Source organism: Epinephelus lanceolatus, chromosome 5 (genome assembly GCF_041903045.1).
Source record: "Epinephelus lanceolatus isolate andai-2023 chromosome 5, ASM4190304v1, whole genome shotgun sequence".
Classification (NCBI taxonomy): Eukaryota; Metazoa; Chordata; class Actinopteri; order Perciformes; family Serranidae; genus Epinephelus; species Epinephelus lanceolatus.
In genome coordinates, this window is record NC_135738.1 from 4,951,191 (window position 1) to 5,095,369 (window position 144,179).

The 144,179-nt window shown below is 41.2% G+C and overlaps 1 protein-coding gene across 1 annotated transcript; it reads left to right on the plus strand.

Moving 5' to 3' along the window:
• The first annotated feature begins 36,718 nt into the window (after positions 1-36,718).
• Positions 36,719-120,400, plus strand: LOC117261815 (solute carrier family 23 member 2). Its single transcript, XM_033634332.2, has 12 exons — positions 36,719-36,998; positions 51,674-51,823; positions 68,728-68,885; positions 74,321-74,504; positions 78,033-78,214; positions 85,967-86,084; positions 93,283-93,439; positions 99,125-99,378; positions 103,128-103,292; positions 110,571-110,679; positions 118,988-119,083; positions 119,166-120,400. Exons 1-12 carry the CDS (start codon positions 36,927-36,929, stop codon positions 119,348-119,350), a joined length of 1,830 nt encoding a protein of 609 aa, XP_033490223.1. The 5' UTR covers positions 36,719-36,926; the 3' UTR covers positions 119,351-120,400.
• The last annotated feature ends 23,779 nt before the right edge of the window (positions 120,401-144,179 follow it).

Below are 144,179 nucleotides of genomic sequence, written 5' to 3' on the forward strand. Positions count from 1 at the left end.
AGTCACTTCGAAAAGCTCAAGAAAAAATATTTGTCGCTACAGGGGGGATCAAAATAAATAAATAAAATAAAAATCAACCAGCCAACCTCCTCCTCTGATAAGTAAAGAACAGTCCTCTTAGTGTGCTGAGGTTTGTGGACCGTTACCTGCCACAAAGAGAGAAATGTGAACGGCTCGTTTCTCCTCTGACATGTCACATACCTGTGTGCCGCCACGGCTTGGCTGTTCAGGTACTACTGGGCAGTCATGACACCAACAAAGAGGAAATTATTGGACCTGGAGCCAGGCTTCTCAGTCGCTGGTAAACCGTTACCTTGCGGTGGCCATAGTGCTCCACCGTATTCCTGTCTGTGACCCCCGGCAGGATTCGCCTTTTGTTTCTGCTGCTGGTTGAAATCTGTACTCGCACAGCGTGCTCCTGAATGATTTCTTTTGCTCGCACAGAACTATTTGTCGCAAATGTTTTGGCTAGTTTTCTCTCAGACCACTTTAATTACAGTTTGCTTAGAGTTTATTATAGGACTTTAGCCCAACGATGCCAAAATAAAACTGCCTACCCCAGCTTTAAGTGACAAATTACTAAAATATAACATTCAGTGAAGTCAGAAGTGAACATCAACTTTTACAGCATATGTCTCGTGTCTTAGCTTCATGATTTGCAGAACTTGATTGCAGAGATATCACATATTTCATACTTTGCTTTGACATAAGAAAAAGGCTTTTCAACTTTGTAGACTTTCTAGTTGGCGGAAATTGTTTCACATTGAAGGCCATGATGTAAGAAGCAAATCAATACGTTTCAGTTATTTAATTTTAAATTCTTATAAATTGTACAACAGCCTGAGCCATCTGCAGAAATACTTCAACTATTTTATTATGATTTAAAGAATGAAATCCTCATCCTGAAGTGGATTCCAGGGGAGACAGAAATAAAGGAGGAAGAGAGATGGGTGGGGGAGGTGTCTGATTCATCCTCTCCCAGAGGCTATTTATTTTGGTTAGAGGGAACAGCAAAAATCCATGAGGGAAGTTTGGATGGCACTGCAGGATGACGTCAGAGGGAAGTCTGTTTGGGAGGGTGATGGAGGGGAGTCACAAACACAATGAGGCCATCGCCTTGAAATAATGGAAAACAAAAGATACAATACGGCACAGAAGAAACCTCCAGGAATTACCCAGCATGACATAACCTCAGATCTGCTTCTTCCACTGGAAGCACTGTACATGTACAGCACATTTATGGTATCTACTGGGGGTGGGACGCACCAGAGGACCGACAATAGAATATTATTGTGATATTTAATGTATTGGGATATGCTGAGTATTGTGATAAAATATATTGTCCTCAGACTGGCACAGAGAATACTGTCTGACTCTTGCCCCATTCACCATGCTGAGTACAAGCTTTTATTCTCAGGCAGATGGTACAGGATGCCCAAATTTAAACTGAACTGTTTTAAAAATAATAATTTGTGCCAACCTCAATTAAGATTTTAAATAATGTTGCTTGATGCTTAGATGTTGTGTTGTGCTTTGCTGATGGTGCTCTGTTGTGTGCTGGTGTTATGTGCAATAACTAAATGGCTGATGTGCAGTACTGTTATGTGTGGTATGTGTTTTTATGTGTTTTTATGGTGTGTGCTCTTCATTTCCTCTGGACTATTATTGTAAGGCAGCAGTACTTGTGCAGCTCCTGAGTCCAAGGTGAATTTCCCTACGGTGACAATGAAGTACATCGTATTGTATCGTATCGTATGACTTTTTTTTTTTTCAAGTTTCAAGTTTTCAGTCTGTTCACCGACTTAAATCATTTTTCTTCTTCTTCTTCTAACATGACACAGAGCAGACAAACTGACCAACACCACCATAACACCTGTCAGAAATGCTGCATACACCTGACAGACTGAATTGTGGGCAGATTTAACGCCCACTGTGAGGCCAGATTAGGCATGTGAGCCAAACACTTCACATACAGGTATCCTGCTAACTGAATGAAATCACCCATGTTAGAGGTGTTGTCGGTTACATTCTTGTGCTGCATCTTAGAGGAGGTCTGCAGTGTTTGCTCCGGTGTGACTTCGGTGTCCTGCTCTAATTTGGATAACGTGAGACAGCAGTCTCGTGTCCTCTGTCAGATAATGTCCTGTTATAGTCACATATGAATCCTCTGACCGTGAAGTCCAGGCGTCACAGGTTAACGCCACCCTTCCTGCTGTACTCAAAGATTCCTCAGCTTTATGCGTCACTTCTCTGTAGAGCTTGGGTACGGCTGTGTTGGTGAAAAAACGTGGGGGTGGAGTCACATACCTGGGTTCACGTGTTTTTAGCATGTTACAAAGGCCTTGGTTTTCAACAGAGTATATGCCCACATATACACATTACAGTTATTTACTGGCCTCGTTCCCAATGGATAACACACTCCCGCAGTCATGGGTTCCCGTGTGATGGCCCATTTCTAAATCGGTCTTTACAGTGTTCGTCCTGCTCATGTGGGACAGGGACTGAACTCGTTGACCCTACACACAGTTTATTGCTCACAAACACTTCCTCTGTAGTGTCTTCTGTCCATTGATTTAGTTCTTGGATGAAGGAAATTTAAAAAAATAATTATAATTACAGGGCATGGAAGAAATTTAATCCAAGTTGCATGCAAAATATTCATTTTTAAAGGAGTAGTTTCACATTTGACAGATTCTTTCTTCCTCCTTGTAAAGACCTGGCACCTACAGACACCACACGGCCCTAAACCTGTCAAACACTGCTGGAGAAATGGCACTTTGGAAGTGTGCACAAATGATTTGCTTAAATTAAATTTTATACAACCTGTCACCTTGATTCTAATTTTTGATACATGAATTAGCCTCGCGGGATTAGTTTAAAGAGAAAAAAACATATAGAAAACATAAATGAAAATGTATTGAATTTTCGTCAACTAAAACAATGAAGAATAAAAATGGGCTTTTAAAACTAAACACCAATTTAACAGTGTAGGAGACTCACTTTGTTATTTTTAAAATGATGTAACAAGTGTCACTCATTAGACAGTTTGTGTGGCCCTGTGGTCCTTAATGTCCTTGTGAACATAGGCTCTGACCCAGCCTCAACCTTGGCTGCCGTAGGGCCCAACACAAGTTGCAGACCTGTGTCACCTACATCCTGCTGAATCCAACACCCTGAGCCAGTTCAGCTTCAGACCTGCCAATGTTTACCTATGAGTTAACAAATGGTGTCAGAGTGTCTGCGGCGCTGGTTTTGAGGAGGGCACAGTGGGAGGCTTACAAAATGTCGTTTTTGTGGGCGCTCGCTGACAAGCAATAGGAACGATTCTCAGACTGTGTTATGCAAGATGTTAGTCATCATGGCATGATTCATCTCTTGGTTCACTCTCCTCTTCTCTTGTCCCCCTTTCTTTTTATTCTTTCATCCCTCTCACCACTCATAAACTCCCATTCTCTTCATATCTGTTTTCACCGGGGGGGCAGGAGGTGACACAGAATGAGACATTGGTCCATTTTTACTTTTTACTGGAGGTGGAAAAATAAATCTTTCTGGGTTAAGAGAGATCAAGCAGAAAGCAAGAGGAATTAATTAGTTGTGTACTTTGACGTTGTAGCTAAGTTTCAAAAATGCCGTTAGCCTGTTACATCAGTCGGAAGCTAAAGTTACAGGTATTTGTAAAAAAAAAAACATTGCTAAGGTTTTTTTTTCCTTTAACACAATATTTTATTCTCGGTTGCGATGGTCTTGCAGTTGCCAGTCGTGGTGCCTAATTGATACTTTAAAAAAAATGAAGCACAAAATGATGTTTGATAACATGGAAGAACAGCTTTTTATTGAAAAGGCAAATTTAAACATGAAATCAAATAATATACTGACTCTTAACAGTTTAAAGCAGTGGCTCCCAACTGGTCCACATTTCTCCTTTGTCATTAGCTCAAGGTCCACACAGCTGAATAAATTCAGTGTCATATTTGCGTTTGGTCATGTCATTGAGCTAGTTTGCTGTCTCTGGTTAGTATCGGTCTGTTTTTCACTCACTCTACAACAGGAAACAGCACTTCAGAATAAAAGCTCTGCATTGGAAATTTATTGTACTTCAAAATAATGTGTGTTTTTTACAAACTTGGCAAATTCACGAGTCACTTGTGGTCCATTCAGAATGGACCTGCGACCCACTTTTGGACCACGACCTACCAGTTTGGAGCCACTGGTTTAAAGTGTACTTACTTAAATATATAAATATGAATAAATACAAAAACTAGGGCTGTCAATCAATTCAAACTTTTCATCGCAATTAAGTGCATGATTATCCATAGTCAACTCATGATAAATCGCAAAGTGATTGCACATATTTTATCTGTGCTAAATGTTATTTAAAGGGATATTTTTAAAGTTCTTAATACTCTTATCAACATGGGAGTGGACAAATATGCTTATATTTGCTTTATGCAAATATATGTTTATTGCAACAATCAAAAACAATGACAAATATTGTCCAGAATATTCTCCAGAAAAACCTCAAAGGTTCTGCATGCTCAAAAAACATATGCTTAAAGCAGACGATGGCAAACTCAAGCCCAACAAGCAGCAACAGACGGACACATTGATCTGAATGTAAAATTTAGGGCTGTAGTCAACCAAAGAACATCTTGGTCGACTAAAGTCGCACATCATCTTCAACTAATCAATAAGTCATGGGAAAAAAAAAATCTGCACGTTATTTTTACTTCTGCGGTGGTGTGTCCGTGTCACTCTGCAGTTACACCTCCAAAACACTAGTCGGCGGTGGAGGACTGTGTTAAGTGCTGTAAAGTTTAGTTCAAATCGAACTTTATTTATATAGTTGATACAAAATACACATTAAACATGGCTTAATAGAGACAATTTCAAACACAAGTACACAAATTGGCTTCAGTATAAATCGCAGAACTGACAGACAAACACTTGCACAACATGCTAACGTTATTAGCGCCAGCCTATGGCATTTTACATGGTATACATTAGTCTAGCAACGAGCGGAGATTTCCTCTGCTCATATGAAGCCATGATAAATTCCAAAGTATAAATCCCTGAAGGATAAATCACACACGACTTAAAATGCTATTTTAGTGGAGGCTTTACTGTCTTCACAATTTATTGTTTCTTATCTGTGAAATACAAGTAAATACAAGCTTCGTTTCCACTGAGTGAAATGAAAATACCCCCATTTTCACAGGTAACTAAGCCTGTCCCCCCGCCGCAGGAAATAATGGATTAATCCTGGAAAGCTGCTGATGAAGCATTTTTCTCCTTATGAAAGTAACACGGTGTTTATTCGACCAATGAGAATTTGGTCGAATGAGAGCATATTGACCAAATAATCGACTAGTCATCCAGGAGACTACAGCCCTAATACTAACTAATTAATACTAACACAATATAGTGTCCCATGTTACCCTTGAAAAGGTCATCTAAACATTCCCTGTTTTTATAAGCAGCTCGACGTTCTCCAGTGGTAACTCAGTTCACATCAACAGTAGAAGCATTTATTCACTGACAAACAACCTAAACTGTTTATGCATTGTCCTGCTATGTTTAGCCTCATACTCTCTGCTCTGGTCACTGTAGCCTCACCACCACCATCACCATCACACATACACATGCTCTTACTCCCACACTTGTTTTAGTAGTTTGTGTAAATAAACTGTGTTAATCTTCCCTCTTTCTTACCAGTGGCCAAATTTGAGATTGTTTGTTAGTAGCTGACCGCCATATTGCTTTCTGTGTCCCAACAGACACACTCACATTAAGTCACTCGCCAGCAGGAGCATTTATTGGTCCAGTGCAGCGCAGTGTATTCTGGTAGTTGTAAGTTTTCTGCCTCTTTGGCAAAAGCTAATTCCACAGCCCACCAGTTTAAAAGTATTTGCGTCTTTCTGCTGCATAGACAGCCTAGTTTAATGAGAGAGAGAATGAGAGATAATCTCTCCAGCAGCAAAAATAATTCTTTAAGACAGGAGAGTTAATCATGAAGTGCTGGCAGATAGTCTACAGTCAGTCAGCCTGGCCGTGCTCACGTGCTAACATATTCTAATAAAACTGTTTTTGCATTTCTTCTCCTGCCACAGCACACCCAGTTTTTCCTCAACCCACTGCAACAAATCTTTAGTTCAGTGGCAACTTGGGATGCAGGTAGGACAGCAGCATCTGTGCTAAGATACAACAATTGCTTAGTACATTCAGTATTTTTCAAGTGGTGAACATCATGTCGACAAAGTGGTGGTTTCCGTGCTGCCATCATTACGTTTTCTTTGTCCTTGGTTAATAATTTCTAAAAGCAAGAGGCTGCAGGACGATGTACATTATGTCCTCGCTCAGTCGTCTGTAGCAGTTTGGGAGGTGTGAAGAAGGTTGATGAATGTGTGGGAACTCTGCACCTCTCGCTGTTCCTTTCACCTGAAACAAGCTGTGGTGTCGTGCCTTCATGCAGTTTACAGTAGACACTGAGTCCTTGTCAAGATAATTTTCTTTGTGCTTTTTGTTCCGGTGAAATACATTAAGTCATATTGAAAATAATGATAATAATATATACAGTACTGTAGGTGTGGACATGACACATCCTGTGGCGCTTTGTTTCAGTCAAAATGGATGCAGTTGGGTCTTTTTTTTATGAAGCGCAGTGCACCACCATTACTACAACAGGATCTGTGCTGTCTGCACCACTCCCCCCCTGCAGCATTGTAACCATTGTGACATCACAATTCACCATCATCATCATCAAACTACATTAATCCCATCCTGATAGTGATGCTGAGGTGATTGTTCCAGCAGAGTGAGTGCAGCCGGCTGCACTGCTTGCTCGCCTCTTGTACTTTCTCTATTTTTGCTCCATCTCCACCCCACTTCACCTGACCTTACCTCCCCATGCCCCTCCCACCCTCACGCTTACGTAAAAGGCTGATCGCGGCTGTCCACGGGGCCGACGGGCGGTCTGAATGAAGAGGAAATCATGAATGAATAAGCAGCCATTCTTAATGTTGTCTCTCTGTAGCTGCCTTCACATCCTCTGCCTTAGCGTGTCTCTCCGTCTCGCTCTGATCTGGGTGTCTCCCTGTCTCATTTTTAGATTTTCTGTCTTGCGCTTTCTCTGCTGGCATTTCCTCTCTCCTGCTTTTCCTTTGTTTCTTTCTCCTCTTTTCTCTCAGCCATCAGCTCAGCGTTACAGCAGCATGGGGGCTGTTGCCGTGCAGATTAAGTGCTGTAATCCTGAGGCGCAGGGATGCAGCGCGTGCATGTGAGTGTGCGTATGTGTGTGCACATGCACGATTGTCTGCAGAGGACCGGATGTTTCTGGTTGCCTTATAACATGGCAACAGCAGTGGTTTACGACCGCTGCTCCATCCAACAACCCCCACCTTTCCATCATCATCAGCGCCACCATCATTTTCATCATTGCTCCATCTTTCGAGTTTGGGAGGGAGGGAGCACAGCTGAGCCAGTGGTGAGGTCATGGGATGGTTTCAGTGCTCATTCAGGAAAACAGCAGCTGGATGAAAGAGGGGGGAGGGAAGGAGAGGACGAGAGAGCAGGAGCGGGAGGGAAAAGCATGCCGTCATCGGAGGAAATCTACCCATTCAGAAAAAACTGGCGTTGACAGAGAGAGAGTGAATATGAGAGAGGGAGGGATATAAAGACGGGTTCATAGCAACAGCTAGCTTTACCTCAATGTAACAGCACAGTGGATTCTCAGCTTCATGAATGGGAACAGAGGGAGCATTAAAGATAGAGACAGAGAGTGACATACAGTATGGGGAAGGATGTTCAGCCAAAACTGATACAAGCAGGAAGAGAACGGAGATAAAAGGAGACGTTATGTAGAAAGAGGAGCCAATGCTGTGCAGAATTAAATAAATGCGACAGTAATGTTCTTAATTTATCAGCATCATGCTCAGTGTAGAAGCCAATGAAATCGTTAGAGGGCGGGCACAGACAACACACTGCCCACAAAACAAAGACTTTCTTAGCTTTAGAGATATGCCTTGCTTTGATGCAGTGAACTGCAGAGGGAGACAAAAACAGAGAGTGAGACGGGCTCTGCATGTGCTGTGATGAGAGAGACAGGGTGTGATGATGTTTTTTTGTTCTCAGAAGCTGCTTTGTTGTGAAAACATTGACAGAGGATGAGAAATGACAGGAAACACTATTGAAGATTTGGAGGGCAACAAAGCCCTGTTCCAACTACAGTGGAGGCTGGGCAGTCCCAAAGACAAAGCAACAGGCTGAGGGGACTTGACCCCAAAGTCCAGTCTGTTTGATTAGTGTGAACATGCTGATCTGTGCCCGAGTCCACTTGAAAAGGTGGAGTAAGGTTCATATGTACCCCAGGTAGGGTTGCAACAGTATGAGATTTTCACGGTATGTTAATGGTCTCAGAAAATATCACAGTTTCATGGCATCATGGTGTTACAGAATTTGTATTATTATCAGTCAGAATGACCCTAAAAGAAATGAAATGGAAGGGTTTGTTTTGGTTGAACAAATGTTTCATTATTATAATTAAATCTTTAAACCTTTTTGTTATTGGAAGTTTGTGTAAAAAGTCTCAGCTTTGAAAATAATGTCTCCGTCCAGATGCATTTTATTTCACTATCATTGATAAGGAAATATACACAGTATGATAACCATCAACTTTTAAATCATGGTGTACCTTTAAACCGGTGTATCACCACAACCCTTGCCCCACTGTATGCATCAGGTATGAAAACCAGCTGTACCAAAAGACGGAAATAGACTGCTTTCAATGTGAAAACATGAAAAGTTTTTAATTAATTACCAAGCAGTCTCATTTTAATACTGATGGCTCTGTATCAGGCGACTGCACAGTCCCAGATTTGGCTTTGCTGCCACTTCCAACCTGCAGTCGGAGCTCCAGCAGGAGGCGGAGACCTCTGTGCCCGATAGCAGCGGCTCTTCCTCTGGCTAGGAGCAGAGCTTCACCCTGCCACCTTGCTGATGACTGTCCCTGAGACAGCAGTGTCCATCTGCTGTGCCCTTTATATGCCCCCAAGCCGGCGAGAGCCACGTCCGTATGTACATCTGTCCATCCCATCCTAGAGCCCACGATATCTGAAGAATGCCTGTCTATTACTCAGCGTCATATCTCAGGAACAGAAGGGGAGACATTTGCTCAGATACTGAATCGGTGACGCTAATCTTGAAACTGTGCTGATTGTATAGATCTTCTGAGTATGAAGCATCCGTGTTTTCGCTGACATGGATGGAGACTGTCAGAGACACTGGAGTGGTGCGTGGAGGTGTACAACCATGGACGGTAATTCTAGTTTACAGTATTGGGTACTGTGTTCTAGGATTCCAAGACTCAGTTTATTCCAGTCAAAGTTAAATAATTGATCTACATGGTTTAAATGGTTTTGACCTGTCAACAATTTTGCTGGCATCTCTTTTATCGAGAGCCAAAGTAAAACTGAAACTTCCTGTTCTGCTACAGAAGTTTTGTTCCTCTAAGGAGGCCCATGACTGTATGACAGTATATTTTTTTAGCATTAGAGATTCTAGCTAAAAGGTTGTGAAGATGACACTGGTAGAGAGTTCTGGTTGGTGTCATGGTTAATGGCCCTGTTTCCTCGGTGTGATGTTAGATACAAAAACAAAGTCCTGCTTTCCAACATGGCCTATTTTCTGGTTCCACCCTCAGGCTAAACATCCCATACTTTGTTGACCCAGGGCATGGGTACATACATTGTTGGATGTAGGTTAATGGACAAAGATCATAAGTTATGTTTATGAAAAATAACTGAATTAATTACAGTGAAAAATATTCAGTAAACACTTTATAGCTGACAGTTGTTCACAGATCAGAAAGTTCACACTACTTTTTTTGTCACAAGTACAGTAGTTTTCCCTGTTGATAATTTCTTTTGTCATAATTGTCTAACTAAATTTGTTTCTAATGTGGATGGTTTAGGAATTGAACTATACTCTATATACTCTACACTGCTCCGTTCATTAAGACCAGAGTGACCTCATGTTTACTAAATGCCTGAAACATCAACGGAAACTGGGTCAATCAAACTCACTGAGGCCTGAGGCCACACACACACACACACACACACACACACACACACAGTGTACAACCATAGGTCAGCTCAGGAGTCAGGAAGTGCATGTGTGTGTGTCTGTGTTGGGGTTAAATGGATTGTTCTCATGGCCTGTGTGTTTGATGTGTTTGGTTTGCGTCAGTATTGAGTTTGTGTGTTGGAAACAGATGCAGGAGGGAGCTTTAGAATATGTGTTTGTAGGGTTTAGTGGCATCTGTGCATCTAGTGGCCAGGATACAGATTACTACCACCCCTGAAATTTCTCCCCCGTGTCCCCTCCTCTCCAAAATAAACAGACCAGCTGATTTATACCAGTAAAAACACTGTAAAGCAGTTTCACCTTACAAATCGGTGTTTCTTGATGCTGTTCGGCTCGTTGCAGACAGGTCCTGGCCTGGGACCTGCTAATGTGTGCTCACCTATCTGATAACTTAAGATGCAGGACTTTAAACATAAACAGAAAAACATCTGAAATTTGCAACCTGATGTACTAAAGATGGAGGTGACATGTCGAGAAAGCGTTTGTGTGTTTAACTTTAGATCTGGATGTTTAGTAGGGTTTTTACCAGGAGCTAAATTATCCAGAGTTTTCCTCCTCTCCAAAATAAACACACCAGCTGATTTAAACCAGTAAAAACACTGAGTAAAGCAGTTTTGTGTTAAAAAAAATCAGTGTTTTCCAACAGTGCTCATTGTAGCAGGGCTCTAAACTACAGTTGCCCACACAGAAAGGTGAATGTCCCTATGTAGAGACAATCAGTGTGTCTCAAATCGCACACCTCTGTACTAAACTCTTAATATTTTGAGTGCATAAATGTGTTCACGCACACAAAATGTTCACAAAGTTGAGTATGGGGTGACGGACACATATCACCCTGACACCCATGACTGCGGACATTCTTCGCGGAGTCCGCTCCGCTAATAGTACGCCCGAGTATGTTTGGGCCTTAAGGTTACAAAAAACACAGTAACTCTTATTTTCAAGTGTTTATGTACTAAAGAAAACATAGTTATGATTTTATATTACATTTCTGCCAATGTATCTCCCTAAATCCCACACACTGGACCTTTAATCAGAAACAAAAAACACACGAAACATGATGGAAAAAGGAGCGACCTGATTTACTCTCTCTGGAGGTAACATGTCAAGAACACTTGAGTGAATGTTTGTGTGTTTCTGTGCGAGTCCACCTTTCTGTACTGGCTTTCCATTAGCACTGACAAACCCACATCAGAGAGTGTGATGGAGTGTTTGTGGTGCATGTGTGTGTCAATCAGGATAATCAGTGGACTAATGGAAAGCCAGTGACACAACACACATGCACACCCTCAGTACCAGTAGTCACACACAAACATATACGTGCAAATATGTATGCTCCGACACACTCACGTTCTCTTTTTCACATACACACACAGTTGACACGTATCAACACAGACATGCTTAGATATACAGTAGGTGTGCTTTGTCTCTCACAGACGCACAACAGCACACAAATTCACTGAAACACAAACATGATTCCACTCACGTGGCTAGCCAACCTCTGTTAGCCGCGAGGCGCTAATTAGCTGCTCAGTCCTGCCTCTGGGCTTCTGCCCATTCACTGTGAACTAACGTAAATGCTGAGCCATTAGAGGACTGGCCTTCCTGAAATGTTAATTAGCAGCATCTCATTTTGTGTCCCTCCGTTTACTTGACTTAGAAGTTGCTACACTGTCTGTCCACATGTCCCGCTTAAACAGATGCAGCGGTTTCTGTCCTCTGGTCATTTAAGTGTCTGTAGGGGAGGATCCGTTAGAGTGAGAGTCGAGCAGCTGACCCCAAGTGAGATGAATTAAGATTTTAGAAATAAGTAGTTGTTAGCTGCAGTTGACATGTTGACATTTAGTATTAGTATTTTGATTCTCATCCCTTGTCCAGTGACTGGAGGCGTTATGTTTTCAGGTTTCGCCTCCTTCCTATGCTTAGGAATGTGATATCTCAAGAACTCCTGAAGGGAATTTCTTCAATTTTGGCACAATGTCCACTTAGACTCAACAATGAACTGATTAGTCTTTGATCGTCAAGGGGCAAAGGTCAAGGTCACTATGACCTCGTCTGTCTCATTCTTGTGAATGTGATATTTCAAAAATATCTCGAGGGTATTTCTTCAAATTTGGCACAAACATTCACTTGGACTTAATGATGAACTGATTAGATTTTGGAGGTAAAGGGTCAAAGGTCAAGGTTTCTGTGACCTTGTGTCCATCTCATTCAAATGAACGCAGTATCTTAAGAACAGCTTGAGGGAATTTCTTCAGATTTGGCACAAATGTCCACCTGGACTCAATGATGAACTGATTGGATTTCAATAGTCAAAGGTAAAGGTCACTGTGACCTTGATTCTGTCTCAGTCTTGTGAATGGGATACTCAAGAACGCCTTCATGGAATTTCTTTAAATTTGACACAAAAAAACACAGAAAGCACTGAAGTTTAGCTTAAACCATGTGCTGTTTTATGTTATAATTATTTACATTGTTTATGTGTATCTTTTATGACCAAAAGCATAAAAGAAAGGGGGTTGGCAGCTTCTTGTTCCCAATGAAAATCAGCTGGCCGAGGGCCAAGGCCTGAGCACCACAGACAGCAGAGGAGCTAGCTCTGCGGGTCCCAGCCCTCCTGGCCTTTTGTTATTTTTTATAATCTTTGTCTGCCAGTCATGTGAGACGATGGCAAGATGGCCACGGTAGTGTGAGCGCCCGCAGCTGAGCTAGACCTATTTTTCCATTCTGGGCTTTTATAATCACTCTGATCTACCAGTTTTGTGGCTTATTCAAGTTTGTAAGCTGACAAACAACTTCACCTGTTGTTTACAGCTGTTGGACTTGGTTGTTTGAATATCGTCCTACACAAAGAAAACTGCAGCTCCGTATCATGGCGGACCCACAGCTCGCAAACATCTTGATGTCTGTTGAGCAATTTAAAAATGAACTGACAGCTCACTTTGATTCAAGACTCGAGATTCTACAAAAAGGAGTGAATAACATCCAGGGATCGATGGCAACTATGTGTGAACAAATAACTGAGATCCAACAGCGGGTGAGTGCTAATGAGGACAACCTGGAAGACCTCTCAAAACATGTAAAATCCTTGGAAAAGGAAAACGCTTACCTGAGGGACAAAGCAGAGGATGTAGAGAATAGAAGCCGTGCATACAACCTCCGCCCTCATTAATATTCCGGAGAAAAAGGAAGGAAAAGATATGATCACCTTCATGACTCAACTGATCCAACAACTCCTAGGCAAAGATCACTTTTCCACGTTAGTCATTGAGAGAGCTCACCGATCTCCCACTTATATGAGTAAAAACAACTCTGCTCGTCCACGAACTGTCCTGGTGAAGTTCCTGTACTTTCAGGATAAAGTGAAGATCCTCCGCCTGGCCAGGGAAAAAGGGGAGCTCAACTACATGGGTGCCAAAATCCATATATACCCGGACTTCAGTGCCGGGTTGGTGGCAAAGCGTCGGGAGTTTGATGCACTGAAGAAGAGTCTCCAAAGTGCGGATTTAAAATACTCTTTGATCTATCCAGCCAAGTTGAGAGTGATGGTGGGGGATAAACCAAAAATATTCAACTGTCCAAAAGAAGCCGAAACTTTCTTCAGCCATCTCCATCCCAGCCCGGCAGTCTCCTCCTCATTTTCACCAGCATCCTCTTTTTCTTCTTCTCCAGCCTAGAGATGTGAGTAGAATAACTCAAAAATTCTTTTTGTCAACTCAGGAATGACTCCTTTTTTTGTTAGGAAGTTACTGAACAATTTTTTTTTCGTAAATGAGGTCTTCTAGAGAACTTTTTCCCCATTTTCTTTTCTTTGGTATTATAAGAAACAAACTCATAACAGTGCTTGCCGTAAATCACGAGCTGTATGATGCGGTGATGATGACGTCAGCAGACTGTCGTAACACCAAGACTTTACTGCTTGAACGGCGTACGGCATTAGTGGCCCAGAGTAGTAGACATTGTGGTAAAGTGAAATGAAGAACAAAGTCGTACTGGGGTGAGGGGAACTCCAGTAGAATGCATTGGGAGGGAGGAAGGAGAAGAAAGAAGAAGAAGAAGAAGAAAAAAAAAGCTGGATAATACTAAACTAAATACAATGCCCTAAGAGATCTTGTTGTATAACCCACTCTACTAAGATAGTTTTTTTTTTCCCCCTTGCTTGTTTTTATTTTTTCTTATTTTATTTCTTAAGAATAGTAACTAAGAGTTAGTTGCTGGAAGGGCCTCCTCCTTTATTTATCTGCCTCTACTCTATTTCCTTATTTCCTCTCTCCCTATAATGTGCTCTTATTTGTGGACAAACACTTAATAAAAAATAAATAAATAAATAAATAAAAATAAGGCACTGGTGTAGTTTTCACTTTTCCCTAGATTATGCAGCACTCATGGTCAGCTCACTTTTCCCAGCATTGCATAATCATGTGGTGCTGGTTGTGTGTATGTGGGTGGGTAGGGTGTGTGTATGTGGGTGTGAGTGTGTTTTTATGTATTTGTATGTCTGTTCTGTATATCTGTTTTTCTGTTTGTTTTGTGTGTTGCTCTTGCTCCCGGCCCAAGGTACCCTTCGATCTCTCTTCCTTGTGTCAAATGCCTTGTAAAAGTTTGTGGCATGTCTACTGCTGATGGTAGCCTTACTCCCAAAGATGGGAACGATACCATAAATGAAACAACTTGGCAGAACGATTGCAACAATACTGAACTTGAAACCTTTTTGTACACAGACTATAAAACTCATAATGTGGTGGAGGAAATTGATCCAGATAATAATTTCTTTGCAAATGTAAGTAATAATTGTAGATATTATACAGAAATGAATTTCAATAGTTGCATTAAGTTGGAAAACAAAATGTCACTTATACACTTCAACTGCAGAAGCCTCTACGCTAATTATGACTCAATTAAGTATTGTCTGGACCAATTTAACTCGCCATTTAATATAATAGCTATGTCTGAGACCTGGTTAAAATCAAGTAAAGGTACTGATTTCATAATGAATGGGTATGAAATGTTTCACACATATAGACAAAATAAAAAAGGTGGTGGTGTTGCAATTTACATTGATAAAAACCTTGATTATAAAGTGGTAGAGAATATGTCATTGGCTGTGGAAGAAATATTTGAATCTATAACAGTGGAAATATGTATGGAAAAAAGGAAAAACATCATTGTGAGCTGTATTTATAGGGAACCAGGAGTAAATGTTGAGACATTTAAGGAATGGATGGATAAGTTGTTTTCCTTAAACACCTCAAAAGATCTTTTAATATGTGGGGATTACAACATAGATCTTTTGAATGCCAAAAAACACAAACCAACAGAAGAGTTCTTAGATACAATGTTCAGTTTGAGTCTGTTCCCACTAATTACAAGACCCAGCAGGATAACATCCCAAAGCGCTACTTTAATTGATAATATATTTTCCAACATTGTGCATAATAATACTACCAGTGGGCTTCTGTTCAATGACTCTAGCGACCATCTACCTGTTTTTGCTGTATATGATATTAATTGTAGAAAGACTAACGATACAAGTAATGTCAAATATACGCGAATAAGAACAGAAGAGTCTATTAATGCATTTAAAACTGACCTATTAGCGCAAAACTGGGATCCAATCTTGAATGAAAACGATATTGATATAGCCTATGATACATTTCTTGAAACCTTTAAAAGATTGTATGACAGTAACTGTCCAATCAGAATGCAAATTAAGAGGCATAGCTACACAAGCTGTCCTTGGCTAACAAAAGGATTGATAAATGCTTGCAAAAAGAAAAACTTCTTATATAGACAATCTATTAAACATAGAACCAATGACGCAGAACTAAAATATAAAAAATACAAAAACAAATTAACAACCATAATGAGGACATGTAAAAAGGACTACTACACTAAATTAATAGAAAGTAAGAAAAACAGTACTAAAGGTATATGGAAGGTACTTAATAACATAATCAGTAGGACAAATGGGGAGAGCTATCCAGACTACTTCAGTGAAAATAATACTCCAATCAGGAGGAAGGAGGATGTGGTGGATAGCTTCAATAAATTTTTTGTAGGTGTTGGACCACAACTGGCCAAAAAGATTGTTGAAAGGGGTGCAGAAGACAATGGGTCATTATTGATGGTCAGAAATCTAAATTCAATGTTTATTAGCCCAACGGATGAGACTGAATTGATAGATATTGTAGGTAATTGCAACAGTAAAACTTCCACAGACCCCAATGAAGTCGATATGACATTAGTCAAAAGGGTAATAGAAGGTATTGTAAAACCATTTACACATATTTGTAATTTGTCTTTTTAAACAGGAAGATTTCCAAACAGTATGAAAATAGCAAAAGTAATTCCATTATTCAAAGCAGGAGATAAACATCTTTTTACAAATTATAGGCCCATCTCTCTCCTCTCACAATTTTCGAAGATTTTAGAGAAGCTTTTTGCTGCCAGACTAAATAGATTTATTGTGAAACATAATCTCCTCTCCGACTGTCAATTTGGTTTCAGAAAAAATAGATCAACTTCACTCGCATTAATGGAGCTCATTGAGGAAATAACAAATTGTATTGATAAAAGAAAATTTGTAATAGGCATTTTTATTGATTTACAGAAAGCGTTTGACACCATAGACCACAAAATACTCATAAGAAAGTTAGAGAATTATGGAATAAGGGGCATTCCATTAGTATGGCTGAGAAGTTATTTGGGAGAGAGACAGCAATTTGTCCAGATAGGCAATCATGTTTCACCCCTTAGGGAAATACTATGTGGGGTACTCCAAGGATCGGTGTTAGGACCCATTCTATTTAATTTATACATTAACGATATCTGCAAGGTATCCAATCTCATGAAATTTGTGCTTTTTGCTGATGATACCAATATTTTATGTTCTGGGGAAAATTTACAGCAGCTTTTGAAGGATATCACACATGAAATGAATAAATTGAAAACTTGGTTTACCGCAAATAAATTATCTCTAAACTTGAACAAAACAAAACTCATGTTGTTTGGGAAACATAAAACTGCTATTCCAGTGCAAATTATAATTGACGATGTTGTTATTGAAAAAGTAGAACAAAATGTGTTTCTGGGTGTGATAATTGACGAAAAAATCTGCTGGAAACCTCATATTATGCATGTCTGCTCAAAGGTGGCAAAGAGTGTGGGTATCATGAGAAGGGCCAGGCAGATCCTTAATAGCCACTCTTTACTTTTGTTGTATCATGCTTTTGTTTTTCCATATTTGTCCTACTGCGTGGAGGTCTGGGGTAATACATATAAAACAAATTTGTCACCTTTAGTTATTTTGCAGAAAAGAGCCATTAGGTCAGTATACAACACAAAGTACAATGAGCACACAAACCATCTGTTTTTGAGGGCTTCCTGTCTCAAATTACCAGATCTGGTCAATCTCTCAACTACACAAATAATTTACAGGGCAAAGAACCACTCCCTTCCATACAATTTACAATCCCTTTTTAGTGAAAGGGAAGGGTGTAAGAGATATGACCTGCGGGGAAAAAACAAATTACAACAAAAAGGAGCAAGAACAACGCTTAAAACTATGTGCATCACAATCAAGGGAACATCTCTGTGGAATGGTTTGTCTGAAGAGGTCAAAACAAGCAAAAATTTAAAGCAATTTAAAAGAAGGTTCAAAAAGGAAATTCTAGAATTGTATAGCAAGGAGGAGTTTGTAGCGTAGTGAAGGGAAATGGAAAGGGGGCCCTAAGAGCGTTAAGTGTGTTGATTGTACTTTGTTAGTTTGTACTTGTGTGTTGTGTAAACTGGGGTTGGAATCTATAAGCTCTGCTTCCTCCATCCCCATTTCAAACCAGTGTATTATTATGTCAGTTGTTGTCTTGTTGAGTTTTATTTGAATTCTTATTGTGTCGTGTTGCATGTTGTGTCTGTATGTGTAATGTATGGTATGGTTTGAAATAAACTGTGAAATTATTAAATGGGTGTATGATATCGTCTCATATCGATCACAGTGGCAGATTTTGTAATATCGGCAAATATCACATCGTTGTCCAGAGAATCAATATGATACTTCATCATCATGGAACTAGCGATTAACACCCCTACCATCATACTAGCTGTGTGTACATTTGACAATTGGACAAGAGCCTGATGATGGCTGACCAAAACATCTGACGGCCGTTTGGGAGCAGTTCAGGCCTTGATCAGTCTTTACTCCCCCTGAACACGACAAATGGTGCACGATGAAGCTGAAATTCAGTCTGACTCTAAAACAAGTCGTACGGCTTGAAAATTGGGTCAGAAATGAAGTCAAATCGTACGGTTTATGCCCAACTAAACAATGCTAGTTGGTTAGCCCATCGATGTGCAACTCATTTGTATCACAGCCGTTTGCAGTGGTGTCTGCCATTTTCCATCTGTAATGTTCTCTTTTACTGGGCTTGAGCTTTGCTATGATGTTCACTTGTGAACCTGTGCACTGTGTGAGGAAGGATTTAAAACTGAAAAACTAACAAAACATTTACTTAGTTGTACATTAGTGTAGTCTTCTTCACAATAAAAAGAAAAGATGAATGCCACTGAACAGGTAATGGTGCTTTTAAAAGCCGTTGATGGTGAAAAGGTTAAAAAATGAGTTGAAAACTACTTCCTGTAAAATAAACAAATTATTTTCTGGCCTTTCATGCTCTGACACTCTCTGGTCATTTGGGTCGTTGCTGCAGTATCACACATAGACAAACAAGAGGCCACTTTTATGAATGTCTTATTCAGGATCTACATGGTTTAAGTCCAGGGGTCTCAGTGTGGGATTACTTCTGATAATCTTGCACTGCAGTGAGATGTAATGACCTCAACGGGTTATGGCTACAGATTAAGATTTACCACGCTGGTCCTGTGAATGTGCCTTTGTAAACCTTAACTTAAGCATGAATGGAGTGTGTGTACTCGGAGAAAGGGATTACACAAGGACCTACACAAACAGGGAATTTGTGAACACTGCGATACTCAATCTTTGTAAGTCCTGCTGTAGAAGTAGGTAAATGATTTTTGCTGAGTGGAGTGTGGATTTCATTCAGGGAGTGTGTTTGTTGTTGGGGATAAAGACCCCCACACAGCCACAGTTATCACGGCTAATTAGACATCTGCTCATGTTGAAGCTGGGAGAAGCTACATAGGGAATTATTTCACGAACATAAGCTGCTGTTACATGGACAATATTTCTTCAATCTGATTGAAAACATTCTGATTAGAGATTCAATTGAACTATTTACATGGATGCTAAATAAAGTGATCAGATAAGATGTGTGTTTACATGCTCCAACTTTCCAACTTTATTTAGAAATATTCAATTTACTCAAGACAAAATGTAGGAGAAGAAGTGGTTTTGTCTGTTGATACAGTTTAGTAGTAAGTAACGTAGGTGTAACCCAGGTAATTTTCTGTAGCTACAAATTGCAGATGTCCCCTAAACACCTTGCATGCAGATGGTAGGCGGTAGATGCTACAATTTACCAATCCTCCTCAAACATCTCATGAGTGCCACTGGTTGGTAGGGATAGATGATCACTATGTCCTGCGACTTCACATTTCAGCCTTTAGCAGCAGGCTGCTGTTTCAAAATCAGGGAGTACCTTTCTCAATCAGAGCACTCACATGAGAACATAGTAAATATTTTTGGAATTTATGAATGATTTTCTGTAAAAATGAGCAGAGGGAGGCGCAGAGAAACAGCTGTTGCTAGATGTCCTGTGTGGCGCATGCAACCTCTACGTCACCTGATGATGACCTCACGTGGACAAACTCTAAAAAATGAATAAGATTCCAATTACACAGAAACATTCAGATTATGTGTATACAGAGTTATTAGGCACTAAAATCTTCCTATTGAACAAATTATCAAAGGTTTACACCGACCCTCTCAACCCAAATGAAAATTTCTCCCCATTTGAGCGAGTCTCCTTGTTTTAAGCGGTTACATGAAACATTTTTATTCTGATTGGACTTTTTTTTGATCATCAGTAGGACATTAGGGGCGATGTAAATGCACCCACAGTATAGACACTGTAACTGTAAGCCACTGTATATACAGTATGAACTGTAGTTGGGTCGATCTCTGGTTTTGCCACCAGGTCCGGTGTACGAGCTTAAACCAGTTTGATTTTATGCTATCTGGCTGAACCTGAACATTATTATTATGACACGTTGTGGCAAATTAATAAGTAGCCTACATCATCAACCTGTTATGGCATCATCATGGCACTAAATCCAGCTCATATTGCATTAGTAACAGGCAATGTGACAACATGATTAACATAATATTACGTTTATAAATGGACTGATGGAGCCACTAGTATCTGACATTTTACTGCCTACCTGAGGCTGGTGTGGTGAGGAGCGGTGCACGGTGTGTTTGTTTACTAGAGAGTTTGTGGTTTTTTTGGGTGACAAGACAAGACGTGGCAGAGTAAGTCTCATTAATATGACAAAATTTTGGGCTAGAAGCTGACGAAGGTGATAACATGGCTGTGGATGTTGTTTTGGTCAGAGAGCTCTGATGCTAAATGATGGTATGCATAGATGCTAGTTTGCTGTTGGGACACAGTGTCTTTATGTTCCACTTAAGAGCGGCTGCTTTAAGGGAGACATGATTATCAGGGTCAGAGTGTAGTTCTCTGTTTCCACTTTTCTAACAGCCTTATGAGCTGTATGCAGATATTAAACACTCAGGTCATACATGAAATATAAGCATGTTGACTCATTCTGCATTTTAAAACCCCTGTGCTTACACAGATCACACAGGTGATACCAAAGAATATCAGGGTCTATTACCACCTGAGAGGAGGTCTAATCAGGCAAGATGAGTGTATATATGTTTGTGTGTTGTTAAAGGACTGCTGTAGTGCTTTGATTCCCTTAAACTGGTCCCAAAATGTTCAGCTGTGATGCTGAAATGTTTTTTTCTACTGTGAGTAGTGTCTGTGTTTGCTCAGCAGTTCAGTCAGTGCAGCAGAGGACCGTCACATCCTGGCTTAGGATATACCGCCATCTTGTGGACAAAAGAGTTTACAGCCTTTTAAACATTCTTAGCTTTGAAGTTTTGAAAGCTATTAAGAGGGAAATCAGCTAAATTCGATACTCCTGGTCTTTAACAGATTATTTCAGTCCAACACAATATTATAATAATGACATAAGACAACACATGGCAAATTTGTGAAGGACTAAATGTACTTATAGTTTTTGTTTTTAATACAAGTTATTTAGAATTTCTCAAACAAACAGCAGCTAATGTGGTTCATCAAAAATCCCACTGGTATTTCTTTAAATAGACAACTGTACACTGTTAAATTAGGAAACTTACAAATCAACATAACGCTGTGACCTGTTGTTTATCGCCGCAATTGTTTGTCCCTTTAGTTGTGGCCTGTGAAAGGAGTTTTTGTTTTTGGATCTGTAATGTTCTTATGAAGGAATAGACCTTTTCAGACGCAGGATACTTTTGGCATTATTGTGAGTTTTTCTTCTCAGTTCAACCTCAAACACGATATTTCTTCTGTAGGATGCTCCTGTAGCTGTGATATCCAAATATCCCTTATTGACCCTTTCTTTTAAAGATCAACAAGAGAGAGTGAGAATAAAGATGACTGCTCAGACTAAGAAGCTTTGCAGTTATTAGTAAGGATGCACCGATTTTAAAATTCTTGACTGACAGCCGATAATGATGTTTTTATATTTCAGTTTATTTTGTTTTTGATATTTATTCCCCCCATTGTGCCAGAGAAACAAAAGAAATCTTCATTACACAACCTTTGATTATGCACAAATTCAATCTTACACATTTATGAAACAAGATTTAAAATAACCTTATTTCACATGAAAAACATTTTAAAAAAAATGCTTATAGTGCTGTGGAAACATCAATAAACTTCTCCAAACAGCTGAATTTATTCAAGTTTCTCACTAAAAACTTGATTTTTACAAGATTACTTTGAATACATAATGAGAACTGTATAATCTACTAATCTTTTTTGGGGAGTTTTTCCTTATCCGCTGTGAGGGTCCAAAGGACAGAGGGATGTCGTATGCTGTAAAGCCCTGTGAGGCAAATTGTGATTTGTGATATTGGGCTTTATAAATAAAATTGATTGATTGATTGATTGATTGACCTTGCCCCAATACTCCCCTTTATCAAATAGAGCTTGAAGGCATCATCATCAATGTAATCAGTGTAACCTTTGTTAGCTGTTAGTTTAGGCCACTGGCTGCTAACAGTTAGCAGCTAACGTTAACTAGCTCTCCTCCTGCTGATTTTGATAAAGATTTGTTGTTCAATCAATAGGCTGCAGCCCCTGATGTGACGATAGTGAATTGACTGTGCCCTGTAGTTCTAAAGTCATCCTAGGGAAGATCTCTGTACATCCCACACACGTTTTCTATTGTCCCTGAGCCGCTGGCTGCTTCTGGCTATCTCATCACACAACAGTGAGATCATAGAGACCATCTGCCAAACAGTCATTGTATTCTTCTTATATCTGCTCATTAATTTGAGTTTGTGGTCATTAGTCTGGAGCTCTGCGTTTTAGCCTGCCTAAAACTGATGTGACACAACAGACAAACATTGAACACTGCCACCAGTGTGTGTCATCTTATTTGCTTATAGGCCAGTGACAGTCAACACGGACAACATCAGCCAATACCGACGTTCAGCGGATACATGGGTGCATGCCTAGTGTCATTAAGAGCTAATAATTGGTGTTCCTAGTCTAAGGTGTTCATAAATGACAAAAAAAAGTGGAGAAAGAAAAAGAAAGAAAGTATTTTTTCAGAGAAACTGCTGTAGCAGCTGAGGTCAGTCAGCTGAACATGTGCCACAAACTGCAGTGAAAACTCCGGTAGTCAAAGCTGGATGAAGTACAAGACGTATATAACGAGGACAAAGTGTCTCTGTCTCCCTCCTTCCCTTGGCCTCTGTGTTGATGCTCTGTGCAGAAATAAGATTAACAGCCTGATTAAATAAAAATATTGAAATCATTTTGCACTAGATTCATTCGAAAGGCCTGATCCTTTAATACTCATGTTATAGTTTAGTGTCCTCAGCTGCAAACCTTTAAACCTCTGTAGCTCCAGTGCTGTGTGCACAAAGTTAATGTACAGCCCTGCTGTTTATTTGATATTATTTTTCAGTTACATGTTGTGCAGCTGTATATTTTCAAACAATGAAAAAAAATCCCACATTACACAAAATAAAAAAGTATAACAAGTGTTTAGTCTCATAAAGAGGTTAATATTTGTATTCAGTTTGTAATTTGAGAAGAAAATCGTGTACATAATGAGAGATTTTAGAGTTTCCGAGAATTTCGTTTTTCCCCTCGTGAGCAGCTAAGATTTGATCAGTCTCGTCTAAATTCATGGCTCTCACAGTGTGATGATAAAGGTTCAAGACTTCATGTGATTGTGTAGTCATGTTACTGTCCATGAATAAGTTCACTTCCTGCTAAAACCAACGTTTGAAAATCCTTTTTTCTCAGTAGTGTGAAACTTGAACAATGAACCATGGACAGCTACAACACATCTCACTGGTGTCATGTTAGTTCTGTTGCTCATCCTGAATTGACTCTTGTCATCATTGAATGATCTTGTTGCACACAAGAGTCTGACCCAGATCTTGAGGTGATTTATTTATGCTGGTTGTTTGACAGAAGGGACGATCAATGGCGGTCAATGACAGGACGTCAATGGATCAGAATACTCTGCATCCTGTTTCCCGGTGTCAACTCTTTAGAAAAGAAAAAGTAATTTAATTCAACGTATCTCAGATAAACCTTAGTTCTCCTGTGTGTATGATTCATATTACCCAGGCCTCACTGCCTGCATGAGCAGCGTGTGACGGCTACCTCGCTGACCTGCTGCGACTCGCAAGCATGTGGTGTTCACACTCTGTGCGTTCCAGTCCCCATACTACCACACTATACAGTATGTTAGAAAAAGACTTAGTATGTCCCAATACATAGCATGTTAAATGCAGTATGCCAAAAATACCAGGATGTCCCTCTAAAACTGGGCAGATTTTGTAGGATGCAAGTTTCCAGCAGCGTAGACAACTGTCAGAAAAAACATGGTGGCATTGATTAAAGGAATTGATAAGCTCTGAGGCCTATGACTTTCATGGATTGGACTATCTAGATTCCTTGACAACTAGCAACCAGCAGTACTCTGTCAAGATCGGGCAACTACTTAGTGTTGGGGAGAAACCATGATCATAATAAAGGGTATACTTTAAGCAATAAACCTGCTGCGTTAAGGCTGGGGAAGGATTGTCCTTATACAAACTGTGCTGGGCACCTTTACTGTGAGGCCGTTTACACGTACACGCTGATTTTGATAAACGGAGACATCTTCCTTCGTTTGTGCCCTTTGTTTACACGCAAACGGAGATTTCTCCTCTGAAAACGAGTCTTTCTAAAAACTCCGGCCAGAGTGGAGATTTTGGAAAACTCCGGTTGCACGTTTGCTTGTAAACTGAGATAAACGGAGATAAACAGAGTTATAGGCAGCCGACGTCACAGTATGCGCCGGAACTTGCGCCTGTGTCAAAAGTGCGACCTATGTTGCTATGGTGACAATGGATACATGGAAGGCTTGAGCTTCTCGTTACACTGCCACCTACAGGTTTGGCATACTCTTGTGTATATATACACGGGTAAGTGTAAACGAAGATCTTTTTGAAAACGGAGACGGTGAAATGTCCGTTTATGAAAATAGCCGGCCACGTGTAAACGGCCTCTGTGTCTCTGGTGTCAAAGTCAGATGCTTTGAACACATCATTGACTGTGACCTTCCTGTGACAGAACATCACATTACCTCTCACTCTGTCAGTGTAGGTTGAGTTGTCTTACTGCAGAGGACAGAAGCACTCGTGGTGATCACTTGCTTGCACACACAGGGGTCAGCAGCTATTCCTTCTGCTCGGAGCGTCACACCGTCACAAGGGTCCATGGTTCATCAAAGCCTGGAAATGAAGCTCTGATCGATTTTTCTCGTTGGACATTCACTCACATGTTTTATTAGTCACTGTCTACCACATCTGTCTGATTGTTAGAAGTGGTTGGTAACGTTTTTATGTTGTTATATTTCACAATACAAACATATCTGTAGTTAGTTTTGCCGCCAGCTCCTCTAAATTTAAGTTTGGGGTCGTAAAAAATCTGTAAAGCTCTTTTGTCTTAAATATCCTTTATGTACAGTATTTGGCACTTCTCAGTTCCCGCTGTGCTTTCAGTTAATGAAGCTACAAAATGACACCAAGGTTACTTTTCTCAGGATGGAAGTACTCCCACCTCTTGGAGTTTATCACGTGAAAGACTCACCGTGTCAAAGTACAAAGAATCTTTTCGGGTTAAGTAGCACCATGTCGAATCCCTCTGGACACCTGCTGGACACAATCTCAGCAGCAACACTGTGTAAAAAAAGAAATCTTTAAGTTGCACATAAAAGGCAAACGGGAACTTGTGATCAGGGGAGAAAATAACCTGAGTGTGGAGAGGTGTAAAACTCATCAAGGATTTACAGTAGTTCTTACAGAATCTGTGACTGCTGATGTTTCCACCGTGTCTTTTGAAATCTGACATGAATGATAATTTTGCACGTTAGCAGAAACAACGTAGTGTGAAACACTGTTTACAGTTTCAAAGGGGCCTCTTTGTGGTGCCGATGTAGGTACGAGAAGAAAGTGATAAATCAGAAAATCAAAGGGAACTGAACGTCTTTGATGTTCACCAAGTTGGCTCAGAGGTTCAGTCTCAAACCAGGCGGCAAGCCATAAGTGAACAATGAAGAGCTGATGTATCTCCTCTGACTCATGGTTTCAGTAACACACAACGTGCACAGGTCACAGCGGTGCACCGAACCAAACAGAACTGTTTAATTTCTTCATTCAGTTTGGCTTCAGTTCAAACGGTGGCAGTGTGTCTTCTTCTCGTGCAAGTACAGATTTCTCTTCTCTCTGCGGAAGATGAACATAAATTTGAACATAAAAAGAAGAAAAGAAAAGAACTCCTCACGACGTCCCGACAGAAAGTCTAGCATGTTTGATTTTCTTTTTGTCGTACACGACTGCTCTCGTCACAGCCGTCACTTTGACCAATAGGAACACAGAACGATCTGCTGCCGTAGACAACTGTATGTCAACAGCAGCCCGGCCTTTTAGATACTTCCTCTAGGGACTATCTGAATCATGTGATCACAGTATTAAAATAAACAAAAAAAAAAACCTTAGCATAAAAAGCTTGCGTTGTGTTTTGAATATCTTGCAGCACGTTTTTGTATTTGTGGCTTTTTTTCTAAATGGTGTGCATGTGTCATGAAGTTTACGTGTTGTCAAATCCACGTGTTGTCAAATTGATTCAATATTTCCTTATTTGCTTGAGTTGTGTTGGTTTGCAAGTTTTCTTAATTTGCAGTGCTTTGATCTCTCAGGGCCACCGTATCAAAGTGATGGAGGGACAAACGTGGTTTAAAATTTTACATATATTAGTATTTTCGGATATTTATTCTGCATGCAATGAAGTGATCTATTACCTTCCTAAGTTTATAAGAAAAATACATATACTTATTTTGGCATACAATATCAACATTATATAACAAAAGGGCAAATAAAAATAAAACAGGAAATACCAACAAAAACTGAGAGACGGGGAAAGCATGACCTTGACGGGGAACTCAGGGTCTAACAACTGAAACCCTAGTGCCCAAGCTCTTCGGTTTTTAATAATGAAGTGATGACATTTTATATCCAAAAGGTCAAGGGTCAACTTCACTGTGACATCATAATGATCTGTAAAAACATCAATGCCATATCTCAGGAACAGAAGGGGAGACATTTGGTCAGATACTGAATCGGTGACTCTAATCTTAAAACTGTGCTGATTGTATAGATCTTCTGTGCTGTCAGGGGAAGATATTGTATGTATGAAGCAACTGTAAGTGCAACTTGACCAATGTGTAGAGGCATACGACCACAAGGCATTAATTCTAATTCAATTATTTATTTTTTCAACAGTCAAATCTTTTTATCCAGCACAAACATTCCATAACTAGTATATTCAACATTATTTACTTACTCACGGTCGAAGCTTCTGTGCAGTTCAGTCTGCGTAAAGTCAGTTTAAATTCCTCACATCTGTGACATGCGAGCTTGTGATTCCCGAGATCTAATGCACATTTTCCAACCATCAAGCTTAGAAGAGCATCAGGCTTCAGCTGCTCTGAGCTCAGCACAACCTTTTCTCAATGACTACCACTCTCATGACAAGTCTCCCACATGTGCCGTGACATGGAGGGAATTGATTTCTCATTCCTTTAGCACGAAGACGGGTTCCCCATTTGGCATGCGGGACGGTGATGTTAAACATAGTATTCACATACATAATGTTTGTTTTCACATACCCAGAGCGTGTCCGATTCCTGAGCATGTGTGCAAATAAGAAGAGTGAGGATCAGTGCTCTCGGGTCAGACGAGGTTTCAGCTGTGGAAGAATTTCAAAGATGACATTTTAAGTTTAAGAATTGGTTAACATCAATGTTGAGTGATGTTACTTGTTACATTACAAGATCATTGCCATTAACTTGTTACATTACAGCATTACCTACCAAGAAAAGTAACCAGTTAGAGTACTACTGCGTTACCAGAAAGGTAACACCTTTGTGATCCCTGGCCTTGTGCATGTTGGTCAGGGTCTGAATTGCAGTTCCTGTTATAGATGCACCGATGTGGATTTTTTTTCAACCGAAACAAAATAATTTCATGGCCGATAACTGATAATTTCACATTTTTGTATTTTAAAAAGAAGTGTATAACCTGTAGTTTTTGTACACCTGAGGGTAAGAAAGGCTGAGACGTGATGAGACTGTGGCTGATTCAATATTCCATAGCTCTGACCGAACCAAATCAAACTGACATCACTATATACACAACAAAAACAAAGAATAGGTCTGACTCTCTCATACCTGCCGACATTAGGCTGTGAAAAGAGGGAGATTTTCGGGGGTATTGTCAAATGACTGACTGTTAAAGTCCCACAGTAAAATCTGTCCATTTCCAGCACTGACAGTTTTTCATGAGTTTTAATAGGATACCCTGCCTTCTTGTTTTTGGGGACTAAGCCCATCCTAAGGTTAAACCCTAAAACCGCCCATGAACAGAATGAATCAGAACCCAGGTGATGTCCAGGATGTGTGGGGTCTCTCCTGATGTCAGAGGCCTGTTTGTAGAGACAGCTCAAGTGGACATCTCTCAGGTTTAGAGGTGGGGAGCTGACAGTCCGCTGAGCCATTTTAATCATCTGCTGCAGGTCCTTCCTGTCTGCAGTGGTCCAGCGAGAGTGCCAGACTGTAAGGCAGTACGTCAGGACTCTCAGGGGTAGAAGTTGATCAGCAGTTTTTCATAGTCTGTTGAGCCTCAGCATCCTCAGGAAAAAACAGGCACTGCTGAGCCTTCTTGATCAGACAGGAGGTGTTCAGTTTCTGTGTCATGTCCAGGGATATGTGGACTCCCAGGAACTTGAAACTGGTCACGTGCTCCACCTCCTCCCCACTGATGCACAGTCCAGTGTGATGTGTTAGCCATATTTGGCTCAGCCCACCCAAAAATATTTTGTAACCCAGTTGCGCAGGGCTGTACCAGCATGCTACAAAAAAACATCTCTGTGTGATTGATGACAGATTACTGTAGTAGCACCTGTATGATGCAGCTTTGTGATGTGTGTGTGTCAGACAGAGTAGCTTGTGTGTGTGACGTGAGGGTTTGTGTGTGAGGTGAATCTGTGGCGCGTCGCTATTCTGCTCGGTAGTTGTTATCTATCGTACGTTGGCGGAACAGCGCCTAGATGTGGATGATAAATGTGACCCATGACCAGATTATCATAGTTTATAAAGTGTAGCCAGCGACGATTCAGACATTTTAATACACCTCAGGTAGGAATGTATAACACAAACCTGCTGATGCACATTCAACCCACACTGGACCCCAGAATCCTGTCTGTAGTGGAGTTCATAACCTTTACTGATGAACCAGAGAATAACATTGGGCTTCAGGATCAGAAAATCCACCTGTGTCCCAGTGGACCTGTTAACCTCAGAATTAACCTTGTGTGCAGATGTAAGAATTTAGTGTTTCAGATTTGAACATTCTGTGAATGATTGCAGATGACTTCTTCTGTTGATTTACAGAACTAATTTTATCAGTAAATGAGGTCCAGGCAGTTGACTAAATTTGTTTTAGCTATAAGTGATGCAATTCAAGGACAGACGCAGATAACATCTATCCTGACTGGTTGGTTTTTTGCCAGTGGGAATATGGCCCAGATCCACCTCTAGTGTGGATCTTAATGTGGTCTGTAAAGAAACATATTTTGAATTTAGATTGCTTGAAACGTCTGTATTTTGCAGCAGGGTACAAAATGAGCAGCATCCACCTGCCAAATGTTGGTGAAATATTGGGGTGTAACAATCCATCGATCTGGATCGATACATCGATTCAATGATCAACGGTCGAGTATCATAGATGCAAAGAGAAAACATCAATCCATATCTTCATCTTCAGGATACGCTTTTATTTCAAAATTCTGTTTCACTGTCAACAACAGCAGGCAGATGGCGAGCAGCCAAGAGAAAGATGATGAGAATATCGTTATTTACTCTGGAATAAATCAGTAGAGTGGAAATATTTTTGATAATTTAGAGAAAATATGAGCAAACAGAACACATGGTGTACGTAAACAATGACCATATGAGATAAAACACGATATATCTACCTGGACGACGTCTCACTCCGCTAACTTCTCACTGCAGTAACATCAGCTGTTGTTTCAACAGTGATCGGCTGAAAAAACGTGCACGCAGGCTGAAATCCAATCGAGCTGTTCTGTCGGGAGACAGGGAGAATAAAAACAACAGTGAGGAAGAAAAATATTGATGTCACATTTTATTTGTTAAGCTAGAAGTAGAGAAAAAAAAGTCTGCTAGCCGCTAGGCTAATTTATGCAATGTAAACATGTTCAGCAAGTTTCTTTTGGAGTGCGTGACACAAGTGTGTTTTGAAAACGACCGCGGACTGTCACCTGCTCAACGCATCAGTACCTTCGGATGCCATGACAGTAATAGATTATAATGTCAAAATATCATTTACAGACCGATTTAACAGACGATCACTGCTGCCCGACCCGCAGGTCCATTTGCGGGTCCTGCGGGAGCAAAGATCCGGTCGCCGCTCTGCAAAATTCTGCAATACAATTAGGTCCAAAAAAAAACCCCTCTCCTGTGAAGACCCTGCATGATCATCCATGCTGACCTCTGGTCCACTGTCTCCTCCCTGACCCTGCTCTTTCTATTGTGGCAATAAAGATTAAACAAATGTATGCAAAGCAATAGTGAGCACATTAGTTTTCAAATTAACTAGCTTAACTTGATATATTGGCATCTATGTCATCAATTAGCTAACATGCAACACCATTACACAACTTACATGGGTTGTTTGGAACAAACTGTGCAAGGTTTTTTGCTTCTTGCTGGCTGGTTTGCTGAACATAGGTAACCCCCCCGCGAATGAATATTCTCACTATATTACTCAGCTGGGTTTGATACTGTCATTTAACAATCATGTTGTTTTATGGCTGCTGGGAGAAGTTTATCTTCAGGGTTTTAAGACACATAGTCTTGATGTTTTAGGAAACAGATGATTGTTTGGGTTAAAATGATGAGAGAAAGATTTCTTCCAGAAAGGTCTCTCTGACAGAAAGTCCTGAAGGTGAACTTATCTCATGTGCTCTTAGCTGTGTGTTAGTGGAGTCAGTTTACAGTCAACTTTACTGCACTATTTATTCATGTGTTGTTTTTATCTTTTATGACCAAAAGTAGGAAATAAAGAGGTGGTGGCTTCCTCTGTGACAGACTGTGTTAAATGATCATACAATGTCATATTGATCACAGGCCCCTGAATTCCATCGAATCAAAATTGTATCATGGCAGACTTTATAATAACTGGCAAATATGGTATTGTTGTCCAAAGAATCATTGTGATATCGTTTCGTGATTAAACCAGTGCTTTACACTCCTATAAAGTGTGCAGTTGGTTGGAAGATCTTCAGTCACCAGCCAAACAAGGAGAACAGTATGGTCAGTGGTCGAATTGAGGGGGATGCCATCCCCTTTGTTAGAAAATTGACCAAAAAGCATCCCCCTTGTTAATCTAGAATCTGTGTGTGCAGGCACGGACGTAATTTGAAGGGGGGACACGGGACATGTCCCCCGCACTTCCCGTATCTGTGCCCTCCATCCCCCGCACTTTTTACAGCCGTTAAAACCGTTCAGTTCGTTTTTTAACATGTGGTAATGTGTTTTTCCAAGTTTTTAAACGCACCATGAGTAGGGGCGCCAGGCGGCAGACACACGCTGTCATGTTGTTATCAACCGCACACAGACGGTGCGATTGCCTCTGGGCAGTACCTCTGTGTTAACTATGTTCAGCAAACCAGCCAGCAAGAAGCAAAATACCTTGCACAGTTTCTTCCAAACAGACCGTATAAGTTGAGTAATGCTGTTGCATGTAGATAATGTTAGCTAATTGATGACTAATTAATAGATGCCAGTATATCAAGTTAAGCTAGTTAATAAGAACACTAATGTTATTGTTATCTATGTTAAATCGCTTGCTAGGAAAGAACCCACTCCTCCTTAAAAAGAACTTGTGCTCACTGTTGCTTTGCACACATTTGTTTAATCTTTATTGCCACAATAGAAAGAGCAGGGTCAGGGAGGAGACAGTGGACCAGAGGTCAGCATGGATGATCATGCAGGGTCTTCACAGGAGAGGGGTTTTTTCGGACCTAATGGTATTGCAGAGTTTTGCAGAGCGGCGACCAGATCTTTACTCTCAAACCACAAAAAAATGTAATGGCACAACAGTCTCCTTCAGTACATTATTCTGTGCTTTCTTTTGATTTTCACATTGGCTAGTCATCCTGTTTAATTTGTCTTCTGATTAAATCGGAACCGTTGAAACAAGTTGTAGGAAGCCTCTGCAAGTAATTGGTTGCTGGCAGACACTCTGTGCTGCAATAAAATGGTTAATCAGCAGTGCCGTGCACTGTAGAGCCGATGCGCTGCTGGTTCTGCCAGCCTGGATAAAATATAATATCTATAGCCTTACTGTTGTGTACAGCCTTTATAGACTGAGCTGAGTAGTGATGCGCGGGTCAACCCGTAACCCACGGGACCTGCAAATGGACCTGCGGGTCGGGCAGCAGTGATCGTCTGTTAAATCGGTCTGAAATAATGATATTTTGACATTATTATTATAATCTATTAATCTATAATCTATTACTGTCATGGCATCCGAAGGTACTGATGCGTTGAGCAGGTGACAGTCCGCGGTTGTTTTCAAAACACACTTGTGTCACGCACTCCAAAAGAAACTTGTTGAAACTTTAAACAATAATTTATTGTACAAAAAGGGGGAAACAAACGTTGACAAAAACGGTTCCATAATTCATATTAAATTCAAAAGATAACAAAAACACAGCTACAAGTTAGAGGGAATAGTGATAAAGTGGTAAAACTTGGCATTGATCCACAGCCTCAGACGGATGTGCTCAAGCGTGCCGTGCGCACAAGCTTCATTGGTAGGCTATACTATATTTTCACATTTTTAACAATGCAATTCAAAAGTTTTGATTTTTATTGATGGCCTACATTTACCAACAACAAAAAGACTACATTTAGCACCAACAAAAATATGTAAAAATTAAAAATAAATAAATAAAAAATAAGTAAATAAAAAAACGAATATCTAATACCAAATTTTCATAACGAATACCTACCCATAGAAATGAATATCCGAATATCCGAATATTTGGGTACAGCCCTACTGCATTATTTGTGTTTTTTAAAGGCAGCAGGTATAGGTCATGCCATTTTTCTTTATCTTGATTAATTTTGCACATCTGTGGTGTCATATTTGATTATGTGTGCATGCAAAAAATCAAAGCTACATTGCATCCCCCTTGTTAAAAATTAACAATTCGACCACTGAGTATGGTAATCTATTGGGTGGTTGGTAGTAATTGAACATTAACTGGACATTTACAAAGTTAATTTTGTACCCGGTTTTGCAGCTGACAATTAGATTGTAAAGCACAGGGTGCATCTGCACATCTGATTCACCCTCAGTCAGAAGGAATACACTGGTCATCCAGGGACTAAGCTCAACAATGGTCTTCATTTACCACAACCAGGAAGAAACAGCAGCCTTTAGAATACTTGAATTACACACAGAAGCCCAGGTAAGATGAGCTGTGAATATCAGGACACTGTATATGTGTGTGTGTGTGTGTGTGTGTGTGTGTGTGTGTGTGTGAGAGAGAGAGTGAGAAAGAGAGAGAGAGAGAGTGGTTTCTGTAATAGCAAGAAATAATATAACAAAGTTTAATGTACACAAAATACCAGATTATAAGGAAGATAGTAAAAACCCTCGTACATGCAGGCTTACTGCTCCACACTCACATGAACATTACAGGTGTGCAGACATTATAAAGAAGGAAATTAAATGCAAAACTGGAACGTTCCCAGAGGTGGAGGGCACATGTGCTCCTAGTGAAAAAATTTAGGAGCACAGAAAGAAATTTAAATAACACATTTAACAGGGAAACAACAAAATACAAAGGCTCCTCTGGAACCACCCTCTCCTCCATCGTGTGTGGTAAGGGCCCAGCAGCTGAAATGGGCAGCACCAACATCATTTGCACCAACTCCAGGATGTTCTAGTGGAAATAAGATGGGTCTTACTTATCTAAACCAACTTGTCCCTGAAATTGTGGCTGACCAGGATTTTCAGTCCCTGCCACTCATCCTGGACAGCAGCCAGGTCACACCCCGACCTGCAGGATTGAACAGAGAGCGTGAGTTAGCAAATACCCAAACATAACATTGTCTCGTGGTGAAACCCTTAAAGTGTCCCTGGCTGACAGCTCTGTGCTGGGCTCTGTGTGTGTGTGTGTGTGTGTGTGTGTGTGTGTGTGTGTGCAGTCAGTTTCAATTTCATTGCCATTAATGTTAGCAGGTTGTTTTACTTTACTCTTTAGGTGACTGTAGTTTAAATAAAGATCTCAAAACACATCTTTTAAAAATTCCTTGATGCTTACGCTGGGCGGGCGGAGTGGCTTGCAGTACACTGGCTGAAACCCTGACATTATTGGTAAACATTTGCTGATACATTCAGAATTTAAGTTCAGCATTATAGCAAATAAGTAATTAAACAGTGTTTTCTCATTAAACTGATAAACAATAGGCAGCATTACATTTCAGGAGTAAACACAGAGTGCTTTTTAATGGATGTGAATAACCCCGTTTATGATCGGGTTTATGGAGTATCCTGTTTATGTGTTTGAGCATGGAAACACCATGTTCCTTTTATGAGAAACCTGACTAGGCCAGCTGGAGTACTCCGAAAGTAATCGGGATGTATACAGGGAATATGAATAACCTGATTTCTGTGTAGTCATGTTAACACCATGTCCCAAATATGATCATAACCAGGATAAACGTCTTTAACAGGTTATTCATGTTCATGTAATTGCACTCATAGTTGCTGTTGCAAATAAGAGCACGAACATAACTTAAAGGGAAAAAGTTTAAGGAAAAGACACAATGACAAAGACATAAATAAACAGAATAAATAACTATAAATACAGGAAAAGGGAAGATACAATAAAAGATCCTAGTTAAAAGCAAATATTGTTATAACGTTGTAAATTTTTTAGCCTAGTTCAGACCAATGATTTGTGGCGAGACGAGTTGAAACTATTTACAATGCCCCATTCTGCAACATTGTAAAAAGCTTCCAGGAAGTGACCACCATGAGATGGTGTATCATCTCTAGTCAACAACTCTCTGTACCTCTGATCTGTAACGTTGACAGGAAGTGACCACCATGAGATGGTGTATCATCTCTAGTCAACAACTCTCTGTACTTCTGATCTGTAACGTTGACAGGAAGTGACCACCATGAGACGGCGTATCATCTCTAGTCAACAACTCTCTGTACCTCCGTTCTGATTTGCAGCTTTTCAGACTTATTTTGTGGCTGAATATAATTTGTAGCTTCTTAAAATCTGAATGAGGATAGTGATAGTAAGATACTGGCTACAGTGATGAAACAAAACCAGCATCAGATGGACTGTATTCATAATCAATACACCGCAATAAATAACCAGCGCCAATTCATCAGTCAATGAGAATGTGTGTGTATGGGCGGGACATAAGCACATACAGCGAGCAGCAGCAGTGACCCATAGGGCTGTCAATGAATATTCTAAATTCGAATTTAAATTCGAATTTGAAAACAAAATGGACCTTCGAATGTGAAATTGATATTCGATTGTGGAGGGAAGAAAACCCCCCACCACCACAGCTGTCCTCTTTGCGAGTGGGAGGTGGAAGCGGCCACGGAGCTGCGCGGCATGGCGCAGCCGGTGTGGATAACACAATCAGTTAACATGGGCGCCGAAAGGAAACTGGCTTCGCTTCAAGGCTATTCACAGCGCTTCAGCGGGCGGTGTGGCCTGACGGGTCAGAGAGGGGGGGCGAGTGAGAGGTCCGCGGTCGTTTATAACGTAATGTTATAGATAATTGTTTTATGTGTTTTAATGTGTAGGTATGTAAATGTTTTCAAAGACGTTTATGTTGAAATAAAAATACACATAATAATAATGTGAAATGCGACATAATGCGAAAAAAAAAATTTGAATGGTTCGAACCTATGAGTTATTTTTAGAAGGAATATTCAAACGTCATTTTTGAGCAATTTTGACAGCCCTAGTGACCCACCGTCTGACACCGGCACACCATGAGGACGGAAACAGAGGGCTCGGCGGGGACAGAGCACCTGCTGCAGCAAGCCAACACACCGTCTGCAGTCATTTTGACCTGACCAGTGGACTTCACTGCAAGCTGATTGGCTGTTGAAACAGATGACGTGCTTTAAAACCAGCCGCTGGCCATTTGACCAGCTGAGTGTCATGTCACACCATCTCTTTAATCTTGTTGTGAATCTCTGGTTTGAACTAGGGTTAAAAGTTGTAACTAAGATGCAGAACTTCAAACAGGAGGCTGGAGGCGAGTGACCTGAATGCAGCATCACAGGGCTTTAGTTGTGGAGTGAAACACAATGATCTGTAAGGGACATGAGCTGATACTAATGACAATGTCATCCTACCCAACTATCAGAATATGACTCATAATGACATGGTGTCCAGTGTAGCACAGGTGAACTGCTGTATCCTAATAAAAATGAAAAGTGAAACAGCCAAGAATCAACTCAAATACCAGAGTCAGAAGAACTCAAACCCCACACAGTGACACTTATACCTAAATGCTGTCAAACTTTTGATAAGAGAGAACCTTCTTTTAATGAGGATGACAAATTATAGATTCATGTGACAAATGCCCTCGCCTCCCCTCATAGGATCCATCGTCACACAACAGCAGGCACATGACCGCAACTCAGAGTAACGAAAGCCTACATTTCTCAGCAGCGGACCGCAAACGTTTCAGAGCCGCGGAGGAGATTACAAAATAACCGAGCCTCTCTCTCTCTCTCTCTGACCCTTACACTTGGTTTCCTGGGCGACGTGAGGTGGTTGTTCAGGTTGTCCTCTTTGGTCTGCGGTCAGTCAGAGTCTTTGTTCCAGCCGTGTGTGTTTGTTGATGTGTTAAGAGTCCAGAGGCAACTTTACAGCACTTCACTTCATTTTATCAGAATGCGTCTCACTACAGAGGAGAAAATCGAGCTGGGACTCAAAGCGCAGGGATCGATCAATCCTGCATTCGGGGTAAGTGTAGTGTCATCTTAATTCTGTCTTTAGTTTCAAATCCAAGTGTCAAACACTGAGTGAGGGTTTGAGATACAGTCTTGTGCAAATATTTTTATTATGAAAACTATAATTTAAAAATTGATTGTTATATTTGCCTTTACGTACAGATGAAGGGAGAGGTTCAGGGTTATTTTCTTTCTTTACAGCAGTAAGAGTTAAATGTAAGCCACTGTGGAATGTGAAATGACATAAGTGAGAATGTGTTCCACAAAAGACGGGATATTTCAGCCGAATCGATTGCATGGTTTCAAAGTACGTGGCAAATATCAGTGTGAGTGTAGCTGATCAAAGAGCTCCAAGCTTAAACTAGAAATACTCTTCTATAAAACTACGACACAGAAACTGACTGAAGGATACTGGAGCGTGTGGGTGTGTGTGGTTTGTGTGTGTGTGGTGTAAAGGTCTGGCTGCATGGGGTGTGCAAGTGTACACAGCTGAGCTCAGCGTAGATGTTTTTTTCTCCCCATCCCAATTAACTGAAGAATTTAGAAAAATGGGAACAGGAAACAAACAGCGGCTGCAGATGGGTGAACACATCAGTCTGTCAACATCTGCAGAATGATACAGGCAAAGACACGAGGCCTCATTTATTATTACTGTCCTTTACATTACACACCTTTACAAAAGCTCAATGAGAGACTATAAAAGAATTCAAAGCTGCTGAACCTGGATTTGTACATTAAATATATCAGTGGAGCTCTCTTTCTTTCTTTAGACTTTCAGCGTGTGAATATATTTCACAAGAATCTCTTGAGACTCTTTTTGTCTCTTTACACCAGTTGGACTCACATGTCAGTATGTTGACCACGAGGTGCGTCTGAAACTTAGGCAACTTTTCGGAGAGGCTGGTTGTTTATAGATTATTTGGTGGTCAGGGTGTTTCAAAATATAGATACGTACAGTATATTAAAATCTCTTAGACACAGTGGGGGTGGCAGTAGCTCAGTCCATAGGGACTTGGGTTGGGAACCGGAGGGTCGCCTGCTCAAGTCCCCGTCCGGACCAAATATGTGCATGTACTTAGTGCATGTATAGGTCCTGTGTGTGCATGTGTGTGTTCGGACCTGTGTGTAATTGACAAGAGTGAAAAAATTGAATTTCTTTTATAAAAATAAATAAATAAAGGTATCTAAGAGATTTTTCCTGGATTGCCTGATTAGGCAACTGGTAAAAAAGAATTTGAATATAAGGCTCAAGACTAACAGTGTCCTGTCATCCTAGGGACAACATATCACAATAAAAAAATGTGTTTGGGATGAACACAGTTCTTCCCCAGGGATGCCTTCAAGATGAAAGGGAACATCATGCATGTAGTTACGTGTAACTATCAGTTAGCAAATGACAAACTGAAACCAGCGCTGATTCATTAAAATCTGAAAGGATGCATTATGCAGTGAAGTTGCTATCAATCAGGTGTGTGAATCACCAGAGGCCCCAGGACATGACATCACAACACTTTAATCACAATATTACTGCGATTTTAAATGTGTTGCAATATGCTAAGTATTCGGTAAAATATATTGTAATTTATTACCTTTTTTCAACTGCACATTGTCTCCAAAGGAAAACTATGTCAACTTTTGTTTTATCCAGTAAGACAAAGTTTTCAGTCTGTTCATCTGACTTTAATCATTTTCATGCAGAAAAATTCATCCTATGGACTGAAAAAGCAATTAATCATAGTAATTCTAGTAGGGTACCTAAAGTTAAATTTGTATTTTTAATATTAATAATTTTTATATTAAGAATTTGATACTTGACACTGTGTAATGATACGATAGTGATGCACAAAAATATCTCGATACTATGCTGTATTGATTTTTTATAGCCTGTACTTTCACTCACTTACTAGTGAAGAAGTCCATGTATGAGTAGAAGTTACACCATTTTCGACATGCAAGAATGTTTATTGCTTCGTATCTGTGACATACTCTGCCCATGTTCTGATTAATTTACTGAAATTACGATTAAACAAACCGTTAACTTCAGCCTTTGTTATTTGGTAATGATAAATAAATAAATCTATTTGTATAGGGGCAAGTAAGAATGGACTTTGGACAAGTAAATGTTTAAGTCTCTTAAACCCTGTAGGGTAATGATGCTGGCAGATACAGTTATCCTACAGAAGATTACATTGAGTCCATATTAAGTGCCTTTTTAATATTATCTGCAGTTTTTAGACCAAAAAACATCAAACACATACAGCATGTGAGATTATTAATAATGCAGATAACTGGTATAAACTATGATGAAATGGAGGCAGATAAGGATTCATGTAGAGACCAAACTATCTCTGCAGTAGGGCTGCCACAATTAGTCGACTAATCGATGACTAATCGACTATTAAAATATTCGTTGACTATTTTAGTAGTCGACTAATCGGTTTGAGTCATTTTTCATAGAAAAGTACTATAAAAGTACCCCAAAATACTCTTACTGCAGCTTCTTACGTTCAGATATTGGCAGCTTTACACACTCTCCCGTGACAGTGAACTAAAACCCTTTGGTGTGAGTATGTAACAAGACATTAGATGACGTAATTTTGGGGTTTGGGCGAGACAGACCGACATTTTTCAACATTTTAACACATTTTTCAATGAAATGATTAGTCGACTAATCGGAGAAATAATCGACAGATTAGTTGACAATGAAAATAATCATTAGTGGCAGCCCTACTCTGCAGCAGCAGTCATGTTTTCTACAGTATATCTCATTGTCCTCATGTTGTTCCATACATACAGATGCCTTGGTTGTAACATTGTGACTGTAAATGGATGCTCTCATTCACCTGGTGCGCACAGTGTCTCAGTGCAGAGGAATGGAATGGGACAGTAAATGTGTTTTTGGCATTTTTCTTGTCTGATTACAAGAGAGCTTTTGTTTGTGAGGTCGACTTTAAGTGTAGTAGAAGCCAATTCAGGGTTTCAGGTATCGACACAGGATAGAGGCTAAACTCCAAAAACAAAGGCTGGCGTCATGTGAAAGAAAACGTCTAACTCTCTGTGTGGCTCACATCTCTCATTACTTTTAGTGAGTACTTTAGTGTTCTCTCGATGCTTGAACACTGTCATGGTACAGTAACTCTGACCCTTGGTCCCCTCACTGGTGGTGGTTTTAATTTTTTACCCATTTTAGATTTAGGTTAGATCTAGAAAGATTTAGGGTCTGGCTATGATTAATGAAAATGGCTGAACTCGAGGGGCGGCACCAAGCATGCATTTGAAAATATCACTGCACGCAATTGGGTAACACTACAACCAATCAGAACAATACTTAGCGCTTAGCTACCAGTGGAGCTAACTGGTAGATTAGACTCTTGCCGTATCTGGTCGGCAAAACAGTAAAAATGTCCTTCTTGCAAAGCAAAGATTCGAGCGCCGTCTTCTGTTCCTCGTTTAGAGAAAAAGCCAAGTCTAACTCGTTCATTGTAGCGGCCAAAGCCGTTTCAAACAACTGGTGTTCATACGTAGCCATCTTGCAGTGTTTACTGACTGATTCCGGACTTCGTCATCGCAGCGCTGTCGTCATCTGTTTAGCTCGCCTCTGGCCTGCCTATATCAGATACACAGATGTGATTGGTGCAGCTTGGCTCCAACGGCATGGGTAATGAGCATCATTACTGATTGCCAGAGTGACTCGCTGAGCAAATTCAAATTGTGCTCTCGTGAGAACTCTGGATTTCCAGGGTAGGTTTTAGTCGTAAATGATTAGGTGACATGATCACCAGACATTTTACAGATACACACGATTACCTGTACACAAACCTTTGTAGATCTTCAGGACGCTGTGCCTCTCACTGCACTGCTTCCTTGTATTTCCTGCATCCCGCGAAAACGGTCTGTGTAATTTACTCCATCCCCTGGCCCTCGCCTCCCGCCGAGCCCACTCCGCTGTGATTGGTCACACTCCTGAGGGCTTCCGAAGGGCTGCCGAGCGCTGCCGGCATGCAAGTAAGTCTGGCATGCATTAACGTCACATGGACTACACTGTTTTAAAAAAGACTGTAAAACAGAGCGTGCAGAGCCATCCAAAACAGCTTGCAGGGCTCACTTCCAAATGCACGAACCTCATTATTTGACACGTTGGCATCGTTTAACACGAGTATGCAACATTGTAACAACATTTATAGGTCAGAAAAGAGGAAGAGCATAATAGTTCTCCTTTAATAGAAGGTGATGCATTCATGGACAGTAAAGTCCTGTATCCTAAACCAAACAGCAAAGTCATTACGTTACCCTGCTAAAAAATAATCCTCAGGGAAACACTGACACCATGTATTTGCGCATGTTTGTATGTGAGTGTGGAAATCAGTAAATACAAACTGAGTCACCTGCCAGTCTCCCAGAGAGTCACAGACACAACAGCTCAGTTTGTTTCACTTGTTTCCTCAAACAGGTTTTAAGCTTCTGTTGGAGTTGGGAAAGATGTAGGTCAGTTTGCCAGAACTAAAATGAGCTTGGGTCTGAACTGGCTGGATTTGGGTTGCTGTTAGTCTCCCTCTGGCGAGGTCGTCTGTAGTGGTGGGGAGTGAGGCTAAAGACACACTAATTTGAGGCTCTGGCTAACATTAGCTTACGTTACATAAATGTGAACTTGATGCCGCAGCCATGACCTTTTAGCTCCAGTTGGCAGTAAGCTAAACTATTAGCATCATTTTCATTCATCATTTTCGTTTATTGCCAGACTCTCTTTTTGACTCTTTTTTTTTATTAGTCTATCTTCCTTTTTTTGCGCTGCCTTGCAGTTTAGGCAGTTTGGACGTGCACGTACATCTGCATCTGTTAAACAGCCAATAGGAGCGCTCTCTCTCTGAAATGGCCTGTGATTAGCCAAAGTCTCCTGTGACAGGTTAGATTTTCCAAGATCTGAAAACAGAAGCCAAGAGGAGGAGCAAAAGTCTGGTTTTCTCTCAGACCACCTGAATTACAATATGTTCAAAGTTTATTATGGAACTTTTGCCCAATGCCTCCCCAGAGTTGTAACTACACGTCACGGTGACGCCGACCTGTCTGTCGCTATATACTGACATCATTTCCCTCAGGAGAAATGGAGCTTGTATTTACTTTTAGTTCACAGATAAGAAACAATAAATTGTGAAGACAGTAAAGCCTCCACTAAAATAGCATCTTAAGTCTTGTGTGTGATTTATCCTTCAGGGATTTATACTTCAGGATTTATCCAGGTTTCAAATGAGAAGAGGGAAAGATCGCCGGCTGCTAGGCTAATCAATACAATGTAAAATGCCATAGGCTTGTGCTAATAACGTTAGCATGTTGTATTTGTTTGGAAAACGTGTGTAGCATAAGACAGTTGTTTTGTCGGTGAACTCTGTGAGTTGTAATGGAGCCACATTGTGTACTGTTACCTTTGTTAAATGTTGCTGTTGTTCCTGGTTTTATATGAGAAGAGGAAAAGATCGCTAGTTGTTAGGCTAATTTATACAATGTAAAATGCCATTGGCTTGTGCTAATAACGTTAGTATGTTGTATTGGTGGGGGAAATGTGTCCAGATTAACACAAGTGTTTGTCTGTGAATGCTGCGATTTATAGTGAAGCTGATTTGTGTACTTGTTTTTAAAACTGTCTCTATTAAGCCATGTTTAATGTGTGTTTTGGTAAACTCACAACGGCATAGGCAACGTGCGTAGGGTCAACGCACAATCATAAATCCCCTTTGAGAGTTCGGGTGTGAACTCCCTGACTCAAGAAAAACACTTCAGGTACAGGCTGCTGGAAACCAGTCACATGAAACTATAATCAACTCATCTGCTTATGTAAATATTAATTTTGAAAAATAAGAAAATAGGAAACACAAGGTAACGGCCTGGTGATGGAATAAGACAACTTTTTTTGGCCTCTGGATTAAAATGTGAAAACCTAAGAAGGTAACAAAGTGCAGTTTCCCTTTTTTTTTACTTTAATTCAACCTACCACTGAAACTAATACTGTATTTTTACTTTATACTTGCAATTAGCTGTTGGCAAAATGTATATTAACTCACTCTAATAACCATATTTCTACATAAAGCCCATCTCTGCACGGGACCACATGTATTATATGCTATAAATTCATACTTACCTGCAATGCTTGAATAAGAAAAAGATGATTTGTCTAAAAATGTGGCTTCAGTTTGGTTGAAAATGATCAAGAAAAGGTTTTAAGAAGTATCAAATTTAACTGTCTTATACCTGTAGACACCCTGTATTCTCTGTTGTTCTGTTGCTTTGCAAAATAGTTCATTTTTTGACGATAAAATCCTTCAAATTTAAATCCTAACACCACTATATGTTCTAGAGGTGGTTCAGATATCTTGCTGTATGACTGAACAGTAATCTCTGTTTGAATCAGCATGCAAATTCACAGATGCTGCCAACAGAGAGGATCAGTCATCCAGAACAAAACACGTTTCTTCCTGCCGCTTCACATCGTCATCAAACTAGTTCTTTAGTCTTCTTCAGTATGTTTTACTGTCACTTACTAACAGAGCCTCTTTAAGATCATCCATGCAGCCAGCAAACTGATTGGTCCTCCCACACTCAGTTTATCCATCCATATTGTCACAACTGTGACGTGGAAGACACTCATCTCAGCACATGATGCTGAGCATTATATAATCACAGTGGACAGTATCAGTCTATCTACAGAGGGACTGATATTCAAATTGAGTAGTTTTTTTTTTAAATGAATCTAATTTATCTAAAATCTAAAGAGTTCATTGCATTGTTAATGATTGTATTTGCTGAGTCATGATATGTTTTTAAATTTGTTTAATGAGTCACAGCACTTAAGGTTAATGTTAGGGAAAAATTGAGGGCTTGCTTTAATATTGAAAAACAGCATTTATACTGTTTCCTCCAACCTACTGTCCTCTAATAACTCTCACCAAAGTGCTTTTGTTGCCTAGACTTGACCACAGACAGTGGTCAGGCCGTGAAACCGCTCCCCATTTGCAAAGTCTGCAATTTTTATGCTCACCATCAACCTGGTCCTGACCCCCACTAGAGGTCGCTGAAGTTTCATGGGGTGTTGCAAGGCCTGTTTGGTTTTAAGGTGTGGCACGGTAGTGCAGTGGTTAACAATGTCGCGTCACAGCAAGAGGGCTGTTCTCCCCGTGGCAGCGTTCACTGGCTTCCTCCAAAATCCAAAGACATGCACGTTAGGTGGTAACACTAAACTGTCCTTCTCTTCCTCAGTGTCAAAATAGTGGCTGAACTCTGGCCTTTCCATTGACACCTCACTTGAGCCAATAGGAGCTTCCAGTGCTGTTGCTATGGCTTTAGTAGCCAGCAAGGGCCTGTGTTGAAACAAAGGCCTTCCCTTACTTTGTAAGGCCTCATAGCCAATCAGTCGCCAGTGATTGGCCTGATGGCTAATGGATCTTATAACCAATGACACTCCTCACCTTCAGAGGAGTTTTAAACCCATTATGTTCATCACAGACTTGTATAAATGTACAGAAATGTACAGCAATATAGATTTTCTAGAAGTGTTTTTACAAACAGAAAGCTCTTAACTAGACATTTCTGTCCGTTTTGATTAGTTTTTCACTCTTTATGACACATTAAGTTTAGTGTTTTTCCCTATTTTATTTTGACCAGCGTTTGGACAAAACCTCAGAAAAACGTGGCAAATGTTTATTTTCTGTGATACTGTTATTTACTTTGATTCTGGACCATGTGAAGCTTCATGTCAAGGTCTCATAATGTTTTCCAGTTAATACCTCCCAGTCCCAGTCATCTGCAGCATCAAAATATTCAGGCAAAGATACACAAATAAATTATATCAGTGTGGTGAAACTAAATCAATGACAGCAGCTCTTGGAGTGATTCTGACTGGGGGGGAAAAACTTCAGTTACCTTTTAAATGAGACTGTGCATGTACATGTATTAAAGATGAACAGCTCTCAGTTTACTTTGGGAATGCATTGAGTATGCATTGAGGCCTTATAGGCACATTTAGGTCAATTTTCTAGGACCTTGAACTATAAAGAGGCTTTAGTTGGTAGAGATGTGGCAAGACATGAGGAAAGAGAAGGAGGATAAAAGTACATTAATGTTCTCAGCTGTGATCGAACCAGGATTTTGAAATTATGTGATCAGTGTCTGAGACAGTCAGGCTGTTGAGATCACTGTCTCTGTCTCGCACAAATAAAAACAAGAGGTACCCAGAACTCTGTGGGGCCTCTGTCATCAAATGTGTCCGTCACACACTTCCCTCTACTGGTGATGATGTGCACAACATGGCTGTGAATCAAAATGCCTTGTGTTCACTCTCAGTTCTCTCACTCTCAGTTTGTGTTTGTGTCCGACATTATTTAGATTTTTAGGCCCTGATTAATTATTCATATTCGATGGTAGTCTGTTTTTCGCAGCTTTATTTCTGTTAGGTTTATTTCTCATGTCGGCTCAGATTGGAAAGGAGAGTCCAGATCATACTACGACCCGCTGTGGGGAGCTCCGGGTGTTTTCTCTTCTTGGTGTTATTTAAGGCCGGTTCATTAGCCTTCTGTTAGTAGACCCTGTTCAGTGTTGCTTGTTTGGTTACTTATTCAATTTTCTCATAACCAATATGGGTTTTTTTGGGGTTTTTTTTGGGATATGCGGGACCTCTTTTGAATAAAGCCTCTCTGGGGGGGTCATAGCAGTCTCATTTCAGAAGCAGGGTCCCTTTTTGATAATCCACAGCAAATGCTGGTCAAAGTTTTCATAGGGACTGTTTCATCGGTGGAGAGTCGTACCAATGAAAAGAGTTGACAAAGACACCTGTGGATTGTGCACAGTAACAGGGACACTGTTACTGTAAAGACAAGTTGCTGGTGATTTTGTTTTATTATTTTAAAACTTACCAAAATAATTCAGAGGCAATATTTAAAAAAACTCAGACAGAAAGGCAAGACAGCTTTATCTGTACAACACATTTAATACACCAGGGCAATTCAAAGTGCTTTACTGAGCAATGAAATATAAATCACAATAAAGAGTACAGAGAAAAGATATAAAAAGTAGAAATGGTTATAGTAAAAAAAAATCTGTAAAAATAGCAAACCTGTAGACGAGGTACAAAGATAAAACATTAGTTATTTAAAATTAAAAAAGACATGAAGCTACCATCCAGCATGTCTACAAACTGCAAAACCTGAGAATTATTTGTTATTTTTTTTTGTTTAAGTGAATAAACCCTTTGTTTAGACGGAAAAGTAGAAACAGTAGTTCCACCACTGGTTATGAGGACCCCTCCACTTGCTCTCCGTCCTCGGCGGTGTTACTGGTGTGCAGTTAAATAACCACTAGATGGAAGCAGATGGCCATGTAACCACTGAGGCGCATGTCTGTGGACACTGCCTGCTGTGTGAGAGTAAATGTTATGGGAGACAGATACGAGGTGTTTTCTGTTGGTTGAAGTGCTGACTGAAGCCAGAGCGAGTGGCTGCAGCATGTGGCTGCGATCCTCTTTGTGGACCTCAGTGTGAAATATCCTCAGATTCACTGGTGTATGGATTTTATCTTGTGTGTGTGTGTAATATCTGAGACATCCAGTGAGAAGGATAAACATACAAAGTCAACTATCATGGTGAAAAATGTAATCTTTGTAAGACTTTAGTTTCAGGTGTTACAGTGGAGAATGTCTTTGACCAGTAGTCATTTTTAGAAGTTTCCTGTGAGTATAACATCAGAGATGAGTTTTACTGGTATTTTTAAGGACAATTTGATATGATTCTCTGTCTCTATTATGTCGTTTTCAAATGTAAGCAATCATACAAACCTAACAGGCCTCTTTTTTGACAAATTCAGAATTTCCTCCTCCCTGACTTTTGGCCATTGTTCAGTTAGCCCTTTTTCTTCTGCAGGATGAGGCTGTTTAGAAGAGAGTAAAGACTCTGTCAGTATAACTTGTGCCCATATTCTCTAAGATTTTTTGAAAGTTAATATCTTGAATTATAATCTAAACTTTAGAAAATAGCAATTCCACTTTGTTTTCATCACAGAAATAAATGAACTACTGAGATAAAGGCCTTCTTTGTGTTTGTTCACAGGTTTTCTTTCAGCCCTTAAAATCAGTTCAGCCTCATGACCCCATGTGAAGCTTTGGTGGAAACTAGTGCTCTAATTATTGCAGTAACAGATTTGGTCATAATATGTAAACTCAGTAAATACTAGATGTGGATCAGGGGCCAAATAAAGTACACAGGACAGAAATTGAAGTTCCTTTATGTTGTTTCATCAGGGTTTAAATTAAATTTGATGAGGGGTGCAGTCATGGACCCACAGAACACAGAGAGGAGTTAGACTGTCAGACTTACAGTAATGGTGTAACTTTGTCTTCCTCTCCCAGTTCCAGCATATATACTGTACATACTGTATATAGATTTATAGACATACATACTGTAGCTATACTTTGTGTGTCAGCTTTACATAACTGACTGTAGGCGAGGGACAGAGCCTCGTCTAAAATTGGCTTCTTTATTGACTTCTTCAGCTGCTAAGCATTTTATGATGTCTGTAATGTTGCAGAGGAACTACTCTGAAGGCAGAGCTCCTCATTCTAAATTCAATACAGATTAATTTCTCCTCATTATGATTCGGGAGGAGATAATCTGAACTGATGCCTGTTTACACAAGTCCAGGCTCCCTAAAGGTCCAGTGTGTTGGATTCAGGGGCATCTATTGGCAGATATGATAAATAACAGAGCTGCATGATTATGGCCAAAATGATGATCTAAATTATTTTGATCAGTATTGAGATCACCATTATTTATCATGATTATTCATTGTTTTTTTTTGGGGACAAAATATTTTTATTGCATTCTTAAATTTAAATAAACACAGCTCTGCTTTCACTTCAGTGTCGTGCTGCATTGCTGCTAACGGACAAATCTTTCTTCAAAATAAGACTGGTCCTTTTTCACTGTGTGTCTTTTAGAAGCAAAATATAAATAACATTTTGCCAAAACGTTTTTCTCTAAATTAAATCAACATACCATGTTTTCTCTGTCACCCTGTGCTACATTCCTGCTAATTTGTATTGTTTGTTGCAGTGGGCAGTACTGTGTGAGAGTTGACTTAATTATGACTTTAAAAAAAATTGCTAATGTAACAGAGGTGAAAAATTCCACATGATGCCACATTCGTTACACCTTGTCTTTGCCATGCCATCTGATATGTCACTAATGTCCCATGTGTCCCACCTTGAAAACACTCCTGTGAAAACCTCATCATCTGCTGACTTGATTCAAACACTTCAAACATACACATCTCAATAGACTTCATACAAACCCTCTGGAAACTGATCTGTCCCATGTGGACTGTGTTAAGAGGGAACTGACCTCTTTACGTTCAAAAACAGCTTATGGGTCACGTGGAGCATCCCATAATGTGCACACAAAAATATAATAGAAAATATATAATCCTGAAAACAAACTAAGTTTATGGCACCAAATACAAAGTAATGATTGATGTTTTTTTATACATAGTGGCCAAATATGTAATTCTATAGATTTAACATGTAACCTCAAACATGCTCCAGAGTGTGTGTACAAATTCACAGGAAGCTGATCCGTCCCATGTAGCCTGTTTGAAGAGGGGAGCGACCTCTTTGTATTTGAAGACAGTCCCTGGTGTCACATATCAGGCAGCCTTTAAAGAGCACTCTGTTTTAACAGTTAATACAAGTCACTTCAAAGGATGCCAAAGACATCCCATAAACACCCCTCTGACAGAACAAGCTGCCTGAACATCTCAGAGACATAAACACCTTCACACCAAATATTGTCTCTAACCTGTGGAGGGAAAAATATTTCAATAACAGCAAAGTGTTTGTTTTATTATACAGAAATAAAGTCAAGGCTGACAAAGACTTCTAAATGTTTCAGATTATTAAATTATTATGAATCGCCTTTAATAGATAATCACAAATGTATTTCTCTCGTCCACTAACAAATGGCACCAATCTTTAACACATCATGTTCTTGAAACATTTGCGTCACCTGATATATGGGAATTCTGTAACATTTATGTGTTTAAAGAATCTTTTTAAGCTGAAGTGCATCGGATTTAGGGGGATATATGTATATGCATCCTAACCGCCTGACCTGCTCTATCTGCCTTTGGTTAGTGGAAAGAAAGCCAGAACCTTCTGGGTTACATACCTGAAGATCAGAGTTCCACACCTGACATCCATTTTTTTCCCATTTCTATGATTTACCTTGTGCTTGGTCTCACTAGAATGATTTAAATGGGAAATAAAAACACATTTCTCCTGGAAAAAGATCCTTTCAAGTAGAAGTAGCAGCAGAGGAAAACATCTCCAGTGTCAAGGTACTTTTGGAGTTACATGTCACATAATTCGTGTTATGTAGTCCACACTTTGATGGATAGTACTTCATGTCACCACCACACACAGATGTGAACAGAACCTCTGGCACTGTGGCGTCATAAATAAAAGCACAGAGGTCCAGTACATTCTCCCTGCTTGTTAAACCTGAAGACAACTGAGTGGGTAAACACACTCATCCCCTCAGCAAAGGTTCACTTGTCATACTGCTGGCAGCTGCTGCAGAAGCTTTAGGGAATTGTCGGATTTTGTGGCATTTTATTCATCTGTAGAATTACAAAACTTTTGGGCAGAAGGTGATTTCTCACAAAAGGTGTTTTTGGACCAGTTCTTGAGACTCAGCCCATGACACACCATCAAGGGCTCTTTTTTCTGTTTGCATCCGCACCACCAACAGAAACGATGAAGAGACATAAGCCAGCTATCACATGTGCTGTGAGAGTCCTTACTCTGAAATAGGAGTTGAAGAAATCCCTCAGTGTGGCGTTTTAACAACTACAACTGTCCCTAGTTCATGTGATGCAGACAAAATAAGAAGGGGTGATTCATAGATAAAGTTCCCTCGGTCTGAATACACCTATAGAACATAAGATACAGCAGAATACAACCACCACCTTACTGGAAAACAATATAACAGATGTAGGGCACTTTATCCAGTGTCTGAAATTAAATTTTTGACCAACCAACCAAAGGGCTGGTAGATGAAAAAGGAGGAGGAGGTGATGGTGGAGGGCATGACACCTAGGCAAAATGGCTGCTAAGCAGCAGACAGCAGCATAGGGACCAACAAAAGCGGGTATTTTTTAACACTACTTTGAGACATTTCCAGTTGTAATTGTAGTGACAACAGCAGGTATTTTTGACAGGAGTTCGGGATATTTCCAGATATTTCCAGGTGTGTTTGTAGCATCAAAAGCAGGTATTTATTAATGACAGGTCGGGGCATTTGCAGATATGTTTGTTGCAACAGAATTGGGTATTTTTTATCAAGTGTTTGGGACATTTTCAGTTGGTAGTGACCAAACAAGATATTTTAAGCTGAAGCATGATGTTTTCCTACAGTAGCACTAACTAAATGGTTTATGTGCCTGAACCAGATCACATGTTAACCACAGCGCTGTCACAACATAGAATTTAAAGTTGAACTGTAAAGTTTCAACGTATTTACTACATATGAAACATGCAAATAAAACATATCTCTGGTTTGCAGAAAGGTACAATGCCAACATCTGTTTTGGTGAATGGGTTGAGATGCTACATCCTCATAAAATGGTGGGTTTAAATTAAGGTGCTTGGCGGCTGTGTTTTTTAAGAGATTTTGACACTGTCTTTTTTATGGATGGAACAGATGAACCATCACCTTACAAGTGTTGGCTAGATTAAAATTAATGCAAATATGTAACATTCATTCTCAGTATTATAAGTATTGCTATTCACCCTGTAGTTGGTTATATCACACATACCGACCTAAACATGTAATGAATACAGTGCAGAAATATTGTCTTTCATCTGTGTAACCAGCAGTGACTACAACATAGAGGTCTCTTCTTTCATTTTAACAACAACAACAACAACAAAAAAGAGACAAGAACATTGAGCGATAAACATCCTCTCTTTATGTTTTTTGTGTACAGCTTCAGCTGCTCATCCATCAGCTCTCAGTAGGTTGGACCGATCTTAGTGACTCCTCTTCAAAGCCTCACATCTTGATTTACCACAACAACAAGAATGTTATGATCGAGTTGACAGTGATTTATGTCGCACTAGAACTTTTGCCTCCGCTCTCACACACACTCAGGTTTAAAAACATGAAACATGTCGTAAAAGGTCACAAAATATGTGGAAGGATCACCAGAGAAGTTCAGCGTGAAGCACCTTCATCATCAGCATCAGGATTCAGGAGAATATATGTGAGATTGTTCACCCCACCTGCCCTCTGCTGTCACCTCCATGAATGTTCCACACATCACTCACATTAACTTCTTTGCGTCCGATCAGTATATATGTCTCTTATCTGAGGAGATGACAGTAAAGATAGAACTACTCAACTATGCCCTGTTTCAAAGACAAAGAGAAAACAAAACCGTTATGAACCTTTGGCTACGTTCGAGTCTCTGTGCTCACAACAACAGTGAGGAGTTGGATTAAAGTATGTTTGTGTTGTGGGAAAACGTAGGTCTGGGAGTTGGTGTCCAAATATTTTCAGTGGATTGAAACTGTAAGAAAATATTGTTTTTTATTTGATGTTGCTTGGAAAGATGAATTTTATGAATTCACTTGTTTACCTTTGCTTCTTTTACCAGGACAAAGATGGTGATGAACAGCCTCAGCTGACGGTTGACATTGAGGAGCCACATACAGAGGACCTGGAGCCTGTGGACAAAAGTGCAGATCTGGTTTACTCCCTCAATGACAGGCCGCCGTGGTACCTCTGCATCCTGCTCGGCTTTCAGGTAAATGAAGTTCCTGTATTATCCATAGACTGAACAGTGCTGCAGAAGTCCTTCTTTAAAGCGGCATTATTTAATGTTTAACAGGAGAATGCAGAAAAAAATTCACAGACACAAAGCCCCCACAAATTATCACTTTAAGTTGCTTCAGATAAACTGCAACTAGGGCTGGGCGATATGGCCTAAAAAAAAAAAAAAAATCTCTGATGTTTTCACAACAAATCCGATTCACGATTTAAATCGATTTTTTCCCCTCCTAGTTAAAAAAAAAAAAATTGCATACCCAGCATGGAGCGGCGGTGGCGGATTTTAAATAGAAACTCGATTTTCATTAAAACAAATCGGCCTAAACTACAAATTCCAATTAATTGATAAAATCGATTTATCGCCCAGCCCTAACTGCAACATACAACATCAATTCAGTTCAGTTCAGTTTAGTTTTATTCATAATATCAATATCACAAATCACAATTTGCCTCAGAGGCTTTAAAGCATACAACAATCGGTCCGTGGACCCTCACAGCTGATAAAAACTCCCAAGAAAACCCAAATGTAGTCTTTTTTCTGTTCACCTGATGAATGTTTCGACTCCAGGGAACCTATTTAAACGATCGGGAATGCATGGCCTAAAGCAGTGGTTCTCAAATGGTGTGCTGTGATGCCAATCCAGGTGTGCTGCGGGATCATGTGATGACCACACATTATTATTACAATATTCCACTGGGCCTATACAGAAAGTTATGAATGAATTTTTCTTTGACTGTGTCAGTGTGTTTTGCGCACCCATTTCCTAATAAAGAGGCAAACTCTAGCTAAAAAATATAATTTGATTTATTAAATTTAAAAAATCCTTCATGTGGAACCTATTTGTCACGTTTGTGTTTGGGAATTATAAATGTGTGACGCATGAAAAGTCCTGATTGGCAGCCCGTATGATGGATGCTAACATTTAAAAGGAGACAGCCGTGAGTAGGACGATGAATTGCTTTATTGTACGGAGCAAATTACAAAAAAGTTCCAGTGAAGATGACCTACCACTTGGAGAAAAGAGGAAAAAAAGACACTTGTCAGTATCACTAAAGCTGCCTGTATTGTTTTTATTGTCTTACATCCTGATAAGAGTGATAACACACGTTATAGAAGCTGCTGTACTAGGGGTGGGAATCTCTAGGCACCTCACGATTTGACTCAATTCTGATTCCGAGGGCAACGATTTCAATTATAGAATGATTCTCCATTCTAAAACGAGCCAATAAGAAAATTTACACTAGATGTTAAAAAACATTATTGTAATAAAGCTGGGAATACATATCCAGTGCATACAAACTGTATCACTTACTGTGGTTGAGATGACTACACTCCACCAGTCTCCTCCGGCCCATCCTCCTCATCCTCCTCAAACTCAAACTCTCCTGTCCCTCGTCGACCTCCTCGACATTTCTCCTCCAGTATTTACAAAACTATAACTGACTGTAACTATCTATGAGCTATAAAAATATGAACTATTGCAAAAAAAAAAAACGAACGATGGCAAAACTATGAACTACGGTAAAAACATGATGAAAACATGGCAAAAAACACTCAGAAACACCGACATAAAAAAGACTTAAAAGCTCTCAAAAAACCACAAATACTATTATTATTTACGTATTATCTGGAAAGCTCCGGTTCTCAGCTTTCAGAATCCATTGGAATTACGTCGGTAGCGTGAATGGTAGAGGAGTTATGGTAATTTGAAAAATAAATATAAAAGTAATATTAAAATCGATTCCCCCCACCACCACCACTCCTATGCTGTACACAGTTATAAATACAGGTGTGCCTTGAGATTTTAGCTGGCTCTTTGGTGTGTCATGGCCCAAAAAATGTTTGAAAACCACTGGTCTACAGAAATGTTTCCCGACTGGTGGGTCGTGGTCCAAAAGTGGGTCCGGGGTCCATTCTGAATGGGCCGCAAGTGACTCACAAATGTGTCAAATTTGTAAAAACATAAAAAAAAAAAAACCCTTTATTTTTAAGTACAGTCAATTTACTGCACAGAGCTTTTACTTTATTCCTTTCAATGTCCTGCAGTAAAGTGAGTGACTAATAGACAGCTACTTGACAGAGACAGCAAAGTAGCTCAGCAACATGGCCAAAAGCAAGTATGACGCTGAATGTAATAAACGGTGTGAACCTTGAACTAATGACAAAGGAGAAGGCTGGACCCTGGGGCTGGACCAGCTGGGAACCACTGGTCTGACGTGCATGGTGCTTTTAGGGCGTGTCCAGGTCCACTTTTGCTCATTAAACAGAGCAAAAAAGCGCAGAGTAAAGTACCATGGGCCAGGAGGGTGTATTAGCCTGTTTATTAATCACAGTTGTTTTGGGTTTAACGTGACGTCAACCATTCAGAGTGTCATCTCCTGTTCCCTTTGAAAACAGGTGTGTCTGTACCTGAGGCTCGGCTCTACATGGTGGATTCAGCAAATTAGAGAAGCAAGCGGCTTCCTGTTGAGAATAATGCAGTAAAGGCCTTTGCACACTGAGTACATTTTTTCAGATGAGTTTTTTTTAATGTCATCCAAAAGAAAATTGTTCTGCACAGAAACCTTGCACACTGATTGTGACTCGTTTAATTTTTCTATTTGTTGTGAAATTCTCATTATGAGACAAAATGAAAAGACACATTTCCTCCTTTGCCCCTCTCCTCTGGAGTTACTTATCTGACTGACACCACTCCCTCCCTGTCCTTCATTTGGCACAGCAGCAGCTGCATGAAGGGGGGAGCTGTCCTCCCTCTGTGTGTGGTCCTCATCCTCCTCCTCTTCATCATCAATCCCCCCGAATATCACTATCTGACCTGTTGAAAGTAGCTGTCTGAGTTATGAATGATTCTGTGCGCCCTGTTCCTCTGTCTTGTCTTGGCTGTGTCCTGCTGCCACATTTTCTTCACTGATGGGCTCTGATGTATGTAAAAACGCAGAAAATCAAACCCGTTCTGAAAATTTTAATGACAGATAAAAGCTTCAGACTCAGTTTGCAAAAAATAAATTTTTGCCTTTAATGTACAGGATAGAGTGAAATGGGGTGAGAGAGAGAGCGGGGGGTGACATGCAACAAATGGTTGCAAGCCGGAGTCGAACCTGCGACCGCTGCAGCGAGGCACTATCCACTACGCTACCGACGCCCCGTCTGTTGGCAGCTCTGATCTCTGCTACGTTCACATTTTAGAAAATGTGATCAGTATATTCAGTCTTACTGCACCATTCTGACTTCAGACCAGGTTTTTTTGGTCAGTCGTTTTCTGCAGCCTCAAAATTGCAACAAATCCACAATGCACCTGACCACACCCCATTTTAAGAACTCCACGGCCATGGACGCACAGATAGGCGCAAATACAATTGTTACTTAGACAACGTAACATCAACATCAATATGAAATTGGCAATGACAGTTGGGCCGCATGCAGCTTTGTGCCAGGTGTAAGATCGGGTCCGAGATGTTTCAGTATCAGTGAGCTAGTTGCTAACTCTCACTGCCATTTGGTGCTGGGCATGTCGTGTACAGTTGGTGTATCAAAGTAGAGTGCAGCTCAGGCTGCATTTTCCAGACCAAACCCGATCTGAGTCTGAGGCAGTTATAACCCAGCCCGACCCGACCTGAGCCTGACGCAGTTTGTTACCTGACATAGTTATTGTTATCATGGTTACAGCTTGTCTGTTTACCATGATCACACATGGACAGTGTGCAAATGACCATCAAAAGGCTGCTGTCAGGCACAGTCAAACACACCGCATGCACAGCAGCACAGCACACATGCTCAGCTGGAGCGGAGCCTGTGTTGCATTCAAGTGTTGTCACATAAATAATAAATTCCAGCACTTAAATAGGCCATAGCAAAACACAGCAGCATGTCAAAAACAAATCACAAATTTTGCTTGGGTGCAGCCCACCCGGGCCCCGTTCTGTCACCGTAGCTGGAGTACTGCGGTATGACGGTAACCACAAAAGCAGTACCGCGGCTCATGTTTACTGCGGTAAGTTACCGTCACCATAGACTCACGAGTCAGTCTTTAGATGCTTTGCTTAACTAAAGACTGATGTCTTTCTCCCTGATTTTGTGTTTAGATGGGCGGATACCATTTCACAGTTTAAAAAAACTCAATAGTAAATCCGCAGGGCAGTCCTTCGGTGGCTTGCTGAACTCTTGTGCTCGTAAACATAGTCTGACTGCGTTAAAAGTTTTAAACAAAGTCGCTCTAAGTCCTTCATTTCCACAATCTTGTGGACTGAGCACACGTTTGATAAAACGGAGTTAAATCTCTCGGCATCCATTTTCAAGCTCTCTGTGTGTTTGTTTCCTTGCGGACGAGAAAAGGGGGAGCGCACATTTCCGGGAGGACGTGTCCTTTTCAAAAATGCAAGAGGCGTTGCTTTGTTGCCGGCCGTTTTCTCCGGTGTGTTAAACACACTAGAGAGGAGTGTCCCCAGACTAACAGAAGGCGGAGATCTCTGATTGTCTGGTGGCATGACATGAAGTTATTAACGTCAGTGCCAATAGAATGTGTAGATTAGTGAAACATTTGGGTGAAATTAAGCGTGCGTAAATGAGCCAAAACAACCATTTGACATACTTCAACTGAATAAAACATCCTGTTACCTAATAGGAAATAGCTGTGTTAAGCAACAAAACATTATTGTCAGGTTTAGTGTGATACCTTCCCCCAGTAATGCCTGTAAAGACATGAGACTGGGAGCCATGCCTATGGCTTTCCTCAAACTGCAAATCCTATTTTAACAGCCCAGCTGTTTCCCAGCATGTAGAGGCCTGTCCTCTCTTTTTCGCTATCTGCTTTTTTGTTTTAAAGATAGTATGAAATACTTCCCTTTGTTCTTCCTGGAGGAACAACACCTCCTTCCTGCTTTGTGCCCCTAAAATCAGTCCAGCAGATCCGGCATCCCGTGGCTCCCAGTATTAAATTCAGAGGAACTCAGTCCTGTTCTTGGTAAAGTCGAACTCATGACAGTGTGGGAATACAGTGGTCATTCATATTAAAATGTCTCAGCCTCATTAAACAGTACTTAAAAACATTTAAAAGCATTTTAAATGTTTAACTGATTTGAAGCACTTGATGTTAGAAATGTTTCACCTCTTTGAAGCAGCTGTGACATGTATTAAGTCAGTAATCCACAGGGATTTGATCCTGACATTAAACCTGACATCCTCTGATCCAGCAGCTGTCCACATCTGACAATAAATTAGACTGAATCACATGCTGGAGGACAAAACTTGTGTCAGAGTACTTGATTATTGGCGCACATCCCAGCTGAGAGAAGGTGTTCACCACAGGAAGAGAATATGAGGACATAAAAGAGAATATTTCTTATATACACCGATCCGCCAAAACATTAAAACCACTGACAGGTGAGGTGAATAACATTGAGAATTTTGTTACAATGCAATGTTTTACTGAGAAACTGTTTGGTCCTGGCATTCATGTGGATATCACTTGACATGCTCCACCCACCCAGACACTGTTGCAGACCAAGTGCACTCCGGAGCAATGGTACTCCACAATGGCAGTGGCCCCCACCACAGCAGGACAATGCCCCATGCCACATCGCAAAAGCTGTTCAGGAATGGCCTGGGGAATGTGACAAAGAGCTCAAGACATCGACCTGGCCTCCAAGTTCCCAGCTTGCTTCAGTATACATGGTACATGCTGGTACAGCAGAGACACCTACGAACCACAGTGGGGCCTCCTTGGATTCAGACTTGGCTCTGACATGGACACAGGACCTCTGGGGATGTCCTGTTGTGTCTGGCACCAGGGCGTTGGCAGAGGATCCTTTGAGTCCTGTGGGTTACGTGGTGGGGCACCAGCACATCCCACAGATGCTTGATTGGATTGGGATATGGGGAATTGGGAGGCCAGGTCAATACCTTAAGCTTTTTGTCACGTTTCTTGGGTCAGTCCTGAGCAGTTTTTTGGGGTGTGGCATGGGGCATTGTCCGGCTGGGGGGCCATTGCCATGAGAAGGGATACTTGGTCTGCAACAGTGTTTACATGAATGCCAGGACTAAAGATTTCTCAGCAGAACATTGCATTGTAACAAAAATAATCAATGTTATTCACTTCATCTGTCAGTGGTTTGAATGTTTTGGCTGATCTGGGCACAGGGCAGTGTACTGGAAGGACATGAGAAAAAATCCTGTTTGAGTTTACATAACAGAAGACCTGCAGATCATGAGTTTGAGCAGCCGTGACATATGAATCATGCGGTAAATTTAGTTACAAGGAGGTGCTGCAGAATGGATACACTTTGAAGAGTTGGTCATGAATCTGCTGTTAAGATATTTTTAGAGTGTAATGTTTCAGTTTGGTTGTGCATTAAAGGTCCGAGGCTGAACCAGAGACAAAGAAAAAACAAAGAGAAGACTGTGGATTTAAAATATGTTGATCCTGTTTTGGGTAGACAGAGCTGTAACATCTTGCAGGCGCTTGGAATGGTTCTTTTCTACATGCAGATATCAACATTTGTGTTTTGTGATTTGTCTTAGTGCTGGAGGTCTGAAGACCTTTCCTTGTGGTGACTCCTCGCAGCCACCTGAAGGCAGCAGTGTCTCACTGGAATAATGCAGAGCACTGTCAAGCCACAGTTATGCACATCAGATCCACTGGTTACATGTTGTGTAATCAACATCAGGCTGTTGTGAAATAACCCTGGAACCCCCCTGTGCACATCAGACATCTTTTTATTAAATAACTCTCACAAATTCTTCTGCACACACAAGGACACATTAAAAACAGATCATCACAGCCCCCCCCCCCAAAAAAAAACACGTAATCACTTCTTCTCCCGTCGCTTGTAAAGTTTGCTCTCATAAAAAGTATCTGTTTGATATTTCATTTAATGCTTATCAATATTTAATTCTCTACCTCACACAAATGCACGCACACTTTAAATGCACAAAAACAAAATGCAGACACACAAGCAACGGTGCGCTGTAGGTCCAATTTAGTTTAACAGTCTTTTAACATTAAACTTCAGCAAACTCAGAATCTACTGCCACACATAGACACACAGTTTATCTCTCCTTCTTTTGCTTCAAAATTCCTCCTCATCAGGATCAGAATCCGATTCTGACAGATACTGTTTCCTTCTGACTTCTTCTCCCCTCCATGAAATCAGGCTGCCTGGGTCAGACGCTGTGCTGCAGCTGGACGGCACGGGAGGGGATCTAAGTCCTCAGGTGAGGGGGCTGCCAGCTGGACCATCAGGATGTCAGATAGGGTGGCTGGAGCAAGGCATGACCTCGAGGCAGTTTTTTCAAGCTTCGTCACAATAAATCCCCTCTAAGTCAGTGGAAGAGACTGGAACGGAGAGGCTGAGGTCCACCAGGCTGAGAACATCAGGACACTGGTGGTGTAGACTTTGATCTATCTCAGGACAGGTCACCTTTTTGGTACAATCTGTTTTTCAGAATGGTCCGTTGGTAGGGAATGACATCAGATGTCACTTCCGAGGACAGAAGGACCTGCTTGAAATACCTTGTCAGTTCGTCTGTTTCTGCCTCCCCAAATTCAACAAATAATGCTGTGATGTTTATATTTATATTTGTTCCATGGATCTGCAGGATGGGTAGATTCATTCATTGTCTGAGGCCAAACTACATACCTTCACAGTATCATGCATTGGGATGTACTGATTAGAAAAACTGAGCATAGTGTTGGTTCAAGCAGGACACAGTGTCAGGCTCAGCTCACAGCCCAGTTACATCAGCTGATCTGACACAGCCCAGTCAACTAATTGAGCAGGCAATTGATGGAAAGGAGTCAGCTGGTCACATGATTCCTCTCTGTACAACCAATTGGCAAATCTCATTCAGGGCACCCTATTTAAATTGCTTCCTCTGCAAGCCGCTTTGCAACCTGCCTCCACCCCAGCTCCTCCTTTACATGTTGTGTCTGACTTATCAATGTCATTTTTGTTTGTCATTGATGCTGCTCTGTTCTGTTCCCGGGGGGGTCTTTGCTGCTGCTCTTTCTGCCTCACGCTTTCCATGTAGGCACATGGAAGGGCAGGGAGGTTTGCTCTTTGCCTCAGGCTTTACTCATTTTTGCATGTGAAAGGGCAGGAGGGTGTGCTGTCTCTGCCTTAAGGCTTTCCACGCAGGCGTCTGGAAAAGGCTTTTTGTATAGGCCTCAGAAAAGGCAGAGAGGCCCCAGAACACAGCCATACCGCCAAATATAATACACAATTGGAAATAAAGATTTCTTTGACTAAAGTGGTCCTGACTGAAACATGTTTTTGGCAGGTCCCCAGGAGGTGCACCAAGATTTGAAGCCAATTCTCCCACATGTTCTCATCCCAGGTCGTCACATACGGCTGCTTTGTCAGCGGACTTTCATGTCTACATATTACGCACCAGGTACCCTTCTGCGTCTGCTGTTGATATTCTAGGATGCCAGAACCAACGCTGGGCTGTAAAGAAAAGCACATGGTTAGGTTCAGAAAACACATCTTGGTTTGGCTCCACATTCATACTAGAAGCTTTGTCTCATCTCATCATTGTTAAACTCTCCCCCATTGTCACTGAAGAGTTTCTCGGGTGGGCTGTGCACAGTCATCCAGATGTGTACATGGAATGCTGCACTAAACCTTGTGAACATGGAGACACCATGCACCTGGGTGTAATTCATGCAGATCGACAGCAACAGTCGTGTTGTACTGAGATGCCAGTGGCAGGTCCTGGCTGAGTCTGACTTTATCTTTGATGCACTTCACATTCATTGTCATTTGTCTGTAGGATGATGTTACACTGAGCTCATCAGAAGTCTCTGCAGTCTGTCAGCAGAAGGAGGACCAAATAGTTGATGAAGCTTTTTCAGGATTCATGCTTTCTTCATCCTCATCCTTTTTTTTCCTTTGGAGTGATGACCTCAGCAGTCACCAAACCTGCTCATCACAGTGAAAGCTCTTGTCTTCTTTCTCCGTAATTTTCACACAGTAATGACCCGAGCTTATAAAGGCAAGTTTTACAGGTTCATTAAACATGACTGTTTTGCCATTTTCCATATCCAAAACTGTCTCTGCTCTTTTCATGGAGGCTTTACTCAGAAGCAGCGAAATGTTAGCTGGGACTACTTCAGTTTCAATACAACACTTAGGCTCTGTCTGTAAGTATCCAGATATTTTTGTAAATGGATATTTTTCCACTCTGTTAAAAAATAAACATTCGTCCACATGACCTGGTTTTATGAAATATCTCCATTGACTCTTGAAAACTGAAAGGACTCCAGATGCTCAAGTGTGCAGTGTTGGAACAAAACTAGAAAAGAATCAGTCAGGAAGGATAAGGAGAGAGCAACTGTCTGTAAAAGTGTGGATACCCGACCCGAGCCCGATGGGACCTGTCGTAACCCGATGGGTCGGGCCGGGTTCGGATAACAAATCAGAAATTTTACCTGGGTTCGATTTGGGTTTGGCCCACTTGACATGCTGCTGTGTTGTGCTATGGCCTATTCAAGTGCTAGTGCTAGTGGAGTTTGTTATTTACATGACAACACCTGAACACAACACAGGCCCATAGTTAAATTTTAGGCAGGAGGTGGTAAATATTCAGACTGAACTAATGAAAATGGAGGACGCTAGACAAAACGCCATCAGGAAGGTTTAAAACTGCCGAAAACCATGCAAAGAAATTGTTGGTAACAAGTCAGGTCACAAACTGTGTCGGGCTCGGGTTGGGTTCAAACTTAAAAATCAGAAAGTCTGTCGGGCCAGGTTTGGTGAGGAAAATGTGGCCCAGGCTGTGCTCTACTGTCTGTGGACACCACATGTAAAACCATTCTCTTTTTGGGGGTTGTCCTGCTTATGCCTCTCCATTGCACCTGTCGTCACTTTGATTTGCACCAAAGCAGCTGAAACTGATTCACAATCACTTGTGCTTCCTAAATGGACAGATTGATAGCCATGAAGTTAAACTGACCTGGTGTTAGACTGTGACCATTCAGTGACATCATATCTCAGAAACAGAAGGGAAGACATTTGGTCAGATACTGAATTGGTGACTCTAATCTTGAGACTGTGCTGATTGTATAGATCTTCTGCTTCGGGGAGGAAGACGTGTGCGAATGTTTAGAATATGTAGTTTCATTGCAGCAGTGTCCATATTTTAAACTGTCATGGCTACATATTAATCTGCACAGACATGGATGTAAACTGCAATTTGACTGGTTGGCAGAGGCATGCCTCCACAAAGCGATGATTCTAGGTAATTACATATTATGTAGTATATTGTAATTATTATCTTTTACTTGGGGTGGGGGGCATTAAACCTCAGTGCCCCTCAGAGATAGTGCCAGTGTATCATTTCCTTCCAGTAGGGGGTTTGAAACAAGATGCACGTCTGTTGAACAACCGCTGTGATGATTATAATCATCAGCTGCGTAGTGTTGTTGTTATTTATGTGCGTTTTGTGAAAAGGAAACCACATTTTGGAAAACATCAAAGCCTCTCAGCCCCGAGGGAAAAATCTGCAGTGATAAAATACAGTTTCTTTGCATGTTGTTCATCATTGCATTATTTCTGAACACAGTTAGCCATTATTTCAAGGACATATGTGTTTGGGAGCTCGCTCTGTGGTACGATACCTGGTTTTTGTAGAACTCCAGTAAAAATGGGCCCTGTTATGAGACACTGTGCACCCTGACTGAGAGATTTAAGACACAATAAATTGAGAAGTTTGTTATTCACACAAACAAAGTCACTGCAGCAGCTGCAACAACCTCTTTTCCCACAGTGATGTTTAATTTTCATTTTCTGGAGCTCTTTATATGGGCACAAAATACATCTGTTTTCCAGAAATCAGTATCAAAGTCACAACAAAAGACCGGACATCTGACTTCATCACATCAATAAAACAGCATGCTTTAAATCTACAGGACTGTTGGACAGGCAGCACTGATCACCGGTGACCTCGTCTGAATGTTGAAGTCACGTCACCGAGGTTATCAAGCTGATTGAGGCCACGCTTCTTCATGAAGGCCGAGGAGTTATTTTTAATATCTGGCCAACCTCTAACCTTCGGATGCACCATCTCACACCCACACCTAATGTAGACTTCTCCCTACAAACTCCCTACATCCTGACCTTAACCCTCAAAACACACAGACACACACATAGACCACGCAGGTATATGGAAGTACATTGAGAACAAAACACTTGAGAGGACATAAAACAAATTCTGAGAGGTCCACAGTATGTAAGTCAGCATTTAAGAGCTCTGCGGAGCAGTGAGTTGATAATGTTACCACCTCAAGGAGAGGGTGATGTTCTTTCTGTTCCTTGGAACTTTAATGACGCTGCAGAGCCACGGTCAGCCTGTGCATATTGTCAGGTAATCGCATAGTCCATGTTTTGCGTGCAGCTTAGTGTTCAGATATACAAACCTTTGAAGCTCTTTTTGTTTGTCCAACAGAAACTAGACTACAGTGGCATTTTAGTGTGTAGACAGCAAGTGTGCTGAAGGATTTTATGGGGTATTTTCTAAAAGTACAGTACAGGCCAAAAGTTTGGACACACCTTCTCATTCAATGCGTTTTCTTTATTTTCATGACTATTTACATTGTAGATTCTCACTGAAGGCATCAAAACTATGAATGAACACATGTGGAGTTATGTACTTAACAAAAAAAGGTGAAATAACTGAAAACATGTTTTATATTCTAGTTTCTTCAAAATAGCCACCCTTTGCTCTGATTACTGCTTTGCACACTCTTGGCATTCTCTCCATGAGCTTCAAGAGGTAGTCACCTGAAATGGTTTTCCAACAGTCTTGAAGGAGTTCCCAGAGGTGTTTAGCACTTGTTGGCCCCTTTGCCTTCACTCTGCGGTCCAGCTCACCCCAAACCATCTCGATTGGGTTCAGGTCCGGTGACTGTGGAGGCCAGGTCATCTGCCGCAGCACTCCATCACTCTCCTTCTTGGTCAAATAGCCCTTACACAGCCTGGAGGTGTGTTTGGGGTCATTGTCCTGTTGAAAAATAAATGATCGTCCAACTAAACGCAAACCGGATGGGATGGCATGTCGCTGCAGGATGCTGTGGTAGCCATGCTGGTTCAGTGTGCCTTCAATTTTGAATAAATCCCCAACAGTGTCACCAGCAAAACACCCCCACACCATCACACCTCCTCCTCCATGCTTCACAGTGGGAACCAGTCATGTGGAATCCATCCGTTCACCTTTTCTGCATCTCACAAAGACACAGCGGTTGGAACCAAAGATCTCAAATTTGGACTCATCAGACCAAAGCACAGATTTCCACTGGTCTAATGTCCATTCCTTGTGTTTCTTGGCCCAAACAAATCTCTTCTGCTTGTTGCCTCTCCTTAGCAGTGGGTTCCTAGCAGCTATTTGACCATGAAGGCCTGATTCGCGCAGTCTCCTCTTAACAGTTGTTGTAGAGATGGGTCTGCTGCTAGAACTCTGTGTGGCATTCATCTGGTCTCTGATCTGAGCTGCTGTTAACTTGCGATTTCTGAGGCTGGTGACTCGGATGAACTTATCCTCAGAAGCAGAGGTGACTCTTGGTCTTCCTTTCCTGGGTCGGTCCTCATGTGTGCCAGTTTCGTTGTAGCGCTTGATGGTTTTTGCGACTCCACTTGGGGACACATTTAAAGTTTTTGCAATTTTCCGGACTGACTGACCTTCATTTCTTAAAGTAATGATGGCCACTGGTTTTTCTTTAGTTAGCTGATTGGTTCTTGCCATAATATGAATTTTAACAGTTGTCCAATAGGGCTGTCGGCTGTGTATTAACCTGACTTCTGCACAACACAACTGATGGTCCCAACCCCATTGATAAAGCAAGAAATTCCACTAATTAACCCTGATAAGGCACACCTGTGAAGTGGAAACCATTTCAGGTGACTACCTCTTGAAGCTTATCGAGGGAATGCCAAGAGTGTGCAAAGCAGTAATCAGAGCAAAGGGTGGCTATTTTGAAGAAACTAGAATATAAAACATGTTTTCAGTTATTTCGCCTTTTTTTGTTAAGTACATAACTCCACATGTGTTCATTCATAGTTTTGATGCCTTCAGTGAGAATCTACAATGTAAATAGTCATGAAAATAAAGAAAACGCATTGAATGAGAAGGTGTGTCCAAACTTTTGGCCTGTACTGTATGTGGATGTGTAAAGTACTTGGTGTCAGAACGTTGTGCACGTGGCCACAGCCAAAAACCCTGTTAGTTGATCAGGCAGCCAAGACACAGTGTTAGGTAGTTTTCTAGTATCAGAATGAAGCAGTCTGTCTCTCTGGTTGTGAGGGTGTGAAAACGTGATCAGCACTGAGCTGAATCTTTTTAAAGATGCATCACTTTTGAGAACATCCCACTGTTTAAAGTCCCCCGGCCCCATCCCCCAGCCAGTTTTACTTCCTGTTTAACAGTTAACGTTCTGTCTTAAACAGAGAATTGGGGCGTGGTGAATAGTGTTAAGTAGCATTAATCCATGACCAAAACAACGAGACTGCAGCTACAGTAGTTTGGAAAACAGCAATAAGGCACCTCCACTGATGAACTCACTGTGTATGAGAGCTCTAATGACAACAACAACAGTCTGCACCACACTCTCGTTCACTCACTCTTTTCCTCACCGTCTCCTCCTGCTGCAGCGGACGGTTGGGTATTGATGAAGCGCTGTCTGGCTGCTGCTGCACCGGGGAGCGGAAACGTCACATTTGATGACAGTCCCATCCTTAACACATCCACATGACAAAAATAGTAATAGTACCTGCCACTGGTACCAGGAAATAACATGTTATAACATGACATGTTATATGTGCTCCCAGCAAGTTGACCAGATCCTTCTCAAATTTGTTTTGAAAGCTCCCAAGACATTGATGATGCTTTGATACAGGTCATTTCAGTGCCCACACTCTATGAAGGATAAACCATGTCACTCCAGCATGCTGTGTCTAACTTTCACAGAAATGAATATCCGCGTCAGCCGGTGACCCCAGTGTGCGTGAAGGTGTGAGGGCCTGTTCATGGCTGCTGAGAGCCTTAATTCCTTTGTTGTTTTTTTGTTGTTGTTTTAACTAGGGATGTCCCTGGCAACTTAGTTCCCTGTTGACTAAACAAAAATGTTGATTAAGACTAGTGGACGAGTCTAAAAAAGGGAAAACACTCAGAAAACAGTCAAAATTTAGCACAATTTATTGTTAAGTGTTTGAAACGTTGTCCCAAAAAATATTGTGTGCATTAAGAGCCCTTTGAAGCCTTTAATCACAATCTTCAACAACCATGTTGGATTTTAAATGCTGCTGAAGTACGAGACACTTTGCGCCATGTGGTATGAATGTAAACATGACGATAACATATCATGCTACAATTACAAGATAAACTGACTCACAATGATGTGTATGGTATTGATAATGTGACACCTGCACAAGCTTGGAGAAGGACATGTGACTTGCAGATTCTACTATAGTCATACGTCATCTTCCCATTTTAGCAACAACAAGATTTTATCTCTTACACTGGATGCAAATTATTCTGTTTTTTGAGCATCTTTCTTTGACATCATTCCTTGGTTTGCAACAGAGAGCGATTCATATACAGTACAGGCCAAAAGTTTGGACACACCTTCTCATTCAATGCGTTTTCTTTATTTTCATGACTATTTACATTGTAGATTCTCACTGAAGGCATCAAAACTATGAATGAACACATGTGGAGTTACGTACTTAACAAAAAAAGGTGAAATAACTGAAAACATGTTTTATATTCTAGTTTCTTCAAAATAGCCACCCTTTGCTCTGATTACTGCTTTGCACACTCTTGGCATTCTCTCCATGAGCTTCAAGAGGTAGTCACCTGAAATGGTTTCCACTTCACAGGTGTGCCTTATCAGGGTTAATTAGTGGAATTTCTTGCTTTATCAGTGGGGTTGGGACCATCAGTTGTGTTGTGCAGAAGTCAGGTTAATACACAGCCGACAGCCCTATTGGACAACTGTTAAAATTCATATTATGGCAAGAACCAATCAGCTAACTAAAGAAAAACCAGTGGCCATCATTACTTTAAGAAATGAAGGTCAGTCAGTCCGGAAAATTGCAAAAACTTTAAATGTGTCCCCAAGTGGAGTCGCAAAAACCATCAAGCACTACAACGAAACTGGCACACATGAGGACCGACCCAGGAAAGGAAGACCAAGAGTCACCTCTGCTTCTGAGGATAAGTTCATCCGAGTCACCAGCCTCAGAAATGGCAAGTTAACAGCAGCTCAGATCAGAGACCAGATGAATGCCACACGGAGTTCTAGCAGCAGACCCATCTCTAGAACAACTGTTAAGAGGAGACTGCGCGAATCAGGCCTTCATGGTCAAATAGCTGCTAGGAAACCACTGCTAAGGAGAGGCAACAAGCAGAAGAGATTTGTTTGGGCCAAGAAACACAAGGAATGGACATTAGACCAGTGGAAATCTGTACTTTGGTCTGATGGTTCCAACCGCTGTGTCTTTGTGAGATGCAGAAAAGGTGAACGGATGGATTCCACATGCCTGGTTCCCACTGTGAAGCATGGAGGAGGAGGTGTGATGGTGTGGGGGTGTTTTGCTGGTGACACTGTTGGGGATTTATTCAAAATTGAAGGCACACTGAACCAGCATGGCTACCACAGCATCCTGCAGCGACATGCCATCCCATCCGGTTTGCGTTTAGTTGGACGATCATTTATTTTTCAACAGGACAATGACCCCAAACACACCTCCAGGCTGTGTAAGGGCTATTTGACCAAGAAGGAGAGTGATGGAGTGCTGCGGCAGATGACCTGGCCTCCACAGTCACCGGACCTGAACCCAATCGAGATGGTTTGAGGTGAGCTGGACCGCAGAGTGAAGGCAAAGGGGCCAACAAGTGCTAAACACCTCTGGGAACTCCTTCAAGACTGTTGGAAAACCATTTCAGGTGACTACCTCTTGAAGCTCATGGAGAGAATGCCAAGAGTGTGCAAAGCAGTAATCAGAGCAAAGGGTGGCTATTTTGAAGAAACTAGAATATAAAACATGTTTTCAGTTATTTCACCTTTTTTTGTTAAGTACATAACTCCACATGTGTTCATTCATAGTTTTGATGCCTTCAGTGAGAATCTACAATGTAAATAGTCATGAAAATAAAGAAAACGCATTGAATGAGAAGGTGTGTCCAAACTTTTGGCCTGTACTGTAAATGTCTTGGGTTTGAGAAACATTACTTCCTGTCTACTAGTGTTGCACGGTATACCGGTACTAAAATAGTACCGCGGTACTAGAGTATTCCAAACGGTACTATACTGCATTTGGAAAATACCGGTACTTTGAAATTGATTCAATTCATTAATTTAGTTAATTTATTTTACTCATTTATGCACACAAACGCCTTTCTTGTTCCTATTGGAGCACAGATTGCACAAGTGGTGTGTATGACAACACCTGTATCAACATTCGCAGCTGGCGCACATGAAAAAAGGCAAGAGAAAGTCTGCCTCGCAAAGGGAGACAACACGAGACAACACAAACTTGGTGAAACATTTGAGTTACCAAACCGTGACGTCCGTACTGAGGTACTTACCGAACCATGATTTTTTTGGTACCGTTACACCTCTACTATTTATTGTTCTAAAGGTTTGTATCCAAAAGGACTTTTCCTTAGGAAAAGTTCCGAAGAGTATCGAAAAGTATCGAAATTCATATTGGTATTGGTACCGAAACAAAGATTTTGGTATCGTGACAACACTACTGTCTACATATTAAAATGAAGAGCAGCTAAACTCAGAGTGAATCAGAAAAAACAGGGTTCATTTTCTGTAAAAGGGAAAAGCTTTTTATGCATCTTAAAGGGTCCCCAAACTGATCCTTTTTCGTTTGCCTCCACAGCATTACATCCTCGCATTCGGAGGCATCATCGCAATCCCGCTGATCCTGGCAGAGCCCCTCTGCATAAAGGACAACAACGTCGCAAAAAGCCAACTCATCTCCACCATATTCTTTGTGTCGGGAATAAGTACGCTGCTGCAAACGGCTGTCGGTACCAGGTAACCCCCTCTTAATGTCTCACAGCTCCGGTGAAACGGGAGGCGCCAGACCGCACTGACTCATTCTTTAGAAATTTCAACACTTTCTTTTTCTCAGTTTCGACTCTGTTTCTCTCACGCACATGTGAGATTTGACAACTTGTGGTTGTGTGTGAACTTCTTAGCTACTCTACCCCTCAGTGGAATGGTAGTTATTGTTGTGTGTGTGTGTTCACATTTTAAGTCCCGCTGTCGGTCACGTTTAAGATTTATAGCAAGCACAGTTCTCTTGGGGAATGCCCCAAGAGAATTAAGAATGTGAAGAATGTTCCCAAGATGACAGGAACTCCCTTATATTTCCCTTTTCACACACACACACACACACACCTCTGCCCTGGCTTTCTGACATTGCATTGGAAGGTCGCAAAAAAATTCATAGATATACTCAATCCCTTTTCTTAAATGTGTCATGATGAGAATAAAGGCAGTTGAATCCCACATGCAGAGTGAGAAACATAAAAACTGCAGCAATGAACTTGCCAATAAATGCACATACTATCAGTTCTCACCTTCTAACTGTTTCACAGGCCCAAATCTTTATGTTTTATGTTACAATAAATGTAACTATAATTACAAAATGTTAGTTTATGTTTTTTTTTTTTCTTCCTTCAATTTTCCAATATTGTAGCCTGGAAATCCAGACCCAAATCTAGAAAGATTTAGGGTCTGGCTATGAGTAATGCAAATGGCCCAACTCGAGGGGCGGCACCAAGCATGCATTTGAAAACATCACTGCACGCAATTGGATAACACTACGACCAATCAGAACAATACACGGGGTGACATATCCAGAGCTTAGCTACCAGCGCAGCTAACTGTTAGATTAGACTCTTGCCGTATCCGGTCGGCAAAACAGCAAAAACGTCCTTCTTGCAAAGGAAAGATTCGAGCGCCGTCTTCTGTTCCTCTTTTAGAGAAAAAGCCAAGTCTAACTCGGTCACTGTAGCGGCCAAAGCCGTTTCAAACAACTGGTGTTCATCCGTAGCCATCTTGCAATGTTTAATGTTACTGACTGATTCTGGACTTCGTCGTCGTGATGGTGCAGCTCAGCTACAAGGGCATGGGTAATGAGCATCATTACTGATTGCCAGAGTGACTTGCTGAGCAAATTCAAATTGTGCTCTCTCGAGAACTCTGGATTTCCAGGGTACCAATATTGTAAAATGGCTCAAAAATTAATTGTGTGTGGTGTTAAAAAAGTCTTCAATCTAACTTGCCTACAGCTGTAGGAACCCTGTATCTTTACTTAGGTTTACAGTAAATGTAGGAAAAATACTGTGGTCCTGTCACAGAAACAATCCCTAAACATATGCAGTGGTGGAGTCCTGAAAATCTAAAAGTAGGGATGCAGGATAATATGGGCACATCATCAGCATCAGCCGATGCTCTGTAACTGCATTTAGCGAACATGTTTCTATACACCAAAACTCCTGACTGTCATCCTAACCTGAGATAAGATCGGAGTTCAGACTTCGAACATTTCCGTAATGAGTCCCCTGAGCTTCATTTGCTACAGCCTGAGGTTACAGCTCAGCTCATGCGGAGGCCCCTGTGGTGGTTCTTGTGGAGTTAAACGATGAGCCAGCCCTCTGCTGAGCTCTACGTGACACTAACAGTGGAAATGAGATTTACCCTTCAGGGCAAGTTCTGAAATAGTTTTCCTTAAAGCCTCATGATCTCCAAAGTTTCACGCGGCTTAATTTGTGGCTTTCATTTCATAACAGAGATGTGAAATCCTGGGAGCTGTTTGGCACTTTGATAGGAAAATCCTTCTGAACCCGATGCATCAATCTGTGTGATTTACCGAAGTGCAGCTGCCTCCCACACACAGAGCAGTACAATACAGTACAGGGCTCCTGCTCCCACTGCTGTAACACTGAGCCTGAGCAAACAGCTAATGCTTTTGTTTGAGGTTTCCACCTACACAGTTTGGCAAAAGCTTAAAGGGACAAAGTTGGGATTCCAACAAACACTTTGACATTGAATAATAAGTAAGTTAATCTCTCTTTCTATTGCACTGTTTAAAACTGTGGTATGAAGGGCTTTGTCAAACACAGGAATGTGAGGATAAAAACACAAACACGTACGTAAAGAATTACAAACGCTGCGACACAAAAAATAAATGAATATACACACACTGTCCACATTATTTATTTCACAGTTACTGTGAAAACAGGTTTGAATTTCAGTTTGAAACAACTTGCTGCAAAGGTTCAGCTGAATGTTACATTTAGTCCTTAGCAGCAGGTAGTTGTTGAAATAAAAGATGTGGGCTTGTTATCTTAAAAAGCAAATCTGACGAGAAATAAAAACTGCAAACATGAGAGAATATAAAGCAGAAAATTTTTTACCACACAGAGGAGAGGATTAATACAATAAATGCTGAGAAAATGTTCAGCAGGTGGATTATGGAGCTGGTAAATGGACCTGCACTTGTGTAACGCTTTTCTAGTCTCACACACTCATACACTGGTGGATCAGCCATTGGGAGCAATTTGGGGATGGACACGACACAAATACTTAAAGGAATCACGGTGTTCATGTGTCTCTTTTAATGACAGCAGTCAATATAACGACCAAACAATTATTTGAACTGTACATTGAGTGTGGGGGGACTCTGCTGTGCGCGATACAGAGAGCAGAGGAGGTTTGTAAAGGCGCGACCATGTAGAAACAGAAAGGTGCTCCCCTAATATAATGGTAGGGGAAACACTGCTTTTCATAAAGGATTATTGATAGTGTTCAAGCCTAATTTCTAAGTGTTTCCCCAGTAAGGGTCATAAATATTTTATTTTATTATGAATATTTTTTCTCACTATTTGTAGGAGGCTAATATTTCACCGGTCATTCATACACAGATGAATCTTATCACTTAATCTTGTTTTCTATCCTGATTGTGGTTTGAACGTCACCTGTGTGTTTGTCATTCACCATTCACTATTGTTTTGTCACACTGATGATGGCTCTTTAGCTGAGACGTGTCCCTGTCTGCATGTTTTTGCCCATTCCAAATAAGGTAATTGTACTATGAGTGCCGCCGTTCTGTTTTATTCTCAAGTTAGAAATATGCCTGTTGGTCAGTGGTTATGGAGAAAAGGTGACGCCTGCACATGTGCCAAAAAAGTTTAAAAATGACAGAGTTTCGTTCCTGATCTCCAGAAGGCACAAAGTTAAACATGAAACATGCTTTTCAACATTTTAAGCAAGATCAGTGTTTTATTTTTGTTTTGAACAATTTTAGAGTGAACAAAACAGAAATGAGCACCCTGCAAACGTTTGGGCACCTCAAGACATTTGAGCTGTCAGACGACTTCTCCCAGGGTCTCAGACTTTAATGAGCTTGTTCACAGTCATCGTTAGGAAAGGACAGGTGATGCAGATTTCAAAGATTTATAAATACTCTGACTCCTGAAACCTTGTCCCAACAATCAGCAGCCATGGGCTCCTCCAAACAGCTGCCTAGCACTCTAAAAAACTAAAAGACCTGATGAAGACTAGAAGAAGATAGCAAAGTGTTTTCAGGGAGCCGTTTCCTCAGTTGGCCATGTAATTCAGAAATAATAATAACAATAATAATAATAATAATAATAATAATACATTTTATTTGTAATGCACTTTTCATCCTTGGATCTCAGAGTGCTACAGGTTAAAAGCATAATATAAAAACATATGAAAAAACACTATAATTAGCTCAAATTAACAGTCAAAGGCCTTTTGAATAAAAAGGTTTTCAGGCCTGCTTTAAAAGAGTCCAGGCTCTGTACAGCCCTCAGCTGGAGAGGGAGGCTGTTCCACAAACGTGGTGCGGCCGAGCAAAAGGCTCGGTCTCCCATGGTGCAGAGCTTGGTGCTGGGGACTCGGAGGAGTAGGCTGCCTGCAGATCTGAGGGTACGGGTGGAGGATTGTGGAGTGATTAGTTCTTGTAGGTAGGCTATTGTGTGTGCATTGATGCATTTGGGGGTGAGCAGCAGGATTTTGTAATTGATCTGAAATGAGACGGGGAGCCAGTGCAGTGAGTGTAGAATGGGGGTTAGGTGCTCATGTTTACGGACTCTCATCAGGACCCTGACAGTGCTGTTCTGGATGTACTGCAGCTTCTGGATGTTCTTGCCAGCAATCCCGATGAAGAGTCCGTTGCAGTAGTCCAGTCTCGAGGAGGTAAAGGCATGGACTAGCTTCTCTGCATCTGGGAGGATGGCAGTTAACAGGAACTGTGGAGGTCATATCAAGTTGAGGTCTGGAAGACCAAGAAAACTTTCTGAGAGAGCTGCTCGTAGGATTGTTAGAAAGGAAAAGTGGTGGTGCACTGTTCTACTGTGCAGACACACCTGGACAGGTATGACCTTCGTGGAAGAGTCATCAGAAGAAAACCTTTCCTGTGTCCTCACCACTAAATCCAGCATCACAAGTTTGCAAAGGAACATCGAAACAAGCCTGATGCTTTTTTGGAAACAAGCCCTGTGGACTGATGAAGTTAAAATAGAACTTTCTGGACACAATGAGCAAAAGTATGTTTGGAGAAAACAGGGGCACCTGTCCAACTGTTAAACACGGGGGTGGATGGATGATGCTTTGGGCTTGTGTTGCAGCCAGTGGCATGGGGAACATTTCACAGGTAGAGGAAATAATGGATTCAGTTAAATTACAGACATCACAGCATCTGTAAAAAAGCTGAAGATGAAGAGTGGACAATGATCCGTAACACACTTCCAAATCCACAATGGATGACCTGAAGAGGAGCCAGCTGAAGGTTTTGCCGTGGCCCTCACAGTCCCCCGACCTAACCATCATTACACATCTGTGGATAGAGCTCAAAGAGCAAAGCATGAGGACGGCCCAAGCATCTCACAGAGCTAGAAGAAATCCTCCAAACAAGAACTGAAAGACTCTGAGCTGGATACAAAAAGTGTTTAAAGCTGTGATAGCTGCTAAAGGGGGCGCTACTGAGCACTGACCATGCAGGATGCCCAAACTTTTGCTTCAGGCTGTTGTCATTTTTTGTTATTTTGAAACTGTAAAAGATTGAAATTAAAAAGTCATCTTGCCTAAAATGTTGAAGAAATGTGTCATCTTTATCTTCATGCCTTTTGTAGATCCATTCATCTTCTACTCACTAAACTATTCACTATTAATGACCAGAGGTGCCCAAACTTTTACGTGCCGTTATTTACCTCCCAAGTGAACTGTTCAAAGTAAATCTTAGCTTCTCTATTTAAAGACACATCATGAGTTGACCAGACACCAGCTCTGTGAGAAAAGCAACTTGCTCATTAAAATTCTCCGCTCTCCCTTTAAGCTTGCTTTGAACAGATCCAGGTCATCTCAGTCCACAGAGACCTGACACCGTTTGGTCCGATGAACTCTGACCTTTAATCCTTCACCCCTCTGACTTGCAGGTTACCAATCCTCCAGGGTGGGACTTTCAGTTTCATCACTCCGACCCTGGCCATTCTCGCTCTGCCCAAATGGCAGTGCCCAGCCCAAAAAGCACCCATGATGCTGTCGGTGCAGCTGCAGAACAGCACCAGCTCGCTGCATGTGGAAAATTCTGATGAGGTCTGGATGTCACGGATGCGTGAGGTATGTGAAATATTCACTTGAGCCAGAAGTACCTGATGTGATCCCAGAGGGAATCTCATTGGTCACCTTAGCAGCAGTAATGGATTTCAGGGGAACAATGAAGACCCTGTATCATTTTGTCACACCTTAATATTTGTATGCAGATAGAAACATTCATATGTTTCATAACATCCTGAACATCCTTTTGATCTCTACATGAGTGCTCACACACGGCTCACACAAAGTGTACAAGTGTAACAGATTTACTTACCAAACTCAGCATGTACAGAAGTCAAAACATGATTACAGTAAATGTTCCTTATTGTTCTCTTTTCATAAACATTTGTACCAAATCAGAATCATCCTATTATTCCATTGCAGGTGTGTATTTTTCAGTTGAAATGGAAAACAATTTTGAATGTCAGAATTTGGATAAAAAACCCAGTGATGCAAGTAAAAACCTGACAAAACAGGTAAAACGGCAAGTGTGTTAAAATGCAGAAACCTGTGTTAAAAAAAACACACTGAGGTGAAACAAACTGCTGAAAACCAATTTGTAAAAGTGTGGTTTAAAACTGGAACATTTAGGCAAAAGAAGACTCACAAACTCTTTAAAAAAAAAAAAAAAAAGGGCACGGCTTCTTAAAGAAAACTGTAGGTGAAGTTTCACACCTGTACACCTGGTGGGGTGAGTAAAAACCTAAAACAAAAATCAAAAGTAAAACATGATGCAAAAACTGGACATTTGAGGCAAAGACCTCAAAGACAAACAATACCCTAAACTTGTGTTCAAATGTGACGTGTTTGTGTAAACCAAAATTTGGGTGTGACACTGACATTTAGGGTCATGTTGACATTTTGGGTCACATTCAGGTGAAACGAGACCCACAGACTGTGTTGAAAATGACAAAATTCCAATTTAAAACTTGGAGAGGTACAACCTGGAATTTGTATTTTCTGCAAAAACAGATATACAAGGAAAAATTGTGGAAAATCAAGACCCAAAAAAGTGTGTGTAACTTTGGGTTAATTAATTAAACTTGGACAAAACAGATCTGTATCTGAGAAAAGACGCAGAAGCACACAGAAAGTCGGGTAAATGTTCAAAAAATAGATGACACAAAATGTTTGGCTCGGCACTTTTAAGTCATTCTACAAATTTAGGAAAAATAGATTCTAATTTTGTAGGAAACATTAAATGCACATAATAATAAGCTCCGTATCAGACAGCATCACAATTATTTTTCCAATTTTTACTTGCCCTGCAAGTTTTTTTCAGAGATGCCCATAAACGTTGCAACATGCATCACACTTTTCTAGAAAAGCTGCTGTGAAATCAGACATTTCAGGCCACAACAATCCCCCAAAACAGACCATGAAATCAAATAATCCAAGGACTTCTGCGTCTTTGGAGACTTTTGAGTAAATCAGGCTCAAGTTCAAGGTGAAATTATTCAGAGTGCTTTAAAATCAAACCAAGTTTTGCCAAAGTGTTTTACAACAAGCATAACTGACAAAAAATAATTAACACAGATGTAATTATTAAAATACATGCTTAAATACATATACACAAACACACAGACATTTTTGTGTATCCATGGAGAATCTAAATTTTGTCAAGAATTGTTGTTGGGGTAGGTCAGGAAGTAAATAAATAATAATGATAATAATGATAATGAAAACATTGTTTTATAAAGCGCTTTTCAAAACAAAGTCACAAAGTGCCTCAGTGTTGAACTGGATTTAAAACATTGCAGAATTACATAAATAAAATCTTGCAATTTTAAAAAACACAAAAACAAAGGAACCTCATTAATAAACATGAGTATCCGGATGAAACAAATAAGCATTGTTGGAAACTAACACCACTGAAGATTGCACTGAGGCAAATAAAGTCATGTAATTAGAATAATACAAAAACTAAAGAACAGACAATTTAATACAATGACAATATTAATAATCAAATAAGACATGTTTAAAGTAAGCAGTGGGCTAAAATTAATAAAGGGCTTTTAAGAACAGGTGCGAAGTGATTAAAAGATGTCACTGATTGTGCAAAAAAAAAAAAAAAAAAAAGTGGGTCTCAAGAAATCTTTTAAAGGAGACGAGAGATTTATTATGTTTTCAGGGACTTGTAGCAGCTACTGAGAAGGCCCTGTCTCCAAAAAGTCTCCCATAGGATCATGGGACAGTTAACAGTCCTTGACTTGTAGATGTGAGGGGCCTCGCTGTTCTGTTAAAAGTTATTTTCTGTAATTATGAGTGTAAATTATTATTTTCATTGTCATGACACAGTATATAATCACCGTCTTATCATTGAAGGTGTCGTTCTCCTACAACAGAGCTCTTTTAATGTCGGACTGGGTTCAGCGGGTTTAAATGTGAACATCCGGAATGACTGGATATTTGGAATTTCACCTGAATCAGTTTCAGCATTTCGGGTATTTTGTACACTCATATATCTCCTCCTTGTCAGCAGGGTTTGCACAAGATGTCTTTCCCTGCGGCAACGTGCACATTTTTTACAGATGTATGTTTTAAACGGAGGACATCTAACGAGGACTGATTTTACAGCTGCCACGCCTTCATGTGGTTTCAGTCGGAGAGACTGATTTTAGTGTTGTAGTGCTGCTAGTTTCTGTAGCAGGATGTGTTTTACCTCTTTCATATGTGCTCTCAGATCTGAAACTGTCTGAGAAGACATACAGCTGCACAGGCTTAATGACAGTTTAGGGAGATTGTGAACAACGCAACAGGTTGAAAATCATAAATCCGACTGTCGGACTTTTTTCTTCAACATGTATGTGTACCTACTAGTTATAATGAAATTGTTTAGAAGCCGATGAAATAATGATACACCATTATCTAGAATCTATAGGCTCCATAAGGAGCTTGAAGCCAAAAACACAGTCACTGCTTTATGGAACAGACGACGTACGTTTATTAACAGAAAAGAAAAATCATGAAACGCTTTTTTTTTTATTGTTATCAAGCATTTAGATCTGCATGATTATGAAATAAATGATGATAATAAGGCCTTTAAAATGAAATAGATTATCTTTAATGAGTGTTTGTTCAGGGCTCTGTTAATTCAAACACAGAACTAAAAAGAAAAAAAATGAAAACGTTAACAAGACTCACAAACTGTGTTCAAAAGGACAAGTTTCTCATAAAACCTGGGTAACTACATGCCGAATTTGTGTTTAATGCAAAAACCAGGGAATGTAAGTGAATACTATAAAAATAAAGACCATAAAATTTGAGGTAAAACTTGGAGATTTAGATAAAACTCCAAATTTTTGTTTTAAAACTGATGTCACGCCATTAGTTGTGTAGAGTCAGTGATTACACGCAGCAAGAGTCTCTAGATTATTTTTTTTTTTCACAATCATGAAATAAGCAGCTAGGTCACCTATTGAAGAAGCAAAGAAGTTATATTTAAGATTAAAGATGCCTCCAGAAACAGCACTGATATGATGCATAGCTGAGTATAAAAACATGGCAAAGGTTTCTTTCTCAGTTGTGTCCCTCTCGCCTGGTTGTCCACAGATCCAGGGAGCCATCCTGGTGTCATCACTGCTGCAGATCGTCCTGGGTTTTTCTGGCCTGGTGGGCCTCGTGCTGAAATACATCGGCCCGCTGGCTATCGCTCCCACCATCAACCTCATCGGCCTGTCACTGTTCATCGAGGCTGGGAAGAAGTCTGGAGGTCACTGGGGAATATCTGCTCTGTGAGTGGGGGGAGGGGGATCTTACACCTGTGTACTGCACAAAAGATAGGATTACGATCTAATGACGAAGGACACGCTGGCCCTCATGTATCAGTCTAACAGACAAACCAGGACAGATCCAAGGGTACAGATCATCTTACAACAGGGTGTGCGTGTGTGTGATTCATGAAACGTTCATATCTCACCCATCACAGTGTATGAATTACAGGGTGTAGATAAATGTGGCAGCTGAAAACAGTCATTTACATATCCTCTCTGGGTTTGGAGGCCTCACCCCCAGAGTTTATGATATGGAGAGGTGTGATACGGCCAAGAGGAGAAATTTCACTGAGCTAGAAATAAAAACACTGACGTCCTCAGGTCCAATTTAACCAACTGGATCTATTTGGCAGCCTGAAAAGTAACGTCAAAGAATGTTGGAAACACAGTATGGTAAGAAAGAAATCAAACTCCAACTGAGGTTAGAATACTTAATTTATACATCTGTGATGAATGCAAATGACTACGACTACCTTGTATATGGTATACTACCATATACAAATGAATGCCAGTCAACATGTGGGGCGACACATCGTTAAATTTGCAGACGTCCTCTGTCATTGTGTCCCTACTGAGCAGTGACGACCTGGAGCACGGACCTGTAGTGAAGGAATTCTTGGTCTGGTGCAGCTCTTCCTTCCTACATATCAGTGTAGCAAAAACTAAAGAGATGTTGGTTGATTTTCGAAAAAATCCCACAGTCGTCTCCCCTGTTATGATTGAGAATGAAGCAGTGGAGCTGATCAACAATTACAAGTACCTTGGGACTTATATAGATGACAAGCTGACCTGAATTTTAATGTTGACAGCACTTTTATGCAGATGTTTTACTCTTATTTTATTGAATCCATCCTCACCTTCTCCTTCATTTGTTGGTACGGTATTAACCTGAATGACCTCACTGCCCTTTACCAGCTCAGAACTTTAAGCAAAGCCTGTTCCATCCTTGGGGACCAGAGCCACCCCTTGGCTGGTGAATTCCTGCTGCTTCTGTCGGGGTGTAGGTACATCCTGCCAAAATGCAGCACTAACAGATAAAAATATTCCTTTGCTGCTATTGCTCTCCTGAATAAGTGACTGACCTGCTCTTCATTTTCTGCTGTCTCTTCTTATTTATTGTTGTCTGAGTGATTGTTGCTTGATTGTTTGTTGTTGTCTATTACTGCTGGCTGTACAACAAATTTCCCCACGGGGATGATAAAGACTCCTTGAACTTGAACCTTGTGATATGTACCGACCTATAGCCTACATGTATTTTTATAATTGACCTGGATGGAGAAGAGTAAGGCCAGGCTTATCGGGTCTGCTTCCATTGCGGGCCTAACAGGTGGCAGAGGAGACACAGATGCACCACCTGTGTCCGAGCCGAAACATGCTTTGATTTGTCAGTGTTTAAAAAAAAAAAGTTTCAGATGAGTCAGGGTAGAGCATCAGTGGTGTTTAGCTTTCTGTCAGCCTGAAGTTACTCCCACAGAGCCAGTCCCACAGAGCCAGTTCCACAGAGCCAGCCCAGCAGAGCCAGCCCCACAGAGCCAGTCCCACAGTGCCAGACCCACAGAGCCAGTTCCACACAGCCAGCCCTTAGAGCCAGTCCCACAAATCCAACCCCACAGAGCCAGTCCCACAGTGCCAGACTTAAGTGCAATGCACACCGCCGCCGGCGCGGCGCTGTGGCCGTCAAGGGCCGCCCCCCAACACACACTGGCAGCGGCGCGCAGCGGCACCGTCAACATGTATTTCCCACCCCAGCCCTCTAGGCGGCTGTACCTACACTAGTTGCCAACGGTTGCCAACTGCTAGTAACAGAAGAAGAAGAGGAAAAACTAGGAGGCAACAACAACTTGAATTTCACGGGTGAGTTTCTTAACAAAGTCGTCTTATTAAAAATTTGAAACAACCGGAGTTGATCCTACGAGACAAGACGTACATAAAAGGCTTTTCTCGCAGCGCCGCCATGGCCGCGCTGGAAATAGAGCAGTGGGCTGAAGCGGTGCGTCGGCCGGCGCCAGTGTGGGTTGGTTCATAGAATATAATGGAGGCGGGTGTTTTGACGTGTGGTGTACGGCGGCGGTGTGTGTTGCACTTTACAGAACCAGCCCCAGACAGCCAGCCCTAAGTTCCAGCCCTACAGGGCCAGTCCAAGAGAGTTAGTCCCACATAGCCAGTTCACAGAGCTGGTCCCACAGAGTTAGTCCCACACAGCCAGTCCTACAGAGTTATTCCCACAGAGCCAGTCCCGCAGAGTCAGTCCCACAGAACCAGCCCCACAGAACCAGTCCCACAGTCACTCTCATAGAGCCAGTCCCACAGAGTCAGCCCCACAGAACCAGTCACACAGAGCCAGCCCCACAGAACCAGTCCTAGAGTCAGTCTCACAGAGCCAGCCCCACAGAGACAGTCTCACAGAGCCAGCCCCACAAAGACAGTTCTACGGAACCAGTCCTACAGAGTCACTCTCACAGAGCCATTCCCTACAGAGCCAGTCCCAAGGTGCCAGCCCCACAGAGCCAGTTCCACAGAGCCAGCCCCACACAGCCAGTCCCACAGAGCCAGACTTACAGAGCCAGCCCCAGATATCCAGCCCAAAGTTTCAGCCCCACAGGGCCAGTCCACGAGAGTTAGTCCCACATAGCCAGTTCACAGAGCCAGTCCCACAGAGTTAGTCCCACAAAGCCAGTCCTACAGAGTTAGTCCCACAGAGCCAGTCCTACAGAGTTAGTCCCACATAGCCACTTAACAGAGCCGGTACCACAGAGCCAGCCCCAGGCAGTCAGCCGTAAGTGCCAGCCCCACAGAGCCAGTACTACAGAGTTATTCCCCCAGAGCCAGTACCACAGAACCAGCCCCACTGAACCAGTCCCACGGTCACTCACATAGAGCCAGTCCCACAGAGTCAGCCCCACAGAACCAGTCCCACAGAGCCAGCCCCACAGAACCAGTCCTACAGTCAGTCTCACAGAGCCAGCCCCACAAAGACAATTCTACAGAACCAGTCCCACAGAGCCATTCCCTACAGAGCCAGTCCCAAGGTGCCAGACCCACAGAGTCAGCCCCACACACCCAGCCCTAAGAGCCAGCTCCACAGAGCCAGTTCCACAGAGCCAGCCCCACACAGCCAGTCCCACAGAGCCAATCCCACAGAGCCAGCCTCACAGAGCCAGTCTCACAGAGCCAGTCCCACAGTGCCAGACCCACAGAGCAGCCCCAGACAGCGAGCCCCAGACAGCGAGCCCCACAGAGCCAGCCCCACAGAGCCAGTCCCACAGAGCCAGTCCCACAAAGATAGTCCCACAGAGGCACTTCATAGAGCCAATCCTACAGAGCCAGTCCCACAGAGTTAGTCCCACAGAGCCAGTGCTACAAAGCCAGTCCCACAGTTAGTCCCACAGAGCCAGTCCCACAGAGCCAGTCCCACAGTTAGTCCCACAAAGCCAGTCCCACAAAGCTAGTCCCACAGAGATAGTCCCACAGAGCTAGTCCCACAAAGCCAGTCCCACAAAGCTAGTCCCACAGAGTTAGTCCCACAGAGCCAGTCCCACAAAGCCAGTCCCACAAAGCCAGTCCCACAGAGCCAGTCCCACAGAGCCAGTCCCACAAAGCCAGTCCCACAGAGCCAGTCCCACAAAGCCAGTCCCACAAAGCCAGTCCCACAGAGCCAGTCCCACAGAGCCAGTCCCACAAAGCCAGTCCCACAAAGCTAGTCCCACAGAGCCAGCCCCACAGAGCCAGTTACACAAAGACAGTCCCATGGAGCCAGTCCCACAAAGCCATAATATGATCTAATAACAATTCTCCAACTCAGTGAGATTTATTCTGTTGCACAGCAAGTCCTTGCAGACTCAAACTTGCATACACGACCTGAGACCTGTCGTAAGATTTGATTGTGGCCTCTGCTTACTTTCACATTGATAGATGTCGAGTGTTGCGTGGAAATCACCATACGCCCAGTTTTCTGTCGTAAGGTTGTTTCATATATGAGGGCCACTGTGTTTGTGCTATATGCATACACAGATCAGTGACACATTAAAGGAAAATTTTCACTTATATCAACTGTTGCTCCACCACAGGCCTCCAGCTTCGGTCACTCTTGTCATTTGTTAAGAGTCTCTGAATTGCACTGACTGGATGAACAACAGTGCTAAAAGATGTTCCCTCATTCCTTAATTGGTGTTTTTCATGATATCTGTGGCTCAAGTCCAAAGTCTCCTACACATGTTCAATTGTGCTGAGATGCAGATATTTGGAGGGCCACAGTATCTGATTCACATCCTTTTCACTGAACTGTTGAGGAACCCTTAATACCCTTTATGTAAGCATCTATTTCATAGTTCTCTTAACTCATTTATTCTGGATTTTCTTTTATTGTTTTGTCGTCATCCCTTTGAGTCGGTATGTACTGTACTGTACGTCTGTCCTATAGCTTAGTGGGATTTGAAGTAATGATGGCATTGCAATATTTGATTGATATAATACGATTAATGTGAATATATTTCAACATACTAAATACAGTACATTAAGATAAGACATAGGAACACATGGGAAACTAATAACATTACATTAGAAACAGATGTCTAATTTCGGTGCAGCAAAATGTCTGCATTCATTCAGTATCTCATTGTCTGTTTACCACCCTCTTTTTCCAATCATGTCCCCAGTTCAAATCCCCCTAATCTCCACAATACTGGCGCTGCTGCTCACTGTTCCACATTAAGTCTCCTTTGATTTACCTTTGCTCCTGACCTGTCCAGCCCCATGAAATCTGTCTTCATTTACCGCCGCCATCTCCAGATAATGCAGACTAAAGTCATTACATAGAGTGATCCTTGTGGGTTTTAAAAGGTTCAGCACATCCACCTCCCGGTGCCATATATGGATGGTAATCAGTAATATCCTTCTTAGCCCCATTGCCCTGACACCAACACAGTCTCTGTGCAGGATCATCAGCAGCTTACAGCAGCGGAGACATCTTGTGGTTGTAATTCAACACTCCCAACACAGAAGAAATGCTGACACTCAGTCAGTCTGCCAGACGACACAGTGCAGGGGAAATGGGGAAGTCCATTTCTAGAACAGGATCAATGATCAGCCAAAAAAAAAAAAAAAAATCCTTTATTTAACACTATTCTGGATTTAAAGGTTCCGTATGTAACTTTAAGAAAATCCTTGTTTCGAGGCTGTTAAGTGAACTGAGCAGCTTCCTCCAATGCCATGAGGGCTCGCCTGCATTGACCACAACAGTCTAACAACAAACTGACTGTGACTGACCATCATCATATTGATAGAATACTGGAAAATTAATAATAATCATATTCAGAATAACATTAATATCTGTATGTTTATATAGTCCATTTGGACCATTGGTTCCATGATACTAAATACACTTACACAAATAAGGGAACACTTAAATTACACATCAGATCTTGATGAACGAATTATTCAACATGAAGATCTTCACTGATGTACATTGTATAATTTGATGAGAACAAAATGACGTAACAACGGTCAGTGGAAACCAAATCATCAACCCACCGAGGGCTGGATTCAAAATCACACTGAAAATCAAAGTAAAAATTGAAATCAGATTGCATTGGTTCCTCTGGTGCATTGTTCTGCACCAGGAGGAACCCAGGGCCCTCTGTACCAGGAGGAACTCAGGGCCCTCTGCACCAAGAGGAACCAAGGGTCCACTGCACCAGGAGGAACCCAGGGCCCTCTGCACCAAGAGGAACCCAGGGCCCACTGCACTAGGAGGAACCCAGGGCCCTCTGCACCAAGAGGAACCCAGGGCCCACTGCACTAGGAGGAACCCAGGGCCCTCTGCACCAGGAGGAACCCAGGGTCCTCTGCACCAAGAGGAACCCAGGGCCCACTGCACAGGAGGAACCCAGGGCCCTCTGCACCAAGAGGAACCCAGGGCCCACTGCACCAAGAGGAACCCAGGGCCCACTGCACCAGGAGGAACCCAGGGCCCTCTGCACCAGGAGGAACCCAGGGCCCTCTGCACCAGGAGGAACCCAGGGCCCTCTGCACCAGCATAAGGTCTGAAAGTCGCTCTGAGGATTTCGTCCCGGCACCTAACAGAAGTCAGGGTACCGTTGGCTATGACATGGAGGTCTGTGTGCGACCCACTGCCAAACCAGTCATGCTGGATGATGTCACAGGCAGCATAACATTCACCACAGCGTCTCCAGACTCTTTCACACCCTCATGCCGCCCTCATGGAGTCTGTTTCTGACAGTGTGGTCAGAAACATGCACACCAGTAGCCTGCTGGAGGTCATTTTGTAGGGCTCTGGCAGTGCTCCTCCTGTTCCTCCTCACACAAAGGAGCAGATACTGGTCCTGCTGCAGGGTTGATGCCCTTCTACGACCCTCTCCAGCTCTCCTCATGTAATGGCCGGTCTCCTGGTATCTCCTATATGCTCTTGGGTCTGTGCTGGGAGACACAGCAAACCTTCTTGTGGCCGCATGTATGGATGTGTCATCCTGCAGGAGCTGGACTACCTGTGCAATCAGGTACTGCCTCATGCTGCCAGTAGTGACAAGGACACTAGCAGAAGACCAAACTAGAGAAGAATCAGTCAGAAAGGATAAGGAGAGAGGAACTGGTGTCTGTGGACACCACATGTAAAACCAGTCTCTTTTTGGGGGTTGTCTTGCTTTTGCCTCTCCGTTGCACCTGTTGTCACTTTGATTTGCACCAAAGCAGCTGAAACTGATTCACAATCACTTGTGCTTCCTAAATAGACAGATTGATATCCCTGAAGTTTAACTGACTTGGTGTTATACTGTGACCACTAAGTGTTCCCTTCATTTTTTTGAGCAGTGTAGCTCTCTGTTTGCACATTACTTCATCAGCTGATGTTACAAAGCAACCAATGGCATATCAATGTTGCGAAACTCTACAGCTAGCTGACCAACCTCAGCCTAGGATACATTTGTTCCTGTCCTCCAAATTTTCATATCTCAGGAACAGGAGGGGAGACATTTGGTCAGATACTGAATTGATGACTCTAATCTTGAAACTGTACTGATTGTGTAGATAGGCAGTTATTCTTTTTTTTCCAAGCACATATTTTTCATTCTTTATGTTAATCTGGATGTTGAGACTGATTTTTCTGCGGTCATAAGTTCAGTCTGACTCAGTGTTTGAGCTACAATGTAAACGTTTAAATCGGATTTGAGTGATGTGCTCATTATGTGGAACACAGTGAAGATAAGAGATACAGAAAGGAACCCATTCTTTTCTCCAAAATAAATCAAGTCTTCATTATTTCCAGTAACTTTTTCTGGCACACATTTTTATGCGTTCACCAGGCTACAGACTTTCCCACTGAAATAAAATGCACCATGACACTTGCATCGGTGCAGAACAATATTTCATGCACAGTGTGCAGTGTTTTCATGCGCAGCATGAAATGCCATTCAAAGGCAAGAACTGAGGAAAGGCTTTTACAATGTTCACATGGCCACTTCTGCTCCACTTGTACTGTTACTGAGCTGTAATCTTTGACACAATAACAAGTATCTTGTCGGTATGCCTTCTGAGTAAAATGACATGTTTTCACTTGCTCTGACCTCCACCTTCCTGTGATGTATATAAGCATGCCATACTTAAGCACAATTAAACTAATAGCTGTGAGTACGGGCCAGGCCTTGAGGGAAACAGCTGTGAGTGACACATTTTGTCTTCTGTCTTGTGTTTTTCCCACAGCACAGTCTGTCTGATCCTCCTCTTCTCTCAGTACCTCAGCAAAGTCAATGTACCAATGATTGCCTACAAGGATAAGAAGTGGAAGGTTTTCCAGTATCCCCTCTTCAAGCTCTTCTCCGTGAGTTGCCAACAGTGTCCAGATCTCATGCCTCCTGCTTATCTTCTGTCGAGGAAAAACCCAAAACACTTTAATTTCAGTACCTGTGCCCTGCATTATCAGTGTCATGCTTCAAAACAATTTTTATTGAAAGTACAGTGCATAAAAATCATCCAGTGTCAAGTAATAGTCTGCAAAACTGACTCAAAAATGTGTTGTGTGTGTAGATAGATATTCAGACACAGGGATGGAAAGAAGTTACCACTTCTATTGTGGTAATCTATGAGTAACCTGACCACATAAAAAAGCCGTAGTGAGAAAGCAGACAGTGGTAGATGGTCTGAGGACGGTCCTTCAGCTGCTCGAATTGCAACTTAGTTCTAGCCAGCCGAGCCTATACTTTCTGCCAGATCAGCAAACTTTCTGTTGCTGCAATTACACAGATTAGACCCAGCGCCCTGTGAACCCAGTGAGGGGATTTGTGCCAGATGAATCTGAGTCACAAGAGTTGCTACTGTGAACTCTGGGTGTGTTACTCCGACTTTGAGAAATTCACTTTAGTATGAACTCAGTCGGACTAACATGTTTACATGGATTTTAATCCATGATCCGGCTATAGTCGGACTGACACAATAATACATTTTCTCTGATGTCATGTAAACATACTGAGTGTCTCATCCTCTGAACTCCACATGATGGAGAATGGAAGACACGCTGCAGGTATACACCGCCCCTCTGAATTCTTTGACATCCCATCCGTCACTCTTCTTGCTGCTTCAGGCTGCAGCTGACAGTAATGTCACACATGGCCTTCATGACATGACTGGTAGCAAGCTAGTGTTGTTGTTAAACATACTCTTAATTATATTTACTTTTTGACAGCTGTATGTTATTGACTTTGAGAGCATTAGCTCTCTGGCTAATAGTGGAGCCAAAGAGTTCCATGAGCTGAGTGGACTAGAAAATCTCCTGTTGCTAAGTTGTATCTAAGGTTCATCCTATTTACTGGAGATGTGAATAACGTTTCTATTGCATTAGAACCTTCTGGGGTGGTAAGGATTGTTCCAGGTATCATGTAAACCCTCAGGTGTTACCAGGCAAACTGAGTTATGACTTGTGAAAAACTTTAGATTTTGACTGCAGAAAGTATAAAAATATGAATAAATATTCTTTTGTTTTTTTTTTTTAATCATTGGTAGGTGACCACAGTAGAAGCGGGATAATGTCCTTCGAGGTGTCCTGTTTTTAACGGCCTTTGCTGTGTGTCAGATGGTTCACTCCTCCATGTCGGCCGTTAAAAACTGATAATTGACAGCTTGTCAGGCATCGTCCCTCAATTAATTACCACTTTTTTTCAGTATAAGATGCTGCGAAAAATCAAAGTCAGAAACACTGTGTTGTGCATTGTTTTTAGAAATATGTCTCATGATATACAACCTCTAAAAGCATACAGTATGATGTCACTTTTTCCCATTGTCTAGTGTTAAAAAGTAAACAAGAATTGCGATAAATTGTAATGCTGAATTGCAGTTCTTGTGGAATCCCAATAATTAAAAATCCCAATAAGTATCTTGATAGTTTTGAATTGGGAAATAAGCCTTTCATCCCAGCCCTATTATGTAATGGCAGTGGCACCCCCAGAAATGTTTCATTGGGGCAGCTATAACTTTTTTAGGAATTCTGGTATGCAGTTGAGTTGAGGGTAAAGGAGGGTAAATCACATGCCGATATACTTTGGTTTCTTATTAACAAGTAAAGGTCTCTAATTATCTGATGTTCACAGACTAATACTGGTACAGTTAAGATTTTGAGCTCCACAACAATCCTATTTTAATGTGTCATGTATCTATATATACATGTTAGGCGATTCATCATACTTTAAATAGGCAGATTGTCCTTTTCCTTGTAAAGCCTAATAAACAGCTCTAATTTGAAAGAGTACATGGATCGTCAGGAACATTTACTGGGAACAAACCCTCTCAAGTTCAGGCGAGACCTGTTGGTACCCACAAAACCCATTCAAGGGACGAGTTAATTTCATTGACAAAAAACTACAACAAAAGTTTTTTGTTAACAACCTTTTTTCCATGACGAAAATGAAATGATGATGGGCTTGAAGTAGCTCTTGATAATAAAAACTTAGACTAAATCTATGTTTCATTTTTGTTGACAAGACATGATAAAAATATCATCGGTGGTGGACTATCAGACATTGAAAGCCGAGAACGGTAGTGCCTGTTATTATCTTCAAATGCTGCATGAGCAATAGGCTGGTAAACTCCAGTAAATAGTCTGCACCAGGATGTTTCGGTTGGTGTGAGTTGGTGTGGATGGTGGAGCAGCTGAATAGATTTGTTGAGTTTGTTAGTTGCAGGGGTGGCTGTTAGCAAGTTCGGCGGCTCGCGGCCAGTGGCTGCCGGACTTCACAGCTTCACCCCTCAGGACTCCACTCAGTCCGGACTGGAGAAGGTTTCTGGGTTGACGGTGTTTGACAGGCAGGTAGGAGGCTCAGTTATCTGTGAGTTTAGCTGTGTTGTAAGTAAACAGTCTGAACTCTGGCAGAGATGAAAGTTTAGTTTGAATCACCAGTACTAATACTAAAAAGTATTTTCGTCTCATGACTCAGACTAAATCTAAAATAGCTGTTATAATTGCCACTGCTTTAAAAATGACCTTGCAAGATGTTCCCTAAATGTGGAACGTTATTTTGCCCTCTTGCAATAAGCTTTGCCAGCGTAGTTTTACCAGATACCACTATCTTTGCCGTACATTAAAAAGATGAGCATGTCACAGTAGGGCTGGGCGATATAACCATTGTACAATATGTCAATACATTTTCAAGCAAGAGAAACATTTAGACAACACTGTTTTTATCAATATAGATTACATTACATAAAGACTACCAGTGTGAATCTCCTCTCTCACACTCTGCACAGCTCTGCCCACCTCATTTACTCCCAAGTTCTCCATCAACACTCAGAGAGACACAGAGCTGCTCCTCTGTTTAATCTGACTGTTCATCACGGTGCCGCATCGGTCTATATGCTGCATGTGCTGTGCTACATCAGTCTGTGAAATGAATGAAATGACCACAGTAGCACACATGCAGTACATCGCAGCGCTGCTAGTTTGTGTTTGAGATGGATCATAGCGCATCGCCGTTCTTCCAGGTAGTTGTCGTCTATGTATGACACTGAGACAGCGCCTGGCAACAGATGGGTTCAGCAACAACACAGACGTTTCATTTACAAGACGTATATAACGAGGACAAAGTGTCTCTGTCTCCGTCCCTCCCTTGTCTTCTCTGTTGATGCTGGTTGCAGAAATAAGATTAAAATATTTAAATCATTTTCCAGCACTAGATTAATTTAAAAGGCCAACAGATGGAAAGCGACTTTTTAACTCCGCCCACAAAATTTTGCAATCGTCTCAAACCTACCTGATCCTTTTATAGTCATGTTATAGTTTAGTGTCCTGTGCTGCAAACTTTTAAACCTCTGTAGCTCCAGTGCTGTGTGCAAAACGTTAATGTGCAGCCCTGCTGTGTATTTTATATTATTTTTCATTTACATGTTGTGCAGCTGTTTATTTTCAAACAGGGGAAAAAAAATCCCTGTCTTTGCATTTTATTTTGATCACAGTCTGTGTTTATGAAAGTGGTTGTGACATCTCACATGTGGTTTTGACTTGCATGAAGCCCATTTTGTAGAAAATACAGAGATACAAATTTTTGTCCATATGGCCCAGCCCTACGCCACAGCCTCTTAAAGATCGTAAACTTTGCCTCCAATTTTTTTTCACCAGGAAGGAGTGGGGGGGTGAGCAGGTGTATCAGGGTGGCCTATCCCTCTCCTTGGTGGTGCCACTGTGTACCAGCAGCTTAACGTTTTTAAAGAATATAGATATGGCCTTTCATATGAGGTAGCATTCTTTTGTCAAGGAGGCTGAAACAGGAAATCCGTCAGTCTGTAGAGCTGAAAACATGCCAACAAGTCATATCTCTTTAGAAATGCTATAATATAAACAAAATGATAAATATCTTATTAATCTTCTTCTTCTTTTTTTTAATAGAAATCAATGTGACTGGGAAACAGATACAAATGTTTAAAGAAATAACAGGATTGTGTCTTTTCTGTTTTGGGAGGAGGGTCCCTTCAAATATATTATCCTATGACTACAGTCACTAGCTGTCAGGTAGAGATCGCCTGTGGTGATGGACCAACACAAAGAATGTGTATTTTGACCTGTATTTATCTTAGGTTGGGCTTTAGTCCACCACAAATCCTCAGTAACACACCTACTGGCCACTGTCAATCAGAGCTCAGCAGATATATGTGCTGCTTTGAATGCCACAGTGATTTACACTGTGACAAGAGATCCAAATATATATTTTCACTGAGGATCTATGTCACCGAGCCTCGTCCCCTTTAATAAACATGACATCTTTCTGTCTGTTCAATAACAGCTAAAATATCACAGGGGTGCAATTTTGTCTCCTTTTAGTCAAATTCTGCGTTTTTAATCCAAAATAGGTCCTTTGTGAGATTGAGTAGATCTGATGAGTTTTTAAAGGGGGGTACTGAATCTGGGTCTGCGAGGAGAGTCACAGGGAATTATATGAGGTCAGTTTTTGACTGCCTGCATGCCTTAAAGTAAGAATCTCTTAAATAGAGTTATGAAAACCTTATTTGGCCTATGTGATAATATGTCCAGCTTGGGACTGTTATTCCTCTTCGCCTTTCTTTATAGAAGGTACAATAGGGGAATAGGGGGACAGAGCTGTCTCACTTTTAAACCAGCAGCGGATTAGGAAGGGACAGCTGGCAGAACGGGACCATGGACCAGGCCCCTGTTGCGACCCTGTTGTGTGACATAGCCTCTTTTTTAGGGATGCACCGAAATGAGAATTTGTGGCCGAAGCCGAAGCCGAATAATATTAAACGCTTGGCTGAATACCGAGTACCGAATACTGAATATCATTGTTTAGTTTGTCATTAGTTTTTGCAGATGAACCCCCTCCAGATTAGTGTTGTCACGTTACCAAAATTGGGACCCACTGTGCGATACCAATGAAAATATCATGGTTCTGAGTAGTATCACGATACCACAGCGAAAATGAGGCAGATGTGCCTTTTGTCATTTATAAAAAGATAAATCACTCTTCTGTAATACATCAATGATATTTCAATGGAATAAATTACTTATTGACTTATTCATACTTCAAAAACAGCATTAATAAGTGATTAACATAGGGGGGATCAAAATAAAATAAATAAATAAAATAAGAATCAACCAGCCACCCTCCTCCCCTGACAAGTCCCTTCATAAGTAAAGAACAGTCCTTAAAGTGCGGTGAGGTTTGTGGGCCGTGAACGGCTCGTTTCTCCTCTGACACGTCACATACCTGTGTTCAGCTGGCTCGGCTGTCCAGGTACTTTTGGGCAGTCATGACGCCAAGAAGAGGATATTATTGGAGCCGACTTCTCCGTCGGTGGTAAGCCAATGGCCGCCGTATTTGACAGGAATACATTACTGTCTGTGTCTGTGACCCCCATTCAACCCACAATCGATGGGATTCGCCTTTCGTTTCTGCTGCTGGTTGAAATCTGTAGGCTACTCGCACAGCGTGCTGGATGATTTAAGCCTATTTGCTCGCTCAAAAATATTTGTAGTCGCAAATGCGAGTGCAGTGAGTGATGGATCGCCACACTGCCGACATTTTACTCCGCGCGTCACGGCACGCTGTTTGATTGCGTTATCAAAACACGCCGCTATTATTCGGCCTTGCTTTTAACTTATTCCACAGAATACCGAATGTTTTTTTTTGCAATATTCAGCCGAATATATTCGGTTACCGAATATTCGGTGCATCCCTACTCTTTTTAAAATGCCCGCATGCCATCTGAAATCCCACACTGGGGCAGCACAATGCCTGCATTGTTTGGTTTGGTGTTTAAAATGCAAAGGTGGCAAAAAGAAAGGACTCTTAGGCGACCTTATCGCACGACCTCAGCGTAAAAGGGGTTTTCCTCACCCTTTTCACCCCTGATGAGTTTGCACCCCTGAAATTAACTGGTGGCTTTCAGTCACGCTTTGAAGGTCTTTGAAGGGCGAAAACATAACAGTGAATGCAAGACTCCTCCCTCGAACACAGTTAGAAGAACTCTGAGTCATTTTGGCTTCAGGGTTCAATCGTTGGAATGCTTTATGTATGGCACCTCTTCACATTAACACAGAATGACTCACATGTTGTGAAATCCTAAAACCCTCAAGGTGTCTTGATCTTACAGTAAACATGGTTATGTTTTTTTAAAGCTAGTCATCAGTATTTGTTGTCCCTCATCCAGTGAATACAAAGCATAAATTGTGGCTCTTTTCAGCATGAAGGGACGAAGCCAGGGATTATATAGCAGCACACAAAGAGCCCACCTACTGAGGGTAGCCAACACCCAACAGTATACACAGTCACTTGGCAAGTTCTATTCATCACTAAGTGGTCGTATAATGCATGACTTACTCTGGCACTTGGATGTATAATTTGTAGTTTAAATAATGACTCCTTTAATTGATTTATCCTCCTGTTGGATCCTGTGCTGTATAGGTGCAGGTGTCAAGATGGCATTAAAGAAGGAATAAAGGAAATGTAAACATATTTTTCTGGCATGTTTTTCTTCCCTGGAGCTACTGTTTAACTCTCCTCGAGGAGCCCCGCATATGATAAAAGCATTCTTGTGCACAACTCCCGCTTAATCCCCGTACAAATCCAATCAAAAGTGCACACCGGGGCCTGAGGCGTGCTGCAGTAAACGTTACAGCTATGAAATTCATGATTAAATCAGATTGTGAAAACATAATCGTCTTCATGTTATTTAACTGGTGCAATAAAGGAGTGACTATGCAAATACTTTTGCTCCAGTAGGTTCTTACCCAACAGCTGTGGTTGCAGGTAGAGATGGATGGATTTATTGGCTTTAAGGCAGATTGGAGCTGTCAGTGGCTCATAATTAAAACAGTTAGCTGACAGGTAATGTTGGCTGAGTGTAGGTAAATACACAATTTTACTCAATAGCTTTGAGGTTTTTAGTCTCAAAACAGAGCAAATAATGCCTCACCAGGCCTGAAGGAGCTGCTTAGAAGAATACCAGAAAACAATGTTTTATGTTGGTCGATGTTCAGTTTGAATGTCCTGACACATCCTGTATCTGATGACAATCTCTAGGCTTTGTTCGGGATGTGCGGTGCCTGGCTGGTCTGCTTCTTACTGACCGTCTTTGATGTCTTCCCTTCAAAGTCCGACGAGTATGGCTTCTCAGCCAGGACTGACATCAGCCTGGACGCTGTGGCAAACTCCCCCTGGTTCCACGTGCCATACCCAGGTAAGTGCATAAATACCAACTCATTTTAGCTCATGGGTCACATACAGCCCAGTTTGATCTCAAGTGGGCCAAACCAGTAAAACCATCCCATAATAACTTATAAATAAGGGTCTGTGTGTACATAGCATTTTTTTTTTTCAGTTGTTCCAAATGAGAAATGAGCGTATGCAGCCGCCTGGAGCCTTTGATCAGAGCGCTCTGCCCTTTTTTGTGCGGTTGCTACAAGCTCATTATACCATGTCTTTAACTGCCTGGAAAGCAGGAGGTCAGGCGCTGGGTGCTACTCTTGTGCCTTTTCTATGCCAACTTACGAGAGCGCAGTTGTCAGGTTGCATCTGGTTGCTAGGCTAACTTTAACGAGCGCCGTATCATTGCCTGTTTACCTGAAATCCTGAGTGCAGAGCTGATCTTCTTCCAGACGCTGTTTGTGTGTCGGCCTGTTGTCAGTGAGACAGATGTAAGGCTCTGACAGCTCTGCACTAACATGATCGACTTCTCCTCCATATTTATCACAGACTGATATTTATGGATGACGGGAAAGATATTTGCTGGCTGTGATTGGTTGTTCCTCGTCACATGACGTGTGGTGCGTGCTGCCGCATTCCAAAAGTTGAACTCCGTTTATTTCAGGACACAGCCATCATGCTTTGAAAAACAGGCACTCGGGGACACTGCTCTGGCATCGCTCTGGCCTTTAAGTGCACCTGGCACACATCTACATTGAAAACATTTTGAGTATGTACGGCCCCGTCAGTTGAAAATCTTTGAACTTTTCAGAAATGTCCAATTAACGTCCCTGCCGCCTCTTTAGCTTGGTAGCTAATGTAGTGCTGCATTAGCTACGACCTTAGTGTCAAGACATTGTTTTAACAGAAACAAAACCCATGCTCAGCATGTCAAATAAAAAAAAGCGTGGGGATGAAGTGCTCCCCAGAAGAAAAAAAAAAAAAAACGCTACACAGGCCTTCACAACACCCCAAAATGTCTCCATTTGTTTTAGTGCAAAGAAGCACATTCTGAAAAACATTCATTGATAAACAGCCTGAGATCTCTCAGTAAGTAATTGTGCAGTTTCAAAAAAATGTCTCGTTTAATCCAAATTTAGTCAGTCTACCACTCACTGCCATTACATATGAACGCTGGCATCCCCACAAACACCAAACTAAAGTGGAAGCTGTTGAGGAAGCACTTTAAGTCATTTCCTCTCTTACAGACCATTTACAAATCTAAAGTTTTGATGGTGCCTTAGCAACACGATTTCACCAGTACTGGTAAAAGACAGAAGTCTGCTGAATGGCGTAGAAAAATTTCCCAAATAAACCTTACGTTTGTCTCACAAGTGTAATTATTTAGGCATTAAATTAAAAGAAGCTTGCAGCCACTGCCCCCTCTGAAGGTAGATTATAACTTTATCTGTCCAGGTGCTGAACTGCCCTCACAGTTGAGTTCCACCTCTTTAATTCCACCAACATCACATTATTAAGAAACAATTAGATAATCAATTATTGATCTTTGTGAATCAATGCCGAATCATCCACATGCGCATCATAATGCATCTAAGAATGGATTTTTTTTCCCCCCACCCCTAATATTTTGTGATTTGAGCAGGTGCAACACGTGGTCACAAGGATGGATTATTGATCTGTTAGGTTGTATCAGTATTGATGATAACCATGTTGTTAAGAAAGGGAATATTGATATTATGTTAAAAATACGCATTTGAACATTTCTTGTAAATAATTCACCACCTCTTATATCATTTCTATTTCTCTCCGTTATTGCTCTGTCCCCCTCAACGCAACCTGGTTGCCTTTTCACTAAGTCACTAAGTCAGTGCTCTTTTTATACAGTTTTGTACAGTTATGGTTACGGGTTCTCTATCACCGCGTCACCTCCCGACACTCGTATTTTGGGTGTAATTTATTTGTTTAAAAAAAACCCCACACATGTACAGAGATTGCATTATTTTGTACAGGAAGCATTATGTTGGTGCTGACTTGTCACTAACAATCAGTCTGTCAGTTATTGCTATAATGAATATCAGAGTGTCCCGACAGTCAGAAGTCATTTAAAGTGCTGAGCTTTGTGGTTCCTGCAATTAATTCTAATTGTCTGTCAGCCTCTCTTTAATTCTGCTGCTTAGCTGCAGTTACACAACTACTCTTTAATGATCCGCCAAAATGTCGCTTAATCTGTTGGAGAGATTTACCAATGTTGCTTTAATTGCTTCAAGTGTATCTCCTGGTAATTTACTGTTGAACGATCTGTTAAGTGACAGATTTTCATAACCGCACTGGGACATTAAGCCTCCTGACAGTCAGCTGGCTACGACTGAAAGTTAATCTGGCAACAACTCATGCAGTATTTCCATGTGGAGCATGTGTCCCGTAGTTTCAAGGAACATGTGCTGCTTTAATAAAATTCAACAACCTTTGGACTGATCTATCAAAGCCAGTCATCATTTTAACTATTCATGGTTTTTATCTTATCTGTTATAGATATACAGTATATGTTTCTTTTCTCTCTCTTTTCTATCCTTTATTTAAACTCGGAAATACACAATGTGGCCGAGTGAACAATATGAATTAAAAGCACTGAGACACAGAAAAAAAAACAAAGACACACGTACATAAAAGTAGCAACAAGACGTAAAAAGCAATAAAACCACACAATTAAAAATTTAAACAAATAAATTAAAAGCATCAGTGATGAATAAACCTGTTAAACATTAAACACACTAATCAGGTAAAACAGGAACACCTAGGGGATAAAATATGAGACAGTTAAAGATTTGAGTTGCCCTCTGGATAAAAATGAGGAAAGCATTAAATTGTCCTGCCACGTTAAATGAACAATATGAAACAACGCTGCTTTTATTTTGTTTCCAGTGAGATATTAAGTTTATATTGTGACTTTGCTGTTTTAATATTACTGTTGCTGCTCTAGAAACATTTAGTTATAAAATATTCAGTTGTATTCCTGTTGTGACATCATTCTTTTTGTGAATGTTACACTGTTAGTTCTCTGAGAATCACTTTCATATATCGGCAACAATTGGTATTGTAACTGGAAAATCTTCAGTCGAATAGAAATCAAATCGGTTCAAGAAATCAGTGGCGACACCCAGTTGCTGCGCTGCTGCTTCTCTCCTGTCAATGTCGGAGTTTGACTCACAAACACACACACACACACACACACACGCACACATCTCTTCTTTACGACTCAGTGTGGTGGATCAGACCTGTAATTAGTCTTATCTGTTATCCTCACCAGATTTACTGAGGATGAATGATAGTAAGAAACCTTCCTCCTCTCCGTTACAGATTTTAAAAGCTGTTGCTGCTGTTTTAATCCTCAGATATTTTAGAATATTTGACAAGACTTTGAGTTGTTCCACCAGCTGTTAAATCAGTCTCCTGAAAAACGAAATTGAAAGTGCCCTGAACTGATGTCTCCCTTACATTTATTTTGTAGTAAGATTACATATCATTGTGTCAGCTCTGGTAGTTTCCAGCTACGCTCTGCCAAAGTGGTTGCTTTTTAATGATCCCCAGGTTTTAACAGATCTCTGGGAAAACTGCAGTTTCCTACTCAGCACCATGGACATGCAACAATCTTCAAAAAGATTATAAATTAGAAACACTTTGGTCCATTGATGAATTTAAGGGCATCCCAAAGAACGTGGTGACAGAGACGTGCTTGTTTTTCTTGAGAGGCCACTATGTTTGAATAGCTGTTGTTTTATTCAGGATTTTTGTATTTTATATTGTGTTTGTTGCATTTTAAATGTGCTCTGATTGGCTGCTGCCTCGGCCAGGTCTCAATTGGACCTCCTGGTTAAATAAAATAAATTCTGTTGTTTTCCTTGTGTCCTCACACTGACATCAACTGGAATTCTAAATATTTAAGCTGATCCTCCTCCTCGTTTCCTCACCCCAGGGCGTTCAAACCTTTGTCACCTTTTTCACCTCTAATGAGTTGCACCCGTGTTTTTACCCTCCCACATCTAACACCTCTGCCTGACCCTCTCACCCCCTAACACCTTTTCTTTGTATCCTTATCTGCTCGTCCTCTCAGATCTGTACACCAGTTGTTGCATAGGGTCCTCAGGGTGAAGCTTAACACAGGAGATTTGCTGTGAGGGCTCCATGTTTCTGACAAATGAAGTGATCAGGGATCAGATAAGCTCAGTGTCCTCTCCGAAAACTTAATTTATAAGTTATAAAATAAAATGGCTCTAAATTATAGTTTTTGTTTTTAGCTTGTATTCATTAATTTATTTAGAGTTTTATTAATTGTTTTTTATCTTTGTTTCCAATTCTGTATTGAACTCGTTACAATTTGTATTTCATGTTTTTATGCAGGTGGAGCACTTTATTAACTTGTTTCTGAAAAGTGAGATATAAATAAAGTTTAATGTTATGTATAACTTTGCTCTGTAGGGATAGAAATGTCTCCTAGAAATGAATTTCTTCAGTTCTGCTGAGGGTCGTTGTTTTTATGAAAAACAGATTGCACACTAAACTATGCTTCCATAAATATTTAAATACCACCGAGGTTACGTTTCGAGCTTCATGCTCTTCATCTGACAAAGAGCATGAAGCTCGAAACTTCACCTCGGTGGTAATTAAACATTTATAGGAGCATGATCTAGTGTGCTCTCTGTTTATTCACTTCTTGCATGATCTCTTGTCCAGCGAGTTTTTGATTGTCTGCATGTGTGCGCTTTTGTGAACTCACTGGTTTACAGCCCTGTTATAAAGAAGAACTTCAACATATTTTATATCAGATACTTTTGTGAAAGGATCTGATATAAAATAAGAATATATAAAAAAGAGCGCAGCCTTGTGGAGAGCCGCTCTTAGAACAGGATCAGAGAAGCAGCGTCCCACATTCACCTGAGGAATTATTTGTTACAGAAAGGTTTCTGCTGAGATGAATTCAGTCACAAAATGTTAGGAAATAAAATCTTAGTATGATATTTGAATCTGTCCAGATGTTTATTGACAGATCAGGTAGAGTTGGTATGGTGTCCTGTAAACCAGGGATCCTCTACTTTCTCTGCCTGGGGCGGCACTTCTGCAAAATGACGGGAGGCCAATCCTCACTCAGCTTTGCCATGAGGCAAATCCTGTCACTGTCACTCAGGGCAGCGTTCGCAGGGCATTTACAGCATGGAGTAGATATTTTGGGGGGTGGGTGTGCAGGGGGCACAGCTCACTCAATATTTATTTATTTAGGCTTAAAACATGAAAGTAGCACCCATTTCTTAGATGAAATTCAAGATGTTTCCTCCATAAACTGATGCAGAAAATTCACCAAAATGTCAGAAATTAAGTGTTTGAAACCCCAAACTAACGTATGTGGCCCACGGGTCATAAGTTCAGTATCCCTGATGTCAACCTTTGTGCTGGCAGATGATTTGTACGGCTGCCAGTGGTTTAGGAGGGATGGTTTGTCTTTTGACATATGAACCCACTCGACCTCACAGGTCTGATAGCTGTTCCCTCAGTCAAGACTAAACATGGAACATTAAATAGTTAATGTGTCATCCAGAGCTGAAACAGACCTCTGACGTTTTTATAATGTTGAAGGATTCTGTCATAGCTCCAGTCTGTGAGTTACAAGTTGTGTGTCTGTAGCTGTATGTGTGGAAACTTAAGTATTTTTTCTCTCTTCACACAGGTCAGTGGGGTGTCCCCACAGTGAGCGTGTCTTCAGTTCTGGGTATGATGGCAGGCGTCTTGGCATCGACCATGGAATCAATCGGGGACTACTACGCTTGTGCTCGCCTGTCTGGCGCTCCTCCTCCACCGACTCATGCCATAAATCGAGGTATCGCAGTAGAGGGCATCGGCTGCATCCTGGCTGCACTGTGGGGAACTGGAAACGGCACCACCTCCTACAGCCAGAACATTGCTGCACTGGGCATCACCAAGGTACACCGCAAAAAACTCTCCTCCTGTGTTTTTGGGCTCTTAAACTCTAATGTGCAACATTTTAGCAAACAGTTGGGTACTTACAAGTGGGCATCAGTCATTATGTTTCCTCAGATTGATTCATATTACTGTAGGTGGCCTAAAGATAAAAATGTCCGGTCTGTTTGCAACATCAGATTTTGATTTCACTAATTCTTTGATTTACTATACATTATTAGAAAGTTAGTGCTGTACACTATGGTCAGCACCCAGCGGGCTGAGAGCTGACTGGGGAAGTGTGGAACATCTTGCTTTTTATTTCAGCATCCATGTGAACAGGTTAGAGCCACAAGGCCTTTGTGAACAGCGTGGCTGAGGTGTGACTTGGCAGCAGATCAGCTGTGGCCCTTCCCTCCTGACGCCTGCGGTTCGCAGCAAAAATAATAGCCAGTGAAAATGACGACATTATCCCAGTGACATTACACCTTTCACTACAGTTTCAGTATCTGTGTCTGTAGAATGCCTTACAGAACTCGATTTGTTTTGTTTCCCTTTCAAATGAGAAGCCCTCTAACATTTCTGTACAGAATCCCTGTATTTGTTAACACAAGACTTTTATTTTTGTCACTTTTATATGACACAAACTCGGAAACTAGAAAGACGGGCTGGCAGGAAGCAGCACCACAGCAGAAACGCTGCCTGTGTGAACACCACATGTGTGTGAGCCACAGTTGTTCAGTGAAGTAGCTGTCATGCACAGGTAGAGGTAGGCAGCGGGCCCCGGGTGTTAGTGATGCTTATGTAAGCATTACTGATGTTGCAGCTGTTGAAGCCCCAGCTAATTAATATGTTTTTTATCTACTCGGTCTCATACAAGGAAGTTTAATCCATAATAATACAACATAATTAATTACTTCCCTGGTAGCAGTAGCTCAGTCCATAGGGACTTGGGTTAGGAACCAGAGAGAGTTGCCATTCAAGTCCCCATCCAGACCAAATATTGTGCGTGGACTGGTAGCTGGAGAGATGCCAGTTTGCCTCTTGGGCACTGCCGAGGTGCCCTTGAGCAAGGCACTAGACCCACAACTGCTCAGGGTGCCTGCTCACATGCAGCCCCACACTCTGATATCTCTCCATTTAATGCATGTTTAGATCCTGTTTGTGTATGTGTGTGTGTACTCTGGACCTGTGTGCATGACGACAGAATTTCCCCTCGGGATTAATTAAGTGTATTTTCTAAGTTTATCTTCATCTGAATCTGCAAAGTAACTAATATTGTCAAATAAATGTAGTGGAGTAAAACATATATTGGCTTCTGAACGTAGTATAAAATGGATACACTCAAGTAAAGTACAAAGACCTCGAACTTGTACTTGGGGGCAGTTTAACTGTTTAAAAGAGAGTACCCTGGAGTTTCCTTGTGATTTGTGTTTCCTTGAAACAGTATTTAGTTTAGTTTCAACTTGTGTATTCAGCATTGTGTTGTTTTCTAACTCATCTTCCCTCAGTGACTGATGGTTGATGTCACATTTTAGTGCTGCCGTTTTGGCAGGGACTCAGAGAGATAAATAACTCGAGCATCCAGGTAACATAAAGGTAAAATACAAGGAGAAATAAAAATAATTTACAGAAGCAGCATCGCGTGTATATCATGGCTGATATCATCGCGTTTTGGGTGGACTGGAACCTGTAACACACCCTCGGGGACAGTGACTGAGTTTGAGGGGTCAGATGTAATTTAGCCCTAACTTTTGATCATGCTGTCATAGGTACGCCTGTAATGTTGGATGATTTGTCGATTGTGTGCTGCAGTTGTTTGTGAGTCTCATTGTTGAGCTGCTGAGGGACTAACACTTTTAATGATGGTCATATAACTGAAAGAGAAGAAGACGCATGCTTCGATTTCAACTCCTTTACAAGCCTTTTTTTTTTTTTTTTTTTTTGATTCGTGGCCTGAGATGAATTGTTGATATGGATGCTGATAAATTTCATCTAGTTTATAGTGAGTTACACCGAGATTTATGCTTTTAGTCCTATTTCTTGACAAAACTCCCCCAATATGTTGTTAGATAATAAACTGTCATCTTTACATTCTGATAAAACGGAAAGAACTGTACAAACAGAAGAATGAATAATAGGGCCGGGCAGTATGGACAAAAATATTATCATGATAAAAGTTTTGATATGTGTCTAATGATAATTATCACAATAAGCATCAGATCATTTTTTTCTTTCAAGTTTAAAGCCTGATTTTTGCTCCTGAGTATAAGTTAAAGGTTAATTGAGGTTTAAGTTATTCAGACAGTTTATTCAGATAGATTCAAACAATCAGAATCAAAATAATGTCAATAAATAAAACTATAAATAGACAAAGAAATCTTGACTCTGGTCAGCAGCATGTTTAACCCTTTATGGACAATTTTAAAAAGTATTTTAGCTGACAGTGTAAAGAAAAGAAACAAACAAAGGAAAAATCGTATCTGTGATCTGTGTTTTCTGAACTAGTTTTAATCCCAGTGTGTAATTTCGGCTGCGAGGTCTCTCAGTCGAAACACTAAGGTTGCTTTCACACCTGCCCTGTTTGGTTCAGTTCAATCAAACTCAAGTTTGTTTGCCCCCTTAGTGCGGTTCCTTTGGGCAAGTGTGAACACAGCAATCGCACTCAGGTGTGCACCAAAACAACCGGACTGAAACCTTCTTGAAGAGGTGGTCTCGGTCTGGTTACAAAGGAACTCTGGTGCGGTTGGTTTGTGGTGAGAAGGTGTTCCGACCTGGATGTGAAGCAACTGCAGTCACATGACACATTGTTTGGGTTAAACATGAGCATGTTACAGTCCTGGAGGATTATTAATGTGCACCTCCTCCTGTACTGCCTTAATATGCACATTCAGCACATCCAATGCATCAAAACATTGTTTTCTAGTTGGAGCCGCGCCTCGTTTTCAAACTGTATGGTTTGACTAAAATGAACAGTGACAGCAATATAGTCCACATGGACATTCTGACCAATCAAGAGCAGCTTTCTGACGCAGACATTTGATCTGGTCCTCATGTAAATGCTGCCGTGAGAACACGAACCAGCTCTAAGCTATTATACTAACTTTGGAACAACTGTGACTGTTTATGAGTGTTTTCTGACTTTCAGACTCGTCCACTAGTGTAAGTGTAAACTTCTGTTTAAATGCAAAGGAAATGAGTCAGTAGGAAAATCCCTACTGGCAACTGGTCTTTGAGGTGCATTAGCACCCCCCTCTTCCTTTGTATGTGTGGTTTATTTATACCAAACATTTGCCAATAATTTGTTATATATCTGTCAAGAAAAATTATATCAAGATCCTGTATTGTGTCTTCTCTTGGCAAACACTGACAACGTTCATGTTGAAGTTCGAGACTTGGAATGTATTTCGTTGTATTTCAGTAGAATGGTATGTAGAAAGTATAAAGCACTTAGTCATGGTGTCAGTTTGAGAAAATTACTGCCTGTCTTTGAGCAGTTCAGAAAAGAGCCTTTGCTTAAGCTCAGTGTTTTACGGCAGGTTTGACCTGGGCATTCTTTTTGAGACGCTACTTTCTCTGTTGTCTGATGTTTACATCTACCTTACACCCATCGCAGAGCAGATTGATAGGGTCCTTGTTCTTCTAAGTGCTTCTCAAAGGCTTTTTTTCCCATCACAGTGTCACAGTGAAAATAAAGCTGACACGGTGAGAATGATGAATGAACCCATGTTGTATTCACAGGATAACAAGATCCTGTGCTCATTTTACACCAGGTTGGCAGCCGACTGGTTCTCCAGACGACCGGTGTTCTTATGATGGTCCTGGGGATCTTTGGGAAGTTTGGAGCTGTATTTATCACCATCCCAGACCCGGTCATTGGGGGCATGTTCCTCGTTATGTTTGGAATGATTGCAGCAGTGGGGATATCCAATCTCCAGGTAAACACATTTCAATGTTCTAACACATATCTGGTGGACACTTTTATCCAAGTCACCTCCTGAATGGAGGAACACTTTATTTGGGTAGCTCAAAGTGCTAATAAATTACCAAAATAACAAAAAATAAAATGTTGCAAAAATCCAACAAAACAGAAAAATAAATTAGTAAAGTTGGTGTGAAAAATAGGAAAACAAAATACCAAACTGATTATATGAAACTGAGATTAAAAAGATGAGCTCAGCTGTTTCTTAAATCATTTACATCTGCATGTCATAAGTTAAATACCACACTACTGCTCACTCTGTATGGATTTTTTCTCCTCATGGCAGTTGCTGGCCCTCTAGAGGTTGAGTCCAAAATGCATCCCTGATTGTCTTCTGAGGGTGGTGGTACACTTATAGTTGGCAGTGTAGTTGGGAAACCGTCCAAGCAACAAGCAACCGTATGAACTAAGGTCAACTGTGATCCTGTTTCCTGGCACTAGATTTGTGTATGTGATTAAAGCAGGAGGCAAGGGCAGGTCTTTAGCACTGTTGCCCATTAAAACAACCCACAAACAACAGAAGTCTTTTACATTATTAACATCAGGAGATAGAGTTTTATTATTATTATATATTAGTTAAAGAAATGTCATTATTGTGTAGTTACTTGTTGTATCATCAAGCTGAAGACAATCCTGGTGAAAAACATGAACAGGCTTCCGTATTTTATGATACAGAGGAGTAATGAGGGATTTGTTGACCTTTAGCAGCAGGCAGGAAGCAAATGGACAACATTTACGACGCACTGGAAAAATATTTGGAGAAATCTGACGGACACATTTGATGAAAACTACGCTGTCAAACAATCAGTTTTTATATCACGATTAATCATTACATTTAATTTAATTTAATTTTTTAATTTAATTTTCTATACTTTATTAATCCCTGAGGGGAAATTCAATTTTTTTCACTCTGTTTGTCAGTTACACACAGGTCCGAACACACACATGCACAAACTGGACCTATACGTGCACTAAGTGGAGAGATGTCAGAGTAGGCTGCCCATGACAGGCGCTCCGAGCGGTTGGGGGGTTCGGTGCCTTGCTCAGGGGCACCTCGGCAGTGCCCAGGTGGTGAACTGGCACCTCTCCAGCTACCAGTCCACGCTCCATATTTTGGTCCGGACAGGGACTTGAACAGGCGACCCTCCGGTTCCCAACCCAAGTCCCTATGGACTGAGCTACTGCCGCCCCAATTTCAAGTTAATCCTGATTAATAGCATTTTTAATTACATATTACATAAAATTCAATTATTTTGCATTTCAAAACAGTTTAGTTTTTGGCCCAATTGTTGAAAACGCACCCTAAAGTGCCCTCCTGAGACCCAGAATGCACCCTAAAGTGCCCTCTTTGGAGCCAAAACGCACCCTAAAGTGCCCTCCTGGGAGCCAAAACGCATCCTAAAGTGCCCTCTTTGGAGCCAAAATGCACCCTAAAGTGCCCTCCTGGGAGCCAAAACGCACCGTAAAGTGCCCTCTTTGGAGCCAAAACGCACGGTCAGGTGCCCTCCTGGGAGCTAAAACGCACCGTAAAGTGTCCTCTTTGGAGCCAAAATGCACCGTAAAGTGCCCTCCTGGGAGCCAAAACGCATCCTAAAGTGCCCTCTTTGGAGCCAAAACGCAACCTAAAGTGCCCTCTTTGGAGCCAAAACGCACCCTAAAGTGCCCTCCTGGGAGCCAAAACGCACCGTAAAGTGCCCTCTTTGGAGCCAAAAACGCACCCTAAAGTGCCCTCCTGGGAGCCAAAACGCACCCTAAAGTGCCCTCCTGGGAGCCAAAACGCACCGTAAAATGCCCTCTTTGGAGCCAAAATGCACCCTAAAGTGTCCTCTTTGGAGCCAAAACGCACCCTAAAGTGCCTTCTTGAGAGCCAAAACGCACCCTAAAGTGTCCTCTTTGGAGCCAAAATGCACCCAAAAGTGCCCTCCTGGGAGCCAAAATGCACCCTAAAGTGCCCTCCTGAGAGCCAAAATGCACCGTAAAGTGCCCTCTTTGGAGCCAAAACGCACCCTGAAGTGTCCTCTTTGGAGCCAAAACGCACTCTGAAGTGCTCTCTTTGGAGCCAAAATGCACTCTGAAGTGCCCTCTTTGGAGCCAAAACGCACCCTAACGTACCCTCCTGGGAGCCAAAACACACCCTAAAGTGCCCTCTTTGGAGCTAAAACGCACCCTAAAGTGCCCTCCTGAGAGCCAAAACGCACCCTAAAGTGCCCTCCTGAGAGCCAAAACGCACCGTAAAGTGCCCTCTTTGGAGCCAAAATGCACCCTAAAGTGCCCTCTTTGGAGCCAAAACGCACCCTAAAGTGCCCTCTTTGGAGCCAAAACGCACCCTAAAGTGCCCTCTTTGGAGCCAAAATGCACTGTCAAGTGCCCTCTTTGGAGCCAAAACGCACGGTCAAGTGTCCTCTTTGGAGCCAAAACGCACCCTAAAGCGTCCTCTTTGGAGCCAAAACGCACCCTAAAGTGCCCTCCTGAGAGCCAAAACGCACCCTAAAGTGCCCTGGGAGCCAAAACGCACCCTAAAGTGCCCTCCTGAGAGCCAAAACGCACCCTGAAGTGTCCTCTTTGGAGCCAAAATGCACCCTAAAGTGCCCTCCTGGGAGCCAAAACGCACTGTAAAGTGCCCTCCTGAGAGCCAAAATGCACCGTAAAGTGCCCTCCTGAGAGCCAAAACGCACCCTGAAGTGCCCTCTTTGGAGCCAAAACGCACCGTAAAGTGTCCTCTTTGGAGCCAAAACGCACCCTAAAGTGCCCTCCTGAGAGCCAAAATGCACCCTAAAGTGCCCTCTTTGGAGCCAAAACGCACCCTAAAGTGCCCTCCTGGGAGCCAAAACGCATGCTAAAGTGCTCTCTTTGGAGCCAAAACGCACCCTAAAGTGCCCTCCTGAGAGCCAAAACGCACCGTAAAGTGCCCTCCTGAGAGCCAAAACGCACCCTAAAGTGCCCTCCTGGGAGCCAAAACGCATCCTAAAGTGCCCTCTTTCGAGCCAAAACGCGTGCTAAAATGCCCTCTTTGGAGCCAAAACGCACCCTAAAGTGCCCTCTGTGGAGCCAACACGCACCCTAAAGTGCCCTCTTTGGAGCCAAAACGCACCCTAAAGTGCTCTCCTGAGAGCCAAAACGCAACGTAAAGTGTTCTCTTTGGAGCCAAAACCCACCGTGAAGTGTCTTCTTTGGAGCCAAAACGCACCCTAAAGTGCCCTCTTTGGAGCCAAAACGCACCCTAAAGTGCCCTCTGTGGAGCCAACACGCACCCTAAAGTGTCCTCTTTGGAGCCAAAACGCACCCTAAAGTGCCCTCTGTGGAGCCAACACGCACCCTAAAGTGCCCTCTTTGGAGCCAAAACGCACCCTAAAGTGTCCTCTTTGGAGCCAAAACGCACCCTAAAGTGCCCTCCTGAGAGCCAAAACGCACCCTAAAGTGTCCTCTTTGGAGCCAAAATGCACCCTAAAGTGCCCTCCTGGGAGCCAAAACGCACCCTAAAGTGCTCTCCTGAGAGCCAAAACGCAACGTAAAGTGTTCTCTTTGGAGCCAAAACCCACCGTGAAGTGTCCTCTTTGGAGCCAAAACGCACCCTAAAGTGCCCTCTTTGGAGCCAAAACGCACCCTAAAGTGCCCTCCTGGGAGCCGAAACGCACCCTAAAGTGCCCTCTTTGGAGCCAAAACGCATCCTAAAGTGCCCTCCTGGGAGCCAAAACACACCCTAAAGTGCCCTCCTGAGAGCCAAAACGCACCCTAAAGTGTCCTCTTTGGAGCCAAAATGCACCCTAAAGTGCCCTCCTGGGAGCCGAAACGCACCCTAAAGTGCCCTCTTTGGAGCCAAAACGCATCCTAAAGTGCCCTCCTGGGAGCCAAAACACACCCTAAAGTGCCCTCCTGAGAGCCAAAACGCACCCTAAAGTGTCCTCTTTGGAGCCAAAACGCACCCTAAAGTGCCCTCCTGGGAGCCAAAATGTACCCTAAAGTGCCCTCCTGGGAGCCAAAACGCGTGCTAAAATGCCCTCCTGGGAGCCAAAACGCACCGTAAAGTGCCCTCCTGGGAGCCAAAAAGCACCCTAAAGTGCCCTCTTTGGAGCCAAAACGCGTGCTAAAGTGCCCTCCTGGTTGGCAAAACACACTAAACTGCCCTCTTGGGTGGAAAAAACACACTAAACTCCAGAAGACTGTTAGGACCAAGAAATACTATGAAACATTACTGTTGTAATGACTTTTATGTTGGGCCCTTTTTTGATCTATATTGAGCCAGAACTATATCTCACAGAACCCGTTTGGATTATCTGGTGCTAATATGGTGTTAAAATGCACTAGAATACAGGAAATGGCATCTACTTAATTGAAAATGTTTTGGGGGAGGACCCAGGGATTTATTTCCTTCATACATCCATGTCTCTGTGTTCTTCACAGTTCAAAGTTGAATCTACACAGTTCTCATGGGTGCTGATCCTAACTACAAACTAACTTGAGTAGTCTGTCTAGTTAGTCTGTTTTAAGGCTATATAATGTGCCATTTGTATAACATATAAACATGTCTAAAGTGCCCTCTTCAGTGGCAAGAACGCGCTGTATGTGCCCTTTTTTTTTCTTTTCGCCCCTGCTCTACAAAAAGTCTGTGCACACCACTGCACACAGGACTCCACATACAGGTCTACAGTCAGTTTCGACTCATTTAGCAGTGACGTATTTAACTTCTTCGATTTAGTTTCATCCACAGGTCTGTGGTGATTGGCTCACTCCAAAGTAATGCCTTGCCGGCTTTGGTGATGTGGCTGCCTGCTGACATCAGTCTGATTTGCTGCACCTGTGTGATCAGTTCGCAGGTGGCAGCTCAAACTTGAAGTCTTTTAGTGATAATTCTGTTCAACACAAGGTGCCCATCACTTTTGTGTTGTAAACTGAGCTATCCTGGAGTTTTTTTTAAGTGAAAGGATCCATTCAGGAGCACAGTAGTGCCTTATTTTTCATCAATGTGGAAGCTGCTGTAGTGGTTTGATCACAAGTAAGAGTGCGTCAGAGAGACAGATAGTGGTTAATGTGTTGATAAAAAACAAACAGTCCTTGATCACATCGTGATTAATTCATTAACGCTGACAGACCTAATAAATACCTAAAATATCACAATGTTAAATCTTACGCAATATTTTAAATCTTTTACAGGGTTCCCACAGATCCCTAAAAAGTCTTAATAGGCATTTACTTTATTAATCTAAAATCAAAGCCTTAACTGATATTTAAATGTCCTAAATCAATCTTTCAAAAGTCTTAAAAATGCTAAAACATGGGAAGTTGGATTTCATGAGATGTTTTGTCTGACTTGGCATTGTAAAATAGTTGGTAACTTATAAAAAAACAATTACAGACTGTGTTTCACATTAATGTCACCAAAATGTCACGTTTTGTGTTACAACAAATATTTTGGCCCCTCAGTAATTCACGTCTGTTCATTTTTTCTGTAATTCAGTATTTTGATGAGGGGTTCTTTAGATTCCAAGAAGCAGGGAGTTTAAGGGAGTTGTGAAATATTTTCTGTGTACTTTTAATCACTCATAAGACCCACCCACACAGTGTATTTTTCCCATAATATTTTTTTTCCCATCAGTGTTTGTAAAAACATGAAACATCATATGAGGGTTTTGTGTCCATATTCTCATAATTATTTTGTTTTTACTGAACAACGTCAGCTCCCATGAGTCTAAGGCCCAATCCACATTTTCCCCCTCGACTCTACGCCAAGTTTTGGAGTGCCCTCAACAGAGTATTAGCCCTTCAGAAGGAAGCCATGATAACTGTTAATGTGTTATGTTGATCTGTTCTGTACGACATCCTGAGGTTTCTACCATTTTTTTCCCCTGTTAAAGGTTTTTTGGGGGGAGTTTTTCCTTATCTGCTGTGAGGGTCCTATGGACAGAGGGATGTTGTATACTGTAAAGCCCTGTGAGGCAAATTGTGATTTGTGATATTGGGCTTTATAAATAAAATTAAATTGATGAGGGATAGGGTTTGAAATCTTAACCTAGGAAATGGGACGGCACTCGTCACATCATCATACCAACAATGATACACACGTAAGTTAGTAGATAGTTAAAAGTAATGAATAATTGTTAAAACAGCTAGACGCAACGGATCAACAGTAGAAATATCATTAGTAAGCCAAAAGTAATAGATGAACAGTAAAAACAGTTAGCTAAAAGTAACGGATCATGGATTAAACAGTTTGTTAAAAAATAACTGTTAAAAACGGTTGAAATAGCATCTAGCTAGCTAAAAGTAACGGATAATGGTTGAAACAGTGACAAGTAATGGATAATGGCGGAAACTGTTCGCTAAGTGTAACTGATAAGTGGTTGAAATAAGGTTAGCTAAAAGTAACTGACAAGCGAAGGAAACAGCATTAACATTAGTTTGCTAATAGTAATTATTAAACATTGAAATTGTTAAAAGTAACGGACCAACAGTTGAAACATCTGTTAACACAATACTGATGTTTCTAAAATACTCGTTATAGCGATCAAACTACATATTCCTTTGCGTCTACATCAAACTGAGATATTCTAACGGGTTTGAAGATGTTTGAATTATTATTTGCAAAGGAAAACTTAAATTAATCAGCTTCTTTGCCGGCACCAGTGGCAGCCATGTTACATGTTTTCTTGTGGGAAGTTTGTTCTGCCACTCTGTCGGGAGACTGCAACTAAAAGCAGTCCGTTTGAGCGCCACCTAGAGGGCTGGGTGACCACTACCCGTTGACCCTACCCTACGCAGCAACACTCAAAACGAGGTGGTTTGGACAAGGGGGAGAAATGAAATTGGGCCTTAGTCATAGGTGTCAAAACCTTGTGGGAGCTACAGCCATAGTACATACTGTATACAAAACAGTTGTTTGTAATGACGAGGTGCTCAGCTTTAGCTCAGAATATGGACAGAAAACCCTGGGATGATATTTCAGTTTTTCATGAAGAATAATGAAAGAAATCTTCTTTGGTAAAAGACATTAGAGCTAAAAGCGACTGGAACAGAAGCTCACAGTCTCAGCTCACCTCAGACAAACCCGTTCACTGTCACTTAGTGTAACAGGGCTGGACAAATAAAGGGGAATCTTGGACCGGAATAGAAATCAGGTCTTTTTTGAGGTTCCAGATTATTTCTAATCACAAGTTCCAAAACCGAGACGGCGCCCAGCTAAAGCAGAGCAACAAAATAAAGTCTTTGTTTGTCTGTCTGTCTCTCTGTGTCTCTCCAGTATGTGGACCTCAACTCGTCCCGTAACCTCCTCATCCTCGGCTTCTCCACCTTCAGTGGTCTCGTGTTGCCTACGTGGTTTCACTCCAATCCTGGCATCATTGACACAGGTGATCCTCAGAGACACGTACACTCACTCATGCACACACAAAGTACTTGTGTCTTCATTGACTCAGTCCTATAAAATGTGAACAGGCCCTGAAACTATTAAAATATCTAAGGAGTTTTAATGGACTGAATCAAGAGGGAAAGAGAGAGATTGGTAGTGTTCCCCTTCTGCGTCCTTAGCAGTAGGGATGATGTGAATTACATGGAGCAGAGAGCGGTGGTCATCATCTACACGCTGCGAGAGTGTTTCTGTAGACGGTCCCTCAGCGCTGTGTCTAACCTGTGTAACAGTGGCAGAGAGTGTTCTTATCCAGGGGGGATTCAGATAATCAAAGACGTCAGCTGAGTGGGCCGGCTTCAGACACATTAACGTGCACCCTGCTGGAAGAGCCATATAAGGCTCAGACCGCCTGCAGATGGGGTCTCAGTGATCGGATCTCAAAACGCATTGAGGGCGCATTTGGTGCATTCACACCTGTACTCAGAGCTGTCCACCTGTGATCTGATCACCCAGGACACAGGTGTAAACAAGGCAGGAGTTTTTTTTTTTAAAGATATTTTTTCAGGCATTTTTTAGCCTTTAATTGATAGGACAGATGAGTGTGAAGGGGGGAGAGAGAGAAGGAGTGACAGGCAGCAAAGGGCCACAGGCTGGAGTCGAACCCGGGCTGCTGTGGCAACAGCCTTGTACATGGGGCGCCTGCTCTACCACTAAGCCACCGACGCCCCACAAGGCAGGAGTTTATCTGGGGGCTGTAAATACCAACAGATCCAGACTGGATGGGACTGCGTGATGCTGAAAGAAAAATGGGCCCATCAATCGGAATTTGTATTCCCCACCCTTACTCATATAAATATTTTTTTGTTGGTGTTCTTGTTTTTACTTTATGCAAATGTTTTAAGACCTTTTAGTGTGACTCTACGAAATGCTTCTTGGTCTCACTGTTTTATTTGTCCTTATTAAAGCAAAAACAGAATCAGCAAATAGTGGCAGAAGTTGACACATCCCAGATATAAATCCTCATGAGAGGAGTGACGTGGTCCTCTGACAGTAAGTGAGCGGCTGTGTGCTCCCACTGCTCCACTTACAGATTACCCTTAAAAAGATGGCAGCGGTTCTGCCAGCCTAAGCTTCTAAAGCCAAGGTGTTCCCAAATCCCACAGGCCCAGATGGCAAACACTTGGTTACATTTAGTCTTTAGCCCTGATTTTATAGTGACAAGAAGAACCTTTTCAATAAGCTTATCTGACCGTGAACTCCTCATCTGGTTTATTTGTTTTACCCCAAATAGGCAGTTTAAGGATGAAAATGTCAGTCGGTTTGTATTTCCTAGGGGTCCGGCTGTCGGATCAGACCACATGGGTCCAATCGTGTGGGTAGCTTGATAAAATAAACACTCAGCTGGACCCTATGGTAGCTTACCTTTTACACTTGTTACACATTCACAAATTACTTTCTGCTTGTTATCGGTCAGGGTCGAAGGCTGATGTTCATTTCAAGTTTAAAAATGTGGGTGTTGTCAGTCCCTGTGAGACAGAGACTGTAAGGCTGATTCAAACAGGCTTGTCTTGATTATACGTGACATCAGCTACCAGGGGAAACTACAGTTACAGCAGCAGGGGTGTGCAGATCGTTGGTGATTGTCAAAAGAGGAAGTTGACTCTTAAGGAACAACACCATGGACATAGGATCACTTGTTGTTTTTTATGATTTGACTTATTATATTTAAGACTAGACTTCGTCTTTATTGCTATACTTTATCTCCTTACTCGGGCTGCAGGGCGTATTGCTGATGAGAGATTTTACTTTCATGGTCTTTTTAATCAGATCTCAGTCGATTTAGAAAACAATTAATAATTTATGAGTATAGAAAAGGGTTCATGGTTATTAAAAACTATTTGAAAATGCATTTTGTTTTTGACTCACAGCTGCCATGCATCAGCTGTTCATCTGTAATGTGGTAAATATTGGCCTTGTTGACTGCCATCAGCTGATCAGCAGATAAGATGACAATCACCAATGGCACATGTCACATCAGTGCAGCGCAGGCTAAAGAGCAGGGCTTGAGGCCAACGGCATCCTGTCAGTAGGATGAAAGGACGCAGTAAACGCACCCTGTTGTTTCCCTGATGATGCTACTTTGTGGACAACAAATCTGTGTCGACAATGGTAGGACGAGAGGTAGTTAATTTTAGCTGTTAGCTAGAGATTATTAATGATAATGAAAGCCTTTTTACTTTGGGCTTTCAAAGGCAGGCAGTTTTTTTAAAATGTTTTTCAGGTAAAAAAAAAGGGTTGTACTAATCCGTTTAAATGTGTCTGACTGAATTTGTGCTCATTGAAATGTAGCACAGTGAAAGACTGAATGACTTTAAAACAGTTCTGTGATTTTTTAGAATGAATATTTTTTTTTGTTTCCTTGGCACAAAAGGGGGAACAAATAACAATAAATACAAAATAGATTAAAAAAAAAAACAAAAAAAAAACATTGGTATGGGCTATTTACTAAATTGTTATTTCAAACATCAAAGTTTAAAGTGTGAAAAGTTGTAATAATTCATAGGGGTGTAAAGGTCCATCGATCTGGATGCATCCATCAATTCAATACCAGCGATCCAATTTTATCAATGCGAAGTGAAACCATCGATCATTATCATCATCTTGAGGTTACGCCTTTATTTTGAAATTCTGCATCACTCTCATACAGCGCCAGGGAAATAACAGCAAACAGCAAAGAAAAAGAGGATAACATTATTAACTATTATTAGAAGAAGAAGAAGATTTATTTATAAAGCACATTTCATACAGAAAGCAACACAATGTGCTTCACAAAAAAAAACATGTATAAAAACATAAAGTATGAGCACATATTTACAAGCACGCAGACAGACAACAAACAAGAACATGAATGTATGCAAGCATACATGGATGCATCTTATTTAAAGTGCATAGTGATTCTAGTATTTAGTGATAAAATAAAATAAATAAATAACAGGCTAGTTAAAAACAGCAGTAAAGAGAAATGTCTTAAGTTTACTTTTAAAAGAGCTCAGTGTTGGCGCATTTCTGACATTACTTGGAAGGGCATTCCATCTGCAAGGAGCATAGCAGCTAAATGCTGCCTCTCCAGCTTTAGTGCGCACACGGGGAACAACGAGGAGACCATTTGCTGATGACCTGAGAGTTCTCATTGGCTCATATGGCACAAGTAATTCTTTAATATAATTAGGGGCAAGGCCATTCAATGCCTTATAGGCAATAAGAAGAATTTTAAATTCAATTCTGGCCTTCAATGGGAGCCAGTGTAAGGACTGAAGAACTGGGGTGATGTGTGTATATTTCTTAGTTCTGGTTAAAATACGTGCAGCAGCATTTTGAATAAATTGCAGTCGTTTGATGGATTTTTGAGGGAGTCCGGAAAAGAGGCTATTGCAATAATCGAGTCACACAAAGTCCTGAAGGTTAATATATCCCATGTGCTGTTTTACACGTGTTAGTGGAGTCAATTTAAAGTAAACTGCACTTCACTATTTACAGTTATTTACATTATATATGTGTTGTTATTTATTTTATTGCTATGAGTAAAAAAGGTGCAGCAACTTCCTCTGTGGCAGATTGTGTTAAGTGATCAGATGATATCATCTCATATCGATCACAGGCCCCTGAATTGCATCAAATTGAAATCATATTGTGGCAGACTTTGTAATATTGTCAAATATCGTATTGTTGTTCAGTGAATCGATATATCATGATTTACAGCTCTAATAATTATTTGTGAGCTCCATTTTTAACCTGGCAGCTCTGAAGGAGGGTCAGAGGGAGAAGATGAGGGAAACTGCACTCCAATGTGTCAGTTATCAAGTGTAAAACTCTCACAGTACGGCAGGGAATACAGTCGACTACTGCACCAAATCATGTGAAATGACTGGATGACCTATGTAAGACAGCGACAGCCCATGCAGCAGTTGCTAGGTAATAAGGTAAACCTTCATATTTCTGTTAACAGTTAAAAAGAAGTAAAGGCATAGCATTAATCGTCACTGCGTTCTACTCATTTTTATCTCTTTACAGACACAGGATTGGATGTCTAATCTGTAGAACCTGTAGAATCTGGTTTTATTTTAAATTTTATTTTAACTTAAAATTAGAAGTACATTTAACCGACTGTGTCATATGATATCATCTCATATCGTTTGCAGGCCTCTGAATTGCATCAAAATGCAATGGTATTGAGACAGACTGTGTAATGTCATATTTTTTTTACCCTAATAATTATTTGTGAACTGGATTTTTATCCTGGCAGCTTTTAAAGAAGCTTTGAGAGGGAAAATGAGAGAAACTCAGAGGGCAAAATTCTCACACATCACCACCTGGGTTTAATCTGGGTTTAATCCGGGTTTAATCTGGGTTTAATCTGGGTTTAGTGGCACCTCCAGGTCAGGTGTATGTTCCAGTGTACACATACAGCAGTGGTTGTAGGTGAAAATCTGGCGGATTATGTCTTTGTCACTTAATTAGTGTCACAACTGGTTGGGCAGGTAGGTGTAGGAAACCAGTTGCAAACTGGGGAGGAAGAAAAGTGATGAAAATATTAAGACAAAATTGTAAAGTATTGTTTTGCCATCCAGGAAATTCTTCATTTTACACAACTATACAAACATATATGCAACAGGTAGACGCGAATTACGTTGATGAAACATTAATCCAACAGATGAAATTAGAGCTTGTGGAGCTTTTACAAACACAAGTCTGATCAATCAGATTTTAGGACCAATCAGAGATCAATCACAGACTATTAGCTGATGGCTGCTGAGTGTCTTTGAAGCCGCCTCCTATGAGGCACTATCGACCGCTCCTCTCTGCAGACATAAGACCTTGATCCCATGAGTCATGTCATGCGAATGTCTCCCAGGAAAGTGCTAATCCAGAGTTCAACACTGGGCATGAGGGCTTGTCTGGTTCTCTCAGGTCTAGGCTGCTTACCTCCCAATCCTCTTGGCTAACCCTCATGTCACTGGCTGTAATCTGCCCAGCTCAGATAAAGCACTCTTTCCCCCAGAGTTTTCCCAGCCTCAACACTCAGCCGATAGCTCCGCACAAGAGGAGGCCTGTCAGCGCTCGTTGTAAACACACTGCTGCTTCTCCAGACGTCTTTAGATGTACAGGCTGTGGGACTTAAAACCAACTCAGCGTGTGTCTTGAACTTTTGACTACTTCCTCTCTGGGCAGGATAGGTGTGTGGGTGTGTGTGTGTGTGTGTCCGTGTGTGTATGGACGTGTGTTGGGTTCGGGTTGTTTGAACAAGAGTGTGTTTGTTCGGAGTCAAACTGCGTCAGCCCAATTTTTGATAAAAATCTTTTCCTTTTGTACAACTTTACTGGGGCTGTTTCCACATGAGCCACATGTCACCACAAGAAGGGCCAGATCAGACTCAGGAAATCGGAGCGCCACGGTGGTCTGGTGATAACAGAGGTTGCTCCTCAGCCACCAAGCATCCGATAAAAATCCAAATATCTGGACATCTGTTGACCTGCAGTGCTGGATTAATGCTCTCTTTAACTCTGCCACGCCTGCTATGAGGTGTTTGAGGGCAGCTCAGTGCACCATATCAGTTCTCTTTAAATGTTAGTTTTATCTAATTAAACTAACGCCCAGTTCGTGTGCATGCACCAACTGTGCATGCACACTTTTTTAAGTGTCAAGGTAGGGCAAAATAAATGTGTGTAAGGAGTGTGTCACACCACAGAAAAATGTGTCATTAACCACACGGCCAAATCTGAAAAAATTGCAGAGTATGTAATATTAAGATTCAAAATCGTGAAACAATTCTCTGCTCCGAGACGCTGGGGGCGTGTCCGCTGAAGGAACTGAAACGGAGAAAGTGCTGCTTACTCTGGCTGCATTTCCCTTTTATTCAGATGACATTTCAGCCCTCGGGCCTTCTGCAAGATCAACTGTCATGATTGTTGATCATGACGCAGCCTAACTACTTTCAAGTCTTACCTATTCCTCATAATTCACTTCACCTCAGAAGTATCAGTAATACTTACACTAAGATCAACAAAGGCAGATAAAGAAGTTAACAGAGAAACATAAACCTACAAAATCCTGGTGGTACCCTGCCGTGCAGATAGTTTTATTTTACTTGGCCAGGTTTCAGAGATTTGTCTCTGAGATATCAGCCACCGCCCTGATACAGTGGAGGAGGGTGCAGTTTTGTTTGTGGTGATTACACAATTGAAAAATAACTGTTAGAAAGTGAGCTCCAGTGAAAACTGAGTTAAGTAGGCGTTTTGCTGCAGGTACTGGTGAGATATTAGCCCTTCTTAGACAAAGATGGTGCAGAGAAGTCCCGTCTTTATGCCCCCTTTGTGTTTTACACAACCAACCCAGGGCAGCATCATGCAGCTCCCATGTGTGATTTTAGACCGCATACCAGCATCACGGAATCAAAAAAGACGTGATTATAATGGTGTGAAATTCCTGCCGTGAGCAGGCAGTGTAGAACGGGCTAAATACGATCCAGGAAGTCCAGATTGAGCAGCCTTTTGTGTTGCCATCCCTGCTACAGCAGTGGAGTGGTTTTATTTATATGAATGAGTTTTTTTCAGGCAGTGTTAAAGTGACTCTAAATGTGGCCTCAGTGACACACTGTTTCTGAAAGGTCACTTTTTTAACACTGTGAGCACCCAGCACAGTATCCCAAAGTATTATATCTGTTCCTGGGGATTTCACACTGCTCAAATTATGTCCAACATTTGCTGCAAATGCAGGAAGCAGTGTGGCATTTATGTAGTGAGTGGAGAGTGAGTGTGTGAGCTTTCTTGTTGTGGAGACAGGAGTTTGTGCCGTACTACAGACCTGTAATTAACATTTGCCTTCTATAAACTGTTCCCACTTTACCTTTGTTTTTACCTGTGTTTTTGTTACCTAACTTTAACCATGCCTACACAGTTTATTCGGCAAAGCCAACATCTTTCCCTAACCTTGACTACACGGTAGTTACCATGCACAGGCATTCTAGAAAGTGAAAATTCAGTCAGTGGACATAATGTGGGACTTGCAGAAATGCCTTTCCTCTCTTCCATTCTGTCTCAGAGACGGGTATCTCAAAAAGTCAGTGCATGACACCAAAACTATCTCACTTCAGTTGGACTCAGTAGTTTTTAAAAATATATTTACCCAACTGTTTTTGCCCGAGATATTAGAGGTCTGACCTGGCCCATGCCTGAAAGGATAGAGACCTGAGACCAGGGACAGCCAAAAAAGACGAAGAAAGACAAAAATGTATTACACATCACATCTAGTCAGTATTTGTATGTTACAGATGTTTCCAAATTACGTTTGCTGAAAAGGGCAATGATTTTGTGCTCAAAATGTTTCTGTGACTGTACACAATCTGAAGTTGTTTCATTGAACATTACTGTGTAGGGAAATAAAGCTCAGTTGGTATTGAAATACATTGAAAATGTCCTCACAACTCTCACAAATTAAATATCCACAAAGTGTTATATTTCGTGAGCGCCATCGTTTTTATCAGTTGTTCCCAAACAAGGAGAGAGCGGATGTGGCTGCTTGGAGAAAAAGCGCCACAACCAGCGTCTTTTGTCAGAGCGCTCCAGCTTCTCTGTGCGGCAGCTGTACTGTCTCTCCTTCAGCTTCTGTCTTCCCCCGAGCTGTATGAAATGTCAGTCAGTAAAGACAGAAAAGCCCATTTGTAGGAGCAGATAGGCCGGACACTGAATGTTGCTGGTGAGTGTTGTGCTTTTATCCCCGTACAGTTTTTAAGCTTGTTGTTAACTATGTAATAAACCCTCAACGTAGTGTTACGTTTGCTGCCAAGCTAAAATTAATGTTAACATGTTGTCAGGTAGAGTTTGTCATTTAGTGTTTACAGCCCTGCTGATTATTTAACAGTTACAAAAAGTTTTGTGTCTACCAGTATATTTTTGAAAGATGACAGTGTTGCTTTTGAGTGGAAGGAATTAAGATTCAGAGTGTATGACTGGTTCAACACAGAGACATGAGTCGTCTTGTCAAGAAAGCCAGAAACAGGTTTGAGATCAGTCCAACAGATGGGCAGAGCTGGACTGTGTGGGGATTGGCTGTTATAGAGGATTTACTGTTAGACCCCTGTTGCTGTTGTTTCTAGGGCGCTTGTATTTCTCTCAGTCTTAACAAGCAGATCTTGAACCTGACCTCTGACCTCTGTGTTGAGCGGGTCAGAGCAAATAGCAGATTTATAGTTGTCTCATTGTTATTTCTCAGGCTGCTGGGTGATATTTCTTTACCCTCTTCTCTGTCTGAAGGAATTAAAGAGCTGGACCAAGTGATCGTCGTGCTCTTCACCACACACATGTTCATCGGAGGATTTTTTGGGTTTATCCTGGACAACACCATCCCAGGTATCACAGAATACATGTGTTAAGACTGAGAAGATATCAAACCAGCTACCACTACCACCAGACTGTGTCTTTTCTTTTTCAGGCACTGACAAAGAGCGGGGAATCAAAAGCTGGAGGGACAAGGTGCAACAGGGAAACAAAACCATGTGTGACCTGTCGTGCTATGACATCCCTTTCTGCAGCGGTGTTTTGAAACGGTTTAGGTGTTTCCAGTATCTGCCCTGCCTCCCTTCTTACAAGACCACCCAACAGGGTACATCCAATTAATGAAGTGTTAACTTTAAGGGCAGCACTGATGCTCGTCTATTAGTCTTAAAAAGCCAAACACTGGTCGAGGTTCTGGTACAACCCGGCTCCAAAACAGGTGCAACGCTGTGGAAAACAAAAGTAAAAACAGAATACATGGATTTGTAAATCCTTTTCTAAATATATTCAGTTGAACTCAGTACAAAGATATTTTATATTTAAACTGATAAACTTTGTTTTTTGTAAATCTCATTCTGAATTTGATGCTGCAACAGGTTATAACAAAGTTGGGACAGGAGTGTGTTCCTGGAAGAGTTATGAAATAAGAAAAACTGTTTTCCAGGCCTGGGAATGGTTTGGAATTAATGGAATGCTTTGGAAAAATATCCTTTTTTTATTTAAAATAAAAAATATTTGCTAATTTGCTTTCAGTAACATGTACTGTTGTAATAATCATATAAATCCATAGTCATTGAAAAAAAATAACAAATTCACTTGTTCAGAAGAATAAACAATAAAATAATATATGTCATTGTAACATAATAACAAAATGTACATATTAACTTTCTAATTGAGCGAGTGATGCACAGATTTTGAAATTATGGGCTGATACTGATACCAGTGTATAAAATAACAATAATAGCCGATACCAATGTTTTTATATTTGTGTTTCTTTTGATTGTTGTTGTTATTTATTCTGCTTTTGTTTCCAGAAACACTACACTATAAAAAAAACTAAATGAACATTTTTAAAGTCATTCAGTGCTTCATTACACTTCACACCTTTTAATGAGCACAAATTCAATAATACACATTTATGAAACAACCTTGAACATAACCTTCTGTCACATGAAAAACATCTTTAGGAAAATTAGCAAACAGCCTTTTACTACACATAATACACCATACATGTACTGTACCATACATGATAAAGTTTATCAGTTTGAGCATTAAATATTTTGTCTCTGTACTGTATTTAATTGAATATTGGTTGAAAAAAGATTGGCAAATCAACAGCGTCCCAACCTTTCTGGAATCAGGGTTGTAAATAAATCTAAACCTTATATCTTCTTTAGGACTCCTATTTCAATACGTTTGTCAGTAAAACACTGATTTCAAATTTATATGATTTGATTTCTACAACAAAGTTAAAGCACTGTGTCTCCTTACAGTTGGAATCCTCTTCACGTCATTTCTAGGTTAAGCAAACATTCGTAGTGCCTGAAGAGCAGCATGATACACTTCAGACCTTTCAAAGGCATTAATTAGACACTCCCTTAATGTGTGAAAGAGATTTTAAAGACAAAATATTTTAAATTGAAGGAGAAAAAAAAAAGTATTTCTTTAAAACATCTCTTAGGTGCGAAGATTTTTTCAGACTTTCAGCATGCACAAAATCACAAATGTTTCACTCAACAGACGATTGACACTAAATATATTGATAAATGCTCAATAAAAATAAACTGAAGCTCTGTTCCAGTTTAGACCCAAAGTGTGTATCAGGGTATAAAGACTGAGTAAGTATTTTATAGATGTGTCATGAAGCTGCACAGAAGCCACTGTTCACAGACGTGTTGTAACTCATTACTACCTCATTAAAAACAGTAACTCACAGAAACAGATAATTAATGGAAGGCTTTTTCATTAAAAATATATATATTATGTGACGTCTGTTTTAATTAACATTATTAAGGTTCCTGCTTTAGGGGCCGTACACATGCCTCGTCTTTGATTGCCTAGAAAACGTGAGGTCAGGCACTGGGTGCTACTGTTGTGCCTGTTCTGTGCCAGCTTTCAAGAGCGTGGTAGCAGGTTGCATCTGAGGTTGCTAAGCAGCCTCAAGAAGCACCATATCATAGCCAATTTACCTGAAATCCTGAGTCCAGAGCTGATCTTCTCCCAGGTGCTGTTTGTAAATGGTATATAGACTGCACTTGTATAGCCCCTTTCTAGTCTTCCGACCCCTTAAAGCGCTTCAATATTACGTCACATTCACCCATTCACACGCTGGTGGCCGAGGTTACCATCCAAGGTGCCACCTCTTACCAAGTTTTGTAACCCATTCACACAGATGAAACAGCCATCAGGAGCATTTTGGGGTTCAGTATACTTTGACATGCAGGCTTTGGATGGAACCGCTCAGCTTCAAATTAGTGGACGACCCACTCAACCTCTGAGCCACAGTCAGTACGTTCACATGGACAGTTTAATTCCACTTTCATTCGGAATGAAAGGCCATTCCGATTAAAAGTGGTCATGTAAACGGTCATTCAGATTGAAAATTAAATCCAATTAAAGGGGGTGGTTTATTCCGTTTGTCATTCCAAATGAAAGAATTTTGTGTGCATGTATACACTCATTCCTCTTTAAGTTCATTCCGGTCTTTCTGCGCATGCTCGTTTCCTTGCCCTTCTGGCGCGATGACGTATACAGCGCGCATAGCAACGGGCTGAGATAGAGCAGTAGGACTCCTTGGACTCACCGGATTCCATACGCCAAAACACGGTCTTCTATCTCCCTTCTTTGACCTTCTACCTCCCTTCTCCTCCTCAACAGATGAAGCATTAGCAGAACAAGGTTGTTGTCGTACTGCTGCTTCAAGAATATAAGCAAAACAAGCCCGAAAAAGGCACTAAGAACGGCGTCGTCAAGCATCTTGTTATCCGGAGCAAGTGTTTTCTTCCGGTAAACGTAAACACGTAACATCCGCCCCGCCCCCTATCCAATCAGAAACCTTCCCTGCCCCAAACCTTGCGCAGACCCGAATAAAGGCGATTAAACTGATCTCCCGTGTAAACCCTCATTCAGAATGAATATTATCTCATGTAAACTACCTGGAGAAACTTTAATTCTGAATGATTTCATTCAGATTTATTTCATTCTGAATGAGAAGCCATCATGTTAACGTAGCCAGTGTGTCGGCCTGTTGTCCATGGTTCAAATGTAAAGCTCTGACAGCTCTGCATTAAAAAGATAAATGTTTCCTCCATATTTATCACCCTCCATTTAGTGATGAAGGGAAAAGTATCAGTCTGCTTTGATTGGTCGTTCCTCGTCACATGCCATGCAGCACGCGCTGCATTCCAAAAGTTGTACTCTGTTTTTATCACAGCACAGCCGCCATGCCCCAACACTCAGGAACTCGTGCACTCTGCATTGGCATCGCTCTGGCATTTGAGTGCACCTATTGTGCGTCTTCATTGACAACACTGAATTTAAGTGCGCTTAAAACGCAGCATGTGTACGACCCCTTATACGTTTAATTGTGTGTTTTGTCACTGTACAGAAGTACATTTTTAATTTTTACACATAGTTTACGTTGAAGAATATCAGTGCAGTTTTACAAATTTTTGTACTATAATGTTCAATCAGTGCTAAAGTGTGAACGGTTGTTGTTAAATAAGTACTGACGTTAATACTTTCATCATGTTTCATAAAATTATTTCAACTTGAGATATTAGATTAGATTTAGGTTTGTTTTTGACAAGTATTTATATGAACAGGTTTCTCTGATTCTGTGTTTGCACTCTTTGATTTGAGAATGAAAATGCCACAAAACCATGACATTTTAAGAACAAGTTTTAATCTTGTAGCATTTATTGAGCTCTTTGAGTTTGAAACAAAGACAATTCATTCCCCTGTGAATATAAAGCAAAAATTAAATACTGAATGCTGAATGTGATGTCTCAAGAATGCCTTGAGGGAATTTCTTCAAACGTGGCACAAACGTCCTGCTGGACTCGATGAAGCGATTAGATTTTGGTCATCAAAGGTCAAGGTGATTGATGGATTTGATCTCTGTCAACAACCCAACTCTGTAGACATCCCCGTCTATCTGAGCTCCTTCACAGGCGAGCACACCTTGTTGCTTTGTACCCGACACACCCAGTGAAATCATTCATCCAAAAGATAAATGGACAAATTGATGTAATTATGCCATTATCTTTATAGAACATGATTACACTTTGTACCATTGAACCACCATGAATATAAATGCTGAGGAATAAAAGTGAATGGAGGGAGTGTGTCAACAGAAAATATGCTTTGTCATCTGCTTGAGATAAATCCAAATCCATTCTGTAAATCATGATATCACCAAGAATGTGAGCATCATTCCAGACTTTGCTTTCTCATTCTTCTATGTGAAGCCTTTTTTAAAAAGAAAAAAAACTTACAAGCCTTCACAGTTTAAGATCTTTTCTATAGTGGGTGGCATACAGGAAGCTGCACCTCCCTTTTTTAGGAGGAGGAACACAAACTGGATATTCAAACGCCTTTGTGGTTGATTGACGCCACCCCAGTTCACATGGCATTGTTTTGACTGCCATTTCAAATGTAACAAAATAAAAGGTTTAACCAGTCACTCATTCACCCCAGTTGCAGCAGGAGAATATATGAAGACTTAAATTAGGGCAAGACACAACAAACTCTTCCACTGTAGCTTCCTGAGGTTAGACCACCTGCATATTATCTGAAAGCTCTTTACGCCATGAGTTACTGTGGGTGGGTGTCAATGGAAGTTGGGGTTTGTTGCCTTTGATCAGAAGTGGGTAAATTTATGGATTGTTTTAGGTTGATATCATATTGAAACATACTTTAGGCTATGTCGGCTCAGTTGTCTGCTTTCGCTCCTTTGGGCGTCTTGTGTCTGATAGCGGTTGGAGACTTGTGATAGCATGTCAAGAGCCAGTGACAATTATTGCAAAGCATGTGCTATTTGAAAAAGAGCTATGGAGGATTTTTCTGCAGATGAACTCTCAGTAGCACTCACAGTTTGTATAATGGCTAAGGAGAAGGTTAAATTTAGGCCTAGTTCACGTGGACATTGGTATTTTTGAAGGTGCACTGCTGATGTTAACAGCCAGAAAATTCAGAAGCCATATTAGACCAAAAAATGTCACATTAGGCTGGATTAATACGTCTGCGTCTGTGTCGAATGGACGCTGTGCCTGTGGCATAGGCCAGGGGTGTCCAAGCTTTTTTGAATGGGGGCCGGATTAGATCATGTGAAAACAACAACAACAACAAAATCACAAAATATGATTGTACTCAACTAATGATTTTATTTTTAGTGCCATGTTAGTCCTTAAATCAATAGTTCAATAGGCTATCAATAATTAATAACAAAAAAGCCTTTCTTGCACATCTGCAAAGGCACAGCACTCTGACATGAGTCATGAAACATCAACATGAAATAAGAAACTTAAAAGAGAAAACCACACAATAAATTGTGTATATTCTACTACTACTACTACTACTACTATTATTATTATTATATAAAATATATATTTAAAATAATATATATAAAATCAGTTATAATACAATAATAACAATATTTACAATTTAAATTAGAAGTGTATGCATTAGCCTCCTTTAACATAACTACCCCATAACTTACACAGGTCTTCAATAAGCTCAAATACAAAGCAAACAGTTGTTCAAAGTTCAATTTTAGAAGTGCCAAAAGTTCAAGTGCAATGAACTGTTAACTGAATTATCAACACGAAATATAAAACCTTTAGTTATCAATAAAAACAATACAACACGTCATTGATCTCACGTCTCATAAGGGCTCATCAATAACACAGCAAATATTTCTCAACAATTAGGCTATAAACTAGCAGCTAGGAATCCAGTTTTAAAGTTTAGTCAATTTGATGACCATCTGAGACAGGCAACTCACCGGGACTAATGAGTTAGGTGAAACCAGGATCTCGACTGCAGCAAACATGTCAGGTCTAGTTTGAAAGCTGTGGCTGTGATGCGTAAAAATGTCACGTAGGTGGGAATCAGTTAATCTGGACCTCTAGCAGTTGTTGTTCAGGTTCATAACAGAGAAGGCCTGTTCACACATGTATGTTGACCCAAACAAGCTCAGCATTTTCTTGGCAAGTGCCTGTATTTCGGGGAACCTGTCCTTATCCAGCTGCTGATAAAAGTTCACAAGCGAGAGCTGCTGGTGTCGGCTGCGCAGCTCATCATGACACTGCAGCTCAATGAGCTCCAGCTGCAGGTGATGTGGGGCATCATCGGGATCCACAGAAAAGGAGACAAGAAAAGGAGCATGTCCTTTTCAATGACAGCAACATCCTGAAAGCGTCCATTAAACTGTGCAGAGAGAGATGCGATCCCTGTTGCATATTTTCCCACTTGCGCACTGAAGTTTTCCTGTGGAAAACGGTCCATTACCTCTCTCAGTGTGGGGAAGTGTGCGGTGTTGGGCTCTCTTTGTGACAGGTGTTTTTTGAACAGCTGGAGTTTGGTCATAAAGGCCTTGATGTGTGCGTATAGTTGGCTGATCACTCCATCTTTCCCTTGCAGGCTGATGTTAAGTGCATTCAAATGCTTTGTGATGTGAGTCAGAAACGCCAAATCTGCCAGCCAGGCAAGATCCAATAGTTCTCCTATTGGCTGCCCCTTTTCAGCCAAAAACTGTTCAATCTCCTTCCTGAGAGAGAAGAACCGTTGCGGCGCAGACCCCTGACTGAGCCACCTCACATCGTTGCGGTAAATCACATCTCCATACGCTGCCTCCATGTCCAGGAGAAACTTCTGAAAGTGGCGGTGCTTCAGTGCTTTAGCACGAATGAAGTTTATAATTTTCACTATCAGTTTCACAACATGTTCAAACTTAAGACATTTAGCACACAGAACCTGCTGGTGAATTATACAGTGGAGTTTAATGGCATTGCCCCCGTGCTCACCAACTTTGTTGCATATCAGCGAGGCTAATGCACTTCGACCATTGCGGGAGCGCCATCCGTTGCTATCCTGCTCAGTTTTCTCCATGGCAGTTTCATGTCATCAACAACTGAAGAGAGGGACTGAAATAAATCCACTCCTCTGGTCTGGCCTTTAAGACTCTGGAGATCAAGCAGTTCTTCAGTAATGTTCATATTATCATCAATTCCTCGCAAAAAAAAATAAGCAACTGAGCCGTGTCAGTGATGTCGGTGCTTTCATTGCAGGCAAGGGAGAAAAAGTCAAAATCCGCCCCTCTGTTGCTGACTTGTCTCTTGATGTCTGAGGACATTTCTTTAATTCTCCGTGCCATCGTGTTGCGAGCAAGGCACACATTTTTAAACTCCTGCTTCTTTTCAGGGCAAATGTTATCCACCATCTTCAGCACACAATCTTTCACAAAATCACCTTCAGTAAAAGGCTTTCCATGTTTTGCAATAAGCATCGCCACTTCATAACTGGCCCTGGTGGTGTTTTCCTTTGACTCCTTGGCCCCTTGGAGGCTAGGCTAGCTTTGAGCTGCTTGACTTTCTCTTCCCGTTTGCTGCCGGTATGAATTATGCTTAGTTTCGAAATGTCTCTTCACATTGAACTCCTTCATAACGGCGACGGTCTCTTGGCAGATAAGACAAACACGACTGTTTTGGCTTTCAGTGAAGAAGTATTCGACTTTCCACCGCTCCTTAAAGCGGTGACCCTCGCTGTCAACTTTTTGCTTCTTTGCTGTGGCCATGTCTGCTAGGTCTGCTACCAAAGATGCTCTGACCTTCATTACCATCTGTTTAAATATTAAAACATTAGTTCCGCCTGCGTGGTTCCTACCTGATGTCCTACTTTGCATGTCTACAAACCACAAACTGTGTGACAGTGCTGCCATCGTGGGGTGAACAGAAAAATTGCAAACTGAACTTGTTTGATTAACCAGTACCGTGTGGCGGGCCACAAATTATATATTTTTTAGCGACAAGCCGAGGGCCATTTAAAATCGGTTGAAGGGCCGCATTTGGCCCGTGGGCCGGACTTTGGACACCCCTGGCGTAGGCTCTGCGTCAGCGTACCCTGTGCCATAGCCCGACGTGCACCTCCCTAGAAATGTAACTACACGTCACAGCGACACAGACCTCTTGTTTGTTACTGTAAGCTGAAACCATTTCCCTCAGTGGAAACAAAGCTTTTATTTACTTTAATTTCACAGATAAGAAACAATAAATTGTGAAGACAATAATGCCTCAACAAAATAACATTTTAAGTCTTGTGTATGATTTATCCTGGCTTCATATGAGCAGAGGAAATCTCTGCTACTCACTAGGCTAATTTATGCAATGTAAAATGCCATAGGTTTGTGCTAATAACATTAGCATGTTGTATTTGTTTGGAAAACAAATTAATTAATTAATTAATAATAATAATAATAATAATAATAATAGTAATAAATATAAAACATTTAGTCAACTGTAGATTTTGTGACTATAAAGTGATTCTCCACTTAAATTCTTGTTAGTGTCAAGTACTGACCTCCCATAGGACCCCCACCACAATCAAACCATCCGTAAACTGCTTATTAATTTAATCCACACTTATGATATTTTGGCTCCAAAATGATGTCACCAGTGCAAGATGGCACACCTGTAGCTGCACTATTTTGACTTCAGTTTTATACAGTGGTAAGAACTGAAGATACATCGTCCCATCTTTATGTACAGTCTGTGATTTGGTTTAGTTTATTTGCACATACATGTGTATAGAAAAGATTTTAACAAAGAGTAACTTTATTATAAGTAGTAGTAGTATTAATAATAATAAATGGGTGGGGACCCTGTTTGTGGTCCTGGAACAAAAATATGAACGACTTGAATGTATCATCAGTAACAAGTCAGCAAAGACAACCAATCCATAGCCACACCAGGCCTTAAATAACAGGTACATCTGCGAGGGTGGAGAGAGATGATTAAGATAATGTTCTTGATGCTTTTTTATTGTGTTCCAAATCACATATAATTAATTTTGCTGCCAGCTGTGTGCACCAGTTCTGTATGTTCACTTAGGATACGTACACTGAAGCATTTAGTGTAACATACGTTACCAGCAGGCTCTGTGACATAGCAGGTAAAAACGGGGTCACACACAGGGAGGAGTACCATATGTGAAAGCCATGTGGTCGGGGCAGTTGCCAAGTTTGCCACCAAGCTCATCACCTGGTCAAGGAGCAGGCCAGTTGCACAGTTATAAATCTAAGATGGTTGTCTAGCCTTGCAACTGGGTTGGCACAAATCTAACGGGATTACTAAATCCTAATCAGGATTGAGTTGTATCGACAGATGCAAGAGTTCATTAAGTGAAGAGGCACCTTCAGCCACAATGTTCTGAACTCGAGGTATTAGAGAAAGTCTTTCAGGGCATTACCAGCTCTGGGTTTAATCATCCACTGGCAACGTGACTCATCTTGAGTACATGCCAACGCTGACCTGAGGGCTTCAGATTTCTGGATGGAGAAGTTAAAGGTGGAAAATACTAAACTAAGCTTGTCAGCTCTGAGCATAGAGTCTAATCAACACTAATTAAGAAAATCAGCGTCAGTTGTTTCATTAAATGTCGTTAATACTACCCATAACAAAAATGCAGAAATGCTTAATTTTAGAAATACTCTCAACTCATTAAAAGACAAAGTAGAAAAATGTAAAGTATATCCATATAAACTTTTTTGCTTGATTTTGTTTTACTGCCCCAAAACACCCCAAATTTAAAACCTATCTACTTTTAGACATTTAAAACTTAACTCAGGTCACAATTGACTTAAAACAGACACTGTAAGCTGTGAGGAAGATTTAAAGATTTCCATGCACTACTTGGAGTTGCAGAAAAAAGGAATAGTAAAAGAAATTCATCTCCAAATGCAACAAAGACCAATAGATGAGGGATTAGAGCAAAAGATGGTGCAGGTTTGTTCCCTCTTGCTTAAGCTACTTTATGCAGCTTTACTCCAGGGTACACCATATTGAATTAGTCCACGAGGCCCAGAAGGCTGGAAGCTGTTATTAATTAGTCTTAATAGGGTCATGATGATACTGGAAAGTCTCCAAGCTGGTCACTATCAAAAAGGTGATGGAAGTTGTTTATACTGTCCTGCACCTCCCCTGACCTTTGCTCCACAAAGTCACTAGAATACATTCAGAGCTCTGTGGTTTATCTCCCACCTCGGTATTGACAGATACTCAGTATAAAATGACTCAGATATGGATCCGGGGCAATAAAACTTGATCAGAACATCCCTGATACTAAGTTTGTAAAAAAAAAAAAAAAAAAAAAGAAAAACTGGATTGCTGGACTGGGGATGAAACCCTCCATGCATTGTGAAAAACTTCCTTGTCTTGATATCAGTGGTCTCTGTCACCTCCTTTGGCCAGCTTATCATACCAGCACGGTATCTGATTACTGGCAGGGCGTACGTGTTGATGGCTCGGACCTTGTTCTTTCCGTTGAGCTGACTTTTCAGGACCTGCCTTTCTCTGTGTATGCTTTTGGCTGTGGCTGACTTCCTTGCAGCCTCCTCATGGTTCCCATTTGCCTGCAAGACCCCAAGGTATTTGTAGCTGTCTTGAACATCTGCAGTGTTGCCTTCTGGTAGTTCAACCCCCTCAGTTCTGATCATCTTCCCTCTCTGTGGTACCCTGATATTTGGTTGTGCTGCAAATATCGAGGAACCACGCTGCTCAGCCACCCTGGGACAGTTTATTCCAAGTTCACCTGATGGTTGAACTTTGGATATAGGAGGAGAAGTGCAGATTCCTTCCTGGCTGTGGAACGGTGGTCCAGCTCTTCACCCTTGCAGGGCTGATGATGGGGTCATGGGAGTTTGCCCATCCACTCTACATCTGTTTTGTGGACTTGGTGAAAGCTTACGATTGCATCCCACAGGGAGTCCTGTGGGGCAACTTTGGGAATATGGGGTACCAGGGTCACTGATAGGAGCCACATGTTCCTTGTATAACCAAAGTGAGAGCTGTGTCGGTATATTCAACCTGGTCTCATTCCAAAGTTGATAACACCATTTTGTCAGTGATTATGGTGTCAGACACTTTTCATGGCGGCATCATAAGCTGCTGGGTGGCATCAGTTAGTAATGCAGCCAGAAATAACCTTTTGCAGTGTTGTGATTTGCCGCCGGTCAGCTGGACAGCCAGACAGCACCTGTCTTGGTGGTGTAAAAGGCCATTGGATGGCGTCAGGTTGAAATGCTGCTGGTAACAACGTAATATAAAGAGCTGGAAAGTCCTTATGAGGCAGGTGGGAGGAGTAGTGGTGGGTCCACCAAACTAGGCCAGGGTTGCAGCAATATAGTGGTTTCAAGGGGTACTGTGATGTAAAAGTTGATGGTCATCATACTGTGTACATTTGCTTATCTATGATATTGAAAAGAAAAAGCAACTGGATACAAAATCTCTACTTTATTTTAATTATTTTCAAAGGGGAGACTTCTTACACAAACTTCCATTCACACAATGGTTTCAAGTTTCAGTTATAGTAATAAAAGGTTTGTTCAACCAACACAAATCCTTATGTTTTCTTTCATTCTGGATGGTAGTAATATAAATTCTGTAATATCATGATACTGTGAAACCACTATAATTTTTTAGACAGTTAACATACCGTGAAAACCCTGCTCTGGACTTTCACCTGGGAGCCCTGTGTTTGCCTCCCTGATGAATGTAGAGCCAAACCATAATGTTTTTTTCTAAACCTAACCATGTGCTTTTTTTGATGTCCTGGTGTTGGTTGGGGCATCCGGGAACGTCAGCAGCAGAAGCAGGAGGATACCTGGTGCGTAATATATAAACATGAAAGGCCACTGACAAAGTGGCCATATGTGACGACTTGGGATGAGAACATGTTAACATACTCAGCAGTGGGTGTTGGTCTCCGCGACTAATCGTACCGTAATACCGTAATCTGAGCTGCATTACATTTCATCCCAAAATGTTTCAGCCAATGCAGATTAGTTCCATATGACTGTGATCTGTAGGAGTCAGGGTTGATGACACAGCGTTGGAAAACAATAACATATACAGTATTTGTCATTTTTCTGTAATAAACTTGTTGATTCTCCTGTAATTTAAATCCTGTGCGGAGTGTTGTCCTCGTGTTTCAGAGGGGATTTGAATTGAGTTATTGCAACAGGGGGAGCTGCTTGTCCTACTTTATTTTTAAGTCAACAAACAAACAGTCTGATCTTTGGAAAGTAGTCTGAACCGTCAGTGACAGTTGGCTCATTTTTCTGACCCAGTTGGTGCTGGTTTTTATGAAAATCCTGAGCTAACTAAAAACAGTTTTCACTGTTTTTATCTGTAGCCAACAGCATCTCAAAATAATTATGTTTTTATATTACAATTACATGGCAGTGACAACATGAACGCTACCTGGATTATGAGAGATGTTGCTTTGTAAGTGAAATACTACATTAATGTGTTGTGCTTGAATGGTAAATGGACTGTGCCGATTCACAAACACGTTCACATAGTGGTGGCTGAGGCTACCATACAAGGTGCTACCTGCTACTCAGTGACCCTTCACTCTCTCACACACCGATGTAACAACCATCAGGAGCAATTTGGGGTTCAGTGTCTTGCCCAGAGATACTTCGACATGCAGACTGGAGGAGCTGGGGATTGAACTGCCAATCTTCTGATTTGTGGACAACCCGCTTTACCTCTGATCCACAGCTGCCCTGATCCACAGGTCTATGATCGAGTGGATGTCCCAAGCCTGTTGAGACTGTCATGGTTGCGTGAGCTCAACATTATGTTTCGCTCTCTGTGTCAGTCTGGACTTGCTGCGACCCTGAACACTTTCCAGGAATTAAAATCCAGTCAGGGCAGCTTACAGAGCAATAATGGCAACTCCCAGAGCAACAAGCGCTGACTCAATAGCAACACTTAAACAAGAACAAGAGAACGACTTCACAAAGTGTCTTAGAGGAAAAGACATTTTCACCGTTCTTTCAACTGGATCTGGTAAAAGTTTGATTTATACAGGGAGCCAAACGTGAATGTTGAGCTCACATCATCAGGAAAGTCTTACCAGGCGAGGATGTGAAGCCAGAATCCGGGTTCACATCCAGACTCCTTGGCGTGAACATGGGAAAGATTGTGATAACGGTTTAATTTTGATTAAACCTGTAAGAAAAAGAAAATGCTGTAGTAAAGATGAGTGGATATTGTTTTTTAAGATTGCCTAATTTGGCAGTGAACAGTTCAGTATCAACATTTTTGCAGCTTGCCAGGGACATTCATTAGCAACATTTTCTCGTAACATTAGTAGAAAATGTGATTTGCTCGGAATTAAATTTCCCTTCGTAATGTATTTGCTGTTTCAAATTATCAATATATTTTGGCCTAAAACACCCACTTTTAGAGGCACAATTCCCACTGGAAAATAAACATTGTGTGAAAAACAACCACTTTTCATGGCACACTTCCCATTGAAAAAAAGTAAAGGTGCATCACTGCATGTTTGGTGCTTCGAAACAAGTTAATCAGTCACCAAACAACTTGTGTTTGTTGGTAACAGTGATAAAAGCAGTTAGCACAGTAACCTGTGATTACGGACTCTGGGAGATAAGCCATGTATCGGAAACGCTTAACTGATGCCCTTGCTTTGGAAGCACTGGATAGACGAGTTATCTATCTATTCTCAAGAACTCTCTTTCCTTGAACATGAATCAGAACATATTGTGTAAGTTGTTGTGGCATATCCCACTTGTTATGACTGACTTGCTATGAATGATACTTCTGGGCAAACCAGCATGCCGGTCCATGAAAAGACAAAGCATTTCTCAACAGCATTTCCAGTCAAGGTAGGAGTGACACTGATATGTCACCAGAAGAGATGCCAACCATTAAGTGGGATCATGGTCAGTTGTTGATTGTAAACTGTCTGATTTTGTTATTTTTTATATCACTGTACCACATATGTAGTATTTGTATTTCATGATAATAACTGTAACCTGCAGAAATACATCACACTGACAAACTATAGGCTGCATGGTATTCACATACACAAATAATTAAATGTGCCAAAACTTTCCTAAAAGTGCATATATTGTAGAGAAATTAGTTCTCTTTTTTACAACTTTATTTTTATTGATGTTTTCAGGTCAAAGAGAAAAGAAGGGGGGGGGGTCTTTGAGGTTTGAGGTCTTCTATCATTTAGCTATTAACTTTTATATATATGGACCATTTTTTCCAGTATTTTATATAATGCTGCCCCCTAATAGTTGATCAAACGTAAGTCGACCAGGAAGGTCATTAGTCAGCAAGATTTCATTGGTTGCTTAGTCGCAGAAAAAAAAGCAAAAAAACATGAAACTCTATCAGGAGCTGCACCTTGTCAGAATAAATCCAAACCTATAAGGCTGCACCATGTGTGACTTTAATTTAAAAGGACAGACACAGGAAGTGTCCACGCTCAGCAGTCAGACAGGAGTCAGGGTAATTTCCAGGGCTGGTACCTGCGGTTAGTCCACAGGCTAGTTAATAACATGTCGGGCAGGAAATCCAAAGTGTGGGATCATTTTGAGAAGGTGAAGGACGAACCCAAGGTGATATGTAAACTCATCTTCATTGGTCGACTACAAACATGACGTATCATCTGAAACATGGAAGTAGCTACATGCCCATTAGCCCACAGCGTCATTAACAGGCGGCTCGCTCAGTGTGTGACGTGCACTTGTAGATAAAATATAGGCCTATATTAATGAAGGTTCATTAGTACAGTGTTAACAATGTTACTGATACTATTCTTTCACACACCTTAAACTTAAAACACCAAAATATATCATTTTGATATCGTAAACATGTGGGCGACTAGTCGACTAAATGAGGACCGTTGGTCAACTAGGAAAATTCTAAGTTGGAGGCAGCCCTAATTTTATATATTGATCAAGTTGCAGTCTTAAAAAAAAGCCTGAAGCCACTTCCTGTGATGGCTTTCTTGATGTACTTTATGAAGGTATTTGTCCCGGGTCATGAGATTGTCAGTGGTTTTGCCTTATGTATAATATGACAAAACAACCAACTTCTGTTCCAAAGATGTTCCTTATCTCTTCGGCAATCTCTTGCCAACATGGATAAATTAGTGGGTGTCCACAAAAAATATGAAAGTGGTTTGCCAATGATTTACCACACAGCCTCCAGTATTCATCCCGCCCCTGAGACCCCCGCTGTATGAAATTAAATTTTGGTGTCCCCAAATATGGTTTTATGTAGAGAAAGTAGTTTCCACATTTTATGAAGAATACATCACCTACATCACCGTGCATTCACCGTTAATCTTTCAGTAAATCATCATCTGCTGTCACAAGCACAGTGGCACCGGACATTAATCCAATTACATGTAGCCCATGTGACTCTTAAACACTTGAACAATTGTCAGTGTGTAACCACATTAACTGTAGAAACCATTCAGTGGTTTTATTTTGACAAAAACATGTTGTGTGGCTGACCTTTGTTTCAAATCTCAAGAAATCTGTTTTAACCACTCATCCAGACCTCCCACATGTCCCACTTTGTTTAGAAAATGTGCATCGGATAGTTACGTGGCACTTCACATGATTTTCCCACAGTTGGTGCACATGTTACATGTAGAAACTGGGAGGTCATACAAAGATGAGTCACGTACATTTTTAATTGATCTCCTACAACCACAATCTCATGGCTGTCCGATATCATTCACTCATTCACTACTCCCTCCTCACAGTGTAGGGATTTCTCCGTAGAGAACTGTTTAGTGAGCTCATTTGCAACATGAAAAAACACTTTCAGACACTACACAGGTCATTTTCTCGGCGTGATTAATGATGTCATCGCTGTCGTACAATTAAAATATGTAATATCAACATCAGCTGGTGATCAGCCGATTTTTCCCAAATAAATACCATTACAAAGTACAGTGTGTCTGTTTGTGTTGAGATGTGAGATGCGCTGCTCTGCTCACATTAAACATAAGAATAACTTTACACTGGCAGACAGACAAGAGGAGAGATGTAATTTGTTTTACTGTCAGTCATGTTATAACGTCGTAACGTCCTTCAGTGCAATGCATGATGGGATATATTGCTTGGTGAGTGACCATCAATTATTCAGTACTTTTCATGGTGCATTGTGGGATACTTTGAGTCCACTATACATTTGGACAGCACCACAAAATGGCGAACTCACTATACAGTGGACTATGTAGTGAGTAGTGAGTGATTTGGAACACAGCCCCATGAGTTCAGTTTCATCTGGCAATTTAAGTACTTACTGGACTGCTCAGATATCTGCAGGACATTCACTTTCTCACATTCTGTTAGGCTGCTGCTTCGTGCAAAAATAATTTGAATTTGAATTATTTCCAGTCATCTTCACTCAGTGCCACGTAAAGACAAAATTAAAAACGATTTTATACTTTTTTATTTTTTTATTTATTTATTTATTTATTTATTTATTTTTTTTTTACAAAATACAAAACTTTTCCATGACTTTTCAAGGACCCATGATAAAACTTCCATGACCATTTACAAAGTACAACACAAACGGAACTACATAACTCAAGGTTCAAGGTTCAGTTTATTGTCATTCAAACATATTAAAAGCACTAGAAAAGCACTCAGAGAGTGCAGACCTCTGCCAAGTAGGTGATATTCCCTCCCCCTCTGCATCTGATTTTGCAGCCTGCATCACAATTAGGTTATTTGCATCACTTTCTCAAAGTCTGGTGGCTTTGATGAGAGCATAGACGGGGAACTGAAGATGTTAACAGAAAGGTAACGCAGTGATAATATTTTCAATATCGCGTACACTTAAACTGCTCTTGATCTGTTTAGGTGGCATATTGCTGTTATAGTGCAGCTCAGTCTAATTATCAGGCTAACTTGAAGCTTCACAGTCTTCTCATCACATTCAATCTGTTTTTGTTCAAATGCAGTTAACACTGTGTTCATATAATCAGGACATACAGGAGTGTGTCACTATTATTAGATGATTTCTAACTGATCTGTGGAGGCGTTCAGGCTTACTGAATGATACCCAGATAATTGGAGCACACCTTAAAGATAAGAAGCACCACTGCTGTCTGCCAGTATCCAGGTGCTGCCCCGCCCTCCACTCGGCAGTAAAAATGTGTTTGAGCCATGAGAGCTGACCAGTGTTAATAAATACTTCCTCTTTTTGGTAGTTTCTAAGAAAGAGCCATGAAATTATATCAGTTCTCCACATTATGAAAGAGATCATGAGAAGAAAAACTGCAACGTTTTGAACTCATGACTTCAACAACTGGGACAGTGATATAAATAAACACCAGCCTCTGCACAGAGTTATATGTGTCTTTTATAACCTTGTTAGTATCTGTTAAAAAAAATCTGGGAAAAAACTGCCATAAAGTCAGGGGTGAAAATTGAAATTCTCTTTGCCACTTGCCATTCTTTTTGTATTAAGTTACATAAGCAGTAGGCAGGAAGTTTATTAATTTCATTAGACTCAGCACACTTTACACTGAAGTGCTCCCAGCAGAGCAGAGATTATTCTCTCCCCGGAGACATGATAGTAGAAACTGTTTGACGTCTTTTATCGTTCAGCTATAATATTTTGTATAAAATGCATATTCTGATCTGGAGTCAGCTGTGATCTGGGATTGCTGCTGGACTCTGGATTCTGGTTTCTTACTGTTGCTTTCCCAACATGGTGATAAGTGACTGTGACACTTGACAGTGACACTGGTGTCTCATTGTATTCTTTGTGTTGTTTGATTTAGTGTTCATCATTTATTTGACTACTTCCTGTGAAACACATTGTTGCGCTGGCTCATGTCTTGTCCTTATTTTGCCTCATGCACGTATGCATTGTTCACTGTGAATCCCTTGTGCATGTGCATCATGCATTGCATGGTAGCGGTGGACTTCACCACTGACAATGCAGACTGCTGTTTATAAAGACATACGTTTGGTGTGAATATATGTAATAATCACTGCATAACATAACATAAATCATTTATGTAAAAGCATCTTTGTGACGTACGAGGTCAATAACAAACCGATGTAGCAACAGTGCTTTTTTTAATTCATTGAAACACATTACAACTCATTGTATTCCTCTTTTTGTCAGTAGTGCTGTACTCGATGGGTATTAATGACTAGTGACTATATAATTTCATAGTTCTTATTAAATACAAATGTTTGATTTTAACTGTCAGTAAAAATCGAGTCTTCTCCAGAAAATCATGATAATAACAATAATAATAGCAATAACACTGAATATGTTTACACACCAATACTCCACCATTATTCCAACTATGACAATATTCTGAATTTGAAAGGGGTCATTTAAACAGCATTTTCCATTTGGATTTTCCAAATTAGGCCTTTTTTAATAAAAAATAAATAAATTAGCATCTCCGATTAAGACATATAGGCTATCTTGATATTAGTTGGGTGTTAGGAGCGTTCTTTGGACATGTGAATTTGTGTCTCAGCTGGGTTTTTACTGCAGTTTGTGACACACGGCCTCTTGTCTGTTTACCGTCAGCTCTGCGTTTCAATAGACACCAGAGTATTTTGGGCATGTACCTGTAGCCGATGACAATGACCACAACAAAAACGATGACAACAAAAATTATGACGACAACATCAAAAACTGCAACAACCGCACCAACAAAAAAACAACTACGATGACAATGACAGCAAAAATAACCACTACTAACCGCCCCAAAAATAAATAAAAAATAATGACCACAACAACAACAAAAATTACGACGACAAAAACAAAAACTGTGACAACAAAAACGACGATGTCAGTGACAGAAATGAGAATGACAACAAAAATTATGTTGATGAAAAAAACTGCGACAACAACAACAACAAAAATGACAACGCCAAAAACAAAAACAAAAACTGGGATGACAATGACGACAAGAAAAACGACGTTAACAAAAACAATGACAAAAATGATGACGACGACGGAAAAAACAAAAACTGCCACAGCAAAAACAACAATGATGATGACAACGACAAAGATTACGACGACAAAATCAATACCAACAGTAATGAGGTTAATTACAATAATGATAATTTATAATCATGAATGTCATAATCAGTATAATGCAGAATAATATATTTAATCATTTTATCATCATTTTTTAAAAACAGATTTATGAGGAAACTCAAACTGATGAATCACCGTGTTTGTTGTTCAGATTAAATCTACACAGGTGGAAATCGCCTGACTTTAAAGGATCAACACAACTGACTGTCAAAGAATTCATAGCCAAAGTTATTCCTGCACAAAATGTTCTTAGAACAGGATCCATATCTGATGTCTCACAGTCTGACTGCCAGACACACGAGCATGTGATTTACAGGAAAAGGAAAAGTAAAACATTAAACTATTATCAAAGGCAACATCAGTATGGCAGCTCTCTGGAACCAGCAGTGATTAGATAAAGTGGCTCGTAATCCTGTCAGCGGGAGAACGCTGTATAAGAGCTGTAATACAGGCACTGCATTATAATGGCTCATTAATTATGTCTCTGTCCTCGATCTGAAGATCAGTCGCAGATCTGATGCTGGAGGTGAGACTGGTGTCGATATTCTGAGGATCTATCTACCGTCATGTCATGACGGTAGATAGTGATACAGTATGGCATACTGTCTCACACAACATACTGATAGAATCACAGACACTGATACAGCGGTGTCACAGTTTGGTATGTTTTAAAAAAGTAAAAATGCCAGAGACATTTCCATTTTTTTTAAATTCTAAATGTATGAAAACTAATATTATATTTTTAACACTTTTTTAATGTATTTTCAAACTGCTGCTATAATAATACATAATCATTTATTAGTTGGATATTATTTGGATAATTATTTAAGTTTTTGGAGTAAAATTTACAATATTTACCTCTGGGATGTAGAGAAGTTGAAGAAGTTCTCCAAATATTAATCTGATTAATCTGATTTGATTACAGTTTCAAAGTATTCTGTTTCTACTCAGTAATAATTATTAACACCTAATAATAGTTTCAGTGTCACAAATCATAAATAATCTAGAAAATAAAATAAAATAATTGGCATTTAAGGGTAAATAAGATGCCAGAGTGCATCAAAAGCATCAAAGCATCAAAATACAGCTTGTTAATAAAACAATTCTCTGGAGAGATTCCCCCCAGACCCCCCAACAGTGTCCTCAGGTCCTGGAAACGCCCCTGTTTATTTACAGCATTCCTTGGATTGATGTAGGCCTGATCAGGCATCACCCATCGATCCATTTGATCCTCCTCTGTGGACATCTCTCTCTCTGTCCCTCTGTCCTTTTGTCTCTCTGCCCGTCTGTCCCTCTCTCAGGCCCAGCTGGGCTCGTGCTCGTCAGTCACAATAACTTTAACAGAGAGAAGCTCCAGGAGGTGTTTACCTCCCCCTGGCATTTTATTTACAAACATTTACTTTGCCCCTGCAGCAAATGGGGGGGGGGGGGCATACAATAGCTGGCCCTCCTGCTGGCTCCCCCTGGCAAAAATAATTAGCAGCCAACATTACTTCTGTCAGAGGCTGTGGCTTTCATGTGTTAGGCTCACTGAACTACACCAAACCATATCACTACTACTGTTAGCTCACCTAGCACCACTGAGCTAGCTAACGTTACAGTTCAGCCGAAGAGAATGCTTTAATGTTACCATTTCACGCCGTCACAAGCACGAACCTCTCGTCCATGAGTAAATGCACACTTCCTCCTGTGCAGTGATACGGTTAGTGGGTGTAGTTCAGTAGAAAGAAAATAGTTCCTACATAAAACTGCTCCCAACAAGGTCTGAGGATTATCCTCTGTAACCAGGTCAAGATTTCTGGAAAGAGACATTGATGTTGAGTTTTTCAAATGTAGTTTTTGGCACTTTGAGCACCACAAACTGAGTGCCATCTAGTTCCATTATACTGGAGAGAAGACACATCTCTACAGTCAGGTCCTGCATCAGGTCGGACAGCCAGTGGTGATTCGCAGGTAAACTGTTCAAACTAACAGTTAATAATGTTGCACAGATGTTCAAATCTGAAATGCTTTACTGTATTTAGGATCAAATCTTCACCTCTGCAGTCTCTATTAAAAGTCAGTCATGTCTATTTAATTTACTTATTTATGCATTCATTTATTTATTTTAATGGCCGTAGGATAATAATGTTACCAAAATTATGGTTCATTTATTTTTATTTATTTATTAATAATAAGAAAAGTGATACAAATATATATGAAGAACATAAAATGGGAGTAATTTCACTCCTCTCCATGGCAACCAAATATAATGACAGCTCCTTTTTCTGCTGCGGAGAGGGAAGTTTGTCCTAAAGCCTGCCGCTGTATTGAAGCTCCATCCAGCTGTGAAGATGGCAACAGACAGAGTGGCTCCCTGAGACAGAGTGGGAGTGGGTTGCATCTGGGTTTGAATGTGCTGCTTAACCGAATTATTTGAAAAGCACATAATTATTATAGGATTTGTTGTTTTAGGGCATGCTATAGAGCTTGTGTTGGCAGGTTGGGTGAAGTTGCTGGATGAATTGGTCATATGTGCATGTGGGAGGGCGGCTCTGCTCCAGGAGCAAGTATTGAAAATCAAACCTGTGCAAGACTCTGCTCCTCTCCGCTCCTCTCCACCACTCTGCAAGTCACACCAAAACGATGTAGACTGATACAGTCGCTACAGGTGACAGGAAAAATATGTTTTTGTTGATTTTTGGGGTAAACTGTCCCTTAGAGGTTGATTGCAGATCTTTTTATTCTGAATTTACTCAGATTAGGCGGGAAGTAGAAGGAAAGAGGAACTTACAAGGGCAGTTATGTTTTTGGTCCCATATGTTTTGTATTTTTGTTCATTGTGTTTGTGTGAACATTATCAGGATGCCTCATAAATAATGAGAACAGTTTTACTCTTTAAATACTCATTGACACCATCATGACAGTTGCTTTTGCTCACACCAATATTTCCTGTTAAATTCTTGCCAGATGTGGGATGTTGCACAACGTTTAGAAGTTAAATTTATAACTGTTAGTGAAAAGCCTCTTACTGATCCATCCTGTGAACCACGTTGAATATGTGCTGTGTTTTCCTAAAAATGGATGAAGCCTGTGATTTTTGGCTTTCCATGTGATAGGCGCAGCTCAGAGGTCACAAAGTGTTTGTCTAACACAGTTAGTGTCAGTTGCCAAGTCTGGCTTGGTTTGGAAAATAGTGCAGGCCCGAAATCCAAGTTTGTGTTAAACTGGAGGAATCTTAGATGAACCCAGTCAATCAAACACACTGTAAAGACAACAAAGATGCAGATTAGACAAAGCTTAAAGCGCCAGTGTGCAGGGTTCAGGGGGATATACTGGCAGAAATGGTATAATATGATATATAGCCCTTCTGCATGGACTTTGCATGTTCTCCTCATGCCAGTGTGGGTTTCCTCCAGGTGCTCCAGCTTCCTCCCACAGTCCAAAGACATGCAGGTTAATGGGTGTGAATGTGAGTGTAAATGGTTGCCTGTCTCCATGTGTAAGCCCTGTGATAGTCTGGTGACCTGTCCAGGGTGAACCCTGCCTCTCACCCTGTGTCAGCTGATAGGCTCCAGCCTCCTCACGACCCCTAACAGGATAAGCGGTTACAGAAAATTAATGAATGTTTTGCTCAGTGTATAATCACCTATAAATAAGAATCATGCTTTTGTTCCCTCAGAGTGAGCCGTTTATATCTACATAGGGAGCAGGTCCTCGTCTATGGAGATCGCCATGTTGCACCGCCATCTTTCAACGGTGGCCCTGGCCCGTTCTCATTCCAAAATCCTCAAATATGTGCGCTATATCAGTGATTTGGGTGTCAGTTGATCACATGGCTGGATGATACTTGTTACAGCGGTGTGATACGCAGCAGGACTGCATCGGGTTAAAACGCTGCCAGTGATGTAAGGAGCTGTAAAAGTCCTGTTACAGCAGGCAGGAGGGGCGGTGGATAGGTCCAACAAACCCTGGACTTTCACCCTGGACCCTGCGGTTTGCTTTGAGTATGAATGTAGCGCCAAACCAAACCTGACATGTTCTTTTGTTGGTGCTTATTGTTGTTCTCCCCCAAGATGCATCACAGAGCGCCACAGGAAGTCATTCCTGCCCGTGGCCATAAACCTGTACAGCTCCTCCATCAGAGTGTCAGCTGCTCTGAGTCAGTAGAGTCGTATTTTTGTTCACCTTTTGCATTTACAATATACTAGTCCATAGCCATTGGTAGCTTTGTCACCTTCTACCTATGCCAGTCCTCAATGCCTATGTGCAGTTTCACACAGATTGACCACGTCAGTGAGTAGAAAAACGTGGGACAGACAGAATGACTGACTGACAGAATGACACACTGACAGTTTCCTTGATTACATGTACAGCATACCATACCATGACTTAGTCATACCAAACATTAGAAAACACCAACATTGGTCCACAGGGGGAGCCACAGTGATCGGTCGCATTTTAGCCATTTTGAAGCATTTTTCTGTTGTTATAGCGCCATCCAGTTGCCAATTAGAGTTAAATTTCTCCAGTCACCTTGAGGCGTCCTGTTCTACATATCTACCAAGTTCAGTAAAAAGCCATATGGCGGTTAGGCCTAGATAAGAAATGAGCTCTCTAGCGCCCCCATTTTGTTTGATGGGGTCAATAATGGAGGGGTCCCCTCAGATTATGTGTGGTCATATGCCTACAAAGTTGCGTGGTGATGGGTGAAACCCTTGAGATGTTATACACCTTTATGTGATGAGCCACGCCCTCCGCAATATTCATTGCCTTATAGAAGCTCAGTTTTAGTAAGTTTTCCAACTTTTGCCAAGAGGGAACTTTAGATATTGGTCCCTAGATTATGTTCACCCAGTTTCATGCAGATCGCTCAAACTTCCTAGGAAGAGATCCATTTGAAGTGTTTTTCAAAAAATTCAAAATGGCGGAAAATCTATATAAGTTATAAGAAGTTATGGGTTCTTGAGGCAAATGTGTTCCTCATGAGGAGAGGCATCTGTGCAAAGTTTCATGTCTCTACGACATACAGGGCATGAGATATGCCCATTCAAAGTTTGCAATTTCAATTGGTTGCTATAGCGCCCCCCTTTGGCCAATTGATGTAATATTGCTTCATTCGCATCCTCCCATGACCCTCTACCACTGTGCCAAATTTCACATGGATTGACCAAGTCAGTGAGGAGAAAAACGTGGGACAGAGACACAGACAGACACACACACACAGACAGAGTTTTTGTCATTATATAGTAAGATAAGTATCTACTGGGTGCAGTTTTTCAGCTGTGCAATATTTTTCAGTATATGACTTTATCATGCACATTACTGTACATATGTCTTATGTTTATCCTGTTTATTTATATATTGTAGTTAAATTTCACATTTACAGTCTCAGCACAGTGACGATGTATATTTTATTTTTAATAATTTAATATCTTAAGTATTAGTGTTAACACAGTAGCATAATGCATTTTTTTTAAATTTACATTTTTATTTTATTCTATTGCTTTACATTTACAGTACAGGCCAAAAGTTTGGACACACCTTCTCATTCAATGCGTTTTCTTTATTTTCATGACTATTTACATTGTAGATTCTCACTGAAGGCATCAAAACTATGAATGAACACATGTGGAGTTATGTACTTAACAAAACAAGGTGAAATAACTGAAAACATGTTTTATATTCTAGTTTCTTCAAAATAGCCACCCTTTGCTCTGATTACTGCTTTGCACACTCTTGGCATTCTCTCCATGAGCTTCAAGAGGTAGTCACCTGAAATGGTTTTCCAACAGTCTTGAAGGAGTTCCCAGAGGTGTTTAGCACTTGTTGGCCCCTTTGCCTTCACTCTGCGGTCCAGCTCACCCCAAACCATCTCGATTGGGTTCAGGTCCGGTGACTGTGGAGGCCAGGTCATCTGCCGCAGCACTCCATCACTCTCCTTCTTGGTCAAATAGCCCTTACACAGCCTGGAGGTGTGTTTGGGGTCATTGTCCTGTTGAAAAATAAATGATCGTCCAACTAAAAGCAAACCGGATGGGATGGCATGTCGCTGCAGG

Bases quoted from the DNA above. Each gene is read 5' to 3' on its own strand.
- LOC117261815 (XM_033634332.2), top strand. From the start codon at position 36,927: ATGCGTCTCACTACAGAGGAGAAAATCGAGCTGGGACTCAAAGCGCAG. The intron at 51,824-68,727 runs GTAAATGAAGTT...TTGCCTCCACAG, and splicing joins GCATCCTGCTCGGCTTTCAG to CATTACATCCTCGCATTCGG. The intron at 68,886-74,320 runs GTAACCCCCTCT...TCTGACTTGCAG, and splicing joins CAAACGGCTGTCGGTACCAG to GTTACCAATCCTCCAGGGTG.